The 121,896-nt window shown below is 49.2% G+C and overlaps 1 protein-coding gene across 1 annotated transcript; it reads right to left on the bottom strand.

Moving 5' to 3' along the window:
- Positions 1–5,241: 5,241 nt before the first annotated feature.
- LOC133348510 (LIM/homeobox protein Lhx5-like) lies at positions 5,242–65,460 on the bottom strand. Its single transcript, XM_061561352.1, has 5 exons — positions 64,720–65,460; positions 33,290–33,609; positions 19,221–19,522; positions 16,868–17,033; positions 5,242–11,063 (listed from the first exon to the last, which is right to left on the bottom strand). The coding sequence occupies exons 1-5, from the start codon at positions 64,887–64,889 to the stop codon at positions 10,657–10,659; spliced, it is 1,365 nt and encodes a 454-aa protein (XP_061417336.1). The 5' UTR covers positions 64,890–65,460; the 3' UTR covers positions 5,242–10,656.
- Positions 65,461–121,896: the final 56,436 nt, after the last annotated feature.

Here is a 121,896-nt window from a genome sequence, read left to right as displayed (position 1 = left end):
ACGCGTGGACTACAGGAAGGCGGGCTGCTTGCTGTACGTCGCGAAATCATTGCATTCGTGAACACACAGAGAGAGGGGCCATTGGAGAGTTCGCCTTGTTGACGAGTGCATGGGAGATTGAGAGTGGTAGCGAAGACTTTGGCTTGTAAAGCTTTAGTCGCTGGCACGGGGTATACATTTCACTCGCTCGCCAACTCGCAGACAGCCAGTGTGTAAATAATGAAGGTGTCTGATTGTATAAATAGATTAGTAATTACGTGATACAATGCGGGCGCGCGCGTGTGTGTGTGTGGATTTATATTCAAATGAGCAACACGCGACACGAACAAAATATTGGCAAGGATTAGCAAAAATGTGTTTCAAATAAATTAGCACTTAGTGAGGCGTTGATGCGCTTTTGTAATTCCTGCAACTGCCTCCATAAGTAAAAACTATATATATCAACAAACACGTCGCGCAGTCAACTTTAAAGTTTACACATTGTGTGATGGAATCCATAAAGTCTCTCTCTGTGTGTGTATGAGTACCTAGTGCGGTGTGTAAACATCGCCACTGGGGAAGACAAAGACGGCTGGGCGTGGTGCTGCTCGCTAACAGCGTTTGCCCCAGCAGTCTATTAGGGGCTAGTCGGGGAGACGTTTCTCTCCGTCTTCGCGTGATTTACGGGTTCACGGCGTTTGCCGTCGCGGCCTTAACAGGTGCTCGCCAACAACGCTTGAAAAAAAATAAACAAGCCAAGGATCGCCTTGCTACGGAAACTTGCAGGTACGAGAGCTGGGCGACTCACCTCTCTACCGATCCACTGCAGAGCACATGGGTGCTGCGTTGTGCTTCCAGCACGATCCGTCAGCCTCGTAACACAAAACTGCCATAGGCAACAAATCCCACTGGCGCCTCCCCTCGTTCTGGCGAATATTCTGCCGATAAATATCCGCAGAGACGTGCCAACCACACGGGTTTTTCTTGCCAACGACGACAACCTACGCATCAATCGAGACCTCGATAATGTAACTCGATGTCCCGACACCACCGCCGCTGGGATTGCACCGCCACCATCATCGAATCTCACCCAGAATTCGCGAGAACGCAGGCGAACAGAGTAACCTCCTCGCGCGAGATCCAAACATCGCACACCTGGTTCTGGGATTCCTGGAGCTGCGCACATCTCCCTCGTAAATGGGAAATGAAAGACAGCGAGCCACGGCATTCTTTAGTATAGCCACGTTACCCAAACTACGGACCGCATCGGAAACCCCTGTTGACTGCTGCGCTCTATCAACGGAGGGGGAATAGCGAAACTGCACCAACTCTCTCTCTCACCTGAAGCTCTCGCGGGGCTCGCAAACCTCGACATTGGCGTCTCGCTCCTGAACATATCGCCACGCGCAGGAGTTAGAACTTGCCCCGGACAGTCTGTGTGTAGCCTCCATGGAGGATCTTTGTCTTTTTAAATCCTTTATATTAAGTTCGCTTGCTTGCTTGCGCGCTTACGACCGTGCTAATCTTTCGGTCGTTTTTTATTTAAATCCTTTATATTAAGTTCGCTTGCTTGCTTGCTTGCGCGCTTACGACCGTGCAAACCTTTCGGTCGTTTTTTAACCCACTTCCCGTGATCCAATCGAGCTGACATTTTCCACACAGACTCGTTGTGCGTGACAATACATTTTCGTGACATTTTTTTCCCAAAATGTTACACTTTTTAGGAAAAATATAAATTATATTTAATTACCAATTGCTTAATGGGGGCAGGCAATCATCTGACCCATAGGTGGCAGCCATCTCAAGCCAGAGGACGAGACGACTCTAGCCGCCACGCATATAAAGGATTTATAGTGAAAAACTTTGTTTTTACGGGTCAATTTTTTATGAGTGCAGCAGTTTGCGTCGTTGCTTAAGAGGTTTCAGCCGACTGCATCGCGAAACCGGCGAGCCGAGTTCGACTCCCTCTCACGGGTAACGGACGTTGGTGTATATCTGAACATGTTCTGGGCCTTCCCTAGGTCTACTCAGCCTTAAACGAGTACCTGCTGGTGTCCACGAACATTAGCGTTGGCGGGACGAAGTCGGTCTGACGTGGTCATTGGCCACATCACTCCCTCGTGTGTCTTTCCGACCTTCATAGGTGATCAATACCAGTCTCGTCCCTAAATAGTTTAGACAGCGTCCATTATATAGGACGCTGTCTTTCCGACAGCTGTTTCTTCACCTGAGGACGGCCGCTTGCGTTGTGGCCGAAACTTCGTGAGATTTGTAGTTAATTGTGTTTTATTTTTATTATTTCCCTTCTACGTGACTTTACCGAAAGAATCAAGAATATGAATCCCTGCAGTCACGAACGCTTTAAATCGAAATTCAGTATAGGGATGTTTGTTAGCGTCGTCTTTTTACGCATATCGATAAGGTTTTTGGAAAAAAATCGACGCATTCGTGTATGCGTCATAGACGTGATGTGAGAGAGTTTAAGGCGTGCATGTGTGGTGCCAATGGCTTGATGGAACGTGTGAGTGTGCATACGCGGCATGGGATAACGACAGCTGTCGGCGTACGTTCACATCGTGGAGTATTGTTGAGTCAAAATAACAACAGTCGTGGCTCCCAGAGAGCCCCGTTCACACGCCGCGGTGGTGAGATGTTCGCTATCTCGCCTGGAATAAAGGAGGTCGTGGGTTTCGATCCCGACCCTGACGCCTGCTGTGTATTTGGATTTTGCATGTTCTCTCTCTCTCTCTCCCCCTGGCCACGTGGATTTTTCTCCGGGCCCAACGGGTTTTCCCTCCACATTTAGAAACTTGCCTTTAGAGTATTTGGCCGCAATATATTTCCAAGTGATAAGCCACTTCGTTGAGCTATCATTGTGGTCAGGTAGCGCCTGAAAAATAGCTATATAGCTCAGTGGGTCTTACCGGGAAAATAAAATTAGTTTTAGTTTTCTAAGATTTCAGGACAATACGTGCGCATATCTCTTAGAGGCTCTCGTGATGATGAAGAGACCCTTCCCACGTTCCACCGCTCAGACCGCGGTGAGGCGCGTTCCAAAAATGATCACCCATTACCCAACTCCATCCCCACTTTCCTGTATATATGACTGCATATTTTTCACAAATATTATTATTATAAAAATAAGGAACAGCTGTGATCATTCCACCGCTGGATGAAGACCTCCCCAAGGCGTCGCCATCTCTCGTCGCGGTCATGTGAGGCAAAACAAAATACCGATAGCGACACCTGCACACGATCTGATTTCTCCGCTCCATCTCCACGGCGGGCACCTTCCTCCATCTCAGCGTTCCTTTACCCTTGGCTGCCAGTCCGTTGTAGCTCTCGACCACCGGGCATCATGCCTTCTAGCGACGCGTCCTGCCCACGTGTCTGTGTATGTATACGTGTATGTTGAACTTCTCTCGCAGGTACGGAGCCAACCGTGCTAATCGGAGTACACCGGACGGTCAAGTAACCTGTCATTATTTGTAATGGCCCCTTTAATCCACTTCTTTTTAAATCCTTTATATTAAGTTCACTTGCTTGCTTGCTTGCGCGCTTACGACCGTGCAAATCTTTCGGTCGTTTTTTTACGCACTTCCCGTGATCCAATGGAGCTGCCATTTTGCACACAGACTCGTTGTGCGTGACAATTTATTTTCGTGAAATTTTTCCCCCAAAATTTTACACTTTTTAGGAAAAAAAATTATATGTAATTACCAATTGCTTAATGGTGGCAGGCAATCATCTGACCCACAGGTGGCAGCCATCTCAAGCCAGAGGACGAGAGGACTCTAGCCGCCACGCATATAAAGGATTTATAGTGAAAAACTTTGTTTTTACGGGTTAATTTTTTTACGTTGAATGAAGCGGCCACTTGATAACCGGACACGCGAGCTTTTGTTGGCACGAGTCTGGAAGGCCAAGACGCCGATACGACCAAAGCGTACTTCGTGTTTACATGGGCGTAAGGAACGGAAAGTGAATTTACGAAATGTCTTCTTGGTTCTTTCGGTTAAGTCACGTCTAAAGATAAAATAATAAATTAAAATAAAAGCATATTAATAAAATAATTCTCACGACGTTTCGGCCACAACGCAAACAGCCGTCCTCAGGTGAAGACCAGGTCTGTCGGGGAGACAGCGTTTCATTTTTTATTATTTTATTATTTCCCTTCTACGTGACTTTACGAAATGTGTTCTTCTATCCGTGTGTATAACAGACCCTAGTGGGGCAGACCAGACGATGTACTTGCTGTTGTGCAATGGAAAGTGTATAGGGCGCCACGGTGGCGAGATGTTAACTACCTCGCCTGGTATACAGGAGGTCGTGGGTTCGATCCCGACCCTAACGCCCCTTGTATATTTGGAAGTTTGCGTGTCTTTCTCCTCGTGGTCGCGTGGATTTTTCTCTGGGTCCCTCCGGGTTTCCCCTCCACGTTTAGCGTTCAACATCACGCGTTCAGAGTATTTGGCTGCAATAAACTTCGCACGCGATAAGCCACTTCGCACGCGATACTGTGTGGCCAGATCGTTGCTGAAAAACATAGCTGTTATAGCTCAATGGCCTTTACCTGGTAAAATAAGAGTTTAGCTGATGCATTGCTATGGTGTAAGTAATGATGCTCAGGGTGCTTCAACATGTGTTTAACACTTTAGAGAATTTGCAACAACGCCGCCAGAAATGTGCCTCCTGGCACGGGAGACCACTTGGAGAAGATTCCAGGCACGTGTTGATAATGATGGCGAACAAGTGGAGACTCTTTTGAAGCTATCAACATACATTTGTTGCCATGTCACAGTGCACGATCCGTTATTTTTCCATTTAAAAACGATAGTCTCATATAATAGTACATTTTTTTGAAGCGCCCGGTTTTTCATAGAGGAAGTACCCGTCGCAGAACGATGGCCCTGCATCCACCCCGACATCACAACCTCCACACGCCCATTCGATCAACCCCCCTCCCTCACCACCACAGCCCCCCAAAACGTTCCTACCAACGCGCCCCTCTCTCCTCCCCACCTCAATTTTCCGGAGCTCTGCACTGGACAGCTCCGGCTGAAATTAAAGCTCTGCGTCTACCCACTACCACCACCACCACCATCATCGTCGTTACCGTCAGAACAATCAGCCACGAGCGAACACGCGTTGATCAAGTAACTTTTATTACGTTAAAGGAAAACGGCGAAATGGCTCCATTGTTTATTTGTGTGAATGTTGGTCGTCGGCACGTCCGAACACCCCCTTGTTTGTTTAGCTTACGGGGTAGCGGGACCACGTGGCTGGGAGAGATTTAATTCATGGTTTCGCTTCTCGTGGTGTTGCAACCGCTCCGGGACAGCCTCAAGTGGCATCAGTACCACGTCGGCGAACGATACACGAACAGAAACGCCGGGAACGTACGCGCCAGACGTATGGATTTCACGCAAAAGCGTGATCCACGGTATTTATTCAAATGTGTCTTTCCTGCTGCAGGGGCACGCGGCGTCAAACGGTGTCCCACCCTCCACCGAAGCGATCGCTCGCGCAATGAGTCGCTCTCATAATCGCGCACATTAAAGTCATCGCCTGCGACCGCCCCGTACGCGCGTGAGAGAGTCGTTGCGAAATTTAACAGCGTATTCGCGATTACGCGAAATGCGTACGTGGTGAAATACGTCACTACAAAGCGCTCAGCAGATCTACTTAACGTGTGGAGTCCGTCTCTCTACCGCGAGCAAACTGTGACCCAACTGCTCCCCAAACTGGTTGCAGACGTCCAGGGTACGTGGACGTGCAACCAAGTCGCGTGACCGTTCGCTCAGGTGTGGGGCCCGCCTTGAAATGTTGACACATAGAGATCCCCTGAACAGACTGCAGGGGCAAGTGCTGTCGGCTCGGCACACGAGGGGGTGGGGTGGCCAGCAACCACGCCCGGCCGCCTTTGTCTCCCTCGTGGCGATGTTGACACACCGCACCAGACACTCATTGTTGAGTTGACCTAGGGGTGGCCCAGGACCAAGTCAGATAATCGTCACTGGGTGTTGGTGCTCGTGAGCGGGACTCAAACTCGGGTCGCCGGGTTCGTAGCGCAGCGCGCCTACCACTGCACCACCGCTGCCCACATGTTGACACAATGACAAAGATCCCCCGTATAACCTTGACAGCTTGCTGGGGCAAGTGATGTTAGCGAGCTTCTATGACCCACACACAAAAGGTCCACCGTATAGCCTAAACAGCCTGTTGGGGCAAGTGCTATAAGCGAGAACCTATGAAGGCCAGAACAGTACACAAGGGGGTGGGTGGCCAGCACCACGCCCGACCGCCTTTGTCTCCCCAGTGGCGATATTCACACACCGCACCAGGTACTCATTTGAGGCTGAGTCGACCTAGGGGAGGCCCAGGACCGGTTCAGACAATCGTCATTGGTGTTGGCCGTGAGCGGGAATCGAACTCGAGTCGCCAGGTTTGTAGCGCAGCCCACGAACCGCTACACTACACACACACACGCGCGCGTGGCGATTAGTGCAAAGTGCACTAATCGTTGCCGGGCCACTTGAATAGTGTCTGGTGGCGTATAATGGTTATCAATGGGCCTCTGGTGTACGGAATGAGATGAGGAGCCCGTGCCCAATGGTATCCTCTATTGAGAATCAGAGCGCCAAGGCCTCTCCCGTCCGCGGATCCTGGTGCAGTTACCCCTCCTGAATCCTGGATAGCGACGCGCAATGACAGTGCCAACTGTTTACCCATGACAAGCCACATCGAGTCTCAAGACTCTTTGTCCAAGAGCGTCCTGCATCGGGATGTTGGGTCAGCGAGGCTTTCCTGGGTAAAGAATTGGCACAGCCGTCAGGCAGCACATCAGTAGATACGTTTGGGTATTTTAAGTGGTATATATATTCCAGATTTGATGCTTTCGTGACTGCAAGGATTCATACTCTTAGTTTTATTTTCGGTAAAGTTACGTGACTTTACCGAAAAAAACCCTAAGAGTATGGTATATATATATATATATATCCACCCAAAATAATAACTGCCGATTATTTAAACAGTACAACGTCAGTGAGTCTCAATGCTATTTTTCAGGAGGGTCCTGCATTGTGCTGTTTGGCCATTACCAATCATTGCCATCTCTTGGTCATCTCAGCCGGACCGCGCCTACGACACCTGGCAAGCCGCGATGATCGGCCGTTAAATCAATAAGCCAGGCTCATGCCTGACACCGGGTGCATTCATGGCGATTTGGTCGTAAGCCAAGTAAAACGTGATCCATCAAATCTTCATTAAAATATCGGCCGCAAATATCTGCACTACAATGTAGAACAACTTTTCGGGCTATTCGACCGAAAATTTCAGGTACAGTATACTCCCTCAAACACTTTAGTCAATTCAAGGACAACTAAAATATCAGCGAAACATCCTGAAATTCCAGGCCTGAAAAAACGTGGGATTATTACCTGAAACGTTTATGTTTTTCAGGTCAGGAACTTTACCACCCACCCCAGTGTTGCTGATTCCCCTGGGGTTGTAGTTTGTCCTCGAATCAACTCATAGTGTGTGGGTGTACACCACTGGGGTGGGCAAACTTTCCTGACCTTCTGAGCCGCTTACCAACATCTCCATATGGCCGTGACCCACAGGACACGCACGGTGGTCATTCGGCTGGATCGCTCGGGCTGGTTGGCCGGAGTTATGAATGTTTTAAAATGTGCGGGAGTGCCTTGGGGACATTCATGTCTGGCTCTGCCGCCAGATGTAAGTGTGCCAGACCGCTCACTGCTTCCACAGATTGTTTTTCTCCAGTTTCAAATAAAGTGAAATTGAAAAGTAATTTAAAATTTTTTTAGCCGTGTCTGCCCAACCGCACTTAGGCTTCCCTGGGAGCCTCTTGCGGTTTTGCCACACCTGATGTAGATCGCATTTGCATAAAGTTGGACAAAGCCGTTGACACCTGTGCACTGCGTATTTTTGGTTTTGTAAAAGGTAAATATGCAGTCCTGCAATTTCTTGCTGATGGTGGAAGGGTTTTCACTAGAGGGAGCTTTAGCGAGCCCTTCTAGAGGTCCGTTGGCCTACTCTTCCACACCGGGCAGACGTCTTGGAAGAGATGGGAGGAACCCACACTTGAATTTGCAGTCAGGTGATATTAAGTTCATATTTCATAGCAGCAGAGGCAAAAGCTAACTCAACACTGATATTGTTGTCACGAACACCACTTGAGTGATCTCCCTTCCTTACAATTTATTACAAGGAGGTATTTTGCAGATATTTGGCATTGTGAGGTTTCGACCAAGATACTCTAATAATAAAAACTGAACCATCAACGGATGTCAAATTCTCATTAAAGTTTCCAAATACACAATTCTAGCACATTCAGTAGGTGACTTTAAATAAACATCACATTTTTTTTCAATACACGATCAAGTATTATCACCCGTACTAAATTGCATTATACACACAAAATCCAGTTTGTCCAGCAAATATAAAATAGCAATAATAAATACTTAAACATACCAAAGTGTCAATGAGAATATTTTAACTCGTCTTTGCAGAATGTCCACTTAGCTGCCTGCTATAAGTAACGCCACTTAAATAAAAAAAAGTAAACAACGGATAGTCAAATGTAAAGACATTGAACTTAAATTACACTTGCCCCATATCTGTGTAATGTGCAGTGATGAGCACGGGTTGTGTGTTTGTACATGTGTTTCGAGTACGTGTGCGAGAACAGTTACTTTTTAGACATACTTTTTACCTGTGCAACTGCAAGCCAGCAAAAATTCATTTGGGCATCATCACATGCAAATTGACGAAAGTAAAACCATTGCCCGTCAACTGCTCGAGTCTGTAATTGTCATCCTCTGCATCTGTCCAGACTTGCCATATCTTCAACACCAACACGCAACGATCACGCTTGAAGTAATTTTTTCATCCCGCAAAAACTACTCTCAAAAGAACGCTACCGTCATTAAGTTAAAAGCTGAGGTTTTCTTTTTTTTGCTTTAAAGGACGCATCGTGATATTTTATAAATCAGGGCAACTGGCAACTTAACACGAGCTTCCGCTTGCAAAAAAAAATTGTGCAAAATTTAAATTGAACTTCTTCCTACAAACTCGAACCGGAGCTCATCTCTCGAATCAGCGCGTCACTTATTGAGATTGGGGGGGGGGGGGGGGGAGAGGGATAATACGACACCCATCCCCGTCCAGTCGCGGTGTCGCGATTGAAAAATAAAACGACCCCGTTAATCCGCTCCCGTGTGTAGCACTTTACATAATCTGTGACGCGGCATGCTCCGAATTTCATTTCACAGTCTGCCACTTCGCACGTGAGAGATGGAGGGGGGAGGGGGGGGGACCAGGGCAGATTTCAAGAATTGTTTTCCAAAAACCACTCTGCTTCCCAATCCCAAAACACCCCGTCATCATCATACCTAAAATATTTGGCAATGTACAAATAGTCTGTTGGGACGCGTTCGCCTCTGTACATTTGGTCGCTCGTCGCACACACTCGATCTAATACATGATTAGATGGTTTTGATTCTCACTTTATTACTTATTTATTCATTCATTTTGAAATTCAGATTTAAAGGAGACCCTATTTGGCACTATGTACACTTGTCTCGACGACGTACGTGCCTTCTGAATTTAATTGACGTCTGGCCACACAGTTACAAAAGCGACCCACGGGGACGGACCCCTCGGCAGTCCCTCCAGCGAACGGCAGGAGGTGTCGCTTGCCAACTTTAGCAATCCGATGTAGAAGTCCCCGACAACGGCTCCTGACGCGACCGCGGTACGCCCCATCAGTCAGCATACCCACGCGGCAAAACCGGCTGTCCACTTGCATAAGCATCGCGTCGCGAGCAGCCAGTCACTCTCTCGGCAAATTTCCTTTGGTCAAAGTCTATACAGCATCTCAGAGGTTTTCATTACAGTACAGGATTCCGCTCTGCTATGTCTTGGGAAGGGGGGTTGCCTTCTTGTTTTGTTGTGGCTGTCCGTTCACATTTGTGCTCCTCGCGTAGCCGTGCGTCTCGTGATCGCACGCGTTGCGTGTGCCTGTGCGTGCGTGCGTCTGCGTGTGATCACAAAGGACCTTCACCCGTATAACCTTAACAAACCGCTCGGGCATATGGCGTAAAAGGTTAAACACGCTGCGTTATATTAACCCGGCGGCCCCAGTTCGATTACAGGCCAAGACTGACATCCTAAGTGGCGAGTGATGGACATGTGAACCGGTCGTGGGCCTTCCCCATTGGATCACCCCTTGTTAAAATCTGTAAATACTACGGTGTGTAAACATCATCACTGGAGAGACAAAGGCGGCCCGGCGTGGTGCTGGCAACATCACCGCCCACCTCGTGTGCCCACGGTGACGTCAACGGGTGCAGCACTGGCTCCAACAATCCGTTTGAGGCTACAAAGGGGGGGATCTTTGTCTCTTCGGCGATCGCACAATGGTCGCACGTGCTTTGCGTGTGTTTGCCTACGCGTCACGATCACAAAAAGTGCACCTATCCTGGGCACAAGCGCCGTGGGGGACGTCAGCCTTCTTCCGCAACGTCGACCGCAGAACGAGTCGCGCGCGCGTTTCGCGTTCGCGTCGCGCACGGAACGCGCTACGCTACGCTACGCGCTCCCCGTGCCAACATCGACGTGCGGCGACGGCGGCGGCGGCTACCAAATCTGGCGTCACCAAACAGTCGCCTCGCCCATCTCGTGTCCCATGTGCTCGTAGCCCCCTGCCCTGTGCAGCCCAAAGGGTGGCTCGGCCCCCGAGGGAAAGCCGTTCCCGGGCGGCATCCCGTGCAGGTGCACGGGCAGGGCCGCGTTGGGGCTCGTGGGGCAGTCCCGCCCGGCGCCCGGCGGAGAGATGAGGTCCGAGTAGCGGTCGCCGTGATGCTGCTGCAGCAGCGAGGGGTGCGCAGCCTCCAGGGCCCCGAGGGCGGCAGCGGCCGCGGCGGCGCCGACGCCCGGCGGGCCGGGCAGCAGGAAGCCCATGTCGGGCGGAGTCTGCGCCTGGGAGTGCGGGGGGTAGAACTCGAAGCCTCCCACGCCGCCGCCGCCGGGCGTGGGTCCGTAAAATTCCGGGGGGTAGTCTGGCAAGGAGAGGAGAGGGAAAGAGTGGTGGTGGGGGTGGTGGGGGTTAAAGGGTATGTAGCGGTTAACGAGAGGGGTGCGAGGTTTTGTTTGGGGATTTAGTGACAGTCCCATTGAGTCTTCTTGGTTCTTTCGGTAAAGTCAGGTAGAAGGGAAGTAATAAAATAATAAAAATAAAACATAATAAAATAATTCTCACGACGTTTCGGCCACAACGCAAGCAGCTGTCCTCAGGTGAAGTATAGGTCTGTCGGGGAGACAGCGTCTGAATGAAACACCACCACGCTTGGAGCGTATATTTAATATAGTCCTATTGAGCTGAATGTGCGCGGTGGGGTTAAAGTCCAACTTCAGAATGTGCATTTATAGACACTGGATGAATCTGATGAGCTAATCAAGCTCTTTTTTTTCACAGGCGTCCCGTGGTCACAGACGTCTGGCCAAACTTGGAAGTGTAGGTCAAATGTCCACGAGAGTGATGGCCATTTCTAGAGCCCCTCTCACGGCGTGGGCGAGAAATTTTGAGCACTGAGCAACCTGGGATTTTGGTTGTTGTTGTTGTTAAAAGGATAGAACTAAAGGACAAAGATCCCAGTGCAGCCTACAGAGATGCATGTGAATAGCTTCAAAAAGTCAGAGAGGCTCCACTTGTTCGCCATCGTTGTCAACGCGTGCCTGGAATCTTCTCCAGGTGGTCTGCAGAGCCCAGAGGCACGTTTCTTGTGACATTGTTGCAAATTCTTCAAAGTGTTCACCCTTTTTTAAGCACCCTGCACTGACCAGCGCGGTGAATTATGGCAAATAAAAAAAAATCCAAATGACTGACAGTCTGAGACGGCCGCCACCCAGAAGTGGATTGGCAAAGGGTTGTAAATGGTGTAAATTAGTCAATTATTGTTCTCAGATTATTTCGCAGTTGAGAGGTGCATTCCAACCGCTGGTTACGCGTTATGACCCGAGCGGTCACGTGATGGACACGTTTCAAATATCTTCATAATTGATTTCCGCTCCGCTAAACGTATCACTTCTCCCTCGCAACCAACCCCCCATACTCAATATATAAGCCCCATAATTCCCATTTGGGAAAATGCGAAAGAGAGGTCACCGTGTGGTCAAGCCTACTTGGTGGCGAAATTTTATTTTATTTCTCTGAACGTAAAAAAAAACAGCCTGCTGCAAATCGCGGGAATTTGAAGCGTGCGAAATGCAATGGAATTTGGGTCCCGTCTAATGGACCCCCTCCTCCTCCCTCCTCCTCTCTCCAGCATCTTTCCAAGTGTCACGCTGCATATAGTAGGGGGGCTACTGGTACCCCGGGTCAGGTTGAGCGCGCCCCTAAGAGCTGACGGTCTGGGTCCGGTCCCCAATGACTCACGCAGAGACTCCAAACATACACGTGGAGAGAAAGAGAGGCACAGACTCGCATAGACCCAGCAGTGTTGCTATTCACTTAACATCGTTAATCTTCCTTCAAAAAAATATCCTGAAGCAGAAGGTTAGCGCTGGATACTGCCACATTGGATTTGTAACTTTGACCCTTACCTGTGTATCGATAGTTTAACTTTAATGTGCTATTTTATTGAGGTACTGTGTGTTGTCTTGGTGTGGTCTGGGACTGTTTTGCTGTTGTTTTGCTGCCTTGCTCAAGCTTGGAATTGTACTGTACTTCTGCAATTTGAACTAATATACTGTATTAATTATTCTTTACTCTTTAGTTCTTTCGGTAAAGTCACGTAGGTATAAAATAAAATAATACAAAATAAATTAAATCACGACGTTTCGGAAGCAACACATGCTTCCGTCATCAGGTGGGACAACCACAGCAAGAAACAAATGACTAAATTATTGCTGTGGTTGTCCCACCTGATGACAGAAGCTTGTGTTGCTTCAGAAACGTCGTGATTTAATTTATTTTTTGTTATTTTTATTTTATTTTATACCTACGTGACTTTACCGAAAGAACTAAAAAGTATGGAACATTGCAGTCACGAAAACTTAAGATCTAAAAAGATTTCTTTGTTTATTTTTAGTGATTTTGCTTACCTTAACTATACTTTGCACTACCGTTTTTTGTGTATTGTTCATCGTTGTAACTTTCTGACCCACCCCCTATTGGACATCCGTGAAAAACGAGCTTTATAGTTCATCGGATTCCTCTCAGGATGAATACATATTCTGATTCAGAGAAGACACACACACACTCACGCAAACACCACACACACACACACACGCGCAAAGGAATTTATATTCCTGATTGTATCCGAACTCCTTAAAAGGCCCGGAGTGAGAAACGCACTCGGCAAAAGATTGACACTCAACGTAGCGCCACTGATCTACCAAAACCTTGTCAAATCGAGTAAGATTTGCAACGGACGATAATGTTTAATGAGCCACCGCAGCTGTACACGCCGCTTTCATTTTAATTGGATTTTGCCACTTTACTAATCAGTTTGACAAGGTTTCGGTCTGACTTCCAGTCCGACTTTAAAATAGCCTTATCAGCGGGGCGACGCGTAAACACGAGGCGACAAGGAGCGCCGATTCCTCGTGCTTTGATGCAGCAAGGGTTCGGGGGGGGGGGGGAGCAAGTACACAACACACATAAAACAATTTACACAGGAAATACACGACACAATTTCGCGCCGTGGGCTCTCTGTCCCTGGCGACAGCACGGGAGCACGTGGCTTATGGCCGCGGTGGCGAGATGTTAACTCCATCGCCTGGTATGCAGGAAGTCATGGGTTTGATACCGACCCTGACACCTGTTGCATTTTTTGGAGTTTGCGTGTCTCTCTCTCTCTCTCTCCCTGTGGTCACGTGGGGTTTTCTCCGGGTCGTCCGGATTTTCCCCTCCACATTTGGAAGCACGCTTTTAGAGTGTTTGGCTGCTATAAATTTCCACCTGATAAGCCACTTTGTTGAGCTGTCATTTTGTGTACAGGTCGCTTCCTGTAAAAGAGCTGCATAGCTCGTGATAAAATAAAGTTTAGTTTAGTTGAAATTGCGCGTTGACCAAATGGCCCGCAATTTGCCAAACCTCGGAAGCTGAGTGGGGTTTCGAGTTCCCTGGGATACACACGGGGTGGCCCAAAAATTAGGACACATTTAATTTGTTTTAACACTGGCAATGAAACAATTTGAATGTATATTCTTTAAGTTAATATCTTCTCTATTATCTTTAGTAACGTCTAGTTTTTCTTCTCCCTTTGCAGATTAAATAACAAAACTTTCAAGGAAAAATTACTCAAAATGAACGAGTTCAATTAGTTTTTTTATGTAAGCTGAAGAGGGCTGCTGTAATCTTAAAACAAAGTCCTACTAAATTAATTTAAAAAGATAATTCACGGTGTGCATTATTGTTAATGTAAGTCATTTTGAACATTTGTTACAATAAATTAAATATCCCTATGCGATTTGTTAAAAAGAAATTTCATAATCCAATGTGTCCTGACTTTTGGGCCACTCTGTATCGTGCTGCGATGGGCTGAGTGCCACCGTGCACGATAGACAGGAGCGTTGAGTGCCACCGTGTGGTAAAATTTCCCTGACGGCTCACAAAAGCGTCTGAGAGGCTCTCATCCAGCAGTGGATTGACAATACGGGCCGCACTTGCAGCTAATGCGTCGTCGACACGCGGATTCTGTCCACGTGCATATATGCATGTTGAACCTCTTTTGCACCGTACGTAGCCAACCGTGCTAATCAGATTGTGCAGGGAAAGAACAACAAGCTAAACATAAAGGGCAGTTCCTAAGAAATTAGTTTGCCAATCGAGATGATTTAAAAGTGCATAGCTCCAGTGGCTTCCTAATATCAGAAAAAAGAGCGTTCCAGACGGCCGCAGAAGCGCATCTGAAAGCTCGCGACGCAGTGGCCGCCTGCGAGCGGAGGTCAGGTCGACGCCGGGTGTCGAATTAAGTTGCCCTCCTTCGGGAATTGGAAATTGCTTTGTGTGTCGGCTCAACCGTAGGACCTCTTACGCACGCGCTTGTCGTTTCGAATCAACTTGTGTCGCGCAACGTTTTCAAGTCGACACGTTAAGGCCTTCCCTTGCCTCCCGGGGGAGGGAGGCGAAGGGGGGGGGGGAGGTGGAATTTAAATCAGTACCTTCAATCTACGTAACCTCTGCACATGGCAGTTATGTCTTAATGCTGATGTGGGTTTAAAGTGGCACAGTGGGGAGCGCATGACTAAGTCAACTTGGTCAACCTCTAACACCCGCTCTATTCCGCAGCCTTCTGTCAGTGAGCTTCCGGCACATCACGTGGCCACCAAGTGCACCTGGCCTGGCACAGATGCTGTGGTAGCAGAAATGCTGTGCTGGAATCACCACCACTTAGTGGCACTTGCAGTTGTTGATGGTGGTGGTGGTAGTAATGGGTGGGTCTAGTAGCAGGGGTGGTTGTAGTGACCATGGTGAAGGTAGATGCGGCGGTAGTCAGGATGGTGGCGCTAGTAGTGCTGATGTTGACGTAGGAGCAGTGGTAGAAGGGATGGTGGTGGTGGTGGTAATAGTGGCAATGGTGAAGGTAGTTGCAGGTGGTGGTAGGGATGGTGGTGGTAGTGGCAGTGGCGGTAGGAGCGGTGTAGGCGGTGGAGGTTTGTGACGATAGTGGTTTTTGTTGTGGTGGCCAATTTCCAGTCCGTTGCTGTGGGCTACGTTACTGGAACACGGTGGCCTAATTTGGCGAGAGTTGCTACCGGCTCCTTATCGTCATCATCGGTAAAGACGGCGCGCGCAGCGTTAATTATGCACAGAATGAAAAACCACGAGGCTGGTGCGGGAACGTAACAGTTGGATCGGCGCTCAGCCACCACCATCACCACCACGCAGGGGAAGGTGTGGTAGAGCAATTAAATGAAAGAGGCAAAAGTGCAGCCCTGCAATCACCTACTCATGCCACTGCTGGCAGAAGGGGGCATCCATGCACTATACTGCTGGGTACACAGAGGCGGTGGCGAATTTAAGATGCGTTCCCAATGTTTCAAGCTGCTGTGCCGGGAGGTTGAATCGGCGACCTCGAGATTGCAGGTTCATTGGAGCATGACAGGACCCAAAGAAAAGTGTAGGGCTGTGGATTCATTTAACCAGGTGAGACTTAATGTTTCATCAGAAAAAAGTCCTGCATCCCATGTGAAGTCCAATTAAACTAAACATTTTTTTCATCAGATAAAACTCACTGAGCTATTTAGATAGCTATTTTTCTTAAGCGACCCTGCCACGTTTCATAGCTCAATGAAGTGGCTTATCGCGTGGGCATTTATAGCAGCCAAATACACTCCGAACACATTCTTAGAAATGTGGGGGGAGAAACCGGAGGACCCAGAGAAAGATCCACATGACCACGGGGAGAACATGCAAACTCCAAATATACAGGCATTGTCAGGGTTGGGATCGAACCAACGACCTCTTGCATACCAGGCGAGGGAGTTAACAACTCGTCACCACTACTATAAAATTGAAGTAAAAAGTTGTTGTGCCGTGTACTGGCCTTAACTGGATACACGTGGGTGGAGCGGTGGCATTGTGGTTCACGCACTGAGTTCAATTCCCCGTTGTGTCAATACAGCCTTCTGCGGCGAGTACAATGTCGTTAAAAACAGCGGCGCTACGCCTCTCTAAATAAAACTAATCCCGAGCCGCTCGCGCGTTCCGAGATTCAGCTGTGAACGGGACCCAACCTGCAACTTGCACACGTCTCGTAAGTAGTAAAGCGTGAAAGAAAGTTTGATTGATCCATCGCTGGCGAAGGACACGGGGGACCGCCGCCCCACGATGGGGGTCGGGAGGGGGGTTACTCACCGGGGTAATACGCGAAGGGGGCCCCTGCCTCCCCCTCCTCCAGGCGGCCCGCAAGCGGCCTCGCCCTCCGCGCCCCTCCTCGGAAGAGAGCGTGCCCCCGCCGTCCCCCAAGGGCGCTCAGCTGCTTCATGCGCCGCTCCTTGGAGCGCCGGTTCTGGAACCAAACCTGGGGAGGCGGATCGCACGCGGGCACGTGCCAGGAAGAGCGTCAGGGCGAGCGTCAGGGCCAGGAGCAGTGGTGGAGGGCAGGCGGTGGGGGATGATGGGAAGGAGGAGGTGCCATCGTTGAAAGATGCTGACCGCTTTGCCAGGTAAGGCCCACCGAGCTGTATAGCTCTTTTCAGCAGCGACCGGGCCACAAATGATTGCCCGATTAAGTGGCTCATCACGTAGACATTTATGGCAGCCAAATACACTCTGAGTGAATGTTCTTAAATGTGGAGGGAAACTGTGCAGGACACGGAGAAAAAGTCCACGCGACCATGGAGAGAACGTGCAAACTCCAAATATACAGGCGTCTGGGTCGGGATCGAACCTATGACCTCCTGCATACCAGGCGAGGTAGTTAACATCTCGCCACCGCGACGCATTATGTATAGGCCTTTGCATCCAATGCTTGGTGAAGGCTTCCCCATGCCGCGTCGATCACGGGGGTTGTTGAACATGCTTCACCGCGCTGACCAGTGTGCGTTGATGAAGGGGAGGAGGCCCCGGGCTAGTTCAGGTATCGTTCGCCACAACTGATGCCAGCGGTGGCGAGGAATCAAATTCAAGACCGATTTTTTTTTAATTCAGGACGGTCAGGCGATTGGACGTTTAACCAATTCGATCATTGAGTATTGGAAAATAGGTAGGAAAGAGGCACCTGGATAGAAAAAAGACCCCACTCGTACGAAGGGATATACATTCAAATTTCCGCACAGATGGATTCAATCATCCATTGCTTTACTGTCAGGTTCTGTGGCCACCTCTCAGTCCAGGCGTGGTACCTCCACCCAATGTGGGGCAAAAGTGGCAAGTTGATCATCTATTAAAGGCTCATGGCTCACAGGATTGTGGCCTAGAAGACTTCTTATTTATTTATTTAACTATTTCTAGCCCTAGTCTCTACCCCCCCCCCCCCAATCTCTATAGTAATTATGAGATCCCTCCTTGCGATTGCGACACACAGAGTTAAGAACAAGATCTATATAACCAGGAAGGGCTCGTCAAGCCTTAATGACTCTATTTCAGGAGGGTCCTGCATTGGCATGTTTCACAAGTTCCACTTTAAGGGGCAGTGTTTTGACGTGTGGGATGAAACTGGGGTACCCAGAATAGGGCACAACGAAAATAATTGTACAGGCAAGTTGAGAACCCACTGGCTGTCCTGCCATCTCCTGGCAAACCTGGCATCCCGGCGGGGTTCGGGATGCCCACACACACACACGATTTTTTTCGATTTAAAGCTTTCGTGACTGCAGGGATTCATCTTCTTGGTTCTTTCGGTAAAGTCACGTAGAAGGAAAATAATAAAATAATAAAAATAAAACATTATAAAATACAATTCTCACGACGTTTCGGCCACAACGCAGGCAGCCGTCCTCAGGTGGAGAACAGGTCTGTCGACTCTGTCTTCTCGACAGACCTGTTCTCCACCTGAGGACGGCTGCTTGCGTTGTGGCCGAAACGTCGTGGGAATTGTATTTTATTATGTTTTATTTTTATTATTTTATTATTTCCATTCTACGTGACTTTACCGAAAGAACCACGAAGACACACACGATTCTCAATCCCTCGCCTCTGAAGCGCTGGTTTACAGATCACAGGTGTCCGAACACGCACGGGGCGTGACGCTCTCTCTCTCCGTCCACGCAGTCAGCCCTCGGTAGCCAAGCCAAACAACCCCGGCGCTGACCGGCGTGGTCAAGTACGGCCAAACAACCCCCATAATTCTAGATTTGAAGCTTTCGTGACTGCAAGGATTCATACTCTTAGTTCTTTCGGTAAAGTCACGTAGGTAAAAAATGAAATTAAAATTAATAAAAAATAATCACGACGTTTCGGAGGCAACACAAGCTTCCGTCTTCAGGTGAAACTGTCACAGCAAAAAATCTGCTGTGACAGTTTCACCTGAAGACGGAAGCTTGTATTGCCTCCGAAACGTCGTGATTTTATTGTTTTTATTTTTTATTTTTTAAAATTAATTTTAATTTAATTTTTTACCTACGTGACTTTACCGAAAGAACTAAGAGTATGAAACAACCCCCATGTCCGGCACAGCGGAGTGGGAGCGGGGGCGGGGGGGGGGGAGGGGCAATGCCCTCACCCAGCAGCCAATGGACAACAAGAAGAGGAGGAGGCGGGTGATCACCTGTATGACGCGCATGTTGAGCCCCGTCTCCTGGGCCAGCTGCTCGCGCACGTGCCTGCTGGGCTTGGGCGTGGCCGCGAAAGCTGCGCGCAGCGTCTCCAGCTGCTTGGCCTTGATGGTGGTGCGGGGCCCCCGGCGCTTGCCGCCGGCACCGCCCGCCGCCTCCTCGGCCTCGCCCTCCTTGTCCGAGCCGCCGGGCCCCGCCGCGTCCTTGGACAGCTCGCCGTCTTCGCCGCCGTCGGGGCTACGCGCGGCGCCCTCCGGGGAGGTCGGGCTCCCGTCGCTGCGCGCCGTCGCGGCCACTGCGGGGAAAGTTGTGGGGGGGAGGGTTGGGGGTTGGTTAGTGATCGGTGCCAGGTTGGCACAGAGTGGTTGGTAGATGAATAACACTGGTCAACACACTTTTTTTGGCATGAGGTATTCCAACCGTTTTAATGTAATTTTGGGGTGCTGATTCCAAATCTGGCATCAGGTTTTTGAGATATCAAATATTGCATTTTCAATAAAAACTGTAGAAGAAAAATATAAAATAAATGTGGATATCTAAATAAAATGATATTATAAACACACTATTCTAAAAAACAGCACCGTATTTTAACACGAAAGCAGTCACTGACTCGCAACAACTTGCAATCATAAGTGACAGAGTTAATTTCGGGTAAAATCAATGAAAATGGGGTATGTGGGGTAAATGGGTAAATCCAGCAAGGGTTTTGCCACCAAGTACTAAGTCATGTTTTGCAGAGGGGTCAAATACTTATTTCCCTTATTAAAATGCAAATCAATTTATAACATTTTTGACATGCGTTTTTCTGGATTTGTTTGTTGTTATTCTGTCTCTCACTGTTCAAATAAACCTACCATTAAAATTATAGACTGATCATTTCTTTGTCAGTGGGCAAACGTACAAAATCAGCAGGGGATCAAATACTTTTTTCCCTCACTGTAAATCCGTTACTCCATTTTGCTCGGCGGACGTACACGCACGAAGAACATGGGCGCCGTTTCAGCGGGCGTTCTGGTGATGTGCGCGTCAAGGCCTAGAAGAATGAACTGGCAAGCTCTCTCTCTCTATGTCTCTGTCGTGGCGTTGCGTTTGTGGAACATGCAGCCCTCTAACCCAGGGGTCTCCAAACCCCAGGCTGCTGACCGGTACGGGTCCGTGGCCTGTTAGGAACCGGGCCGCACAGGAGCAGGAGGTGAGAGCGGTGAGTCCACGTGTGACCCGCGTCCATTATTTTATTATTTACCACTTCCGTCCGCGCCTCTTTCCCGCACTGCGCACTCGTCTCAGTCACAGTTGTGGTAAGCCCACAAGCTGCTAACCCCCAAGGAGCCAAAATGAGTAAAAAACAAACGTCGCTGGAGAGCTTCTTTGAAAAGGTGGAAAGACCCAATGATGACTCCCCCCCCCTCCCGGTCCGTGAAAAAATTGTCTTCCACGAAACCACTCCCTGGTGCCAAGAAGGTTGTGGACCGCTGCGTCTAACCGACGTGTTAATAATATTACATTCATAATCATAATAATAATAACAGCCATTTTCGATCCACTGCACGATGAAGGCCTACCGACGCCATTGCCGTTCGCATGGGTTGTTTGACCGAAATTCGCCAAGCTGGTCGGCGAAGTTTGGTGAGCAAGGAGGGGCGAGCTGGTGCACAGGACCGCTTCAGATACCACTTGCCACCGATGTTGGCCATGACCAGGAATCGAACTTAGGCGTTGTCAGGTTCGTAACACAGCGTGCTAACAGCTGCGTCATAATACTCCACATCTGTCGTGTGCTTTGACGTGTGCATTGCCACCGTTTGAAGTGCGTCTCGAACACAATTACTGTTTGCTAAATCCCACCCAAATTATTTCTCACGTGTTATGTGCAGTTGGCAAGCTCCTAATGTATGTATGTTGAACTTCTTTCGCACCGTACGTAGCCAACCGTGCTAATCGGAGGTGCGGGGCAGAGGCAACAAACTAAACACAAAAAAGCAGTTCTATTGAAATTATACTCTTTGGTTCTTGAGAGAGTAGCTTCAGGTGAGAGAGTAGTTTTCTCTCTCACCTGAAGACGGTCCCCTGTAATGCGATCGAAACGTCGTGATCTATTAATTTTCTACCTACGTGACTTTACCGAAAAGAGTATGGAAATCATGCAGTCGCGAAAGCTTCAAATCTATAGAAATTAGTTTTTTCAATGTAGGTATTAAAAGGCGTGTTTCCTGAGCGGTGGAGTGTTGGGCGACACTTCTCTGGCCAACAACATAAACATCGCGTCGAGTAACACGAAGCCGACTTGCGCAACGGACGAAGCGAGTACAGAGAAACAATTATAACGGGATTTGTTTTTGCCGCAAACTCGCGTTCGCACACCTATCGATTCACGACGACGAGAAGGCCTTTTTAAATCCTTTATATTAAGTTCACTTGCTTGCTTGCTTAGGACCGTGCAAATCTTTCGGTCGTTTTTTAACCCACTTCCCGTGATCCAATCGAGCTGACATTTTGCACACAGACTCGTTGTGCGTGACAATTTTTTTTCGTGAAAATGTTTTCCATAACTTTACACTTAGGAATTGTTTTTATATTTAATTACCAATTGCTTAATGGTGGCAGGCAATCATCTGACCCATAGGTGGCAGCCATCTCAAGCCAGAGGACGAGAGGACTCTAGCCGCCACGCATATGAAGGATTTATAGTGAAAAACTTTGTTTTTACGGGTTAATTTTTTTTGCCTCCCCGTGCCCACACGAAGTGGCGTGTGCATTCTAGATTTGAAGCTTTCGTGACTGCAAGGATTCATACTCTTAGTTTTTTCGGTAAAGTCACGTAGGTAAAAAAAAAAGAAATTAAAATTAATAAAAATAAAAGTATAGTATCAAGTGAGGCCTCACTTGATGCAGCAAATCTGGCTGTGACAGTCCCACCTGATGACGGAGACTTGTGTTGCCTCCGAAACGTCGTGCTTTTTATTTATTTTTATTTTATTTTTTTACCTACGTGACTTTACCGAAAAAACTAAGAGTATGGCGTGTGCAGTCTGCAATCACCGCTCCTGGTTTTTTTGCGGGTATTGACGCGAAGTCAGTGGGGGGGACGACTCGTGGCCCCAACGCAGTTAAATTGCCGCTTGCGACCGCGCAAAACCCGTTGATGTGTGCCCGCGTGCAGCCACGCGTTTCAATCAATTGTAATCATCATGGGCGCAACGATTGGGTGGGGATGTGTGTGGCGGCGTCATGCGACGCACTCGGAGGCCCAGTCGGCCACAAGTGGAGGGTGGGGCCTCCCGAATCAACAGATAAACAAGTAGGCAAATTTCGATTTAAAGCTTTCGTGACTGCAGGGATTCATCTTCTTGGTTCTTTCGGTAAAGTCACGTAGAAGGGAAATAATAAAATAAATAAAACATAATAAAATAATTCTCACGACGTTTCGGCCACAACGCAAGCAGCCGTCCTCAGGTGAAGAACAGGTCTGTCGGAAAGACAGACGCTGTCAAACGCTGTCTTTCCGACAGACCTGTTCTTCACCTGAAGAACAGGTCTGTCGTGAGAATGATTTTATTATGTTTTATTTTAATTATTTTATTGTTTCCTTTCTACGTGACTTTACCGAAAGAACCAAGAAGAAGTAGGCAAATGTTAAGATACATTATTCAACAAAAATGCCTGCAGGTCTACCATGGACCAAGGCCGATGAAACGCATCTGGCGATCTTATCAACGGAACATAACGCTGCGCCATCCAACCTCTTTGAGTAAAATCCTAGACCGATGGGTCAGCATGACAGTAACTTCATTGTGAGTATTTTACCTTTCAATATTTGTCTGTATCAATACTGTCACTGTTAGACTGTCTTCCTCTAAGCCCAATACACGGCGTAACTAAAATAACCCAGTTATAGTCGACATATTATTGTATACGGGTTAGGGGCCGTCCATAAATGAGGTCACGCGATTTTGACGATTTTGACCCGCCCCCCCCCTTCGTCACGCGGCGTCACAAAAAGTGAGACCCCTCCCTCAAATATGACATCACAAAGCTCTGCCCCCCCCCCCTCCCAAATAAAACATGCTTCAAATCGCTTTAAACTACTGTCATTGTAGTGCATATTGAATGTGCCGCTGCACTCTGATGTTGTCGAAGAAACCATTTAATAGAAAGTCTATTTAATTAAGTAGAACGTGTTGCCTATATTTATTTAAAGTTGCGCATTTTGATGTGACGTCATATTTCTCAACTCCCCCCCCCCCCCCCCCCTTGTCACACATCGTCACAAATTTAACACGTAGGCTTTCGCGACCAATATTATTCATAATCAACGTTTTTGGGTTTAGATCGCTGATCTATATATATAAAATCGTGCATGTCTGTCTGTCTGTGTATGTGTGTGTGGATTTCGGACCATACGCACTTTCATTGGACGGCGGTTGCCCCTGGCAACGGCTAGCAACGCCTTCGCCGCTTTCATTGGACGGCGGTTGCCCCTGGCAACGAGTAGCAACTTTTCGCCGCGGGGTGGACGCCATTTTTAATAGCGCCGGGGGGGGGGGGGGGGGGGGACCGGCACCCGTACCCAGCGTTCGCCGGGTGGGAAAATCAGGCAAGGCGGGAGGCTCTGCACGGTGCTAGGCCTCGACACCCAACACGCCACTCTGAGGTAAATTCATACAAATTTCACGTCCTCTACAGAGTGGCGAGGGAGGCAGAGTGGCGAGGGAGGGAGAGTGGCGAGGGAGGGACTCAGCCTCAAAACGAGTAACTGGTGTGGCGTATTAACATCGCCACTGGGGAGACAAAGGCGGCCGGGCGTGGTGGATACAAGTCCCGGGCAAAGCCGGATCATGACTATGTGTGTATGTGTTTATGTGTATGTCTGTGTGTCTGTATGTATGTGTGTATGTATGTGTCTGTATGTTTTGTGTGTATGTATGTGTGTGTATGTATGTGCGTTTTTTTGTATGTGTTTATGTGTATGTCTGCGTGTCTGTATGTATGTGTCTATGTATGTGTCTGTATGTTTTGTGTGTATGCATGTGTGTGTATGTATGTGCGTTTTTTTGTATGTGTTTATGTGTATGTCTGCGTGTCTGTATGTATGTGTGTATGTACGTGTGTGGATGTGTTTGTGTGTATGTATGTGTGTGTCTATGTATGTGTGTTTATGTGTTTCTGTGTATGTATGTGTGTGTATGTATGTGTCTTATGTGTCTGTCTGTGTGTATGCATGTATGTGTGTGTGTATTGTGTATGTGTTTGTGTGTTTGTATGTGTGTGATTGTGTGTATGTGTATGTCTGTGTGTATGTATGTGTGTATGTGTGTGTATGTGTGTATGTATGTGTGTGTTTGTGTGTTTACGCTCGCATTACACAAATGTGTTGCAGGTCTAAGGCGTTCCTCGCGCAGCATTGCCGCTTTATATTTTCCGTCGTTTACTGCCCTACGCACACTGACAGTCGTCTGTCTGCAGCAAGCGCGTGTATGTGTACCTATGGACGCGCGCGCGTGTGTTGTGTAGGGGGAACGGTAGTGTAGTGCTTAGCGTGCTGTCTGTGTCTGTGTGTCTGTGTGTGTGTGTCTGTGTGTGTGCGTGTGTGGTGTGTGGGGAGCGGTAGTGTTGTGGTTAGCGTGCTGTCTGTGTGTCTGTGTGTGTGTGTGTCTGTCTGTGTGTGTCTGTGTGTCTGTGTGTGTGTGTGTCTGCGTGTGTCTATGTGTGTGTCTGTGTGTGTGTCTGTGCGTGTGTGGTGTGTGAGGAGCGGTGGGTGTAGTGGTTAACGCTACGCTGCGCTACCAACCCGGCGAACCCAGTTCGATTCCCGCTCACGGCCACCACCGCTGACGATTATTTGAACCTCCCCTAGGTCGACTCAGCCTCAAACGAGTAACTGGTGTGGCCTATTAACATCGCCACTGGGGAGACAAAGGCGGCTGGGCGTCAGTGGTGAGGGAGGGAGAGTGGTGAGGGAGGGAGAGTGGTGAGGGAGGGAGAGTGGTGAGGGAGGGAGAGTGGTGAGGGAGGGAGAGTGCTGAGGGAGGGAGAGTGGTGAGGGAGGGAGAGTGGTGAGGGAGGGAGAGTGGTGAGGGAGGGAGAGTGGTGAGGTGAGGGAGGAGAGCGGTGAAGGAGGGAGAGCGGTGAGGGAGGAGAGGGAGGAGGGAGAGCGGTGAGGGAGGAGAGGTGAGGGAGGGAGAGTGCTGAGGGAGGGAGAGTGGTGAGGGAGGGAGAGTGGTGAGGGAGGGAGAGTGGTGAGGGAGGGAGAGCGGTGAGGGAGGGAGAGCGGTGAGGGAGGGAGAGTGCTGAGGGAGGGAGAGTGGTGAGGGAGGGAGAGTGGTGACATGGCTTAACGACAGCGTCCCGGACCATGCCATTCAGCTAGCTGGGCTAACATGTTACCGGGCGGACAGAGCGCTCGTCGAGGGGGGGAAGACTCGCGGCGGGGGACTCTGTGTTTACATCACCGATGCCTGGTGCCGCGACGCTGTTGTGGTCTGCCAACACTGCTCATCATCGGTGGAGTTTATGGTAATTAAATGCCGGCCATTCTACCTGCCGAGGGAATTTAGTGCCATATTGCTGGTGGCACTATACATCCCCCCTGGCTCCGAAAACAACAGGAACGAGGCACTGTATGAACTCCCTCAGCACATCGGTGACCAGCAGACAGCCCACCCAGATGCCTTCCTCATTCTGGCTGGGGATTTCAACCATGCCAACCCCAAGATCGTGTTTCCACAACTCCAGGGACACATCAACTTTCCCACACGAGGAAACAATATCCTGGACAATGTCGACACTACACACAAAGGTGCCTACAAAGCCCGTCCCCTCCCCCACCTTGGGACCTCAGATCACACCACTGTTCTGCTAACGTCAGCGTACAGGCCGCTGGTTAAAGTCACCAAACCAGTTATAAAGCGGATATGCGTGTGGCCTGAGGGGTCTTCAGAGGCACTCCAGGACTGCTTCTCCACCACCGACTGGAACATGTTCAGAAAGGCAGCCACCTACAACAACACCGTAGACCTCCAGGAGTACACGGAGACCGTCACTTCCTACATGAGGAAGTGTATGGAGGATGTCACGGTCACCAGAACCATCTCCATTCGGGCCAACCAGAAGCCATGGCTGACAGGGGAAGTCCACAGGCTCCTGAGGGCTCGGAACGCCGCCTTCAAAGCTGGCGAGGAGATGGGCCTGAAGACAGCCAGGGCCAACCTGTCGCGAGGCATCAGATTGGCCAAGAGGCAGTACTCCAGGAGGATCGCCGACCGCTTCAATGACAGCAGAGACACCAGGAACCTGTGGCGAGGGATGCAGACCATCACGGACTATAAACCCTCTCCGCAGACCTGTGACAGCTCCATCTCTCTGCTGAACCAGCTGAAGGACTTCTTCGCTCGCTTTGAGGCAGACAACAGCACCCCAGCACAGAAGACTCCACCACCTCCCGGTGATCAGGTGCTGACGCTATCCCCAGATAGCGTGAGGAGATCCCTCAGAAGGACGAACCCAAGGAAAGCCCAGGGCCCTGACAACATTCCGGGTCGTGTCCTGAGAGACTGTGCGGAGGAGCTCACAGATGTCTTCACCGACATCTTTAACACCTCGCTGAGACAGGCTGTTGTACCCACGTGCCTCAAAGCTACCACCATCATCCCGGTCCCGAAGAAGTAATCTCCCTCCTGCCACAATGACTACCGCCCGGTCGCACTCACTCCCATCCTTATGAAGTGCTTCGAGCGGCTAGTCCTACAACACATCAAGTCTGTCCTTCCCCACGCCCTGGACCCTTTCCAGTTTGCGTATCGGTCTAACCGCTCAACCGATGACGCCATCGCCGCTACCCTCCACTCAGCTCTCACCCATCTGGAGACTAAAGACTCCTACGTCAGAATGCTGTTCATCGACTTTAGCTCAGCATTCAACACAATCATTCCCCAGCAGCTCATCCACAAACTAGACCACCTGGGGCTCAACACCTCCCTGTGCAACTGGCTATTGGACTTCCTGATAGGGAGACCACAGGCAGTTCGAGTTGGCAGCAACACCTCTAGCACCATCACACTGAACACAGGGGTCCCCCAAGGATGTGTGCTGAGTCCCCTCCTCTTCACTTTGCTGACCCACGACTGCACACCATCATTCAGCTCCAACCTCTTCATTAAGTTTGCGGATGACACAACTGTGGTGGGTGCCATCAAAAACGGTGATGAGACAAACTACAGGAGTGAGGTGAGCAGGCTGGCCATGTGGTGCAAGGACAACAATCTCCACCTGAATGTTGAGAAGACGAAGGAGATTGTCGTGGACTTCAGGAGAGTGCACACCCAGCATACTCCACTAACCATCAACGGTGCTGCAGTGGAGAGGGTGAGATGCACCAAGTTCCTGGGTGTGCACATCTCTGAAGACCTGTCGTGGAGCCACAACACTGCATCACTGGCCAAAAAAGCCCAACAGCGCCTGTATTTTCTCCGCAAACTGAGAAGAGCAGGAGCCCCGCCCCCCATCATGCACACCTTCTACAGAGGCACTGTTGAGAGCATCTTGACGAGCTGCATCACCGTGTGGTACGGCACCTGCACCGTGTCCTGCCGCAAGACTCTACAGCGCATAGTGAGAGCAGCTGAGAGGATCATTGGTGTCTCTCTCCCGCCTCTACTGGACATTTATAACACCCGCATCACCAGCAAAGCAATCAAGATTGCAGGTGATCCCACCCACCCATCTCACAGCCTCTTCAGCCTGCTGCCGTCAGGGAGGAGACTGCGGAGTCTTCCAGCAAGGACCACCAGGCTCAAAGACAGTTTCTTTCACCAGGCTGTCAGGAGACTCAACTCCCTCCCTGCTCTACCATCACTCCCCCCTCTCTGCCCACCCACCCCCCTTTGCCCCCTGACCCGAACCCCCACACACACATTCACTCGTACATCCTGATCTCTGGACTGCACATTGCACTACATCGCACTATCACACTGGTTTAAATATCTTATTTCTTTAAATACTTTTTTTAAATAATATTTTACATTTTAAAAATTCTTGACTGTTGTTTATTTTAAGTCTATTACATTTTTTATTATTTATCTTGTGTTGATCGCCGATTGTTTATTGTTTATTTATGTCTGTTAATTGTGATTATTTTTTTAATTGCTTGGTTGCACCGTGGGACCAAGAGAGAGGACTGTAATTTCATCTGTGTTGTATGTCATGCATGTAACACACTTGACAATAAAGTGACTTTAAGACTTTAAGACTTTAAATTGAGCGAACTCAATCTTACATAAAGTAAACCCGTAAAAACAAAGTTTTTCACTCTAAATCCTTTATATGCGTGGCGGCTAGATTTCTCTCGTCCTCTGGCTTGAGATGGCTGCAATCTATGGGTCAGATGATTGTCTGCCAGTATTAAGCAATTGGTAATTAAATATTTAATTAGTTTTCCCTAAACAGTGTAAAATTTTGGAAAAAAAATTTCACGAAAATTAATTGTCACACACAACGAGTCTGTGTGGAAAATGTCAGCTCGATTGGATCACGGGAAGTGGGTTAAAAAACGAGCGAAAGATTTGCACGGTCCTAAGCAAGCAAGCGAACTTAATATAAAGGATTTAAAAATATATTCGCCTGTGGAGGACGCGGGGATCGATCCCGCGACCTTTGGCATGGGAAGCGAGGGCGCTACTAACTGCGCTACTCCACCACGGCCTGTGGAGGGGTTACGCTCTGGGCTCTTGCACTGTGATGTTCAGCCAAAGCTATGAATGCGTTCTATTTGAATATATGTAAAATAATTTTGTTTTGCCTAAAAAGTGTAAAATTTTGGGAATTTTTTTTCACGAACAATAATTGTCTGGCACAACGAGTCTGTGTCGAAAATGTCAGCTCGATTGGATCACGGGAAGTGGGTTAAAAACGACGGAAAGATTTGCACGGTCCTAAGCAAGCAAGCAAGCAAGCACGCGAACTTAATATAAAGGATTTAAACAAGACTCACAGAGCAAATGAAACAATCGATAAGCGATCCAAACCAGACGCCGGCAACATAAAATATCTAAAATAACCGATATTTACATCGATTCACAGCTTTGCTTGGTGGAAATTCATCGAATCTGTATACCCCTGAGGATAAGATTCTATCCACACGCACGTGTGTAGGGTACAAGAACGTTTGGAGGTTTTATCACAATTTTTTCAAACGGCTTTCTCTTCGACTGTCCCAAACCCCAGCCGTGATAGAGACCCTAAACGGCACGTCTGGCTCAATACAAATACCGTAATAATAATGATAATCCCAACTTGCCACACGTCGCATCACGTAGGCTCCCTTCCGAAGAGACAGAACGGACTCGGAGACACGAGGAGGTGGCAGCCACAAGCGGGAAGGCAGCCAAGCGGTGAGCCGGCACCAAATGCCCCCCTCCAAGCTCTGCGGTCCACTCTATATTAATAAAGTTATCCACCAATTATTGGGTTCGCCGTTGCTGAAAACGTCGCATAATACACGATTTTCCTTTTAAGGGCCACGGTGTCATTAACGAATTTTGTTGCTGCTGTTAGTTGTGCTTGTGCACCACTGCCAACGCAGCAGCAGCAGCATGACCAGATAACGTTGTTTAATTTGAAAATGACCGGGGGAGGGTGGTGGTAATCATAAAGAATGCGTAGCGTGATGGGTCTCCAGGAATTGAGATGCTGGGAACCACTGCCCGAAGCCATCGCGCAGGGGAACGGACACGGATACGCGGCGAAATGCCACGATGCGCTGGCTCTGCTTTAGTTAGAAAAGACCGAGATTGAACCCGGGGCGGTTAATCGCAGTCGCGAGCTGTTGTGAGGACGGGTCCTTGCCCGAAACGTCGTCAATTAGGTATTTTCATTTTCGGGCATTGCTAGTGACGAAATGGGTTGAGAATGTTGTGAGAGGGACGAGGGAGGTCTCGATGATGATGATGATGACGATGATGATGACGATGATGATGATGATGACGATGATGACGATGATGATGATGACGATGATGACGATGATGATGATGACGATGATGATGATGATGATGATCACGATGATGACGATGATGATGACGATGATGATGACGATGACGATGATGACGATGATGATGACGATGATGACGATGATGACGATGATGATGATGATCACGATGATGACGATGATGACGATGACGACGATCATGATGACGATGATGATGACGATGATGATGACGATGATGACGATGACGATGATGATGACGATGATGATGACGATGATGATGATGACGATGATGATGACGATGCTGATGATGACGATGATGATGACGATGATGATGACGATGATGACGATGATGATATGGTACCACGTGCAGCCCTTTGACAATCCACTGCTGGATGAAGGCTTTGACCATACTTCACCTTAGCCGAGACAAATAACCAGATGAGAGACCCAGAGGGGACCAACAGGTGAATCTGTGTCAAGGGAGACCCGCTACCCTTATAAAGTGCGTATGACGATGCGAACTTGTACATCGATAGAAATGAGAATTTAATCAAATATTTGTAAATATGCATTTGCAAGAGCACACGTGGAGTTTGTTCAATCTACGTGTGTTCTTGCAACGTGCACTGACGTTTATTTTCGAATGTTTTTTTATTATATATATACCGGCAATGATTCTATTTGCACGTAGCGTACATAGAACACATCGGAAGCACAGTTTTAAAGTTTACCGAATGTTACCAGTCAGAGATTATCGAGTAAAAGTGTTTACATACAGTATATTACATTGAAATATGTGGTGTGGAACAGATGTATATATTGTTCTTATGCAAAACAATGCCACAAATGCCTCGCTGCATGTGTTCACAATAAATCCGCCAGGCTCGATTTTACTACGGCCTCGGGAAATATTGAACTATAGTCACCGCCTGTCTGAGATCACTTCGTGTGTCATCAAGAACTATACAAAAACTCCTGCACCGACATCTACGAAACTCAGCAGCACAGCAGTATCCGTACGGCGGTATACACTCGGAGCAAGCATGACAATTGCACACACCTAAATTGAAACCGTTTCGTGTGAAATAAAAAAACGTCGCCACGTGCGCGCAGTGCATAGACTGCGGTCGGAGGCCCATCGGCTTTGTTGACGTCAGGCAATTCGCTTGAGCACGTGTCTCTGGATGATAATAATTAAAAAGAAGCACTCGTTGGCGCTGTTATTTAAAGAAACTTACAGTCGTCGGTGCGAGCACCTGATCTGTATAACTTTCACTAACAGAGTTTGTCTCGCGAGTAGTGATACCGAGACGGGTTTTAACACCGTCAGCAAGTACCCCTTTAATGCTGAGTTTCACCTCGGGGGTACCCCCGTGACCGATTCAGATAATGACCACTCGTGTTGACCGCGAGCGAGAATCGAACTCAGGTGCCACGTGGCGGGGGGGTTGTAGCGCAGTGCGCTAACAAGTGCGCCACCGCTCCCCACCGAGCGATCAGTTGCGCAACCTATCGCTCTCAAACTCGCGCAACTTCATAGTTGCCCGCAACTGCCTTGTCCACATCTGAGCGAGAGTATTTGCGCAACAAAGCCATTGAACCGTGCACTCGGGATGATGATAACAGCCAGTCGCAGTTCGCAACTGCGCACGTGCACACGTCTCGACAATTCGCCGTGCAGATCCCAACTATTTGGCCAGATGTGAACCTGATTTTGCAAAAGCGAGCACACGAGGGGGTGGGGTAGCCAGCACCACGCCCGGCCGCCTTTGTCTCCACACTGCTGATGCTTACACACCGCACCATGGTACTCGTTTAAGGCTGAGTCGACCTAGGGGAGACCCAGTACCGGTTCATGAAATCGTCACCGGTGTTGGCCGCGAGCGGGGATCGAACTCGAGTCGCTGGGTTCGTAGCGCTAACCGCTACACTACAATGAAACGAGAAGACAAAGATCCCCCGTGTAGCCTTAACGGGACTGTCGGTCCAGGTTCTGTTAGCAAGCAGCACCTCTGAAGTCCGGCACGGCACACGAGAGGATGACGGGTTGCCCAGCAACCACGCCCGACCAACAACAACAAGAAGAAGAAAGTAAACGCGTAAACACAGACGGCGACACCCAACAGCGCACGTGCATGGACGGTCGGTGGAGGAGGGTTGGTGGAGGGGCGTTGAGGAGGGGGGTGTGGGAGGATGGAAGGGTGGAGAGAGGGGATGAGAGGGGTTGGTGGTGGGGAGAGGGGATGAGAGGGGTTGGTGGAGGGGAGAGGGGATGAGAGGGGTTGGTGGTGGGGAGAGGGGATGAGAGGGGTTGGTGGAGGGGATGAGAGGGGTTGGTGGTGGGGAGAGGGGATGAGAGGGGTTGGTGGAGGGGATGAGAGGGGATGAGAGGGGTTGGGAGAGGGGATGAGAGGGGTTGGTGGAGGGGAGAGGGGATGAGAGGGGTTGGGAGAGGGGATGAGAGGGATTGGTGGTGGGGAGAGGGGATGAGAGGGGTTGGTGGAGGGGATGAGAGGGGTTGGTGGTGGGGAGAGGGGATGAGAGGGGTTGGGAGAGGGGATGAGAGGGGTTGGTGGTGGGGAGAGGGGATGAGAGGGGTTGGTGGAGGGGATGAGAGGGGTTGGTGGGGGGGAGAGAGGATGAGAGGGTTTGGTGGAGGGGAGGGAGGCATGGGGGGGGGGGGGTTGGAAGAAGGGGTGGGGAGTGGTGGTATCAGTGCCGGATTAAGCTAGTGCGGGGCCTGTAGGATATGTTATAAAGGGGCCCTAAATAAAAAAAAAAACACGTAAATATTAAAACACATTTTTTTCACTTGCATAGTAAAGTAATTGTATTTCTTCATTCTCTATACAGCCAGATAATACGACAAATCGATAACCTTAAACACCCAGTCCTTCATACAAGTTGAAGGCAGTATAGTACTATAGTAATAGAGCAAGTGCAGAATCACCGAACCATAATCGATAGCTTGAAAGCGTTTAGCGCGGGGGGGGGGGGGGGGCGATTGGCTACTACATAAGTAGCTACTCTTGCTCCTGGGATAATCACCCCGCCACTGCTTTGGAGCCAATCGAATCGACTCACCCGATCTGACTCCGGCGTCTCGGAGGGGCACCGCGTCCGAGGGGCTTCCGCCGCTGCTGCTGGCCGAGCCGTGGGCGGCTGCTGCTGCTGCTGCGGCTGCTGCGGCTGCGGGGTCGAGGGGGGGCCCGGAGGCGAGGTAGTCCTCCTTGCAGAGGAATGCCCCCCCGGGCAGGATGTAGAGCTCCTCGCCGGTGCGCAGCTGCTTGCCGCAGAGCGCGCACGTCATGCACGCCACGTGGTAGACGCGCTCGCGTGCCCTGCGCACCAACTCGCTGGGCGAGATGCCCTGGGAGCAGCCCGCGCACTTGGGGCCGAAGCGCCTGTGGGGGGGGGGGGGGGGGGTGCAGGTAGAGGACGACGAGAGATGATGAAGAGCAGTGTTCTTCATTGCCCGCGGGCCACGTGGTGGAGTTTAGTGCGGCCCCTGACGTTCGCCCCCCCCCCCCCCCGACAAAAGGCGAAAAGTGAAAATACCCCCCCATGATCATCATCATCGTGCTGTCAAACCCCGATGGTTGCAAACGTGTGGCGACGCGCACACACTGACGATGTCTTATCGGCGAAAGTGCCCCATCCCCCCGACCACCCCCCACATCTCTGAAAATGCGTGAAGAACACCGATGTAGACGGACAGAGGGATGGCAAAACGACGAGTGGCAGAAGGTAGCAGAGTGAGAGGGTGAGACACAGAGACGTGTGTGTGTGTAGTGAGAGAGTGAGAGAGACACAGAGATGTGTGTGTGTAGTGAGAGAGAGACAGAGATGTGTGTGTGTGTATTTTGAGATGCAGGGAGGATGCGCGAAGAGACAGGACCCACTGACAGATCGACGAACTTGGAGAAAGTTTATGCGGAGAGATGTAAAATGAGAGAGAGAGAGAGACATGAGTGGGGGGGCGGTGCAGAAATACGGAGAGACAAAGACAGATGCGGGCATAAATACAGAGAGACACACAAAGATGAGTCAGTAACATAGCTAGAGAAAGTTAGAGAGATGTTGTGGGATATATGACACACAGAGAGAGAGAGAGGGGGAGAGTGGCGTATGGAGAAATGCAGTGACACGCGGAGAGACGTCAAGAGATGAGAGACTGAAGTCGACAGGAGCACGTGGGAGGACACACGAACAGAGACAAGAGCGACGCGTCGTGATCATCGCCACCACCACCACAACCACCACCACCTGTGTCTCGCGCGAAGTTCACATAACCAAAAACACACAACCACGCTTGCGTGCGCGTGTGTTGCAAACCATTGAGGCCGTTAGCAAGAATCGCATTCACTGCATTCAAATAAAGACGACGCAAAGTGAACACTCAAACAATGAACCGGTGCGTAATAAAGGCTGCACACGGATTCATAATTGATTTTGGGTCAGGTCTCGTAAGTAAAATGTGTGTCGTAAACCCTCCTCCACCCGAACACAGCCAATTCATAAAGTTGTCGATGTATCGCTGCTTCAGCACGCCAGTGTGTTGGAGAACTAGCGATCTGGCTTCGTCTGGTGGAGCAGGGTGTACGACACACATTTTACTGACGAGATCTGACCCAAACATCAATCATATTCTGGCGAATTGCTCGATGATGCTGGATGTAATTACCAGCGAAACGTCGTACTCAAAAGCTGTAAATGTTGTGGTTTCACTCTTCAACACACCGGTGGGCTAAAGTAGTGAACTATTTGTCTTTTGTCAACGTGACACTTTTTTTGCTGATTGACCGTGTCGGGTGGTGGAGGGCTACGACACATTTATTATGAATACTACTGCATTGTTGCGAAAGTCTGTACACTATGCATTGAAATTACGGAAAAACAATTATATATATTTGGTTCTTTCGGTAAAGTCGTAGAAAGAAAATAAATTAAATAATATAGTTCGACGTTTCGATTGCAACACAAGCAGTCGTCATCAGGTAGAACTAAATTTGAGAGAGAGACAAAACACAGACACGGAGACACACAGACACACAAGCAGAGAGAGACAACACAAAAACACACAGAGAGAGACACACAACATTGACACACAGAGAGAGACAACACAGAGACACACAGAGAGAGACACACAACATAGACACACAGAGATAGAGACAACACAGAGACAATACAGAGACACACAGAGAGAGACACACAACATAGACACAGAGAGAGAGACAACACAGAGACACACAGAGAGAGAAACACACAACACAGACGCACAGAGAGAGAGAGACAACACAGAGACACAGAGAGAGAGACACACAGAGAGATACAACACAGAGACACACAGATAGAGACACACAACATAGACACACAGAAACCCTTTGTGTCGATGCCCTCTGTGTCGATGCCTTAAATAGAGAAAGAGGGTGGGGGGAGGGGTTAAAGAAAGAGTAACACATATTTTTAAGAAAATGAAGAGGACGAGGCATAGACGCAAAGACAAAGATCCCCCGTGTAGGCTTTTTTTTAATTAACAGACTGCTTTGGCAAGTGCTGTTAGCGAGCACACAAAGCGGTTTGCGTGGCCCACACCACGCGCGGCCGAATTTGTCTCCCCACTGTTGATGTTCACACACCGCACCGGCACTAATTTTTTTGAAGCCTGGGACGACCTAGGGGAGGGTCAAGACCGGTAAGAAACAAGAAAATCGTTACTGGTCGCGCGATAACTGCTACACTACCGCTCCCCTAAAACAAACAAGACCAACATCTCCACTATAGCTTTAGCAGCCTGTTGGGGCAAATGCTGTTGTTAGCGAGCACCAGTGAAGGTCGGCACGGCACATAGGCCCCGGAACCCGATCAAGATAATTGTCACTACTCTTTGGTTCTTTCGGTAAAGTCACGTAGCTAGAAAAATAATCAAATCTAAATATATATCACGACGTTTCAGCAGTTCCACTGCTGGATTATTTGTTTGCACCTGAGGACGACCGCTTGTGTTGCGATCGAAACGTCGTAATATATTATTATATATATATATTTTTCTACCTACGTGACTTTACCGAAAGAACCAAAGAGTATGGATTCCTACAGTCACGAAAGCTTCAAATCAAGATAATTGTCACTGTTATTGGTCGTGATCGGGAATCGAACTCGGGTGGCCGGGTTTGTGACGGAGTGTGCTAACCACTGTACTTCGATTATCTACGTACGGTGCGAAAAACGCTCAACATGTGTACACGCTACAGTTTCCCCCACATATAAGCACCCAGACTTTAGTGGTGGTAAGATAACATGATGCGTAAGTGTCTCTGACTTTGATTGGTGATATTTGGGGTGATAACCACCAAAAGTTTTCATGAATTATGTCGCGTTGACCTGCGTATAAGAACATCTGCACCGCCAGACTTATGGAACTTCACGTAAGAGGAAGACTAGGAGTCATTTAAAGTATGATAATTGGTTTCTAACCCTTCTATCTGGCAACAAAACTGACACCTTTTTTTACAAGGAGTCATGTTTGCATAGACAACAATACCTGCAGTCAAAATGCAAACAAAAAACACAACTCTGATAATATATGCATTGTCCTTGAAATTGATTGGTCCACACCGGAGACAGCTTTCCTTAGAGCCTAGTCTCACATGGTGTTGGACCAGATGACGCCAAAAGGCGCACAACTCAAAGACAATACACCATCAGAGTATGAGAGCTCGGGGTGAAGCATTTACACCATTGGAACCTCATTTGCCAGTAAAAAATATGATAATAATAAAAACCAATTATCATATTTTTTACTGGCAAATGAGGTTCCAATGGTGTAAATGCTTACCCCGAGCTCTCATACTCTGATGGTACATTGTATTTGAGTTGTGCACCTTTTGGCGTCATCTGGTCCAACACCATGTGAGACTAGGCTCTAAGGAAATCTGTCTCGGGTGTGGACCAATCAACTTCAAGGACAGTGCATACAGAGTTATGTTTTTTTTTGCATTATGACTGCAGGTATTGTGGTCTATGCAAACATGACTCCTTGTAAGACAAACGTGTCAGTTTTGTTGCCAGATAGAAGGGTAAAAAAAACAATTATCATATTTTTTACTGGCAAATGAGGTTTCAATGGTGTAATTTAAAGTAATTATTGCTTTCCTTTGTCACTCCACTGCTGGATGAAGGCCTCCTCCACCTCATACCGGTCATCGGGGTAGTTTTGACCAGAAACTTCACCAAACTCGTCAACGTGGATTGGTGAAGAGGGAGGCCCAGGACCGGTTCAGGTATAAACTTGCCACTTACGTGAGCCATTACCAGTAATCGAACTCAGGATGCCGGGTTAATTGCGCAGGGCACTCACCACTGTGCCACAGTCCCACCAGGACATCAAGAACGCCCGCGGGAGGAGCAGCGAAACGTCGGACAGAATTAACAAAAAACTCTGTTCGCTTTGCATAGGTGCGCCCACGTGACGAACTTTGTGATTGCCGCTGTCTGGTGGTGGAGGGTTACGCTTCAACTCTACATGATATCCACACGACAATGTCACCAACATGAACTGTGAATCAACAATGCCCGCGTTAAACACGAAACAGATCTTCACTTGAACTCATTTGTGCTGCGGGGTATCGTCGGCTCAAGGAGTGCATGAACCTCTCCGGCTGAAACTCGTGACAGAGTGCCGGCGATCGGCGTGAATGATGGCACATCTGTGCGTAACATTTGCGTCGCTGACACCAAAGACAAACGCGCTCCCACGTGAACTACCCACCACCCCTGCCCTCCGCACCACTTGGGCGGGCACGAATAATCGCAGTGGCCCTCTTTGTATCCAGCTGTTCGCAGCCGCGTGCAAGCGCCCGTGGGCGCGTGGAAGTTGGTCGATACAATGGCACCTCGATAAATCATGTATGTATATCGGGCAAACTTTACCCAAAGTTATAAAAACTGCTCGATATGAATCTGAACCACTTTTGTCAATCCCCACTACCAGGATAAGAGGGCAGCCTCCCCACTTCGTTGGGGGGGGGGGGGGGGGCGTGATGGTGGAGCGGTGGTGCAGCGGTTAGCGCGCTGCGCAACGAATCCGGCGACCCGAGTTCGATTCCCGCTCACGGCCAACGCCGGTGACGATTATCTGAACCGGTCCTGGACCTCCCCTAGGTCGACTCGGTCTCAAATGAGTACCTGTGTGCGGTGTGCATTAAACACATCGCCACTGCGGAGACGAAGGAGGTGACGGGCGTGGTTGCTGGCCACCCACTCCCTCGTGTGCCGTACCAGGCTTCAAAGGTGCTACTCGCTAACAGCACTTGCTCCAACCGTCTGCCGGCGCCATACGGGGGATCTTTGTCTTTGGTGTCTCTTTAAACCCACGTGGGCGAGCCGAGCGCGCGCGCACGCGGGATGCGCTGGCGCTGCACGTGCGCGTCGCAGCTGGGGGATCACACGCAGTGGATTCACCGAGTTTATATTTGCCCGTTCGTTAACTGCGAATTACCGATCACACGCGAACAGTGGCACCTCTTTACAAAAAAACTAAAAGAAAAAGCACGCGGGCTTTTCGTTGTGTATTGTAAACCACGCCGAGACCTTTTGATTCTGCGTTTGATTTTGATGGGTGGGTGGTGCCGACGTGCGTGTGTGTGTGTGTGGTGGGTGGGGGTGGCAGAGAGGAAGGGAATTAACAAGCGAGGGAGGGGGGGTGTTTGGCTTTGTCGGGGGTGGCTTGAATGGGGCATGGATGCATGGGGGAGGAGGGTAGGGGGGTGAGCACACGCTCACAGTAGCGGGTACTCGCGAGCGCGTGAACGCCACGGTGAGCGAGAGCCGTCAAGCGCGACGCGCGCGCCTGGCGCAGTGTGCACAGATGTCGCGCGGAACGAGGCTTGGGGGGGGGGGGGACGCTCCACCACCACCACCATCACCATCCCCCTCTCCCCAAATAAAAAAAAAACTCACCGCGGGCTCCGTACACCGCAGCGTTTTGCTCCGGTTGTGGATTGCAGGGCGAATGATACTTATTCCTGGCCTGTCGCCTGATGAAGCTAGTTGTATCTTCTTGGTTCTTTCGGTAAAGTCACGTAGAAGGAAAATAATAAAATAATAAAAATAAAACATAATAAAATAATTCTCACGACGTTTCGGCCACAACGCAAGCAGCCGTCTTCAGGTGGAGAACAGGTCTGTCAAGTAGACAGATGATTATTTCATTATGTTTAAATTTAATTATTTTATTATTTTCCTTCTACGTGACTTTACCGAAAGAACCAAGAAGATGAATCCCTGCAGTCACGAAAGCTTTAAATCGAAAGCTGGTTGTAATTACTGGCGAAACGTCGTACTCGGATTGTAAATGTTGTGGCTTGGCTCTCCAACACACCGGTGTGCTGTACTAGTATACTACACTATACACTACTATACACTACACTATACACTACTATACACTACACTATACACTAGTGCTGTACCAGTGACGAATTGGCCACGTTCTGTTAACGTGACAACCCTTACTAGTTGGCTGTGTCGGGTGGTGGCGGGTTATAACGACACGTTTATATATTTACGTGATCAACTCAAAAAGCCTCTATTACGGATGATATTGGTCGCGACAGCCTCCTACGTGTCAAACTGAAGGACACTTACGAAGATAAAGACAACGATTCCCGCGTATAGCCTTAAAATGAGTGTGGGACAAGTGCTGCTAGCAAGCACCTATGGAGTTCAGCTCGGTGCACGCCCGTCCGAGTGGCGATGTTTGCACAGCGCTCGTTTGAGGCTGAGTCGACCAAGGGGAAGCCCATGTCCGGCTCAGATAATCGTCACTTGTGGTGGCCGTGAGCGGGAATAGAACTCGCGGTTGACGATATGTGACCAATCTTCACAGTGACATGGCCCTCTTACCAACTACGTGTGTACATTACAAGCAGTATCTTTATCCGATGTGCGTCCGACGTTTCGCTCCACGGGCCGCAAGACTCCTCGGGAACTACACTATTCTTGCGCACGGTGGCAGCAAAACGTTCAGTCGCCAATCGCCAATGTGGAGGGTCTGCTGGCCAAGACGAGAGGGCTTCAGGGAGAGTTCGTGCAGTTTTGATATCCCTTCTCCGTTGAAGGGGCGCACACTACATTGGCTTACTCTCCAGCCCGTACGTGCCGGGGTCGCAAGACTCGGACGGCTTACCGAAGAGACACGAGCCTGCCTATGTGGCAGTGTCTCAAGAAGCTCCTGGCACGTGGGGCTCTGAACCGTCGGACCAGCGTGCCAAAATAAACCTGCGGTACAATCCGACGAGACATCAGAGAGCTAGCCATGCGGCACGACCGCGAAAACGCGGGCTGCACCACAACACGGATGAGTTTGTGTCAGCAAGCACATTCATCCTGACCAACACCAACACCATGGCAAAAATCTGGTCCCAGAGTTCGATAAAAAATCCCAAGCAAAACCGAATTAATTAAACACACGGATGGGCCTTCCGATTAGCACGGTTGGCTACGTGCGGTGTGCAAGAAGTTCAACAAACATTTGCGAGAGTGTGTGTGCGTGTGTAGAGACGTAGCCTTTGTTTCACAGGAGATCAAGGACATGGCACTGGGACGTGTGGTCCTCTCCACAAAGTCGACTTTTTGCAAATGCGTAAACGTCGCTCGCACACGTTGAGTCGGGCCAACGTGTGCATGCAACGTGCATTGGGCGAGGTGAGTGGAGTTCTGTGCATCGCGCGGCTTGAGCCACACACACGGAAGGTGAGGGACTTCATTGACAACACGTGGCCTGAGTTTTAAAACACGGGCACGTTATGAAGACACCTCACCGTGTACCGATCGAATGCATGCTGCGCCCTAACGCTAATCACAATCAATAATAGACACGGACATCCACTGGATATGCGGAGCAGACACACGTTCGCAGAAAAGTTGTCCGCGTTTAGAAATCCCGTATATCGAGTCGCCGTATAGCGAGGGGTGATGGCTTCACGGTAATTTGAATGCACAAGGCGCATCGCGTCCGCAGATCCCACAACGCGGCCGAGTACGGAAAAGCAGGCAAAGTAAAAAACAAAAATAGAAACGGGGAAAAAACTGCCGGAACTTAGGGGGTGAAGGCCAATTTGACGAGAAGAGTTTTCAAGGAAAGAGATTTGAGTAACTCTCGTGACTCCGATTGCACTGATTGGTCGTCTTGAGAAACTGCGCCGGCAAAAAACAACAAAGGCCCGATAATCCCCAGCAACGGAGAGGCTCGCTCGCCATCGGTGTGCACAGGAGAAGGCGATCAGAAACACATCGGGGCTAAACCGAGTCATGAACATTGCCTGCGGTTCGTGACGAATTCATTGCGTGCCGACAACGGTATTGTGTCGACACAGAGCAGCATCGCAGCAATACATATACTCCAGCACCAGAGGTCGCAACCGGGTACCCGATACCCGTACCCTACCCGATACCCAGCTACCCGTACCCGGCCGGGTACGGGTACCCGTTTGCGACCCTGGTGCGACCGGGTACGGGTACGGGTAGACCGTGAGTCACTGGTGAGTAACCATTTGTCACTCATTTCGGGTACGGGTATGGGGTGTAGGGAGCTCTGGGTAGAGGTAGTACCTTTGTTTTCTGGTAGCTGCACTCAATTTTTGAGTGGACGGAAACACTGGTCCTCATCCATCTCCTAAATCTCTGACGTCTGGCTCCTAGTGCCACACCCCGGTAAACCGCTTCAGCTGGCGGGCTAAACGACGTGAGGGGGTGATGTCAACACTGCATCACTGGGCGAATGAACTCCCACGACGGAGTCACCGGCCAGGGCGGAAGGGTCTCGTTAGGACCCAACGGCCAAGTGTTCGGGACTAAGGCGCGCCACTTCGTTACTGTGGACTGCGGCTGTGGCCTACCAGCTATGGTTTGAAATAGCAGGGAAGGTGGATCTCTTCAGCCTTGGAAGGCTGTCTACCTAGGAGAAGGAAACTCTGATGTAAAACCTACGGCCCGAGGACCTCGCTGTCACCGTCCCAGCTTGCTAGGCCATGGCAGACGAACCCCGGGTTTAAAGGGTGGGGTCAGTTCTGCGCACATTGCACTCCACTTGAAAGCTCCTTTGCGCAGGCAAGAAGGACATCTTCACGTCTACCCCCCCCCCCCCGGTCTCACTAAGTCCTGTAGCGATGGGAAAGGGGCGAACTCGGCAGGTGTAAGATGACACTGGCAGCCGCAGTCTCAATCCTGCATGCAGGCGGCTCAGGCGCAAGTGGTCGTCTGATGATGACCTGGAAACGACATCATCACCCGGCAGCACCCTGAGCGACCAAGCAGCCTTTTCTAGGGACAGCACTGCTTGCTCCACACGGAGAGGGGCCTAGAAAAGGTGGCCTAAACAAAGCTCGTCTCCTCCTCCCTCAGTTGGCTTACCGCGGTCAACGGGCATCTTCATATGCGGTCGAATTACATCAAAGAATCGACGGCGCATCCCACTCGCCTTAAAAGGTGGGAAAGGACTCAAACTCGCATGCTGGAACATCAGAACCATGCTAGACTCAGCTGACAGCACTCGACCTGAGCGACGATCTGCTCTAATTGCACACGAACTCGCTCTGCTGGATGTTGACATCGCCGCCCTCAGCGAAATCCGCTTTTCAGAGGAAGGCAGTCTGAGGGAGCATGGCGCAGGTTACACTCTCTACTGGTCAGGTAAACCAGCGACAGAGAGACGCCGTTCAGGTGTCGGCTTCATGATCAGGGACTCTATCGCTACCAAGCTTGCAAGCCTGCCAACTGGTCACTCTGACCGCATCATCTCAATGCGTCTACCACTTCGTGACCAACAACACGCAACGCTGCTCAGTGTGTACGCTCCAACTCTCCAGGCAGATCCCGCTGATAAAGACAAGTTTTACTCCGACCTACGCAACCTTCTGCAGGATATCCCAGCTGACGACAAGATTGTCATCCTTGGCGACTTCAACGCCAGAGTGGGCAGAGACTCGGAAACCTGGAAAGGCGTACTTGGAAGGCACGGCGTGGGCAGCTGCAACGACAATGGACGCTTGTTACTTGAACTCTGTGCAGAACAGCAGCTTTCCATTACCAACACCATCTTCCAGCAGAAAGACAGTCTGAAAACAACCTGGATGCACCCTCGGTCAAAACATTGGCATCTCATAGACTACATCCTTGTGCGCCAGCGTGACCTAAAAGATGTCTTTCACACCAGGGTAATGCCCAGCGCCGAGTGTCACACAGACCACCGTCTTGTCCGCTGCAAACTCAGCTTTCACTTTAAACCCAGACCAAGAAACGGTGGCGCCCCGAGGAAGAAGCTCAAAGTCTGCAGCCTTCAGTCTGCCGCGGTCAAAGCAGCTTTCCAGAAAAGCCTACGATCTAGGCTAGAGGAACCGAGCTGCCTAGGAGACTCGCCTCCGATTCCTGAAGTGCTGTGGGACCGCATCAAAACTGTTGTTCTGCAAACATCTGAAGATACCCTCGGATTCTCCACGAAGAAAAACAGAGATTGGTTCGATGAGAACAACTTAGAAGTCCAGGAGCTGCTGTCAAAGAAGAGATCAGCACACCAGGCCCACCTGGCCCGACCATCCTGCCCGCACAAAAAAGCAGCCTTCCGCCTGGAATGCAGCACCATCCAGCGCAAGCTTCGAGAGATTCAGAACGAGTGGTGGACCAACCTCGCAGTAAAAACACAGGTTTGCGCTGATACTGGCGACTACAGGGGATTCTACGAAGCCCTAAAAGCGGTATATGGCCCCTCGTACCAAATCCTGAGCCCCCTGCGGAGTGCAGACGGGAAAAAACTGCTCACTGAAAAGGACTCAATCCTGAACCGCTGGTCTGAGCACTTCTACACGCTCTTCAATGCTAGCCGCTCAGTCCAAGAACCAGCGATTGACCGCATCCCACAACAACCAGTGAAAACCGAACTGGATGTGGCACCAACATTACAAGAGACTGAGGAAGCCATTAAACAGCTGAAGAGTGGTAAAGCTGCAGGAGTCGATGGCATCCCTCCTGAAGTATGGAAGAACGGAGGCCCAGCACTGCACACCAAACTCCATGAATTCTTCGTCTGCTGCTGGGAGCAGGGTAAACTCCCTCAAGATCTCAAAGATGCAGTCATCATCACCCTGTACAAGAACAAAGGGGAGAAATCAGACTGTTCCAATTATCGTGGCATAACACTTCTGTCCGTCGCCGGCAAAATCCTCGCAAGAGTACTGCTGAATAGACTGGTACCCGCAATAGCTGAAGATCACCTCCCAGAGACCCAGTGTGGCTTTAGAGCCAACCGGGGAACCACAGACATGGTGTTTGTCCTGAGGCAGATTCAGGAAAAGTGCCGGGAGCAAAACAAAGCACTGTACGTCACCTTTGTGGACCTGACAAAAGCGTTTGACACCGTGAGCAGGCAGGGACTTTGGAAAATCCTGGACAAGCTAGGCTGCCCACCGAAGTTCCTCACCATGATCGTCCAGCTTCATGAAGATCAGCTTGGACAAGTCAGAAATAGCAACAATCTCTCGCAGCCCTTCCCTATTGCAAACGGCGTGAAACAGGGCTGTGTTCTTGCTCCCACGCTGTTCACCATTTTGTTCAGCATGATGCTCCAGCAGGTCACAGAGGACCTCGACGACGCTGATGGCGTATACATCCGTTTTCGTCTCGACGGGAGCGTGTTCAACCTGAGGCGTTTGCAGGCCCACACAAAGACCATGGAGCAACTGATCAGGGAGCTGCTTTTTGCTGACGATGCCGCCCTCCTTGCTCATACAGAGGCAGCTATGCAGCGAATTACTTCCTGTTTCGCGAAAACAGCTCAGATCTTCGGCCTTGAAGTCAGCCTGAGGAAGACTGAAGTTCTTCATCAGTCCGCACCCCATGAGGAGCACCATCCACCAAGCATCTTCATTGAACAAACAGAACTGAAAGCTGTCCACCAGTTCAGCTACTTGGGGTGCGTCATCTCGTCTGACGCCAAGATCGACAACGAAGTCGACAACAGGCTGGCCAAGGCAAACAGTGCATTTGGCAGACTATACAAACGTGTCTGGAACAACAGAAACCTTAAAAGAGCCACAAAGGTCAACGTCTACAAAGCTGTTGTGCTGACCACTCTCCTGTATGGCGCTGAGTCCTGGGTCACGTACCGTCGTCACCTGAGTCTCCTCGAGCGTTTCCATCAGCGCTGCCTCCGCACAATCTTCAATATTCACTGGAGTGACTTCGTCGCCAACACTGAAGTCCTCAAGTCAGCGAAGGTCATCAGCATCGAGGCCATGGTCCTCAAGACACAGCTTCGTTGGGCAGGGCACATCGCCAGGATGGAGAACCACCGCTTGCCTAAGATCGTGCTGTATGGGGAACTGTCCTCTGGCCATCGCGACATAGGGGCACCACGAAAGCGATACAAAGACTCCCTGAAGAAGTCCCTCACTGCTTGCTGCATCGATCACCGTCAGTGGGCAACACAAGCAGCTGATCGCAACTCCTGGCGGCACACAGTCCACCAGGCCACCTCCTTCTTCGAAGATACCCGCAGGGCCCGTATGGAGGACAAAAGGAGAAGGAGGAAGAACCATGATCCCTCAGCACCCATCCCAGATGAGACCTATACTTGCAGCTGTTGTGGCAGGACCTGCTTGTCCCGCATAGGCCTCTTCAGCCACCAGCGTGCCTGCAGAAGACGTGGATGTCCTTCCTAGATCTTCGTTCGCGAAGCCAAGCCATGATGATGGGTAGGGTACGGGTACCCATTTGCGACCCTGGTGCGGCCGGGTACGAGTACGGGTAAGGAATCAAACCCGTTTGCGACCTCTGTCCAGCACTCTGTGTGTGTGAGTCGTTCAGGGCGTGCTTAACCATACTTCACCACGCTGGTAAGCAAGAGGCGAGTGAAAGGGGGGCCCGAGGAACCGTTTCAGACGTCATTCATCACGTGATGTTAGCCGTGGGCCGGAATCGAACTTAGATTGTCGGGTCCGTGTTGCAGTGCACGAATCGCAGCGCCGTCGCTACACCACGGCGGTGCACAGTGTACCAGCACGATATTCGCCGTGTCACTCAACTCCAATAGATGCTCAGCGCTATGCCCACCTCTGATGTATGTTGCCAGAGAAAAACCCATTATCATATTTTAGTACTGGCAAAGGAGGTCCCATGATGTAGATGCTCACCCCGAGCTCTCATTACTCTGATAGTGAAATTGTCTTTGTGCTGTGTACGCCTTTTGGCGTCCTCTGGTGTAACACCGTTTGAGACGAGGCTCAAAAGAAAGCTGTCTCTGGTGTGGACCAATCAGTTTCAAGGACAATGCATATATTATCAGAGTGTATTTTTTGTTTGCATTCTGACCACAAGCATTGTGGTTAATGCAGGCATGATTCCTTGTAAAAGGTTTCAGTTTGGTGTTTAAACATCTTAACACCTGTTTTGTTGCCAGAAAAAAAGGGGAAAAACCTATTATCATGGAATGTATGTAGTTTTGCCAAATGCGGTTGTGCGTTTTTAACGTTTGCGTGACAGAGAGGGCATGTCTCAGAGGAGCGGTGGCAGAGTAGTTAGCTCACTGTGACATGAGTTCGATTCCCACTCAAAGCCAACATCGGTGACGACTATCTGAACCGGAATTTGGCCTCCCCTCGGTCAACTCTGCCATATAAATAATCACCCGGTGCAGCGCGCGTGTACATCAGCACTGCAGGGCGGGGAGACAAAGGCGGTCGGGCGTGGTTGCTGGCCATCCGCCTCCTCGTGTGCAGTTTTCGGCTTTCATAGGTGCTCACTAACAGCACTTGCCCCAACAGTCTTGTTGATGCTATACGGGGGATCTTTGTCTTTAGAAAAGCGAGTGGTCGTCCAGCCCAGTGTGAGGTTTAGCTCCAATTCGGTTGGAGCGCTCTTGTGTGTATGCATGTTGAACTTCTTTAGTACCGTACTTAGCCAACCGTGCTAATACTCACGTGCTAACCCGAGCGAACCGTGCCAGGCCTACTAATCACAGACTGGACACCTGGCAGCCCAGCAGTGTTTGTCCAACAAGCGTGCACGTCGTTAGCGACATCCGAAAGGTCAAAGCCTCCACCAACAGAGTTTGTGTGATGAACAAACGCTGCTGGATAGTCAGTGCTCATCGTGTGATGGACTAAAATTCTAATAATAAGAAGAAATGTCGACGTGGCGACAATGGCGGAGCCAGGATTTTCAGGTAGGGGAGGGGGGGCAACCCCTCCAGCAATGAAACATGATAGAGGAGTCGTTAGTAAGTAAGGACTTGTCCCTTGCTTTTTATTCGAGGCGTGTGCGGCGATGGCGCAGCCATCGATCGAGGGTCGAATTCGAACCGCGTTGTGTGATCGGCATCGCGCTCGCTGAAGGTGAATGCCTTCAGGGAAGTCGTGTACTCTATACGCAACTGCGCACAATTCTGAGTCACTTATAACTGCTTTTGCCGTTACTTATTGCCAATTATGGATTCATTCTATTGTCATATCATCTCATAGAGTCCCTGGCACATAATAATATGCTACACAGTGGCAGTGGTGGTCGCAAAATTCCGATTTATTACTAATAACCCCCAATGATCCGATCGAAATTAGGGATTTAAATCGGATCATTGGGGGAGGGCACGTGTTACCCCACCCCACCCCCCACTGGCTCCGCCAGTGCGTGGCGAGATGGCCCAGAGTCTGACAATTACCCTGCACAATGGACAACGTTGCATGGCAGGCAGAACGAGTGAGCACACAATATACATCCCTTCGGTTGTACGTATGTTGAACTTCTTTCGCACCGTACGTAGCCGACCGCGCTCATTGGAGGTGCTAAAATGTCGAGAGACTCAAAGGTTATTTGAACAAATCCTTCGGTGGAGAGACCGAACACACTGAGATCTTCGCTAAGAATTAGGATAAATGAATCCGGGTATATCTTCTTGGTTCTTTCGGTAAAGTCACGTAGATATAATAAAATAATAAAGATAAAACATAATAAAATACAATTATCACGATGTTTCGGCCACAACGCAAGCAGCCATCCTCAGGTGAAGAACAGGGCTGTCGGAAAGACAGCGTCTGAATGAACACCACCAGGCTTGGCAGCGTATATTTAAGCTGGGTTAGGGGAGGAAGGGTGCCTTGACAAAGTAATTTGCATATCAACAGATGAATTAAGCATATTTATGGAAAATGCAGATATGGGATTAGTTACTACTTGTGGAATGCGTAGGAGGTGGGGGGGGGTCTCAAATTCCTTTGTCAAGGCGCCCTTCCTCCTCCAACCCAGCTTAAATATACGCTGCCAAGCATGGTGGTGCTCATTCAGACTCTGTCTTTCCGACAGCCCTGTTCTTCACCTGAGGACGGCTGCTTGCGTTGTGGCCGAAACGTCGTGAGAATTGTATTTTATGATGTTGTATTTTTATTATTTTATTATTTCTACGTGACTTTACCGAAAGAACCAAGAAGATGAATCCCTGCAGTCACGAAAGCTTTAAATCGAAATCTGGGTATAGTAGAGATTGCGGAGTGGCGGTGCGGTGGCCACGCACTCACACTGGACCACGAGGCCCAGAACCGAGCCAGGGCCTCAGTCTTCAAACATCGGACCGCAACTGACCAGCGTGGCGAGGTATGGTCAAACAACCACCACGACCGGCCCACGCGGACACGCGGAGTGACCGCGCGCGTGCGTGTGTGGGCTGACAGTGGTTGATCGCTTTTGAGCGGCGACTCGGCCGATGGTGTCCTTTCGGCTTGCACCGCGGCGCATTGGTCGCATTACGTCCGACGTTTCGCGCCGCGTAACGGGAGCTCTCGTGAGCGGAACGCGGCAAATGGAACTGTACAAGCAGGGAGAGTCGTCAGGTCAGGTATCGTGGCAAGCAACACGCTGCGGTGGATACATTAAACACAGGCGAGCAGCTATACAGAGCAATGGAGTATTTGTGTATGTTTCAGTTTCATTTGACCTTCTTTCACACCGTACGTCGTCAACCGCGCTAATCGGATGTGCGGGTCATGCCATTCTGTGCTCTTTATCTAAATGCAATTCTCATCGCTGTACCTCACAGCGTAACTTCAATTCGGTTAAAGCGCTTACGAGCGCATGTATAATCGTACACTATCGATTCATTTATCCGCGAACACATATGACCAAAGTCTTCGATATCCACACGCAATAAAACACGTGCTCAGATGTTAAAACGCCAAACAGAAACCCTTTTTCAAGGAATCCTGTCTGCGTTAACCACCCACAGATACTTGTGGTGAACACGCAAAAAAAACATGCTCTGATAATATTTGTATTGTCTTTGAAACTGATCGGTCCACACCAGAGACAACTTTCTTTAGAGCCTCGTCTCAAAGTGTCAGCCCTGTCAAACAATGGGTCTCCCTTATTATTTTTTCGATCTAAACTAGACATATAGTACTACAGTCTACCCAACACTTGGACTGTCGCTACCAAAATCACGTATCATAATTGAAGCTGTGGCATCAGATCATGTGAGGATGTGTGTGTTGTACACCCTTCACCACCAGACACAGCCAATTCATAATAAAGCTGTCACTCGAAAGAAAAAGTGACGATTTATCTGTTCTAGATTTGAAGCTTTCGTGACTGCAAGGATTCATACTCTTAGGTTTTTTCGGTAAAGTCACGTAGGTAATTTTAGCTGTGACGGTCCCACCTGATGACGGAGACTTGTGTTGCCTCCGAAACGTCGTCATTTATTATTTAATTTTTATTATTACTTTTAGTAATTTTTTATTATATATTTTTACCTACGTGACTTTACCGAAAAAACCTAATTTATCTGTTGTTCAACATACCGGTGTGATGAACACGGTAATGAAACACGTTTGTTTATCAGATGACACCTTTATTAATTGTCTGTGTCGGGTGGAGGAGGCTGTACGGACACATTGCACTCACGCGGTTTGACCCAAACATCAATTATGAGTCAACGATGTATATCTCTCTGATTTTGTCTTTGGGGTTGTTCGGCATAATGTCCGACGTTTCGCACCACTGGGTTGGGACCTTCTTCATGAACTTAACCAAACGGCTCCACGTTCCCCTCTTGATCACACAGCATTGCATGCCACTGCAGTCCCCGAGTAAACTCCCAGCACGTGGAAGCCAAAACGTCGGACATCACGCCGACTAACAAGCGGTAACATAACTCGAAAACGCAACGCAGAGCCTTGAAATAGAACCACGCAAGACGTGCAGCAGTAGTGAGACTAGGCCTCGACAAGGTAAGGTAAATTTCGATTTAAAGCTTTCGTGACTGCAGGGATTCATCTTCTTGGTTCTTTTGGTAAAGTCACCACGTAGAAGGGAAGTAATAAAATAATAAAAATAAAACATAATAAAATAATTCTCACGACGTTTCGGCCACATCGCAAGCAGCCGTCCTCAGGTGAAGAATGAAACACCACCAAGCTTGGTGGTGTTTCATTATTTTATTATGTTTTATTTTTATTATTTCATTACTTCCCTTCTACGTGACTTTACCGAAAGAACCAAGAAGAAGGCAAGGTAATTTACCATAAAAAAAAACGTGTCCCATTGGACAATATCATGGCGCGCTTCCAGGATGTGATCGGGCGTCGGTGCTTTCTCTGAACTGCAGTGGGCAAACATCGAGGGGGGCGTGACAGCGTTCCCTGCGAATGCCGCGCCAGGTCATGACCTCGTTGACGGCGGACCGCAAGTCGACATTGCATCTCGTGCCGGTGACGATGGAGCACCTGGACCGTCAGAGCGATCGCGGTGAAGCCGCTCTCAGAGCGATCGATGGAGTCCTTGACCGCGACGTGGATAAAGGCCGAGCTGGTGGTGCTGCGGCATTCCCTGCCCACACGGAGGAGCGGTCGTTGTTCAGCAACGACGACGGCGCCTTCATTGACGTAATGCGGTGGTGGTCTTCCCGCAAGGAGCTGCTCCCTCTGCCCACTCACTACACGATGGGCCCGCGACTACTTGGGAGCGCCGGCGACGTAAAACTCTCTGCGGGAGATTCTAGATGTGAAGCTTTCGTGACTGCAAGGATTCATATTCTTAGGTTTTTTCGGTAAAGTCACGTAGGTAAAAATTTTAAATTAATAAAAGTAAAATAAAAATAAAAATCACGACGTTTCGGAGGCAACACAAGCTTCCGTCTTCAGGTGGAACCGTCACAGCACGATAGATGTATCAAGTGAGAGAAATTCCAAGAAAACAATCCTTGTATATATGTTACCTTGTTATCTCGGCATCTCTTGAGAAAGGCCAGCGTCTCGATATGCTATGACTTCTTGTCTCGTTGTCTGTTAAAAACTCTAACAGATAGGTGGAATTCCTCCCCGTAGAGGGTATTAATTCTAGATTTGAAGCTTTCGTGACTGCAAGGATTCATATTCTTAGTTTTTTTTCGGTAAAGTCACGTAGGTGTAAAAATTTAAATTTATCAAAGTAAAATAGTCTCTGCGGGAGTTCACGTGCGTTCGCCGGTCGCTGTCATCCACGCTCTTCATCCCGCCCACGTGCTCGTGCATCGTGGCCGGCTGACTGGAGGTCCCCCGTCTAACCAGGCCGGAGCGGCGCAGTATCTTATTGCCTGTCGTTCGTCCGAGGATGCCTATGTGTGTGTCTCTCTCTGTGTGTCTCTGTGTTGTCTCTCTCTGCTTGTGTGTCTGTCTGTGTGTCTATGTGTGTGTCTCTCTCTGTGTGTCTCTGTGTTATGTCTCTCTGCTTGTGTGTCTGTCTGTGTGTCTATGTGTGTGTCCCTCTCTCTGTGTTATCTCTCTCTGCTTGTGTGTCTGTCTGTGTGTCTATGTGTGTGTCCCTCTATCTGTGTGTCTCTGTGTTATGTCTCACTACTTGTGTGTCTGTCTGTGTGTCTATGTGTGTGTCCCTCTCTCTGTGTTATCTCTCTCTGCTTGTGTGTCTGTCTGTGTGTCTATGTGTGTGTCCCTCTCTGTGTGTCTCTGTGTTATGTCTCTCTACTTGTGTGTCTGTCTGTGTGTCTATGTGTGTGTCCCTCTCTCTGTGTTATCTTTCTCTGCTTGTGTGTCTGTCTGTGTCTATGTTGTGTGTCTCTCTCTCTGTGTTTCTGTGTTATCTCTCTCTGCTTGTGTGTCTGTGTGTGTGTCTATGTGTGTCTCTCTCTCTGTGTGTCTCTGTGTCATGTCTCTCTGCGTGTGTGTCTGTCTGTGTGTCTAAGTGTGTCTCTCTCTCTGTGTCTTTGTGTTATGTCTCTCTGCTTGTGTGTTTGTCTGTGTGTCTATGTGTGTCTCTGTGTTATGTCTCTATGTGTGTCTGTGTTAAGTATCTCTGCTTGTGTGTCTGTCTGTGTGTGTCTCTCTCTCTCTGTGTCTTTGTGTTATGTCTCTCTGCTTGTGTGTTTGTCTGTGTGTCTATGTGTGTCTCTCTGTGTGTCTCTGTGCTATCTTTCTCTGCTTGTGTGACTGTCTGTGTGTCTATGTGTGTGTCTCTCTCTCTCTGTGTGTCTCTGTGTTATGTCTCTCTGCTTGTGTGTTTGTCTGTGTGTCTATATGTGTGTCTCTCTCTCTCTGTGTGTCTATGTGTGTGTGTCTCTCTCTGTGTGTCTCTGTGTTATGTCTCTCTGCTTGTGTGTCTGTCTGTGTGTCTATGTGTGTGTCTCTCTCTGTGTGTCTATATGTGTGTGTCTCTCTCTGTGTATCTGTGCTATCTTTCTCTGCTTGTGTGTCTGTCTGTGTGTCTCTGTCTGTGTGTCTCCGTGTCTGTGTTTTGTCTCTCTCTCTCTCTCAAGTTTAGCAATCTTTGGAAGAACGTTAATCAACTAGGTAGGGTGTTGACTGTTGGGTTAGCCGACTCTCTGTGTTGTTTTGCATTATATTTCTTAGTTTACTATGTTTATTTTCTCTGCAGCGAGAGTTGTGTATTATTGTCAGCTTATAACGCTCTCAATTACGACGCAACTGTATAAGCAGAAGCGTATTGTCCCGCACGTAAAAACTATACGTAAATATGTTTAGTCTACCAGTTCATTGGCGTCGCAGACAAATATATTCACGCAGCATTTGCTTAAACAGAGCGAGCAAAGCAAGCAAACCCATATTGGGCGGTTTCAACTTTCTGGGTCTCATCGGCAAAAAGACAGGGCTTTGTTAAACACATGCTGCCGGATCACCACCACGTTGTAACTGGCGCAGGGTAGTTGATTCATAACACGGGGGAGCCGGTTGAGGGCAAAAAAACAATATTTAAAAAAATAAAAAAAATATATAAAACAATCCCCAGCGCGCGCAAGTTGAAACGTACAACATGCGGAGGGGGGCTTCCGCCCCCCTCTGTCTATTTAAGGCCACCCCACAGAGACGATCACCCCTCTCTGTACCTGTGTTGTTCTCTCTATGTATCTTGGTGATATCTGTCTGCTTATATGTCTGTCTATAGTTTTCTGGTTAGATTTCATGTCGCTATTTCATTATACCTGATGATGATTGCTTGTGTTGCAATCGAAACGTCGTAGTATGCTATTATTTAATTTATTATTGTATCTTTATACGTGACTTTACCGAAAGAACCAAAGAATAATTCCTGCAGTCACGAAAGCTCCAGAATTAAGATTGCGGAGTTGCTGCCAAGCGCGGCGGAGTCACGCGGCGTCACGCGGCGTCACGCCAAAATCCCCGCTGCGACGGCGCAAGGGGCCAGTTTCCGAGGTGTCTGTGACGGCGAGCGACGCAAATCTGCCCGTCAGAGGCGGACGGCACAGCCTGGAAGCACCGGGGGGTCGGGGGGGGGGACGTGGGACTCGGCTCTCCTGCCAAACAAACCGACCGTGGACTCGACACATTTTGTGCTTTCATTGCGTTCGGCCGGACGCTGAACAAACGCCCAAACATTGCGCCTCCTTGCTTCGATATTTCTCCTTCTCTGAGACACCGGTGGGGTAACCATGAACCTCATCGGAGCAACGCCAAGCAGATGCGCACGTCTCTTTAAAAACATTTTTTTTATTAAAGCCACGGCAGAGCGACTCTGGCAATGCAACCCCAGCAAGCTACGGACCACATCGTAAACCAGTCCGCGCCGCTTCAATGGAGGAGGAAGAGCAAGCCTGCTGATGATCGGAGCATCAGCAGGCTGCAAGATCCGACCATGTCCGCCGAGGTGCATTGGCTTCCGCGTTGCCGAACGATGATACAAAGGTCGCACTCATGACACACAAAGTGCTTGCCGCAAATGAAGCACAGTACCTTGCTGGTCTCGTCAAGGAGCAGAAACCGTCACGCGTATTTCGGTCGTCATCGCAGCGGATTTTGGCTGCAAGCCATCGAACAAAGACGGCCGCTGCAAAGCGGCGCTTTCAGATGCGGTTCTGCGGCCGTCTGGAACGCTCTTCTTTCCGATATTAGGAAGCCACTGGAGCTATGCACTTTTAAATAATCTAGATTGAAAACTCAGTCCTTTAAAACTGCTTTTAGCAGTTTAGTTTGTTGTCCTTCCCCCGCACCTCCGATGAGCACGTTTGCCTACGTACGGCGCGAAAGAAGTTCAACACACACACACACATCTCCTTCATGAATGGAACACTGAAGACACAAGCCACAGCTGTGGCCATGCAACCCAAAGTCCCAAGCATGGCAAAGCCCGCAGTAGTCTGCTCTGCTCGACAACGGAGAGAGGAATAGCAGCACTCCACCAGCAGCTTATCTCAGCGAAGTCCTCTCGTGGCCGGCAGACCTCGACAATGTCACTCAGCTCCTAAACATATCGCTGATGCCATCAAGCGTAGGAACTGAATACAGGGGTGAGACGCTGCTTGCTGCTACCGGACGGGTTGTGCAAGTTATCATTGTTAGCAAGCGCGGTCGCCATCCGTCACGATCCTACGACACAATACAAAACAATGCAAAGGCAAATATCCCCCGTGTAGCCTTAATAGACTGCTTGGGGTAAGTGCTGTCCGGGTGCACCTATGAAGGCCGGCACGGCAGACCAGGTGGTGGGTGGCCAGCAACCACGCCCGGCCGCCTTTGTCTCCCTTTACACACCGCACAAGGTACTCGTTTGAGTAGGTAAAAAAAGAAATAAAAAATAAAAAAAATCACGACGTTTCGGAGGCAACACGTCGTGATTTTTATTTGTTATTTTATTTTTTTAAATTAAAATTTCATTTTTTACCTACGTGACTTTACCGTAAGAACTAAGAGTATGAATCCTTGCAGTAACGAAAGCTTCAAATCTAGAATTACTCGTTTGAGGCTGAGTCGACCTAGGGGAGGCCCAGAACCGGTTCAAACATTCGCCACTTGTTAGTGGTTGCGAGCGGGAAACAAACTGGAATCGCCGGGTTTGGAGCGCAGTGCGCTAACCACTGCGCCACCGGCCCACCTTGCACACGAACCGATTTGATTATCTCCGGTTTGAAGTTTTCTTGGGCAGCTGTTCCGTCATTACTCTCCGCCATCGATGAACACCTCGTCCTTGACGTTGTGCTGCCCAAGCTCGCTCGAAACAGTTTGAATCACGCCGGTAGCCTCCGTGTGCTCTCTTGTAATAGCTTCACTTGATATTGCAGTTGACACGTGTCCTCGTCTGTTTACATATTGGTACAATAGTCAGGGTTCTGTCGATTCAATGTTTCCGTAACTTAATGTCGTGCAAATGTACGATGATCAGTCTCAATATAATCTACCCCATCCGACTTACGCCCCACGGACTGCTATTATATAACGCTGATATATGTTTGTGCGATATTGCAGATTTCTCGTGGCAATTGTTTTTGTGTTGATTTATGTTCGCTTCTTTGCAGCACTCTCTTGATGTTGTTGTTTGTTGTTTCTAGATTTGAAGTTTTCGTGACTGCAATGATCCATACTCTTTGGTTCTTTCGGTAAAGTCACGGAGGTGAAAATAATCAACTAAAATACAAAATGAAAACAACTAAATCAAATCACGACGTTTCGGGCGCAACACAAGCGTCCTTCATCAGGTGGGGACCACCACAGCGAAAACAATCGCTGAATTATGCCAAAAAGATGGCTGTAACAAGGGATTATATAGCTGGTTGTTGTTGTTGTTGTTGTTTAGGTTTCGTCGTTTTTGGTGACCCGGGGTCGCTCTTGCGAATGCGGCTCCTCTGGTCTCACGAGTAATAATCTGGTTTAGACAAAACTTGGGACAAAATTATCTCCTCTTTCTACCTCTCAAATGCAAGTCCGAGCGAGTTACCATCTCCATGCACATCTGCATGAACCTCCACCCCCCTCCCCCCTATTGTCAAATAATGGGCGAGCATAGCGACGTTTAAACTTAAACTCTAAATGTTTCAAGTGTTTATGCACTTTAAGTGCGCGCGTGTGCATATATGTACATGCATAGGAGCGGTGGCGTAGCGGTTAGCGCGCTGCCCTACGAACCTGGCGACGCGAGTTCCGTTCCCGCTCACCGTCAGCACCGGTGACGATTATCTGAACCGGTCCCGGCCCCCCCTAGGTCGACTCAGCCTCAAACGAGTACCTGGTGCGATGTGTAAACATCGCCACTGGGGAAACAAAGGCGACCGGGCGTGGTTGCTGGCCACCCACCCCCTCGTGTGCCGTTCCGGCCTTCATAGGTGCTCGCTAACAGCACTTGCCCCAACAGTCTGTTAAGGCTACACGGGGGAATCTTTGTTGTTGTTTTTTGTTTGTTCGAGATATGTATGTATATATATGTAAACACATACACACGCGGACCTACACCGAGGAGACGGAGCGATGCAATCAGTTTGCGTGCAGGCGGATTAATACATCGCAAGAGATAACGACGGCTCGAAGAGGCATTCATCCAGCAGCGGATAGAGGGCGGCTGCTGCTGCTGATGATGATGATATATAACGGGCATGTATACGCAGCGTCTGTAACGGTTATATGCGACTGCGCGCTCCGTCGATTTGTTTTAATCACTTTATTAATAAGAAAAGGGCCACGTTCCATTAAGGGCGCAGCCAAGCCTGGAAGCCTAATGGAAGGACATTAAGGCTTGCTTATATTTTTATTTCTTTGTTTCCGGCGACCAGCAAGTCTGGGGCTCTGTGCGCCATCGCTACCAGCGCAGCCTTGTTAGACCCCCCCCCCCCACACCACCACCACCTCGCCTCGCACACCGTGGTAGAGGAGCGAGTCATCATCGCGAGGGGCTGCGACTCACGGATCGTTTCGGGTCCCCACACAGCCACGCTCACGTATCTGCAGCGCCCTTGCGAGCACCACTCGACAAAGTTGCCCCAATCTCCGATGAGCGCCGTTGGCTACGTGCGGTGCGAAAGAAGTTCAACGTACACATGCAACCCAATCGTACGCGTAGCGCCGACCCTCCCTGCAAGTGCGTGAACAAAGGGTCGTTGCACCATTGGAACCTCATTTGCCAGTAAAAAAATATGATGATTGTATTTTTTTTACCCTTCCATCTGGCAACAAAACTGACACCTTTTTTTACAAGGAGTCATGTTTGCATAGACCACAATACCTGCAGTCATAATGCAAATGAAAAACATAACTCTGATAATTATCAAAGGGTCGTTGCTCGAAACGTCGACTGTTATATATCGTTTGACGAATGCGCTGAATTCCCCCGCGCGCATTGCCTGGCGCGGTCCTCCCGCGAGCCGCGGCATTCTCGTCCTTCAGAGGGCCCCCCTCTGCTCGGAGGTAACAAAATGCGAACACATCAATTGAATTTGTATCAATCTATTCCAACCAATCAAACTGTAATTAGCGAGGCATGCCCCCCCCCCCCCGTGCCCGCCGTCTTCCCTGCACGTTCCCGGACTCCGAAACTCCCTTCTCCTAGACCCAGGGGTGGGGAACGTCCGGCCCGCGGGCCGTATAGGGCCCCACGAAATCATTTGGTGTGGCCCTGCCGAGGCAACCGCAGGCGGGACTCAAAATTCAATAAATCTAGGAGCAAACCTGGAAAAGCAGTTGCGAGTAGCAACATCATCAATAGCCCGCTAACATCACACGCCTCGCCAAAGAGATGCAGTTCCAGCCATCACATTGGGGGTGAGTTAATGAAATGTTTGACCAAATATAACAGGCTAATTTTGAAGTTGATAATTAGTGCATGGCCCGCGAATGATGTTATAAATATCCAAATGGCCCTTGGCAGAAAAAAGGTTCCCCACCGCTGCCCTACACCATCCGTCCCGTCAACCTCCTGCCCTTCGCTTCAAGTCCGGCAACTTTTCTCCGTCTCGGGCTGGCCATCCTGCCCCTACCCCCCCCCCCCCCCACCAACTACTCTCGCTGTACGCTGCACAAGGCCACGGCGTCTCTGGACAGCGTCTCGTTCGCACTGGGAGGCGACGTGAATTCGTCGTTGCGATTGTACTTCCAACAGGCCTTGCCCAATCACGCCCATGCAGGACACTTCCGAACGGAGCGAGGCTTTCCTGGGACATAGAGATCGCATACGTCAGGCTCATGACCCGTTAGACAGTTGTACAAGGACACTAAATGATCTTGATTTGAAGCTTTCGTGACTGCAGGAATCCATACTCTTTGGTTCTTTCGGTAAAGTCGCGTAGGTAGAATAACGCGACTTTACCGAAAGAGCCAAAGAATATGGACACTACTAAATGACTTTACACGCGCCCGCTGAACGTTATCTATTTTTGTAACTCGATTTGAAATAACAAAACAATTAAGCATCACGAATGTTCATGGTGGTGAGCGCACTGCAACTAAACGGACCTGGTGACATGAGGCCTGAGTTTACTCCCAGCCGCGTGCTATCACCAGAGCAATTGAGTGACATTGAACCGGGTCCCCTTGGGATGCGCTCGTAGGACCAGCGTGGTGAAGTATAGTCAAATGATCTTGATTTTAAGCTTTCGTGACTGCAGGAATCTGTGTGTGTTTATTTGACTATACAAGGAGTATAGTCAAATAAACACACACACACGTTCGACACAGCGTGAAGAAGGCATTCATCCAGCAGTGTACTGATAAAGGACTCTACCTAATTATTTACATTTTTTACAGAAATAAATATTGATGTTCTTTTGTATGTACATCGTTTTAAAAACGCACGTATACAAACGAACAGGTACACCATCTATCTCTGGCTTTGTTAAACTTTCTTTATTTAAAACGCCGATAATAATACACACTTTCGCCAGGCGGAATGTCGGCTAATATCGCGTTAGCTTTAGTCGTCACATCAATTCGTACGTACAAGCGAAAGGACGCGAACACGCGTATGCAGACGCGCGCGTGTGTAACTTATCAGACGAGCGGCGCTGTACACGTATGTGTGTATCTACAAAGACAAAGATCCCCCGTGTAGCCTTAGCAGACTGTGGGGGCAAGTGCTGTGAGCGAGCACCTATGAATGCCGGAACGGTACACGAGGGGGGTGGGTGGCCAGCACCACGCCTGACCGCCTTTGTCTCCCCAGTGGCGATGTTTACCACACCGCACCAGGTTACTCGTTTTAGGCTGAGTCGACCTAGGGGAGGCCCAGGACCGGTTCAGATAATTGTCACTGGGTGTTGGCCGTGAGCGGGAATCGAACCTCGGGTCGCCGTGTTCATAGCGCAGCGCGCTAACCACTACACTACCGCTCCCCATCTACACACACACACACACAGACACACATATACGTACATTGCGAGCGCCACGACTTCGTCTCAACCCACGGCGTCCGCAATATTAATGGCAGAGGTGAATGCGTCGTACACGTTCTACGCGTTTGTAATGATCCCCACTCGCAGTGTGGAAGCCGCGCGGTGATGATCACCGAAAGGAGCCCAGCCAGCAACCAGCCGTAATCGACGAGACGACTCAGAACCCGCGCGTGGGTCGTGCCCGAGTGAACTCGGCCGGGCGGAAGCTCTGGTCGCGCTTTCTCTCGGCTTCAACGTCGTACTCCGCGGGGAGGCGAATCACTCGGTCCACCGATGGTGACGATCGTGAACGCGTAAAAGTGTTTAGAGCGACTCTATGGTTTATTTCGGTGTAAAGTCGCGTAGAAAGAAAATAAATTGAAATAATAGAATACGACGTTTCGAATGTAATACAAGCAATCGTCATTAGGTAGAACTAAATTTGAGAGAGAGACGAAACACAGACAAGGAGACACACAGACAGACACACAAGCAGAGAGAGACAACACGGAGACACACCTGATGACGATTGCTTGTGTTGCAATCGAAACGCCGTATTCTATTAAATTTATTTTTTCTACGTGACTTCAAAGAGTAATTCCTGCAGTCACGAAAGCTTCAAATCAAGTTTGTTTAGAGCGAGTCGTAGAGCGACGTGGAACTCGAGGCCGACCCTGTCCCATGAATCCCAGGAGTAAAACCAAATCAACCTCGTATAAGTTTTGTGTCCTCAAATTTTGACAATGTTTACGTTTTATTTTCGGGTTTCTCTACTTTAGCAAGAGTTCAGTTGACGAGCTGCATTCGCGCCGCCAAACTCCGACTTTCTTAGCCCGTCCACAACGTTATTAGAGTTTGCATCAGTCACGAAACGTCTATAACGCTATATGTATACGACGCGCACTTTATGCACACGATTGTCGTGTACCAATCTCACATTTCCTACCCTTCCAGAAGACCCCTTAGACTTTGCATCAATCACCATCGTCTCAATCGAGAAGACAGAAGGAAGGGGTGGGGGGGGGGTTATAGTTCATATGCGACGCAAAACACCCATTCATCCCATGCTCACGATTATCAAAAATAATCGATGCCTCGAGTTACCTGGCTGGTTGCTGGCTGGGCTCCTTTCTACCCCCAACACTAACTCTGTTGTTCGTGGCTGCGGGACATTGCCACCGAAACTAGCTGGGCAACTGGCTACACGATATTCTCCAGGTAACAAGTAAACATCGAATTGAAACGGCAGACGTACGTAATAAAAAAAAACGAATTCATAGCGACAACGAAGAGGTGGGAGTTACGAATGCAGAAGACTGACCACACGGTTAATTTAAAACTACTCTTAGATTCCAATGTGTGCTCCTATTATCCTGGCATATTATTATATACATATAAAAAATAACTGTGTATTACTCTTAGTGCGCCGAGTACAGGAATGTGAGAGAAGAGTTATGGAAATTACAGCTGCTTCTTATTTTCCTTTGGCAATCCCACTGCTTGCTGGACCGACGGCCACTCATCTCCACGGCGTGTTGGTCAAGTATGATCAAACCCAGCCTCGACGACAAGCCTAAAGGCGACACGCGACACGTGTCCCGTAAAGGTGTCATCCTTTCTTAAATCGCGCAATGGAAGTTTAAGGTAATTTGCATTCGTTACACGGAAGGTCCCATTTAAGCCGGATGCACGGCGATTTTACACGGGTGCGGGGGGGGGGTGGTCCGTGGTGCTGCGCGAGCACAACAACAAAAACCGAAGACAAAACGTCGACATTGTAGAGAACGAGTTTACAGATAAGTGCAACTAAGTTCGACAATATTAACTCGACGACAGTTTTAACCGCGTCGCTCAAACGTCGGCGAAAGTCTTTGCCCCCATCCCCTCCTCGTCATCCTCCTCCTCCGCAACCCCCCGCTACCAAAAAATTAATGCAAATAAAATTAATAAAAATAATAATAATCTGGAGTGATCTTCATCGCCAGCACGTGGCAGATGAGGAAGCGTTGGCAACAGTCCCACGAGGTGTGACGACCACGTGGGGGGGGGGGGGGGGGGGGGGGACAAGCTCGGGGTCAATTAATTGGGGGTCACGAGACATCTGGACCACCGTGTACACCTCGCATTTGAATATTCCGTGATGTTTGTGTTGGCATGCGCTTTGTGTTCGAATACTTCCCCCGGCGTTCACGAGTATCGTGTCGTGGGGGGGGGGGTGTCGGCTGTCACACAACGCAAGGTGGCCGTTTCTCTAAAATCTAAATGAACGCCGAAATTTAGACACTTATAGAAATCCCATGAGCCGTAATTGTGAATAAATACCGGCTCCTGACTCCCCGCTACGATGTAATATCCCCCCTACGTAGATATACCTTCCCGTGCCGCATATATCTTACCTACAAATGTAAGATATTTGTGAATATATTCATACGTGGCAGACCAAACACATGCGGTTTCTGCATGTGATAATGTGGCGACGTCTTGGAGAACATTTTCCACGGCACCGGAGTGAAATTAGCACACCTAACACTGAATTAATTAGCGGAGCAGGGAACTAGACCGAGACGACACCACACCGTCGCACGTCATATCGGCTCCGTGGTTCCCCCCCCCCCCCCCGAGTTCCGATTAAAACCCTCCGCTTCGAGGTCCGTCAATGCAGCCGCCGTCGAGTAGACGGAATCGAACCGTCGAACGTCCACCGTCTCTGCGCGTCGCGGATTCAAAACGCGCGGCGCTGAGACTGCGAGTGAGCGAGCGAGTGCGCATTCTCCACCACCACCCCCACCAGCACCACCCCCCCCTTCCTCTTCCCCTCTCCTCCCAACGGAGTTTTTAACGCATTTGCCTAAGCCATGTGACATCAAAAATGCGCACGTTCTCACGAGCGCGCATCTCGCGCGCGCACGTGATTTCGCAGCGATTAGCCGCGTGCCTCTGTGCCAGATGTTTCTGCTCGCATCTGAGGGGTGGCAGTGGTCGGAGGAAGAAGGTGGTTGTGGTGGTGTTAATCCGACAGCCTACCCACCACGCGAACGGGAAATTGTACGCTGTCTGTTGATAACACCAACAACAAATGCACTTCAACTATTGCGAGCTTTAGTTAATTCGAGGGAGAGAGATGTACGGTTTTTGAATTAAAAAAACTTACCATCACGGCGACGAAGATTACACTGTTGGGTTTAAATAGAGTCGACGGCTGATTGTGGTGGTGGTGATGAAGATTGAATTATGAATCGATGATGATTGGGAAGCGGACACGCTGACAAATAGCGAGATGAAATTGTCTCTCTGCCGCTCACGGTAAGTGTGCATGTACCGTGACTGTCTATGCGATATATTAAAAAAAAAATGAGGTTCTCACGAAGCTGATTTAGGTCGCCCGCGCTAATTAACGTGGCTCTGATGTCTCCGCTTCGCATAATAGAACAAGAGCCCTCTAACAAACGCCGAGTTTACCTTGAGTGGCAATTCATTTCAACCGGCGCGCAAACGCACACACGCGTACACACGCACAAACGCGGTCGTGTTTATTACCACATCGCATTCAAACCGAGTCTCTACAATCTGTACCATTAACAATTGTTTTCTTGTTACGGTCATTGTCTAGTAATCCCGTACTCCCCCAGCCCATCCTCCTCTACTTCCATCCGTGTTGTCGACCTCTTGGCTCACGCAATTCTTCGTTGAACCTCCGTCTATGACTCGACTGCCGCTCTCGTTTTCGATACAAAAGCAAATGCGCATAACTCTTCCCTGCGTTCTTTGCGATGCACAAAACCAACGTGCATCTTGAGATATACGGCAGCTTGAGATGCGGTGGAGACTTTAGACGGCAATATAAATCAAATGTATTGTAAATATCGAGTAACCGTATGTGTGTGTGTATGTGTATGTATGTTTATGTACGTGCGAAAAGTGGGGAACGGTAGTGCAATGGTTAGCGCTACGCTGCGCTACGAACCCGGCTACACGAGTTCGATTCCCGTTCACGGCCAACACCCAGTGGCGATGATCTGAACCGGTCCTAGGCCTCTCCTAGGTCGTCTCAGCCTCAAATGAGTACCTGGAGCGGTGTGTAAATATCACCACTAGGAAGACAAAGGCGGCTGGGAGCGGTGCCGGCCACCAACCCCCTCGCGTGCCGTGCTGGTTTGCATCGGCGCTCGCTAACAGCACTTGCCCCAACAGTCTGTTAATGCTGTACGGGGGATCTTTGTTTTTGTCTGTGCCGACGGGCATGAACTACACATGTACGTACAGCGATTCGTTCATACAAGCATCGTACTGTGCACGAGTACGGCCATGAGCGGCACATACTGGGAGGAGAGGTGCTGGGCCAGTGTTTAGCGATATTGCGTTCTCAACACGGTAACATGAGTTCGACTCCCGACCGCGGCTAGCAATGGGTGGCAAGTTCTATCTCAGCCGATCCTCAGCAACTCCCCTCCCACCACCTTCGTTCACCAAGCCGCTGGAACCGGCGCGGTGAAGTATGGTCACATAACCGACTGACGCGGCTCGGATGAGTCTTCATCCAACGGCGGATGAACAAAAGTCAGTAAATTCGTATTATTATTACATATACTGTACTGCCTCCATTAACTCGCAGTGACCAACGTGGTGAAGTATGGTCAAACAAACCCCCTACGACCGACACGACTTGTGGATACCTTCATCCAACGGAGGCTTGACAAACGTTTGACATTTAAAAAGCATCGGCATCATCATCATCATCCGTGGTCAATCAATCCACTACTCGATGAATGCCCTCCCCGAGCCGCTGTCGGTCACGGGAGTTGTCGGACACCACGGACGTGATGAATGCGGCTCTCTGTGCGCGTCACGATGATGACGAGCGGCGGCACGCGGCTCTTACCGAAAGAAGTCTTCGCGACAGTAAAGCTTGCCCTCCCTGGAGAAGCACTTGTCAGAGAGCGAGCAGTTGCACTCGCAGCACTGCACGCAGCCCGGGTGCCAGGGCCGGTCCAGCACCGTGAGCAGGAAGCGACCCAGGATGGGCCGCTCGCAGCCGGCGCAGTAAACCATGACGCACGGGCTCGCAGGCGAGGGGGTCACGAACGCACGCGGCCTCCTCCCGCCTCCTCCCTCTCCGCCCGTGCCGACTCTCCCCGCGTGCCGATCTCTCTCTCCCCGCGTGACCGCTCTCTCTTCTCGTGCAGCTCTCTCCCCCCGCGTGTCCCTCTCTCTTCTCGTGCCGCTCTCTCCCCCCGCGTGCCGCTCTCTCCCCCCGCGTGCCGCTCTCTCTCCCCCGTGCCGAGAGAGAAAGACGCGACGAACGCGTCCCGTCTCTGATGGTCTTTCGGAGGTCAAGAGAGAGAGTCAACGGCAGCAGCGGCAGCAAACTGCGGTGTCCTTGCGGGCTACGACTGCCGGAGGAAGCCTTCTCCAGCAGTCTTCTTCATTGAGCTCGCCGACTCCAGAATAATTTGCTTTGAGATTTTAAACAAAAATAAACGCGCGCCTTGCGGGGCTGGCTAGCAAGCAGCTCCTCGGGAGAGATCACGCGATGAGTGTGTGATTTTTGCTTTTTTTTTTAACGTGAACTAAGATGTTGCGCGTCTGTCTTGTCCTGCGTCCGGCCTGTCCGGAGCTACCCTCTCCGTTGTGCGCTTTTTTTGGAGCCGTACGAAAGGAGGCCGCTGGGGCGTGCGGGTGGATGGGGGGGGTCTTTTCTGGATGGAGGTGGCCGTGGGGAGTCCGGGGGGGGGGGGGGGGGTCTCCGCTGAGCAGGAACCCTGCGCGTCGTCGCTGCTGCTGCTGCTGATGGAGCTGCCGCCGCTGCTGCTGCTGCCTCATCAGACGCCCGCTCGCTCCATATCTTAGCGCCCTCCCGCGCGTCACCAGCCTCGCGGCCAATGGGAGGCAAACACTCGACTCGCAATTCTACATCATCACGGGCACGCGCGCGCGCAGACACAAAGACAAAGATCCCCCGTGGTAGCCTCTAACAGACTGTTGGGGCAAGTGCTGTTAGCGAGCACCTATATGAAGGCCGGCACGGCACACGAGGGCGTGGGTAGCCAAGAGCACCCCCGGCCGCCTTTGTCTTCCCAGCGGTGATGTTTACACACCGCGCCAGGTACCATGCCCGGCCGCCTTTGTCTCCCCGGTGGTGATGTTTACACACCACAAAAAGGGTACTCATTTGAGGTTGAGCCAACCCAGGGGAGGCCCATGACCGGTTCAGATAATCGTCACTGGTGTTGGCCATGAGTGGGAATCGAACTCGGGCGGCCGGGTTCGGAGCGCACCATGCTAACTGCCACTCTACAGTACCACACACATACACACACAAGTACACATACACACAGGCACAAGTATACATACACACCGGCACAAGTACACACAGACGCACGTACACACACAGACACACACACAGACACACACAGACAGAAGTACACATACATACACACACAGAAGTACACACACAGACGCACGTACACACACACAAACTCAAGTACACACACACAGACGCCGTTGGAAATGTGGACGTGATACGGTGTGTCATACAACACGCAATTGGCTCATTCATCCTGACGATCATAATGATCACGACAATGTGATATCTCGCAATGTATGTAATAACCCATCATCGCCATCATCACGACCACCAACGATCGTTATTAAAAGTAAATGTTTATCGCACGATCCAATGTCAACTCGATCATCATGATGATGGATGGCAATGTGGGTTTTTACATAATCCTCATGGTGGTCGCGGTGATGATGGAGATAATGATGCTGATGGATGAGTAGTAAATGATAAAGATGACGATTATGATGATGGTGGTTACAATAACCATCAAGGTACTTTTTTACCATCATCATACAACTTGAGTTTTAGCTATTTAGTAACCGTTGATGGAGTGGAATGAACGATACCACTGCCCGGTACAGATAGTCTGACATAGGTCTATTATTACGAGGTGACCAAACTGATTATGATGATGCTGATGTGACAAAGATGACGAAATTCGGACGTAAATTTGCATCTTAATGTATCCGGAACTACGTCGGCTTTTCAAACTCTGGGCAAACGCGCACACAGGCGGCTTAATGAACACAATGGAATGTGTATTGTCAAATAAATAAATAACGACTGGTAACAGTAGCAACAATAATAATAGTGGCGGTGGCATCATCAGAGACTACGCAGCCACCAGGCAATCCTCTTATCTAGTATTTACATAACGCCTTCATCCAGGGCGTTTCACGAGGGTTGTAAGTGGTACAATGAAGTGAGTTAAAGTTGATGTGGTGGATAGGGCTGGGCGTATGGTGCGGGATGGTTACTGGGAACGGAAATCACGGGGGTACCTCGGGATGGAGGGAAGGATGAGCCAGGGAGAAGAGATGATGGCTCTTGAGGGAGGAGCGGGAACTGGACAGGGAGGGTCAGTTTAACGCGTAGGCTCGCTTCACGTGGAGGGGAAGTTCGTGCCAGTGCAAGGGGCTTGGCAGGTAGGGACAAGGAGCGGAAACAACTGGAGGAGCAGAACAGATTGAGAGCTTACGTTCAGCTCGCATGCTCGGACGTCCACGTTCACACCAAACGAACGACGCTAATGAATGATTGTTCTGCCTGACGTTGTTAAAGCCACGCGGTGCACGGCTCGCTATAGCGCGGGGTCTGCTTCGGTGTCTTTTCCCGAGTTCTCGATGCAGAAAACCGACGACACGCGTTGCCAACAGCACGATACTGAAGATCGTTAAAAATTTAAAACTACGCATAATCGTCGACGTTTTCGGGAAATGACACGCCTTCCGTTCTCTCTGCTATGCAGTGACAATAGGCGACGTTTCGGCCAACGGCCCTGCTTCTCATTCTCTCGCCTATTGTCACAGATGCTTTCATCTTCAGGACAGTGTTGTTTGAAGAGTGTGCGGAATATTTATAGATTTATTTGTGCTTGTGCACCACTGCGCCACTGCATTTTTTCTTGCTGTGGTTGTTCCACCTGATGAAGATTGCTTGTGTTGCGATCGAAACGTAGTGATTCGTTTTATTTTATTTTATTACTACCTAAGTGACTTTACCGAAAGAACCAAATAGTATGCGGTCGGTTTGTCTGATTCCCCCTCCCCCCCCACCCCATAAGTTCAATGACACCACCTGTAGGCGGTTTACCTGCGATTGGAAAACCAGAAGCGGGACCCGCCTGGCTCCCGCCGATGATTCGGTGCGATCCTCCGACTGCATTTGTCTTCTAAGGCAGCGATCCGCAACCCCCGGGCCGGTACCGGTCCGTGGCCTGTTAGGAACCGGGCCGCACAGCAGCAGGAGGTGAGAGCGGTGAGTCCGCGCGTGGAACCCGCCCCCATCGTTTTATTATTCACCACTTCCGTCCGCGCCTCTTTCCCGCACTGCGCACTCGTCTCAGTCACAGTGTTGGTAAGCCCACAAGCTGCTAACCCCTGGCCAAAATGAGTAAAAAACAAACGTCGCCGGAGAGCTTCTTTGAAAAGGGGGAAAGACCCAATGATGAACCCCTCCCGCCCCCCCCGGTCCGTGAAAAAATTGTCTTCGACGAAACCGCTCCCTGGTGCCAAAAAGGTTGGGGACCGTTGCGTCTAAGGACACCGCGGTGCTAATGTGGATGGTCAGCTGGTGCATGGGGTTCGGCCACAGTGCGCGATGGAAACATCGGCGATTCGTTTTGTTTAAGACATTTGCAGGCCGCGTCAGTGGCCATTGATGTCTGAAGCGGTGCAGAGAACCACGCGTTCATCAACCGGTACTTGATGGAGGAGGAGGGGCTGGGGGGGGGGCTTAATTCAGCAGTGGATTGACAAAGGCAGACGGTTAATATATCGTACCAATCTGGCAGTATCCATTGTCCACGACGCACAGCGATAGAGACGACAGATATTCTCTTACAGCCCTTTGTCAAGTCAATGATCGGGGTGAAGTCCTCTCCACACCGTGTCGGTCATGGAGGTTGTCTAAACCATACTCGCCGCAGAAAATGAGAACCTGGTGTGCTGTGTAAACATCGCCACTGGGAATACAAAGGCGGCCGGGTGTGGTGCTGGCCACCCACCCCCTCGAGTGCCGTGCCGGCCTTCATAGGTGCTCGCTAACACCACTGGCCCCAACAGTCTGTAAATGTTATACGGTAGATCCTTGTAATTGTCTAAAACCATCTTTCACCACGCTCGTCCTTTCTGGTTGGTAGCGGGGATGGGGGAGGGGATCCGTACCCGTTCAGATATCACCCGCCGTTGATGATACGCGTGGCAGGGAATTGAACTTAGCTTCGCCAGGATTTACAGCGCGGTGCGCCAACCACTTGCGCCACCGCTCCACCTCTGGTCAGACTCACCGGAGCGATTATTCTAAATTTCATGCACCGCTGACTCCGCGCTTCTTATTCAAGGACAGGCTTAGGCCCATCTGACTCCACTCATGCGCCTATGTCTGACCGTGAAAAATCGTCCACGTGCTTTAACCGGCACTACAATCACAATCGTGATTGCAATCCCCAGCCTCCTGCTCTAGAACTGCCTCCGCTTCACCAACAAGCAACGCGCAGTGGCTCTCTCTCTCTTCGTGGCCAGCGACTCTCAAAGTGCGCACGGACGCACGCCGTCTCTCTATTTAAGGCCTCGAGACAGAGGCGTGGTTTCTCTGTGTGCCTATGTACGTCTCTCTCTCTCTCTTTATGTATCTCTGTGATATCTGTCTCTACTTATATGTCTGTCTATATGTCTCTGGTTCTGTGTTTAATCTCTCTCTCTCAAATTTAGCATTATCGGGAAGAACGTAATCAACCAGGTAGGATGTTGACTGTTATGTTATCCGACTCTCTGTTGTATTACATTACATTTCTAAGTATACTAGATTTGTGTTTCTATTTCATTTATACCTGATGATGATTGCTTGTGTTGCAATCGAAACGTCGTATGCTAGTATTTAATTTATTATTTTCTCTTTACACGTGACTTTACCGAAAGAACCAAAGAGTAGAGTCTTCATTCTAATTTGTCGAGACCGGTGTCAGAATGGCAGTCGTACGAGGGAGAGGGTACGCCTACGAGAGGACGACCCCCGCCACGGTGCTGGAATCGATTGTTATCAGTTGACGAGCGAGACGGATTAAAGTACTCGCTGAACCGTGAGAGCTGCACATGGGTGGCGCAGGCAGTGGAAAGCAACTGATGACGATGTTGTTATTTCTACCTACGTGACTTTACCGAAAGAACCAAAGAGTATGGATTCCTGCAGTCACGAAAGCTTCAAAGCAAGATCGATATTCAAATTGTTCGCATTGTTGTCGCGGTTGGGTATCGGCACAGCGTGTCCCTTGTAACACAGAGGCTGGCTCTGTTGGTATCCAGCTCCTCTCTCTGCGCTGTGCTGGCGCGAGAGAGCTTTGTGCGGGCGCAACTCGGGGAGGCCGTGCACGTGAAGAGGAGAGGCACAGAGACGTGGCGCATTTTCACAAGAGGTTGACGACGGCACACAGACAAACAAACAAAGATGACACCCCCCGCCCCCGCCACGGTATAGCCAAAGCAGACGTTTTGGGTCAGGTGCGAGTAACAGCTATGAAGGCCGAGACGTCACACGACGGGGTGGGGGGGAGTGGCGAGCACCACGCCCGGCCGCCTTTGTCTCCCCTCGTGGCGATGTTTTAGTCGAGCAGCGCGCGCTAACCGCTGCACTAACCGCTCCCCCACTTCGCATGCACGGAACACACAGACAAAGATCCCCCATGTAGCCTACGTCGACCGTTGTTGGGGGGACAAGTGCTGTGGGAGAGACACCGATGCGAAGGAGGCCGGCACGGCGCACGAGACACTTGTGTGGACATACCGTGCCGCGTGCTGATTTAAGGCCGAGTCAACATAATTGGGGGAAACCTAGAACCGGGGATTTATTCAAGGCTGAGTCGACCTAGGGGATGCCTGGAAACAATGAAAGTAACGACGGAGTTTAGGCACGCCCGGGAATTGAACTCAGGGGTGATGGGTTTGTAGCGCAGCGTGCTGTCCAATGCTTCAACGTCTCCGCACACACCTGCAGATGCGTAACGCGTTTAGGGTAATTTTTAGAATCGTACGTAAATCAGTTGTGAGGTCATTGTTAACGCAACAGTGTCATCATCATCATCATGATCACCATCACCACCATCATCAACCCACTGCTGGATGAAGGCCTCCCCGGTCCCGCGTTTCAACACGAGGACAGTTTATCGACATCACGAAGGATAAAAAATGCACAATTCAACTTCCCATACACCGGTGAATGAATAAAGACCCACGCCGTGTCGCTTGCCACAGAGCGTTTTGTTGTTGTTGTTTTTTTCACCATATTTCACCACTCAGTGCAGGATGGCGGTGAAGAACGGGGAGGGGGGGGGGGTTGTCACGAAAGCTTTAAGTCAAGATTTTTTACCAGGTAAAGCCCACTGAACGTGTATAGTTTTTTTTTGCAGCAGAAGCAACCTGGCCACACATGATAGCTCAGCGAAGTGGCTTATCACGTGGAACTTTATCGCAGCCACAAACTCTAAACGCATGTTTATAAATGTGGAGGTAAAAACCGGAGGTCCTGGAGGAAAATCCACGCGACCACGTGGAGAACACGCGTTCTCCAAATACACAGCAGGCGTCAGGATCGGGATCGAACCCACGCCATACTGTAAACCAGGCGAGGGAGATAACATCTCACCACCGCGGCGCCAGTCCCCAACTGAACAGCGGCGGCGGAGTGTAGGCCAACCAACCACCACGACCGACACGGCGAGGCCTTCATCCAGCAGTGGATTGATGAAGGAATGTACACTAATAAATATACCGAGTCCGCAAGCCTTATGGACTTGCGATACTGAGAGCCCGACGTTACCCGTCACCTGTTCACAGGAATGCGTAGTATGGTTCGGTTCAAGTGTCTCTTGCCTATTATGGCAGAATCACCAAACAAGGTTAGGCCACTGCATCCTCACACGCACGCACGTGTCCAAAGGCGTGCCTGCCACGTGTCTGCACATCGTCCTTTCTTCCACGTGTCCTCGACCCCCTTCTCAAGGGAACATATGCGACCAGATCCCATTTAATGAACGCACACGATGCACGTACGTTGATATTTGGAACTTCTTTCGCACCGTACGTAGCCAACCGCGCTCATCGGAGGTGCGGGAAATGGTCTCTCGTCCGAGCTCGGAAGCCGAGCAGGTCTGAGCCTGGCTAGTGCTTTGATGGGTTGACACACGCACCATGGGTCGCTGTGACGCGTGCCCGATTAAAGTCCGTTGCGTAAGCCGCACCTTGTCCTGTGTTCTCCGCACACGAGGACACACATTGGTATTTCCGTCGACCGATGTGCGGCGTATGTGGAGACACAGGACGGAGTTCGGCTCATTCATGATGCGTCTACAGCGAAAGTAATATCGCTCTTGTCAATGGCAGCTGGTTACCCAGCAGCGGCCGTGGCTGGATCACGTGGCCACTGTTTCATTGCTTTTATGGCTTTATTTTGGTGATTTTCGATACGTTTTTTGGTTTGGCCATGTTTGTTTGTTGTAGTACAGAGTTAGACTGATTGCCTTAATCTAAGTTGTCTTGTGGTTGTTGTTGTTGTTTGACTTGCATCCCACTGGGATTTTTGCACATTTTTGTGTACGGTGCTTTTTCTGCAATATTTGACTGTCTTTTCTTGGATTTTCTGTTTGCACTCAGTCACATATTCACTTTAAGATATTTTTTGTTCATGTTTTTGTTTTTTGTTTGTTGCGGTTGCACCAGATTCAAGAGCCGAATGGCTCACAGGGCTATACCTAATAAATGAACTTGAACTAAACGTGGCTGCCTGTAACCCGGCACTGTGGAGGCAGCGAGGGGTTGGTGGGTCATCGAGCACAGAACGTTGTGCAACTCCCTTCCCGATGGCGTTGAGGTTGCTATAGCCTGGCTCGCCACAGCAAGTGGGACTAATCGCCGTCTCTTTACATCTGTGCGGGGTATAGAGGATTGCCCCCTTTCTTCCCAATCGTATAAACGACTCATCATTAATTGGCCGAACACATCTCAAAATATAAACCCTCTTGAAAGAGAGTTCCACGACTCACTTTGGCTCTCCTCGATAAGTACATTTGTTCAACAAATCTGACTGCTCATGAGAGCCGGAAGATTGAAATCAGCGCAAGGGGTTGGCTCGCTTAAACAAATGTTGCAGGTTAATATTTGGCTTGTAAAGACAATAGGCCGATGATTTAAAAAATGCATTCATTTGTGGACACACAAACTGGCATTCTGCTCGTGCAGTGTATACGTAGATGGGTGATCTCCATCTAGGGCTTGCCAGGTGTTGTAGGCGTGGGTCTGCGAGGTGTGGCCAGGAGATGGCAGTGCTGAGTGTCTTCCTCGGGTTCTTCGCATTGCAAAAACAAAGATCCCCCGTATAGCTTCTAACCGACTGTTGGGGCAAGTGCTGTTAGCGAGTAGCACCTATGAAAGCCGGCACGGCACACGAGGGGGTGGGTGGCCAGCACCACGCACGACCACCTCTGTCTCCCCGAGTGGCGATTTTTTTTAACACACCGCACCAGGTACTCATTTGAGGCTGTGCGGCATTGCTCACACATTAAGACAAACTTTGCTCATAAGTGGAATTGACCAAACGTGTCAATGTGGGCTGGTCCCTCCTGCAAACAAGGGTCGCGTAAGACTGTGCGCGATACTTTCCTGGGTAAACATTTTACATTATTACGGATATGGGTAGAACAATGCATTCATCAACGTATCAGTATCGAGTTAAGTCTCACTAAACATGCATCGCATGTATCGTGAGACTTAATCGATACGTCCAACACCTGCAAGGAATCGCGCCTGTAAACATGGACGCGTGTTCGATTTACGCAAATGATGTGCACACGTGATCGTGATAGGTGGCAGCTGCTTTGGAGGGGGGGGGGTGGTCTTCATCCAGCAGCAGATTGATCATGGCTCATGATGATGTAAGGCAAATAACAATGTCCACATAACAATGAAAAAAAAACTCCAAATGACACTCCAAAATTAAAGAATATTAATATATCCTTGGATCAAATCGGCGTGGCCGTGGATGTGGGGGTGGAGGGGTTATCGTTACACCCAGGGGCTTCATTTCATTCGGCGCTATTATTTAAAAAAACAATTCCACATCCCGTACATCTATCGCTCACGGTTGTGACGACGCGTCACGATGTTCCTACCACTCTTCTCAACCCATAAAAGACAGTCATTCAGCTCTGGTTACATAGCTAATTGTCACACACATAAACGAACATATAATGTGTGTGCGTGCGTGCGTGTGACGATCTTAAGCCCGGGTTACACCCGCACTTCCGATCCGCACGGTTGGCTACGTACGGTGCGAACGAAGTTCTTCTACATCGCGGCACACGGGCACATTTGGTGTAGCTGTCAAATGCGCAGGCGGTGCAACTGCGTCGGGGCAGCAGCCCGGAATGAGTAACACAAGTACGAGGTTGTGAATAAGGGGCCGTCCATAAATGACGTCACGCACCTGGAGGGAGGGGGGGTGGTCAGACATTTGTGACGATGTGTGACGGCGGGGGGGGGGGGGGGAAATGTGACGTCACATCTAAATGCGCAACTTTAAATAAATATAGACAACACGTTCTACTTAATTAAATAGACTTTTTAATAAATGTTTTCTCGTACAACATCAGAGTGCAGCGCCACATTAAATACGCACTACAATGACAATAGTTTAAAGCGATTTGAAGCATGTTTTATTTTCAGAATGGAAATATCGTTTTGGGGGGGGGCACAGTTTTGTGATGTCAAATTTGAGGGGGGGTCTGACTTTTTGTGACGCCGTGTGACGAAGAGGGGAGGGGGGGTAAAAAATCGTCCAAAATCGCGTGACGTCATTTATGGACGGCTCCTAACTGTGCGTCGGAGGAGTGGGGGGTGGGTGGAAATTGGAAGAGGGAGCGACCCTATTTCATTCCTTGCACGAGGGACCACCGCCCCCTCCTCCCGTGCCGGCCACGTTACGCCCCCTGCATGCATATGCAGATGGTTGCATTACGGATGCCCCGGGTAACCGCTTGTACACGCGCCGTCTCTACGAGTCCCCAAGCGCGCAGCTTCTCTTACCCACCCCGCGACACACCCTCCCCCCGCCCCCCCAGCCCAGCCAAGCCCCGTGATAAATGTCGTGGCCTTCCCCCTCTCTCCTTTGGCCCCGACTGCGCCAACAAAAACTAGTAGCCTGACCCCGGGGCCAGGCTATTAGCCGATATTAAAACACGGTCCACCCTGGCGGCTGGCGGTAAATTGCGGAGTCTTCGTTTATCTCGTAATGGGATCGTCGCCGTGCCTCGGCGTCCGCGTGCATCGGTAGTGTTATTACTGTTGTTGTCTTGGTTATTGGCTGGGTAGTCGTGGCTCGCAGTTGACCCATATATAGATATTTAGCAACGTGGTGCAGGTACAGTATTGCTGGCCGCACGCGCTCGCTCGCTCGCTCGAGAGAGAGAGCTCAAGACAGCTCACCCAAGACGGTATTTTGGTCTACTTCTCCTCGCTGGCCATGACGTCTTGGGTGGCCGTGTGGATACACCGCGCTTTGACACGCGCCGACTCACAGTACTGCGGTGAATGCGTTCACGCGAGAGAATGTGGCCGTTGTAGATGTCCACGTGATAAGCCACTTAGTAGAGCAATATTTTGCGATCGCAAGGTCGCTTCTGGGAAAAAAGAGCTACTACATAGCTCGATGGGCCTTAGCTGGTAAAATAAAAACATATGTATGTTGTATTTCGATTTAAAGCGTTCGTGACTGCAGGGATTTATCTTCTTAGTTCTTTCGGTAAAGTCACGTAGAAGGGAAATAATAAAATAATTAAAATAAAATATAATAAAATCATTCTCACGACATTTCGGCCACAACGCAAACAGCCGTCCTCAGGTGAAGACAGCGTCATTCAGACGCTGTCTCCCCGACAGACCTGGTCTTCACCTGAGGACGGCTGCTTGCGTTGTGGCCGAAACGTCGTGAGAGTTATTTTATTATGTTTTATTTTTATTATTTTATTATTTCCCTTCTACGTGACTTTACCGAAAAAACCAAGAAGATATGTATGTTGTGTTCGTTTTTTTTATTGCTGAGTGAATGAACAGAGGAGAGGCGGATTCAAGAAAGTTGCACCGTTAATTCAACTGCTGTGCTGGGGGTAGGGGGAAGCGAACCGGCAACCTGTGGATCGTTAGTCCACGGCACAGTGAATATTTACGAGGCTGTTAAATAAATTATTATACTTCCGTTCCGTATAGCAACATACATGTGTGTTGAACTTCTTTCGAACCGCACGCAACCAACCGTGCTAATCGGAGGTGCGAAAAATATAACCACATGTTTGTGTTAGTCTATCTGCCTGTTTACTTTCGAGATAGTTTAATCACTCGCATACGCGACACGCATCATTAAAACTAACTCTCTGGTTGTGCTTTCGCAGTAGCAGCAGTAGCAGGAAGGAAAATCGGGACCGGTTTTCGACTTTATGAGCCTTTCTAGCAGAGCGAGGCTTCTGAAATAAATACGAAATGCTGTTGGCCCGAACACTCCTTTGAAACGAGTATTGAGAGCTTGGGGTAAGCATTTACACTATGAAACCTGTAAATGCTTACCCCGAGCTCTCAATACTCTGATAGTGCGCTGTTTTTGAGTTGTACGCCTTTTGGCGTCATCTGGTCAAACACCAATGGAGACTAGGTTCTAATAAAAGCTGTCTCGGGTGTGGACCAATCAACTTCAAGGACAGTGCATATCATTATCAGAGTTGTTTCTTTTTGTTTGCATTTTGACTGCTTGTGTTGTGGTTATTGCAAACATGATGCCTTGTATGAAGGTGTCATTTTTGTACCAGTTGAAAGGGTAAAAACGTATTACTATATTTTGCCACTGGTAAAGGAGGTCTCATAGTGGGTCTCGCACTGCCCTGTGACCATGGGCACCTGAGTTAGATTCACAAAGAAGACAAATATCCCTCGTGTAGCCTGAACAGACTGTTGGGACAAGTGACGTTCGCGAGTAGCACCGAAGGAGGCCGGCACGGCACACGATTGGGTGTGTGTGGTCAGGACCATGCATTTTTCCCATCAGTGATGATAATGACTACCCACTGCACCAGGTAGTCATGAGAGGCTGAGTCGACCTCGGGGAGCCCCAGGACCGATTCAAATATTTGAAACTATTATCGATCCTGAGCAGTAATTGAACTCGGGTTCGCCGGGTTTGGGCCACGTTCAACATCGCCGTCGAGTGATACCCGAGCCGGTCCTGGGCGATTGCCACCTTTTTTAAAATCCTTTATATTAAGTTCACTTGCTTGCTTGCGTGCTTGCGTGCTTGCTTGCTTGCTTAGGACCGTGCAAATATTTCGGTCGTTTTTTAACCCACTTCCCGTGATCCAATCGAGCTGACATTTTGCACACAGACTCGTTGTGCGTGACAATTAATTTTCGTGAAAAATTTTTTCCCAAATTTTACACTGTTTAGGGAAAATAAATTGAATATTTATTTACCAATTGCTTAATGGTGGCAGACAATCATCTGACCCATAGGTGGCAGCCATCTCAAGCCAGAGGACGAGAGGACTCTAGCCGCCCCGATTCCACGCATATAAAGGATTTATAGTGAAAAACTTTGTTTTTACGGGTTAATTTTTTAAACACCAACCCGCACTGGCCAACGTGGTGACGTCTGTTCATATAACTCCGACGCGGTGGGCAGAGGCGTTCATCCAGCAGTTGGATTGGAAACATTTTCTCTTAAAATTAATGCCGTATGCAGCACCGTAATGAATTCGTGTACCGTATATATATATAAGCGGCTTGGACAGGACAAGCTAAAGGGATGACGCCCGATGGTTAATCGTAGTGACGGAGTTACAGCCAATGAATGTAATGCATCCGGGTGGACTTATAACGAGGAGATGGAGCGATTAAATCAGCGCACGTGCAGCTGCTGTGGTCGGATAGTTGTTACATCGCAGAACCGTGAGAGACGGCGATGGCTTGGAGTTGGCTTCATCCAGCAGTGGATTGATTATCATGAAGGGGGGGAGGAGGTTAATTTTTCCATGGATTTTCACAGAGCCCCCCAACACCACAGACCCCCATCCCCGCCCACCTGTTCCCCCCACTCCGGCAGTGGGTGGGATCGGTGGGAACACATTTTGTCCAGAGTTCAGCCCTGGACAGCTACCGTTGTAATTAAGCCCTCATCATGATGATGATGGTGACGGCTGCACGCGCACACACACGCACCTGTGCGCACCAGCTGCCCTCTGTAAGGCGCGCGCCGCGAGGTGTGAACATTCCGTTCGGCCACGCGAAACGCGATGTCAACACGGTCCGGTCACCACCAGAGACAGCGGTGGAGGTGGTGTTCTTGGTGTGTATTGGCCGTGCGTATATGTACGTGCGTTGAACTTATTTCGCATCGTACGTAAGCCAACGGCGCTAATCGGAGGTGCGGGTAAATGTGAATTCCGTCCTCTTTATCTAAATACAAATGTTCATCTCTGTCTCGGTTAATTTCGGTTAAAACTACGGCAGCTCTTCACGCAGAGCTCGCGGCTGTTGCAAACGATGTAGCCGTGGAGCGAGCCGCACGAGACTCATCGGCGGTGCTACGGTGGTGAGATGTTAACTCCCTCGCCTGGTGCACAGGAGGTCGTGGGTTCGATCCCGGCACTGACGATGCCGATATAAATTTCGATTTAAAGCTTTCGTGACTGCAGGGATTCATCTTCTTGGTTCTTTCGGTAAAGTCACGTAGAATGGAAATAATAAAATAATAAAAATAAAACATAATAAAATAATTTCCATTCTACGTGACTTTACCGAAAGAACCAAGAAGATGATGCTGGTATATTTGGAGTTTGCATGTCTCTCCCCATCCGTGGTCACGTGGATTTTTCTCCGGGTCCTCCGGTTTTTTCCTCCACATTTAGAAACGTGCGTTTAGAGTGTTTTGTTGCAATCAATTTCCACACGATGATAAGCCACTTCGTTGAGCTATAATTTGTGGCCAGGTCGCTTCTGAAAAACAGCTATATAGGCTCAGTGAGCCGTACCTGTTCAAATAAAAAAATGTGTTTATAGAAGCTCCGGTGAGTCATTCACTCCTCAGCAATCCACTCCCCGTCAACTCCCCCCCGCTTCCTCTCGTCTAACGCAGGGCACGAAACAAAAGAATCCCATGGCATTGTTCGCAGGAGCGCGCCTTTGTTCGCTTGCTTGACCGAGCGTCATCATTGTCGATTATTCAGTGGTATGCGCGCTTCTCTTTCTACACATTGTGCTGGAGTATGCGTGCACCGATTAACCTGCAATTCATTTGCAGGCCGTTGTCAATCCGCTATGGGATTAAGGTCTGCACAGTCCGGAGGATGGCTGATGGACGGTTTGCGTGACCATACTTCACCACGCTGGGCAGTCAGTGCGGGCTTTAGTACAGGGGGCACGTGAAGTGTGGGGGGGGGGGGGGTAGCAGGAAGTACATTGTACCGATTTAAAGCTTTCGTGACTGCAGAGATTCATCTTCTTGGTTCTTTCGGTAAAGTCACGTAGAAGGGAAATAATAAAATAATAAAAATAAAACATAATAAAATACAATTCTCACTGTTTTATTATTATTTTATTATTTCCCTTCTACGTGGCTTTACCGAAAGAACCAAGAAGATACATTGTACCGGTGTAGATATCACTCGCCACTGATGTGAGCCGCGCTCTTGAAGGCAACTTGTCGCATTGGACCAGGCAACAGTCAGTAAGACGGAACGCGTTCTTTGCGAATCGCCGTACACGCACGCATAACGGACGTGATGAACTGTCAGAATATTTTGAGGTCGGGGGTATTAAGTGTCTTGCACTTAGAATTCACACTCATCTTGCTTTAAAATGCAATAATAGACTCTTACCCTTGACACCAATTTTTTAAAAATCCGTGCATAAAGACTGGGATTCAATATTGAATGAGTGGTTTCAATGTACTGTATTAATTTATATATTTTTCAAAATCTCGCACTCAACGTATTTTAACACGCCCTCCCCCAGCAGCCGCAGGACGTGTATCTTCACAAGAGCGGTGTATTTTACGTAAACTCTAATTTGCCCTCTATTTGATTTTACCTGCCGGGTGTTAAGCCTAACCGAGTGATATGAGGCAAAGGCGAGGGACGACCCACATTAGTGTAACAATGCTTATTGAGGTGACCCTCTCGCTAAAACATCTCTCGCTACCGGTAAATGGCACGAGGCATAAGAAAACTTCGCTCAAAGGCTTAGCGATCCCAAGCAGATCAAGGGTCCCCGGATATGTGATTTTTTTTTTCACCGACTATATCCTAATAAACGTGCAAATCTAACCGATAATCAGAATATTAACGTCTTACATCCCTCTAGTAGCCGTGTTTAGTTTGCTGTTCTTCCCCAGTCCCTCCGATTAACATGTTTGGCTACGTACGGTGTGAAAGAAGTTCAACGTGCATGCATACCTTGTATAAGCATCGCTATTCTCTCATCTCAATACGGCTCTATCATTTTTATCTAGATATGGGGGGGTGGGAGGTCCTCAACATAATTTCTCCACTGGCCTTTCCGATAGGCGAGCACTCCAGCACCACCACGACAGCCGGGCACAATGTCACACATCTCCCTTCGCCACGATGTTGCCAGCGGTAAATATTTGCTCACGCAGTTGCATTGCGGGCTTGCGCGCCAGCTGCGGTTAACAATGTCCCGTGATGAGTCTCCGCTTGTGAGAGAGGAGGAAGGGGAGGGAGGTTAAGCGTGGATCAATGAACCGTACACCTGCACCGGTGGGATGGAGGGAGGGAGGGTGGGAGGGAGGGAGGAGATCACGTAATTGGAGATAAAACGTAGCGTGTGTCCCAGTGCGTTCAGCACTGGGAGTGGGGGTCGTGCAACGGTTAGCGCGCTGCGCTACGAACCCGGGGGCCAGAGATTCGATTCACGCTCTCGGGCCAACGCCGGTGATGATTATCTGGACCGGTCCTGGGCCTCCACTAGGTCGACTCAGCCTCAACTGAGTACCTGCTGCCGTGTGTAAACATCGCCACTAGGGAGACAAAGGCAGCCGTGCGTGGTGCTGGCCACCCCACCCCCTCGTGTGTCGTTCCGGCCTTCATAGGTGCTCGCTAACAGCACTTGTCCCAAAAGTCTGTTACAGCTATAGGCGGAATCGTTGTGTTAGCATTATCGGCTACGATCTACACACTGCTCATTGAAGCCTCCCCAAGGCCCATCGCCACCTCTCACGAAACTCAATCACAAAAGGCAACGTATCAAATGTGTTGAAAGAAAAACTTTGAGAGAGAAAAAAAGCAAGTTTAGATGACCTTCTATCAGTGGCGTAGCGTACTGCCATGGCCCCCTCGTGCCAGGGAATGAAATGCCTCCCCCTGCTCCCCCCAAGTAGCCCCCCTCGCCCAAAGTAGCCCCCACCTCCCCCCCCCCAAAGTAGCCCCCACCTCCTCGCCCCTAGTAGCCCCCCCTCCCCCCATGTAGCCCCCACCTCCTCGCCCATCGTAGCCCCCTTCCTCCTAGTAGCCCCCCTCCCATAGTAGCCCCCCCCCCCACCTAGTAGCTCCCCCCTCCCCCTAGTGGCCCCCCACCTCCTAGTAGCCGCCCTCCCCCTAGTAGCCCCCACCTCCTAGTAGCTCCCCCCCCCTAGTAGCCCCCTCCCCCCTAGTAGCCCCCCTCCCCCTAGTAGCCCCCCTCCCCCTAGTAGCCCCCCTCCCCCTAGTAGCTCCCCCCCCCCCCCTAGTAGCTCCCCCCACCTAGTAGCTCCCCCCACCTAGTAGCTCCCCCCCCCTAGTAGCTCCCCCCACCTAGTAGCTCCCCCCACCTAGTAGCTCCCCCCACCTAGTAGCCCCCCCCCCTAGTAGCTCCCCCCACCTAGTAGCCCCCCCCCTAGTAGCTCCCCCCACCTAGTAGCTCCCCCCTCCCCCTAGTGGCCCCCACCTCCTAGTAGCCCCCCTCCCCCTAGTAGCTCCCCCCCCTAGTAGCCCCCTCCCCCCTAGTAGCCCCCCTCCCCCTAGTAGCCCCCCTCCCCCTAGTAGCCCCCCTCCCCCTAGTAGCTCCCCCCCCCCTAGTAGCTCCCCCCACCTAGTAGCTCCCCCCACCTAGTAGCTCCCCCCCCGTAGTAGCTCCCCCCCCCTAGTAGCTCCCCCCACCTAGCAGCTCCCCCCACCTAGTAGCTCCCCCCCCCTAGTAGCTCCCCCCACCTAGTAGCTCCCCCCACCTAGTAGCTCCCCCCACCTAGTAGCTCCCCCCACCTAGTAGCTCCCCCCACCTAGTAGCTCCCCCCACCTAGTAGCTCCCCCCCCCTAGTAGCTCCCCCCACCTAGTAGCTCCCCCACCTAGTAGCTCCCCCCACCTAGTAGCTCCCCCCCCCCTAGTAGCTCCCCCCCCCCTAGTAGCTCCCCCCACCTAGTAGCTCCCCCCACCTAGTAGCACCCCCCCCCCTAGTAGCTCCCCCCCCTAGTAGCTCCCCCCACCTAGTAGCTCCCCCCTCCCCCTAGTGGCCCCCACCTCCTAGTAGCCCCCCTCCCCCTCGTAGCTCCCCCCCCTAGTAGCTCCCCCCACCTAGTAGCTCCCCCCACCTAGTAGCTCCCCCCCCCTAGTAGCTCCCCCCCCTAGTAGTTCCCCCCCCCCTAGTAGCTCCCCCCACCTAGTAGCTCCCCCCTCCCCCTAGTGGCCCCCACCTCCTAGTAGCCCCCCTCCCCCTAGTAGCTCCCCCCACCTAGTAGCCCCCCCTCCCCCTAGTACCCCCCCTTCCCCCTAGTAGCTCCCCCCCCTAGTAGCCCCCCCTCCCCCTAGTAGCCCCCACCTCCTAGTAGCCCCCCTCCCCCTAGTAGCTCCCCCCACCTAGTAGCCCCCCCTCCCCCTAGTAGCCCCCCCTCCCCCTAGTAGCCCCCACCTCCTAGTAGCCCCCCTCCCCCTAGTAGCTCCCCCCACCTAGTAGCCCCCCCCTCCCCCTAGTAGCCCCCCCTCCCCCTAGTAGCCCCCACCTCCTAGTAGCCCCTCTCCCCCTAGTAGCCCCCCCTCCCCCTAGTAGCCCCCCTCCCCCTAGTAGCCCCCCCTCCCCCTAGTAGCCCCCCCTCCCCCTAGTAGCTCTCCCCCCTCCCCCTCGTAGCCCCCCCTCCCCCCAGTAGCCCCCCCCCACCACCTCCTATTCGATTCTCTGTGTCGCCTTATTTGAGCGCTGTGCAATTGCACGGCCTGCACACCCAACGAGCTGCTGCCTGCTATGACAAAAAAAAACAATGGTAAAGGTGCAGCCCTGCAATTGGCTTGCTCGTGCTCCTGCTGGCAGAAGAGGGCTTGTTCTCTCGGGAGCATTGCAGATAGCCCAAACTCTGTCTACTCTTTCAACGCTGCCTTGGCTATGGCCATGTGGCTCAAGAAAGAGAGACGTGAATAAATAGACATCCATCAACTACAGCGCGAAGTATGCGTTTATACAAATATCACCTTTCGGCCTTAGCAGACCGTCGGGGCAATGGCTGTTTAGCGAGCACTAATGAAGGCCGGCACGGCGCACGAGGAGGTGCGTGACCAGCACCTCGGACGGCCGCCTTTGTCTCCCCAGTGGCGACGTTTAAACACCGAGGCGAGACCTAGGACCGGTTCAGATCATCAACACCGGGTGTTGGTGGCCGTGAGCGGGGGTCCAACTCGGTTTGCCGGGTTCGTAGCGCGGCTCGCTAAACCGCTACACTACCGCTCCCCTTTGTGTTCACGCACACAAAGGCGAAGATTCTCCCGTATAGGCTCACACGCCTCCGATTAGCGCGGTTGGCCATGTACGGCGCGAAAGAAGTTCAGCCTAGCATACGTACAACAGACTTTTTGCGGGACAAAGTGCTGTTGGCGAGCACCTACGAAGGCCGGCACGGCTGGACGTTGTCTCCCCGAGTGGCGATGTCGACACACTGCACCAGGTGCTCGTTTGAGGCTGGGTCTACCTAGGAGAGGCCCAGGACCGGTGTTTACACACACACGTGCAATAATAATCGGCGTGTGATGGGGGCGCTTACCAAGCACGCGCGACTGTGACACCACGGGCGCCGATAACTCCTCCTGCGTCGCGCGAATGCCATCTTTTAGAGGAGGGGGGAGAAAAAACATCTCCCAAATGACACATCCATTTGGTCACGGTACGTGCGCACGTGTGCAGTTAATACGTCCCGTGGGACTGATCTCGTCTGGCGGAGCGCGCCCGCGTCTGCTGAATACTAAGGGTATAAAAGCGCACGTCTTTATCAACATTTGCGCTCGGCTCTCTTAGAAATGAAGGGCTTAATGATTTTTTTTTACAGCGGTGTGCCGCTAACCCCCCCTCCAGCCCCACCCCCCCACGTCGCATTTCCCCTTTGTGGGAAGATGCGTTGGTGCTACGGGTAAAATCCGTGAAGGTAAAACTCAACGAAGGCTGTTTCATTTACCAGCTTAAGACCCACTGAGCTAAGAGCGTCTCTTTTCAGAAGCGACCTGATCTCACGTGATAAGTTCATCGATGTGGCTTATATCCTCTTCTTCATCATCATCACACGTGGGAATGTAATCTGCAGGAGCAAGCAGCCGAATCATCTTAATGTGGAGGGGTTGGCAAAAAAAAACCCGGAGGAACCCCGAAGGAAAATTCACGCGACCACCAAGGCAACGGAAGAACACGCGGACTCCAAATATACAACAACAACAGGCATCGTCAGCGTCCGAGAAGGAACACCACACGTCTTCTCGCGTTTCAGCTAGCGAGGGAGAGAACATCTTCTTTGGGTCGTTCGGTAAAGTCACGTAGATAGGGTCAAAGAAGATAACCCAAAAAAATATTTTTGTTAAAAATAACAACAAAAATGTTTTCTTCTTTTTTTGTTATCTTCTCTGAATCTATCTGCGTGACTTTACCAACGAATATGAATTACTGCAGTCACGAAAGCTTTAAGTCAAGATTTAGGGAGAGAACATCTTCCTCTCTACGGAACGGAAGGTACAGCCCTGCAATTGCCCGCTCACGCCGCTGCTGGCGGAAAGAGGCTCCACTCAAAGAGAGAGAGCTCCTCTAGAGAGGAGGGTAATTGACCTCCTCTATCACGCTGGCCAGACGACTCGGAAAGAGGTGGGGATATCCACACTTTACCCCACCACACGTGACAGAGGCGGGGGGGGGGGGGGTAACACACTTGACGATTGTTTGAATAACTGCGGCAGCAAATGACCGGTCCGAGACTACCGAGGGAGCGGTGGGTGCAGTGGTTAGCGCACTGCACTTATAACCCGGCAACTGATTTTTATAATTTGAGGTGAAGTGAATAGGCGAGTGATATCTGCACCGGGCATGACCCCCCCCCCCCTTCCCCTCCAGCTACTTCACCAATCCACGTTGACCAGCGTGGTGAAGTATGGTCAAACGATCCCTGTGATCAATACAGAATGAAAGAGGCCTACATCCTGCAATGGTCTGACAAGGGGCTGCAAGGAAGCCGAACGCATGCTCGTGCCTGGGCTACGAGACAGGCCACACTAAATACCGCAGTGCGTAAGTCACTGTGCGTATGCATGTGGAACTTCTTTCGCGCCGTACGTAGCCAACCGTGCTAACGGGCGGGGGAAGGGCAACAACCTAAAACAATAACGAGCAGCTCTAAACAAATTAGTGTTCAACCTAGATTTAAAAGTGCATAGCTCCCAGTGGCTTCCTGCTATCGGAGGGAAGAGCGTTCCAGACGGCCGCAGAAAGCGCATCTGAAAGCGCCACGCGATGCGGTGGGCGCCTTTGTTCGATGGTTAGACAAAAGAGGCTGCTGCGAGGATGAGCGGAGTATGCTCGATGATTTATGATCCTTGACGAAATTAGCGCGGCGTTGTGGTTCATTTGTGGCAAGCACTTTGTGTGCAATGAGTGCGACCTTGTAATCGTGTATTCGTTGGGCAAAAACCGAAAGCAAATTGGCACGCATGTATCATGTACTCGATACTTGCCAATTTTTCGCCCAGGGATGAGTCTCAAGACTGATGCGTAATACCCTAAATAAACACACCGACTTCCATTACACAAATGTAATAAAACAATACATCGCTTTATTACATAGGACTATTGGCCTTCTGGGCTCGCATTAACCAACATAATGGTTGTTTAAGCAAACACGTGGTTATTCAGAATGCTCCATAGTACAGCGCGTAATGAATATCGCGGTGACGGAGTGTTTTGGCGTGCGGGGAAACACCGGGCAGTGTTCCATGATAAACGCACGCGCACGAAAGACCTGGGGGGGGGGGGGGGGCTGGGGCGTGAACACACTCAGAGCTCCGCACAGATGTATTCAATCAACTCCAGAGTGGATGCAGCGAGTGGACCCAAATCGTACCCTCATTTTGGAGGACATTCTGGGTTGTTTGTCAATTTCGTGTCCAAAGCTCCCCTCCCTCCCCTCTCCCGAAAAAACCACACCCCACACCCACCAACATCCAGCGCGCTCACAGTGCGTATAATAACATTAAAGTGTAATACAAAGTGTACGTTTAGTCGCCCTGTCCCGTGCATCTCTCAACTGTGTCCCGCGTAAGTGCTCACGGCCGAGATGAGAAGTGGCAGCATTCAATATGTATGCGCAAGAGGAGTTAACGCGCAACTTCGGAGGCTATTATGACCTGTCCGTCGGCATGACAGCGCTCGGATTGGGATTAATATGAACGGAGACCCCGCCGCACTCGAGCAAGCGCGCGCATCTATGTGTGTGCGCGCGTGTGTATTGTTGCGGAGCGGTGGCGCAGTGGTTAGCGCACCGCGCTAACACACCACGTGACGATTATATCTGAGCCAGCCACGCATGGGTCTCCCTTACGTTTGTGTGTTCAGATTTGCGGAGGCGGCAGTGTGGTCGTGGTGGTTAGCAGTGACGACTGTCTGAAGCAGTCCTGGGCCTCTCCTAGGTCGACTCAGCCTTAAATGAGTATCTGGTGCGATGTGTGAACATCGCCACTGGGGAGACAAAGGCGGTCGGGCGTGGTGCTGGTCACCCACCCCCTCGTGTGCCGTGCCAGCCCTCATAGGTGCTCGCTAAAACACTTGACCCAATAGTCTATTAATGTTATACTGGGGATCTCTATCTGTGTATTATGGGGAGTGGTGGCGCAGGGGTTAGCGCATTGCGCGACTAACCCAGCGGCCCCGAGTTCGATTCCTACTCATAACGAAATGACGTCGGTGACAAATATCTGCACCGGTCATGGTCTTCCCCATAGGTCGACTCAACCTAAAATAAGTACATCTAGTACGGTGTGAAAAACATCACTTGTGGTGAGACAAAGGCGGCCGGGCGTGGTGCTGGCCAACCCACCTCATCATGTACTGCGAGAAACTCGCCAAAAGGAATCACCTCCAACACAGCCCGTTAAAGACTATACAGGGGATCTTTGTCTTTGTGTGTCTGCGCCTGTATTTACGCGTATTTGTCTTTGTGTGCGTGTGTGTGCGTGTGTGTACATGTGTGTGTGTGTCTGTGTGTGTGTGCTCGCTAACAGCACTTGCCCCTACAGTCTGTTAAGGCTATATGGGGGATCTTTGTCTTTTGTGTGGAGAGCGGTGGTGTAGTGGCTAGCGCTACAAACCTGGCGACCCGGGTTCGATTCACTGTCACGGCCAACACCCAGTGACGATTATCTGAACCGGTCCTGAGCATCTCCTAGGTCGACTCAACCTAAAATTAGTACCTGGTGCGGCGTGTAAACATCACAACTAGGGAGACAAAGGAGGCCGGGCGTGATGTTGGCCTCTCACGGCCTCGTGTTGCCCTGCCGGCCTTTATAGGTGCTCGCTAACAGGACTTGCCCCAACAGTCTATTCAGTCTCTACGGGGCATCTTTGTCTTTTTTTCAGAACCTGTCCCAAAAGTCTACGAAGAATATATAGGAGTGGGGGGGGGGATCTTTGTGTATCTGCGTCTGTACGTGTGCGTGTGCGCGTGTGTATTGGGCTTGCGTGTGTGTGCGTGTGTGTATTGGGCGTGCGTGTGCGTGCGTGTGTGTGCGTGCGTGTACGTGTGTGTGCACGCGTGTGTATTGGGCGTGCGTGTGTGTGCGTGCGCTTGTGTGTGTGTGCGTGCGTGTGTGTGCGTGCGTGTGCGTATGTGTGCGCGCGTGTGTATTGGGCGTGCGAGTGTGTGCGTGCGCGTGTGTGTGCGTGCGTGTGTGTGCGTGCGTGTGTGTGCGTGCGTGTGCGTGCGTGTGTGTGCGTGTGCGTGTGTGTGCGTGCGTGTGCGTATGTGTGCGCGCGTGTGTATTGGGCGTGCGAGTGTGTGCGTGCGCGTGTGTGTGCGTGCGTGTGTGTGCGTGCGTGTGTGTGCGTGCGTGTGCGTGCGTGTGTGTGCGTGTGTGCGTGTGCGTGTGTGCGTGTGTGCAGCACTTGCCCCAAAAGTCTACGCGGGATACATGGGGGGGTCGGGGGTGACTCTTTGTCTCTGTGTGTGCGCTACGGCCCCGTCCGTTCCGTAGCAGAAGTCTCTTCTCTCTCGCGCGCGCGCGGTTCCCTTGAATAATGCATGCGGACACGAAGCGAAGGGTGTCAACCCCATCGACTTGGTAAAGGTAGGGGGTGTCAGCATGGGGGGAGGGCGAGAGAATGGGGGTGGTGGTAGGGGGGGGTGGTAGGGGGGGGTTATCGTCTGCGCGTCCATCCCACGCCGGGTTTAATCCCCGCGTCTCCCCGCGGAGCGAGGCGCGAACGAGAGGCGCCGCGATTCACACTTTGGGGGCTCCCTTCCCCGCGACAACCAACAACTCGCCACCACCACCACCACGACCAACCACCACTACCACCACGTCACGGTGTGTGTGTGTGCACTACGGTGTGTGTGTGTGTGCACCACGTCACGGTGTGTGTGTGTGTACCACGGTGTGTGTGTGTGCACCACGGGGTGTGTGTGTGTGCACCACGTCACGGTGTGTGTGTGTGTGTGCACCACGATGTGTGTGTCTGTGTGTACCACGGTGTGTGTGTGTGCACCATGGTGTGTGTGTGTGTGCACCACGTGTGTGTGTGTGTGCACCACCGTGTGTGTGTGTGCACCACGTCACGTGTGTGTGTGCACCACGTCACGGTGTGTGTGTGTGTGCACCACCGTGTGTGTGTGTGTGCACCACCGTGTGTGTGTGCACCACGTCACGGTGTGTGTGTGTGCACCACGGAGTGTGTGTGTGCACCACGTCACGGTGTGTGTGTGTGCACCACGTCACGGTGTGTGTGTGTGTGTGCACCACGTCACGGTGTGTGTGTGTGTGTGCACCACGTCACGGTGTGTGTGTGTGCACCACGCCATGGGGTACGTGGGAGCGGTGGTGTAACGATTAGCGCGCTACGCCACGAACCCGGATAAACGATTCCCGCTCACGGCCAACACCAGTGCCGAATATTTGAACCGACCCTGGGCCTCCCCTAGGTCGACTCAGCCTCAATTGAGTACCCGTCCACCCACCCCCTCGCGTGCCGTGCCGGCCTTGATAGGGGCTCGCTAAGAGCACTCTGCCCCGACAGTCGGCGAAGGCGACCAGGGAGCTCTTTGCTTTTGCACAAACGCCGCGGTGCCTGCCGGGTGCCTGCCGGCCACGCTTCTTCTCCCCGTACGTACAATGGGCGTGATAGCTGTTCCCTTTCTGTGAGAGTGTAAACTCTCGCTTCTCTGTTTGTTTTACGTAAAACAATGCTGGGGGGAGGGTTGGAATGGGGGTAGCTCGCTTTATTGTTGCCCATGCCACGAATGTCGTGATCGGGTATAGTGAGTAGAGCTGTCATCATGTCATCATCATGGTCGTTGCGGTCATCGTCGTCGTCATCATCACCACGTGCGATTGATGATCACTTTTAGCACGTGATCGCCAATCGGCCTTTCTCTCATCATCATTACCATCATTATGATAATTGTCAGCATCATCGCCACGATAAGTGCGATCACCACCAATGTGGGCCAATTTCGAAGCATTGAATATAAACTTTTATTGTGATCGCCAAATCATCATCATTCTCTCACCACGGCCCACCATACAACATTTCCAAGCGCGCGCGCGCGTGTGTGTGTGTGTGTCACATTTTGTTCCGTTCCTCTTTCACATTAAAATGAACCTTCGTCTGCCCCTACCACTGAAGAGAGTTCAGGGTAAGTGCGCTTTTCTGCAGACTCAAAGACAGAAAATCCTTCCAACTGCAGGCATGGGTCAAGGATGTGATCGCATGGGTGATGAATGCACAATAAACATCTTCAGCCTTTTGTGTGTGTGTGTACTCTTACTCTCTCTTTACATTTGATTTGGGGGACAAAGTACCGGGCACATTTCCCGTAAGCTGCGTTTCACACTCTCGGAGACCGCACGGACATAAAAGCGGAGGCATAATGGATTTTGCTGTGCTCTTGAAGCACAGCCGTGTGTATTGTTTTTTTGCCGATGCAAGAGGCCGACGGCTGTGCATATTGTGACACACTTAACAACTATTAGCGTCACTGAGAGCCGAGCCGCTCCCCTCTGTGGGAAGCTCAAATATATCAACCACTTAGTGTTAATGGGCCCATGGCATTTCATCCATTTAAAACCATTAATGCGCGGTCTTTTTTTTTTCCTACTACCGGCTATTCATATGTGTCTAAAAAGGCGATAGTCTATTACTTATATGGGTAGCGTATGAAATTAAAACGTTGTTAAAAGACCCTCATGCAAAATGCGAATGTGAGAAAAAATATGTATTGTTTATACTTCCACTTTTATTGGGTTGGTCCGATTTATTTAATCGGCAGAATGTTATGAAATACGTTATCTCTTGGAAATTAAATTCAATTGGCCCACGTTATTATTTTGATTATTTTAACAATGAGCCTGGTGCTGTGACAGCCACGTAGTGAAATAAAGTAAATTGATCGGAATAGGACAACACATATTTCAAACAACAGTGACCATTATTTTAGCGATGTTTAACGTATTTTCTCCACAGTCTTTCGAAGTTAACCATGATTTAATGTATTTATATGAAACCAGGCGAATTAAATGTAGTTTTCTAATATACTCGACATTAATTCAAAACCATGAAGTCTAAACTCTAACTATTCTCCGTTATATTCTGCACATTTAATGTATTGTGAAGAGCTGAATTCTGGAGGATATGAAACGCAAAGCCGGAGCCACTTGAGGTGTCATGGACACCCTTGTGACAGATGTTCCAGTGTTTCTAGCTTCTCAGGGACAAACTGAGCTCTTGCGTGAGCTCAGCATATCCTTGCAGGTATTTTTATGTTGTTCTGTAGAGCGCTCGAATGTGGTTTCGGGTTGTATGTTTGTTCAGCATGGTGTCTGACATTTCACTCACGTGCTTTTCATTCACGTGCGGATTGTCTGATCGTACTTCGCAACACTGATGAGTGCGGATGAGTGAAGAGTGGGGTTGCCTAGGGCACTAGCTCAAATATCACTCGCCACGAATATTGGCCATGGCCAGAAATCAAACTCAGGTCGCCAGGTTCAAAGTACAATGCACTAATCACTGCACAGCAGTGGCACCCCCTGTCGTGTTTACAATAAACCAGTTTGGGTGCTCATTAAAACACGTGTCCAGAGATGGTCTTCTCATCCAGCACGTGACGGTTGTGACGGCTCTCTACTAATGCTCATTGCGGGGGGGGGGGGGGGGAGAATGCGTAGAAACCTCACAGGGAAGTGTTAGGCCGTGCAACTTCTGCGACCATTTAACAGACAGGTTTTCGCAATCCTTGTTTTGCTACCCAGATACTTTAAAACCTGTAGGAAACCCATGAATAGAAATTGCGTCCTCCGCAATTTCAAGAGCTCTGTGTTTTATGCATGGAAGCAAAACCAATTGCCTCTTGTTAGACATATCGAGAAAATATTGTAATTATTTATCTCTTTGTCCTGGGAAATTGATTTACTGGAAGAAACAACCTTTGATGGTAAGTTATCGTGCGTGATTTTTTTTTTAGAGGAGGATTTTCAATTTAGGAGAGTCCAGCAAGCACACATGCAGTGCATTCAGCCTACCTTGATGAAAAAAAAACTGTCTTGATTTTTAATGAGCTGAAACACGGAGCCAAACTAATGATAACATGTGATCACAAGGACGTACTGTGGAAAAGAACCGAATCCCCAAAACGAGTAATCGACTCAGATTTTCGAAGGGGGGAGAAAACGAGCAAAAAATTGAGGAAGAGCAAATATGGAGCGGAGAGATACGATCGCAAACAATTTGAAACTTATTGGAACGGAAGTTGTGGAGACACCTGTGCAGAGCAGTGTGTTGTTCAAGACGGGAAGAACTGAGTACTCAGTGAGTCTTGAAACAGTCTTGCAGTGGCTGGGTTGACCGGGTTGGGACAGCATTGACCCAACATCTTGTTGTGCCTTAAGGGTTAACACAGCCCTTCTAACTCCCTTCTCTTCTGTACCACGTGTGGCCTGTGAGCTCGCCTAGGTAGAGTGCATCTGTTCAGAATTGCAGATGAGGAAATGTCGAAAATGTAATAAAATTTGAAAACGTAAAGACTGCGCTTTTAATTGCCAATGGTGCAATAGCCCCAATTCTGGAAAACAAATCGTCACCACGTGTTAAAGAGAAATACACGATGCCCCCAAAGGAAATTTACAGAGATAAATTATATGCATATCTTTTAAACGATGGGTTTGTTAATAGTGTTGATGTATTTTATTGTAATAAAAAAAAACTATTTGAGGGCCAGAGGACATCCGTGTCGCACCTCACGGTGACCGGGGAATGGATCTGATTTTTATGGTGTAGTTTTTGATGTAAAGTAAAAATGTAAGCGTAAAGACAACATCTGTGTGCATCTGAGTGAACTCTCTTTTGGGACCCTCTTCTGAGCGGTCCGGTCCATTCAAAGAAACGTCAGTCGACTATATTTTCGCCTTATGCGTCCTCGTCACGTGACAATTGTGGTGAGTTTTATTTTATATTTTACTCATGAGATGTTAGGTTATGGCATTTTGTTTAAATATATGCAATACATTTATTTCAGGGTAATTTTAATGACGTCAATTGGAAGCTGTCCTTCTGCTTTGATTATTTACAGATGTGATTCACTTTGTTTTCTTGATGGAACCATCTTTGCATAAACCAGCCACCGACAATTGTTTTTTTATTCTTAGGTTTTTTCGGTAAAGTCATGTAGGTAAAACATTAAAAAAGTAAAATAAAATAAAAATCACGACGTTTCGGAGGCAACACAAGCTTCCGTCTTCAGGTGGAAGCTTGTGTTGCCTCTGAAACGTCGTGATTTTTATTTTATTTTACTTTTTTAATGTTTTACCTACGTGACTTTACCGAAAAAACCTAAGAATATGAATCCTTGCAGTCACGAAAACTTCAAATCTAGAATTGTTTTTAAGCACCAGGTGAGTACAAGGGAGAAATATAGCAAGGAACCAAGATTAGTATGTCTCGTTGTGAGCATTAAAACGCGACTGTGTATTTACTGATGTCAATTGCCTCGCCTGGTATACGTGAGGTTCGTGGGTTCGATCCCGACCATGACGCCTAGATATTTGGAGTTTGCATGTCTCTCTGTCCGTGATCGCGTGGATTTTTCTCCAGGCCCTCCCGATTTTCTCTCCACATTTAGAAACATGCGTTTAGAATATTTGGCTGCTATACATTTCCACATTATAGGCCACTTCGTTGAGTTATCATTTGTGGCCATGTCGCTTTTGAAAAAGAGCTGTATTGCTCAGTGGGCCTTACCTGGTAAAATAAAACAATTGTTCAGTGAATAAAAGAAAACGAGTCAAGTTATTGTGTACCTGCACATTCACACGCGTACCCACATTTTCTTATTTACACTAGTTACTTAACTTCGCCTGTTTTTTCTCCGTTTCTTCTCAACCTTGTGCCACTGTTACACGCGATTGTCTCTGGACTATAAGAAACGTTTCAGAGAACGGGAAAATGTTACGTGATGACGATGACCAAGCAAGCATATGCTATGATATGAAGCCAAATTAATACACAGAATAGATACGCCATCGGTAACGGTTGTTTAATTGTGGATAGACCTGACCCTGTCATGCACCCGTGGAATTTCCACGAGTGGGTGAGGTGATATGTATGTTGAACTTCTTTCACACCGTACATATCCAACCATGTTAATCGGAGTTGTGGGGGAAGGACAACAAACGAAACCCAAAAAGCAGTTTTAAAGAAAAGAGTTTTGAATTTTGATTTAAAGTACGTAGCTCCAGTGGATTCTTGATTTCGGAAGGAAGAGCGTTCCAGGCGGCCACAGAAGCGCATCCGGAAGCGCGCGATGCAGTGATCATCTCTGTTCGATGGCTCGTCAAGAGCTGCTGCGAGGATGAGAACCGTCCACCCTGTGGTAATTGTGCATGGGAAGCCACTGGGACTCTTGGCTTTGACCTGACCGCCAGAATAACTTTGATGATTTTGAACATGAATATTTAAAAAAACCCAAAACGGCGCAGGTAGCCAGCAAGATGTGTTGCATCCGAAAGGTCGTGATTTTTATTTTATTTTTTATTAATTTTTATTTTATTTTTTACCTACGTGACTTTACCGAAAGAACTAAGAGTATGAATCCTTGCAGTCACGAAAGCTTCAAATCTAGAATGTGTTGGTATCCCGGTCAGCTGGCACTGCCCTGGTTCTTGTACAGAGGAGTGCAAGATGACTGCTACAACCGGCAAAGCATAGACCAATGTTGATGTTTTACATGTGGCTTCAATAGATATAAGAGGAGTAATACTGCAGATATGATGTATCCCATACACAAACGCACGATCCATTGTTTACTCACCATATGTGATCTTGGCATTTATGTGTCGGCGCTTTTATAAGTACTAATATACATGAGATTACAAGCGCTCCGATTTTGACATACAGGGGGTGGAATTGCGTCCGAGTGGTTAGCGAACTGCACGGTGCAGCTGGGAATCCGAGTTCAATTTTAAGGGCCCGTGGCTGATATTATTGGCGAGTGATATCAGAGCCAGTACTGGGCGACCCCATTGTTACCGATCCCATACCGAGCAGTGCGGCGAAGTATGGTCAAAGTCCCTATTACTGAAAACGGCATAAGGAGACCTTGATCCAGTGGTTTGACAAAGGGCTGTACATTCACTGTTATAAATATATGCTTATTATGACTATGTCCATGGAAATTAATACGCATTTCTGCTTGAATATTTACACACACACGCACTTTCATGGAGGAGAGCAGCTGGTTGCAGATTTATTTATTATTTATCCGCTGTACAGATGTTGAGTTACTAATATGCGTCATACTTTACAGAGGAGAGAAACCCGTCATCTCATTTCATTCCAACATCTGTACTGTACTGTCAATTAGCGTTAGGATACTGTGTACGCAATTGAGTACCGCGTTTAAGTCGTAAGTGAAATGCCATCTCGCCAAAACTGTGGGTGATTTATCCCGCGTTCGGGTGCAGGTGGAATAATAGCAATTCCCGACTGTCGGCTTCAAGATTTCAGATCGCTCGTTCATTTGCGGAAGCAACAACAACTACAACTAAAAAAACGAGGAAAGAAGAGGAAACAACGAAATAAGAATAAAATAAAACAAATCGCCACGTGCGCGCGGAGGCAATGCTGTTAGCCTCGTCTCAACAACTTGTTTTGGCAAAGAAAATTGCCATATTTTCCAGCGGTAATGAAAATGCCCAAATGCATGAATGCGTATGCCGGAAAATTTTGTTTCAGCGTGTCACACAAGGCCGCCGGTTTCTCCCTGGCAGAGAGCGAGCCTTGCGTGTAATCTGCCTGTAATAGAAGGCGCTGGGCGGGTGGCAGGAACCAGAGAGGGGCCTTGGAGAGAAGCTCACACGGGCTCCCCTCTCTCTCTCTCTCTTCCATGCGCCGCTAATTTGTATGCCAGCGGCGGAGCGCGGCCGGACGGAGAGCTGCCACTCGGCTTCACATCCAATCTAGCCAACGTAACGAGACGTAATTGGAGCCGACGGGGCTGGAAATGAGAAATTGAAATCAGAGGAACTCCGCGCCAACCCCTCGCCGATCCGCTCCCACCTCTGACCCACAGCGAGTCGCGATTATCCCCCTCCCCCCCCACACACACAGAGCCCAGCCCGACACACTGCAGCCCCGTGTCACTCCCGCGCGCGCTCCCCGCCTCGTACACCCACCGCGTGTCACTCCCGCCTGCCCAACGAGTGAACGACTTCATCTGCCGCTCGCCGCCTGCCCCAGTGCCCGCGCGTCGACTTGGAGCCGGCGCTGTGACCCTGACGCTCGCGCGCGCCTTATTGCTCTCGCGGAGAGAGTGTTTTCGACGGTCACTGGTCAATCTTTGGTCAAGCTGCCCGTCTCCCTTGGTCCCCTGTGTGCCACGACGCGACGAGCGATGGATTTAGCGACAACGACGATGGTGATAATGAAATATGAGTACCCCAAAAAAAAACAATCTCGTATTTGTTTATTGTTTGGTGTGTACTGATAATGGTAACGTCAGTAAATGAGATAAGTAATTCGAATTTAGTAATCACCTACACTTTATAGGAAGTTACACCAAAATGCATTAGCAATTGGAAAGCAATTTGGGTGCTTGATAGCGGTTGCATGTTTTTATATGTAAATTATTTTATTCTCTTGCCAATTTTCACGAAATAATTTTTTCGTTTGTAATTTTGTAAGACCGGAAAACAAAAGCCAAACATGCGTACGAACAATGTCTCAAACAATCAATCACAAGTCTACGTCGTGTCGATGCGTATTCATGTATTAGATTCGGGGGGGGGGGGGTGGGGTGGGGTGGTGGTGACACGTTCGTTTTTATGTACTGCGCTATGAATTGGGCGACCCGAGTTCAATTCTCGGCCACGGCTAAGATGAGTGGCGAGCGATATGACAACCGGTCCTGGATCACCCTCCTTCACACGCCCAATCCGGTGAAGTATGGTCACACAATCACGCTTGTGACCAACCGACACAGTGCAAGAGAGGGCTTCGTTTGGCATTTGATTGAGATAGGATTGCGAGTTATTTTATGTGCGTTTTTACAAAACTCCATTAAGGAAGTGACAATATTTCACACAGGTTAGTGATCACATTTAACTGCATGCGAGCATTTACATCATTAGCAGCCATGATCTATCCACCACTGGATGAAGGCCTCCCAAAGCCACTGTCATATCTCGATGTCTTGCAAAGCAGCAATTCATTTAAAATTGAAAGCGTTTACAATGTACGTTTATTTGAATCGCTAAACATTCAGTTCCGAGTTTCCGGTACGACATCACGGTGTTCCGCTCATGCAGGTCGTACCAGAGCGGAACGGAGACCTATTTTTTTTCCATGAGCTCTTCAGAACGAGAGCGCTGTGAGAGTTATCTGGAAGCTGCGAATGGGACCCAATAAAACGTCAAACAACGGAGCGAAAAAAATTACCCATCACGATTACCGGCATTAAATGAAAATGGTTGTATGAGACGTTTAAAAATAAATTAATGGTACGTAAATTTATGAAAGATGATTTATTTAGGATGAACACAATAGGAAAATTAGATTGTATCATTTGTGCGGCTCTGTTAATGTATATTAACGTACTGCTGCACTGTTTGACCATTGGTCGCAATTATTCAATTGCTCCGTGAATTGTTTGACAAATTACTAGGAACCTTGAAAGCATACTTTTCAAGGATGCAACATGAAATAAATCAGATTGAATTGATTTCAATGGCTAAAAAGATGAGTGTAAAACATGTTCCAAGTAAAATCCGTCTATGTATTAATTTATTTTTTACATGTGCACATAGTAGACCATTGTGTCGCTTCCCCACTCTGTGCAGTTCGTGGGGTTTTTTTGACCATACTTCACCACGCTGGACATTATTTTTTTCAGGGCCGTAATCTATTTCACCTTCGCTCCATCGCAGAAGAGATCGCACTGTTGCGTATATAGCTTGTGCACGTGTTGTACGGCAAGATGTCTGACGTTTCCCTCCACACGCTGCGCAGTTCCGGCAGCTATAAATTGCACGCGGTGCGGCTATCCAGCACATGGGAGCACGTAGAGCGAAACGTCGGACATCGTTCCGCACAACTCGCGGCACAGGCCGGAGACGCGTCGGAGAAGCCGCGCAGAAGGGATTACCAGCACAGCTGTCGGCGAATCCAGCTCTGTCCTCTTCACAATGATGAGCATCTCCCCCCCCCCACCTCAACCCCTGCCTCTCCTCTCCTCCACGCCTCACTCCAAACACCCCATGCCCCCCCCCCCCTCCCCTCCGGTGACCCTCTGCAATATGCTGTTCCCAGCACTGCTTTGATGCCTGGCTGAGATGGGAGCTGACAAAGGGCACACCACAGGGGCGTGTCGCTCCCAATAAGCACATCAAAGCCCCCTCGGAGAGACGCGGCCGCCCGTGTACTGGGGGTGTGATCACACGGGCGTTGGTTACCCACTTCCTGCCACTTCCTTCCCTGTTAGTGCCCGGCTGGGGTGTGAGACAACTGCAGGGACAAGGCTCGACGCCCCTTCATTTATTTGCGTCTACTTTCCCGACGCGTTCATTTCCATTTGCCGCCAGCGCTCGCGCGAATGAAGCCCGCAATTGCTCAATGCCGCGTTTTGGAAGTCTGCCGCTAATTTTCGCTCCGCGCGCTGCATGCGCCCAGGGCAGGCGCTATGCGATTGTGTTGCTTACGCGGCGATCGTTAATTCCACTCTAACACCAGCGCTCCGCAAGATGGGAGGTTGCGGTGTCCTGGTCACACCGAAGGTGTGAACTTCACCGCAAGACAGACGGCAGCTCGTTGAGACCACATACGCACAGTTTCTTCGCCGGCTGGGATTTTTTTTTACATTCAAACTGAAAACTCGACATATTTGTCCGTAACACTAGCTGCCCATAACAGGATAATAAATATAGATAATAGTTGACGTTTTGGGCAATTGCCCTTATCCATAGCAATACAACGAATGTGTGAGATTATGTTAATGATATTTTTTGTGCTTCGAGACATCTGCCAACATAGCAGCAGCATCACCAAACAAACGTAAACACGTGTTTACTTTTCAGCAAAGTGACATCGGTGCTCTGACTGGTGACTTAAGACAAATGGATTACATCTGACAGCATCACGTGAATGCGAATCTGTGCTCATATTTTGGAAGTTTTTTCCACACAACGGTTGGGTTAAGGATCTCGCGAGCAGTCTTGGTGGTTGCGGATTGGCGTCTGTGTTGCGCGCGCCTTCACCACCGGCTTTAAAGGGGACACAAAACCCCCGTGAGACGAAAGAGGAGGCTCGCAGATGCTGCGACAGAGTGCGGGTTTTTTTGCGGGGCCATGAGTTGCGATCACCCAGTTGAATCTTTTACGTACCGCGCGCTCATTTTTCCTTGCTCTACATATTTTTTTGGCCATTTTACGTGAATTTTTCGCTTAACACTGTTTGACAAAAAAAAAACTCTCATGAGACTCGCTGATAACATCTTGTACCGGATTCCATTTAAATAAATAAAAAATCCTTGAAACATCCAATATCGTGAACAGAATTTATTAAATGGTACAGAAGATCCAATTTATCATGGGTTATTGAAAAATGTATACAACGTTACAGTAAAGGGTTGCCGACGATTATTATTCGAATATCGAAATTGTGTGTTTGTTAATTTTTTTTAATTAATTCACGTTTGTGCACGTATTCATTATGGCACGCAGCACATCTCCGCAGTACGGTACAACACCGCGCGCGGCCTCTGAGCATCGCACGTGGTTTGCGGTCCGTGATTCGTCATGACTACATTTCAAGAGAGCGGAGGGCGGGCCAACAGGGTCGCTGTAGTTCAATTAAAGTTCATCATGGACCCGGTCCGTCCCTGACGATGATCAACTGCCCTGTGATGAACGACCACAGGAACACATTTCCGCCCGCTCAACCCCCCCCCCCCCTACCGACGTTTATTATTTTTCCAGCATTAAATTCTGCACGTACACGCCGCAACGGTTGTGACACTATTATTTAATGTAGCAAATGAGAGAAGAAAAAAATATCTCATTGTTCGCAGAGCTAATAGGCCCCGTGGGGTGCGATCACGTTTGCAGCTTTGACTGACGCGTCAGGGAGTCAACGCGTGTTTTTAGTCAACTAAAATCCAGACAAGCAAACGATGTGTGGACTCTCGCTCATACAATGTTTCAGTTTGACTCACAGTCGAAGCGCCCTACGATTAATTTCGTAGGAGAAATGCTTGACATTTTTTCTTCTTCTTCTTCTGTATAGCCAAGTGAAAAAAAAGAAAGCCAACTTTCCCAATGGTAATAAAGATAAATTCCGAAACAGCACTACGCTCCAAACACACATCATTTCTGTCACGACTTCGCTTTCGTAAACATGCCTTCATCTGTAAATAAGCATGGTTGTGCTCACGTAGAGTATAATGCATCGTGTGACTTTGTTTTCTAAATGTGATATTAAGTTTGTAGTTCAAACCGCTGCTCAAATGCAGGCAATGAGAGGACCAAATTTGTATTTTGACCAAAAATACTGCATCCCAAAAATTTCCTGACCAAAATCTCATGGGCAGCGATAGCTGTGTGTGCGTACAATTATAAGACAAAACAAACTTCGTGACCCACATTTAAATTGTGATGACACCCATTTGACCAAACACGTTATAAATCCCGTGCGTTTCAAATCCCCATTGCATAACGTTTGAACGTGAATTCCAAACAGGAGACACACACACACATGTGCAAGTGCGTGCAAGCCGCCCCGATGCGCACACCTAAGTCAATGTCAATTTATTCCGTTGGAGATCGCGAGAAGTGGCACGGAGGTGCGACTGCAGACAGAAGTGGCCGGCGAGTAGCCTCTGTTAAAAGTTAGAGCTGGCACTAGGAAATCACACCGCTCTTTACGGCTGACACGGCGGCCTAGATATATGTTTTACGAGTCTCGTTCCGGTCAGACGTCTGCAGGCAAAGGTGGTAGAGCAGGGCCGGTCGTCTGACAGATCAGGTTATGGTGGCCGATTGTGTCAGGGTTCAGACGACAGCTGGTACTGTTGAAATTCTGGTTTTAAAAATCGCAGGATCTCAGTGTTGAGTCACATGTGAGAGTGGACCACGTGCTCAAGTGCAATGAGTCAATAGTCCCATTGCGGTCACCAATTATTGTACGCAATAAAAACAAGTCATTGCCGTACATTTTGTTCTGCACTTAATTTTGATACATTTGGCTATATTCCAGCTCTGAGAATGAAAGCGTTGCCCATTATTACAGAGGACCAGGGGTCACTTATAGGCAGAGCCATCCTGAGGGTACGGCGAATACGGGGCGACCGCCCCGGGCCCCGTGCTTTGGGGGGCTTCAGCGTCACGGTGTCAGATGTAACACTTTCGGTTTAGTTTGAAGGCGTTGGGGGCCCCCCACGGTGGGACATGTCCCTGGTCCAGCAACCCCCCTATGGACGGCCCTGCTTTTGTCGGGATCCTAGATGTAGCTGTGTGATAACCTCTTCCTTGGGCTGGTCACCTGTATGTATGTATGTTGAACTTCTTTCGTACCGTATATAGCCAACCGTTTTAATCATAGGTGTGGGGTAAGGACGAAAAACTAAATGCTAAAAAGTAGTTTAAAAAAAATAAGTTTTCAATATAGATGATTTAAAAGTGCACAGATCTAGTGGCTTCCTAATATAGGAAGGAAGAGTGTTCCAGACGGCCGCAGAAGCGCATCTGAAAGCACGCAATGCAGTGACCGTCTTTGTTCGATGGCTTGCCAAAAGCTGCTTCGAGGATGGCAGGAGTTTGCGTGGCGGTTTATGCGCCCTGTAAGGTGTTGTGGTTGATTTGTGGCCAGCACGGTAGAACAATCAGATTTAAAACTAGGAGAGTGGGGGGAATATGATGAAAAGAAGTCTCCTCCAAAAAATAGCTCAAGTTACGTGGCTGTCTAGAATTCTGATCCATCCAGCAGCAGTGGCTGGATATTTCCTCCTGTTTGCTCAGAGTTAACTCAGTCTCACGCGGGGCCTGCTGATGTTGAGACAAAAAAAAAACGTGCGTGGGACGCCGAGAGGCGAACGCTACGCAAGTTAAAGCAAGTGACCGATACTTGTGAGTTGAAATACTGGACTCAATTCCGATTGGCGATCTGTCACGTTGAAGAGCTGAACGCGTTGAGCGCGCAATCTGATTGGAGGGCGGCGAAACTCGCTCGAGTCGGATTGGCCGGACGGATTCGTTTGAAAAGTCCTGCGGAAAGTGAAGCGCCAATGAGGAGTTGGTTGGATACTCATACTCTTAGGCTTTTTATCGGTAAAGTCACGTAGGTAAAATAATAGAAATAATAACAGATATAAAATAATAAATCACGACGTTTCGGAAGCAACACAAGTCTCCGTCATCAGGTGGGACCGTCACAGCTAGATTTACTGTATCAAGTGAGGAAAAAAATCCAAGAGACAAGCTCTTAAATACAAGTTAATGGGGAGGGGGGGAGGGGCTTATCTGAATGTGGTAGCCAATGAATGGAACGTGTTGTGGGGGGTGGGCGGGGCTACAAGAGTTGGTTGGAGGTGCGTAAGGGGGGGGCGGGGCAACCGAAGGGGATTGGTGGAGAGAAAGAGAACGTTCGAGAAGAGTGGAGAAGAGGTTACAAACAATTAGTCAGAATGTAAGTATTTATTTACATTTGAGGAGTCCGATGAGCTATAAAGGGCTCTTTGTCACAGATGTCCAGTAGGCGAATGTCGGAACGGTACAACAATAAACAATAGAAAAACAGCATATGGGAAAGGTAAACAAATCACTTTACAAAAAATACACAAAGAAACACTAAACTTTATTTTAAAAAATCTGACCAGGTTAAGCTCGGCTGAGCTATTGGCTTCTTTTTCAAAAGCGAACTGGCCGCCAATGATAGATCAACGAAGTGGCTTAACGTGAGGAAAATATTAGCAGTAAAATAATCCAAAAGAAGCATCATGATGAAAATGTTAGCAGTAAAATCATCCAAACCAAGCATCATGAGGAAAATGTTAGTAAAATAATCCAAACCAAGCATCATTAGGAAAATGTTATCAGTAAAATAATCGAAACGAAGCATCATGATGAAAATGTTAGCAGTAAAATAATCGAAACGAAGCATCATGATGAAAATGTTAGCAGTAAAATAATCGAAACGCTAATCAAGAAGAGCCGGCAAGAGGAGTTCGAGGCGCAAGAACGCAATAACTCCCGACAATTAGTACGTACCGCAGGTTGTCCGTGTTGAAGAGTATTAACAATAATACAAATATGAAAAGAGAACCAGTCTTTAGTTTGTTGTCCTTCCCCTGCACCTCAGATGAGCACGCTTGGCTACGTACGGTGCCAAAGAAGTCCAACACACATACACGTACACACACACTACTGGGACTCCTTTATACAACTACGGATACTGTAGCCTTGACCACACCGCCCTGTGCAAGACACTCTCTAAGAATCAGCAGACTGCAGCCGTGGAACGATTAATCGATTCATTGCGATCCTTAAAATCAGTGTTCGATTTCGCCCCTGCAGCCACTGGAGGTTTGCTAGCCTAAGCCGCGTGATTGAACGAAATAATCGATTCTTGATTTGAAATCGTCACAATTAAATGGCATGATTTATTATTTTATTTCTATAATTATTTCTATTATTTTTATTATTTACTTTTACCTACGTGACTTTACCGAAAAAACCTAAGAGTATAAATGGCATTGTTTGGGAATCCTGTGTGGGGTCTTCACTTCTCCGGCCGCGTGGTTCTCTCATCACTACCGGATGTGTTTAACGCTCTTGGCAGCTTCTTGAGGAATTCAGTTCCCGAAGAAGCACTCGGCATGCGGAGCGAAACGTCGGACATCCCTTCCGGAGAGCCCACGGGGTGGAAATCAACCCCTTGGGAAACTGGACAAGGGGCTTGTATTCTTGGTTCTTTCGGTAAAGTCACGTAGAAGGGAAATAATAAAATAATACAAATATAAAACAATAACAATTCTCACGACAATTGTTTTTTTACCCTTCCATCTGGCAACAAAACTGACACCTTTTTTACGAGGAGTCATGTTTGCATAGACCACAATACCTGCAGTCATAATGCAAACAAAAAACATAACTCTGATAATGTATGCACTGTCCTTGAAGTTGATTGGTCCACACCCGAGACAGCTTTCCTTAGAGCCTAGTCGCACATGGGTTGGACCAGATGACACCAAAAGGCGCACAACTCAAAGACAATGCACCATCAGAGTATGAGAGCTCGGGGTAAGCATTTACAACATTGGAACCTCATTTGCCAGTAAAAAATATGATAATTGTTTTTTTACCCTTCCATCTAGCAACAAAACTGACACCTTTTTTACAAGGAGTCATGTTTGCATATACCACAATACCCGCAGTCATAATGCAAAAAAAAACAATTATCATATTTTTTACTGGCCAATGAGGTTCCAATGGTGTAAATGCTTACCCCGAGCTCTCATACTCTGATGGTGCATTGTCTTTGAGTTGTGCGCCTTTTGGTGTGGATTTCACACCTGATGATGATTGCTTGTGTTGCAGTCGTAACGTTGTGAACATTTTTTTTATTGTTTTTATATTTGTATTATTTTATTACTTCCCTTCTACGTGACTTAACCGAAATAACCAAGACTTTGAATCCCTGCAGTCACGAAAGCTTTAAATCGAAATTTAAGGGGCTTGTAGTTTCACCGGCTGACTGTGGGAAACCCATCGGTACGTCACTGCATTTGACACGACGGTCTTGTTTCAATTAACATTCAGCGACAGCGGCTAGCAGCAAGTTCAAGGTGAATGAACGCTTTGGGGCAGTATAGATGCACAAGCAGTCTATAAATACCCTCTCTAAAGTCCGCTGTTAATGAATGGAGATCATCAAATGTATTTTTACATTTAACGTTCAGCAATTTCTTTCCCTAATGCTGTAATTAAAACAAAGTACGAACACTCAACAAGTGATGCTCTTGGCTTGATGTCTTGTCGTTACCGTATTCTTTAAAACAAAAGCGAGATGTTTTGAGCGTCTGTGACAAGATAATTCATCCGTTTGTCAATTCACTGCTGGATGGAGGCCTGCCCATGCCGTGTCGGTCACGGGGGTTGTTTGACCATCACGGTGGTAAGTGAAAGGTTTGTGAAGGAAGAGTAGGCCAGGTCCTGTGGTTCAGATATCCCTCGCTATTTGATGTTAGCTGTGGCTGGGAATCCAACTTCAGGATGCATGGTTCATAGCTGAGTGTGCTAACCACTTGCACCACCGCTCCACCCTATAGGACGTCCATACAGTACCTGCAAACATAATAGCGATGGCTGTATGACAAAAAACAATGTGTAACGAGCCTCACATTCTCTAATATTCGAGGGATTTAATGGCGTGTGTATGTATTCTTTGTAACACAAAGAAACATTGAAAACCTAAAAAAAAAGTTCTATAAAGGGAATGGCTACAGGACAGGCCATATCGTTTCATATTTTTTATGGAACTAAACTGGTTTAGAGAGGGAGAGGGGACTGGGGAGGGGGAGAAGGTGGGGAGAGAAAAAGAAGGAAATCAATACATAGCTACCCGGGGGTGTGCATTCTGCCATCCGCTGTTATGTCCGTAATTTATAATCGTGACCCGCAATACATCAAACCCAGACTGTGCGCCCAACGTTTACTTACCATTCTATGAATATCTGAGCAGTTCGGTTACAAATATTTCACAGCTCTCCCCGATACCCTGACAAAGAAAAATCGATAAAGGCAACACACTTTATTTTCCGACTCTGGCAGGGGAGGCCTTTGCTGGGGAATTATGATTTATGATTGAGTTTTACGCCAGCCAGGGCACAAAATTTGTCAGTGAGACTTCGAGGGGAGAGCCAGGTGTGAATTTCTGAAGGCAAGCCTAGAGGTAACGTGTCTTCAGCACGCTCCGCTGTGTTGGCCATGCTTTCTGGTGACGGTGGAGTCGCCGTTAAGAGCTTGAGTTCGTCTTGATTCTGTGCCGATTTTTTTCGTGTTCTGTGCACAGAAAATTGATGATTTTTGAAAAAATTTGGAATTTTTTTTTATAAAGGACTGCGTTAGAGAAGTTTAACTGATGTTTTGTGTGTTTCTGCTTTGTCGGAATGAGTTTCAAATGAAAACATTGGAAGAAATTCATCTTTTTTGCCACAACTTTGTATATTTTATCGTGATATCCGGATGCGTCGTGCTAACAATAGTGATGTCATCCCATGCCACGTGATGTTTTTTTTATTTTTTATTTGGGGGGGGGGAAGCACAGATGTGGATCGATCTAAAACCAACAATGTTTCATCCGAAATGTCATCGCCAGGCCCTCTTTTCAGAAGGACATTTTTTTCGGTTTAATAAGAAAATCAGAAGCACGTGCGTTGCGCTGCACAGGTGCGCGCGCGCGTGTGATCACAGCACGTGCGTCTCCGACGTGTCAAATTTCTTATTTTAGTTTGCATCGCTCACACACCTCTGCACCTCCAACGGAAGTCTCTCTGAGACGATGCCATCCTTTTGGATGATTAATAATGACCACGCTGTTGCACCTCTGTTGCAGATAGCAACGTCACGCAGAAAGCCCTCTGTTCACCGTGGTCTCGAGAAGAAGTCTAAATGCAACGTCAAAGTTGGGCCCCTTTAGTCCTTGAGTCGTACATCCCATTCATATATTCTATTGCAGAGTTTTTTTTTCTTTCATATAAATGTTTCCCCCCCAACCAAATAGAATTTTAGAAACAATTGTAAATGACAGCAGAGTGTCCCGTGTAAGTGTGGTATAGAGTCCCCGGTGTATTCACAGCCAAAGTGCCGTTGCTTAGAGAGAAAAAATAAACACGCTGTCTGGCCAAGAAAAAAAAAAACCCACACACAAAATCATCTACATTCTATGGCATGCTATTCAACATCCACTGCTCCTCCATACTCTGCTGTGTGATAAAGAACCCTGCGACATTGTGCACGTTGATGGGGTTAATACGAAGAGCCGCTCAGGGTAAAAAAACTACAACAACAACCCAGTAACGTTTCTCGGAATTATTGTAAACAAAACAAAACTCAACACATTCGTCGATAACACTGGCTTAAAAGGAAATACGTATGTAATATATAACAATGTATATACACATAAAACGGCGCCTGTTAAATATGTGTTTTTATCCCCTTATAAGGCTCAACAATGTTATTGACGATTGTAAGTGTGTGTTTGGCACCACTGCCAAATCCAATGTTTCATTAATTGTTATCGTGGTTGACTCGATTTTTTTTTGCCGTAACAAAAAAAGTAGCGTCAATCCAAGCAGTGTGTGTGTGTGGGGCGGGGGGGGGTACATCTTTGTTTATATATTTTTAAAACAAAACTAGCGTGATAAATGTTTTTTTACCCTTCTATCTGGCAACAAAACTGACACCTTTTTTACAAGGAGTCATGTTTGCATAGACCACAATACCTGCAGCCATAATGCATACAAAAAACATAACTCTGATAATATATGCACTGTCCTTGAAGTTGATTGGTCCACACACGAGACAGCTTTCCTTAGAGCCTAGTCTCACATGGTGTTGGACCAGATGTCAGTTTTGTTGCCAGATAGAAGGGTAAAAAACAAATTATCTTATTTTTTACTGGCAAATGAGGTTCCAAGACTAGCGTGGTCAAATCAGCCGTCGAAAGACTTTCAATGTTGGCAGTTGGATCGATGATACCTCCACTTCCCCTCCCCCACCCCAAAAAAGAAAAACAGCAAGTGGCCAGCAACAATCTGCACCGTTGAAGTTGCGACGATGTGTTTCGTTAATCGATAAAGGTTATATATATTCTAGATTTGAAGCTTTCGTGACTGCAAGGATTCATACTCTTAGTTCTTTCGGTAAAGTCACGTAGGTAAAAAATTTTAATTAAAATTAATGAAAATAAAATAAAAATCTTAGTAGGAAGATACCAAGATCTTCGTGATTTTTATTTTATTTTTATTAATAAAAATCACGAAGATCTTGGTAGGAAGATACCAAGATCTTCGTGATTTTTATTTTATTTTTATTAATTTTAATTTCATTTTTTTACCTACGTGACTTTACCGAAAGAACTAAGAATATGTTATCTATATATATAAAATCGTTCATGTCTGTCTGTCTGTGTGTGTGTGTGTGTGGACTTCGGCCCATACGCACTTTCATTGGACGACGGTTGCCCCTGGCAACGGCTAGCCACGCCTTCGCCGCTTTCATTGGACCTGGCAACGGCTAGCGACGCCTTCGCCAAGGGCTGCAGTTTCATTGGACGGCGGTTGCCCCTGCCAACGGCTAGCCACGCCTTCGCCACTTTCATAAGCTCCGTATTTAATTAAATAATAGCCATTACACAGTATTGTTGGAGCGCTGAGGGGTGGGGGGGAAGGCACGCCACCCGTACCCTGCCTCTTCCAAGCCGACAATTTTAGGCGAGGCCGCAGGCTTTGCACGCTACTAGGCCTCGACACCCACCACGCCACTCTGAGGTAAATTCATCAAAGTTTTTCCTACTCTTCACTACACCCCCACCACAATGTGTGCTATTAATATTACTTTTAAACCCAACGCGCCAACAATCGATTACTTTAATGTTCACTGTACAAATACTCATTAAGCTGGGTGAGCGTACTGCCAGTCTATCATGTACACTGTAGCCTGCTTATTAAGCTCGGTGAGCGTACTGCCACTCTATCATGTACACTCTAGCCTGCTTATGAAGCTGAGTGCGTGTACTGGCAGTCTATAAAGTGGACTCTTGCCTGGTTATTATAATCGATTCTTTATATGTTCTTTGTACAAACAGTCATTAAGCTGCTTGAGCGACCCCAGTTCGATTCCAACTCACGCCCACCACCGCTGACGATTATTTGAAACGGACCTGGCCCTCCCCTAGGTCCACTCAGCCTCAAACGCGTAACTGCTGTCGTGTGTGAACATCGTCACTGGGGAGACAAAGGCGGCCGGGCATCGTGGATCCAAGTCCCGGGCGAAGCCGGGTCATGTGTATGTGTATTTATGTGTATGTCTGTGTGTCTCTATGTATGTGTGTATGTATGTGTATGTATGTGTTTGTGTGTATGTGTGTGTGTATGTATGTGGGTTTTTTTGTATGTCTTTATGTGTATGTCTGCGTGTCTCTATGTATGTGTGTATGTACGTGTGTGCATGTGTTTGTGTGTATGTATGTGTGTGTGTATGTATGTGTGTGTATGTGTTTCTGTGTATGTATGTGTGTGTATGTATGTGTGTTACGTGTCTGTCTGTGTGTCTGCATGTATGTGTGTGTGTATTGTGTATGTGTTTGTGTGCATGTATGTGTGTGTTTGTGTGTATGTGTATGTCTGTGTGTGTGTATATGTGTGTATGTGTGTGTATGTGTTTGTGTGTATGTGTGTGTATGTATGTGTTTGTATGTGTTTGTGTGTTTATGCTCGCATTACACAAATGTGTTGCAGGTCTAAGGCGTTCCTCGCGCAGCATTGCCGCTTTATTATTGCAGTCGTTTACTGCCGTGCGCACCCTGAAAGTCGTGTGTGTCTGCAGCAAGCGCGTGTATGTGTTCCTATGGACGCGCGCGCGTGTGTTGTGTAGGGGGAACGGTAGTGTAGTGCTTAGCGTGCTGTCTGTGTCTGTGTGTGTGTGTCTGTGTGTGTGTCTGTGTGTGTGCGTGTGTGGTGTGTGGGGAGCGATAGTGTAGTGCTTAGCGTGCTGTCTGTGTGTCTGTGTGTGTGTGTCTGTCTGTGTCTGTCTGTGTGTGTCTGCGTGTGTCTGTGTGTGTGTCTGTGTGTGTGTCTGTGCGTGTGTGGTGTGTGAGGAGCGGTGGGTGTAGTGCTTAACGCTACGCTGCGCTACCAACCCGGCGAACCGAGTTCGATTCCCGCTCACGGCCACCACCGGTGACGATTATTTGAACCTCCCCTAGGTCCACTCAGCCTCAAACGAGTAACTGGTGTTGCGTATTAACATCGGCACTGGGGAGACAAAGGCGGCCGGGCGTGGTGGATCCAAGTCCCGGGCGAAGCCGGGTCATGTGTATGTGTGTATGTGTTTATGTGTATGTCTGTGTGTCTGTATGCATGTGTGTATGTATGTGTGTGCATGTGTTTGTGTGTATGTATGTGTGTGTGTATGTATGTGGGTTTTTTTGTATGTGTTTATGTGTATGTCTGCGTGCCTGTTTGTATGTGTGTATGTACGTCTGTGGATGTGTTTGTGTGTATGTATGTGTGTGTCTATGTATGTGTGTGTATGTGTTTCTGTGTTTGTATGTGTGTGTATGTATGTGTGTTATGTGTCTGTCTGTGTGTCTGCATGTATGTGTGTGTGTATTGTGTATGTGTTTGTGTGCATGTATGTGTGTGTTTGTGTGTATGTGTATGTCTGTGTGTGTGTATATGTGTGTATGTGTGTGTATGTGTTTGTGTGTATGTGTGTGTATGTATGTGTTTGTATGTGTTTGTGTGTTTATGCTCGCATTACACAAATGTGTTGCAGGTCTAAGGCGTTCCTCGCGCAGCATTGCCGCTTTATTATTGCAGTCGTTTACTGCCGTGCGCACCCTGAAAGTCGTGTGTGTCTGCAGCAAGCGCGTGTATGTGTTCCTATGGACGCGCGCGCGTGTGTTGTGTAGGGGGAACGGTAGTGTAGTGCTTAGCGTGCTGTCTGTGTCTGTGTGTGTGTGTCTGTGTGTGTGTCTGTGTGTGTGCGTGTGTGGTGTGTGGGGAGCGATAGTGTAGTGCTTAGCGTGCTGTCTGTGTGTCTGTGTGTGTGTGTCTGTCTGTGTCTGTCTGTGTGTGTCTGCGTGTGTCTGTGTGTGTGTCTGTGTGTGTGTCTGTGCGTGTGTGGTGTGTGAGGAGCGGTGGGTGTAGTGCTTAACGCTACGCTGCGCTACCAACCCGGCGAACCGAGTTCGATTCCCGCTCACGGCCACCACCGGTGACGATTATTTGAACCTCCCCTAGGTCGACTCAGCCTCAAACGAGTAACTGGTGTGGCGTATTAACATCGGCACTTGGGAGACAAAGGCGGCCGGGCGTGGTGGATCCAAGTCCCGGGCGAAGCCGGGTAGTACAGCTAGTATTTATATATTTATAAGAGCCTGGTGACAAAAGCAACGGCCGAGGGGTGGAAATTCCAAATTGGTGGCAGGGCGCGAGGAGAGACGCCGCAATAGAAGCGCCGAGTGTGACCTGCAAGTGCCGGCGGTGGAACGTGGAAACGTGGACGACGAGACGCAACAGTCAGTCTTGCTCGACCGTGGCACGAATTTAAAGGCTATTGTTGCGAAGGTTTCACAGACAATGCGGCAGCTCTGAGGCTGGGGGGAGGGGGGGGCGGTTGTACATCGTCTCGGGATTAGAGCAGAGAGCCTGGCCGCTACGTTCGCGATGTCCCCCCCGAGTGACTGATTTCCCGACGGCATAATGCTTGCGCATTGTGACTGAGCAGAGCCGGAAGAGAGACGGGCATGCGTCGGTGCAGCTTGAGATTAAATTCCACGCGCTACAAATAAGCGGCGCAATGGACAAAATGTGCCGTGAGCCGCGCGTCCCGTTAAATGTGAAGGCAACTTGCCTCTGACCAACTCGCCCAGGATGCGCCCCCCATCCCCCATCTTCACGGGTTCCGGAAGTTAAGCGAGTTCGAGCTTGGCGAGTACTCGGATGGGTGACCACCACCGGATGGGTGACCACCACCGGATGGGTGACCACCACCGGATGGGTGACCACCACCGGATGAGTGATCACTACCGGATGAGTGATCACCACTGGATGGGTGACCACCACCGGATGAGTGATCACCACCAGATGGGTGACCACCACCGGATGGGTGATCACCACCGGATGGGTGACCACCACCGGATGGGTGACCACCACCGGATGAGTGATCACTACCGGATGAGTGATCACCACCGGATGGGTGACCACCACCGGATGGGTGATCACCACCAGATGGGTGACCACCACCAGATGAGTGATCACTACCGGATGAGTGATCACCACCGGATGGGTGACCACCACCGGATGGGTGATCAACACCAGATGGGTGACCACCACCGGATGGGTGACCACCACCGGATGAGTGATCACCACCGGATGGGTGACCACCACTGGATGAGTGATCACCACCGGATGGGTGATCACCACCGGATGAGTGATCACCACCGGATGGGTGACTACCACCGGATGGGTGATCACCACCCGATGAGTGACCACCACCGGATGAGTGATCACCACCGGATGGGTGATCACCACCGGATGAGTGATCACCACCGGATGGGTGACCACCACCGGATGGGTGATCACCACCGGATGAGTGATCACCACCGGATGGGTGACCACCACCGGATGAGTGATCACCACCGGATGGGTGACCACCACCAGATGAGTGATCACCACTGGCTGCCGTGGACTTGGGCTTGCGTGGTCGTGGTGGTGATGGTGGTGGTGCCAGGCGATGGCAGTGGCTCGTACGCGTCCCGGGGTTCCTCCGAGTACTCCTGCTTACCACCACGCGCCAAAAAACTCTCATCGGCGGAATTGGCCAAACGTCTCGATGTGAGACCATCCTGAAAACGAGTTGACACTCATCGAGGCTTTTTATGGTTTTAAATAACTGTCATTATTATCACGGCCATGTTCTTCTTAAGTTTATTTTTTGTCTCGATAGTTTACAACTCTTTCAGCAGGTCAGCCACTGTTAACCAGCCACACATTATGCGCACAATGGTAATTTAGCGGTACACAGGTTTCACGTACCGGATGCAACTCCAATTAGCGCGGTTGGCTACGTACGGCGCGAAAGAAGTTCAACACACATACGACTACTTCTGGGTTATGGTGCATCTCCACGGAGACGTGAGTGCCGTGCGGAGATGGTGTTGGGTGTTGGCTGCAGGTAGGGGACAAGGCATGCTTCACAGAGTGAAGTGGGAGGCAGCGTGGGATGAGAGCATCAGAGAGACGACAACAACACGGATTTGATAAAAGCTTGGAGACGGCAGACACGCCTGAGTTTTACGAATCGCAAGCCTTAAATTAACCCCATACCATGAGTCAAATTAGGACGGTTGGCGATGTACGGTGCGAAAGAAGTTCAATATACATACAAATTAGACGACTTCGCAGTAAAACCGCCAAATTCGTGCTCGTAATAAAAGTGAAACAATTGGAATACTGCGTTGACTGTGGTGCACAACCAACAACAACCACATAAACAAACTCAACACATTTGTCAATAATGCCACCCTAAAAGGAAAGCAGTATGAAAGGTGACATTTCAGGAAATGACCATTCTTGATAAGAGGGCCATTTCCCGATTTTGTGTTTCATTGTAAGTGGGTATCATTTTGAAGGTAATTATCAATAGCAATTGGCATGTACAGGGCATCTACGTAATAAGCCAAAGGTGAGCCACGCGCACCAAACAGGGTGCTCCAACGCCGTCCGAGCGTGACCTACGCCCAGCACCGCAGTATTTCTCTCTTCTCAAGGAAGCTGGACAAGTATTTGGTGCTACCGCATTGGCAGTGGTGCACAGGCACAGACAACAACAGCAGCAACAGCAGAAACAAAGCTCAGCACATTCGTCAATAATACTGTCGCCTTAAAAGGGAAAACAATATATATATTAAAGAGGTGACATTTCGTGCAATGGTGCTTCTTCAGAGCACACAAACAGAGCAGCCGGAGAGACAGACAAGGGGTTGGAGACTGAAGTTTACACCACAGGACCTGATGAGGATTACATTTAAAAAAACATTCCGGATGAACATTTTTTTTTATTGGCACGTGAACAGGTACCTATAAGTAGCCAGTGAGTAACATTACAGCCCTACATCATTAGACCTCCTTTGCCAGTAGCAAAATCTAATAATAATAGGGGTTTTCCCATTTTTTCTGGCAGCCTCGTCTCAATTGGTGCTAGAGTGTGTTTTTTGTTTGCATTTTGACCACAAGTATTGTGGTTAATGCAGACATGATTCCTTGTAAAAAGGTTTCAGTTTTGTTGCCAGAAAAAAGGGGAAAACCCTATTATTATATTTTGGTACTGGCAAAGGAGGTCTAATGATGTAGATGCTCACCCCCGAGCCCTCATTACTTTGATAGTGGATTGTCGTTGAGCTGTACGCCTTTTAGCGTCCTCTGGTCTAGCACCAATTGAGACGAGGCTCAAAAGAAAGCCGTCTCTGGTGTGGACCAATCAGTTTCAAAGACAATGCATATATTATCAGAGTACGGTTTTTTTTGCATTTTGACCACAAGTATTGTGGTTAATGCAGACATGATTCCTCGTAAAAAGGTTTCAGTTTTGTTGCCACAAAAAGGGAAACCCCCTCTTATTATTACAGCCCTAATTGGTTGACATACTATGCCTGAGTAAAACATAAAAATTCCACTTCATGGTGATACTAATGATTATCCGCATCTTTTACAGCGCCCTTGAATGCACGTCATGAAAAATTGTGGAACTTCCCAGAATAAAAATAGGTGCAGCCATACAATGGGTTGCCCACACAACCACTGGCAGAAGGGAGTTCACCAGAGAGAGCTCGAGGGAGCACCTCTAGAGAATATTTGGCCTACTCTTCCATCACGCTCGCCAGGCATTTTGAAAGAGGCAGGAGCACCCACACTTTACCCCACCATAGGCAAATATACCGATCGACTATTTGCGGAGGGCACGTCTCTACTGCTTAGCGGCGGACAGAGGCGGTGGTGGGGAATGGGGAGAGTGGGGACGGGGGTTTAATCAACTTGCACCATCGTCTTCAACGAGTCAAACCTGCGACCTCTGCGTCAAAAGTCCAGTGCGCTAACCGCCACGCCGTTGTGGCGGCAGCAGCAGTAGCAGCATCCTGAGCGCAGCAGTGACAACATAAAGGGATGAATATCGCGTTGGTCCGAACTCGCCCTTGGTCGTAGCGCAAGGCAGCAATCGAGACTTTTCACCCGACGGCGAGCGGGCGCAAAACGCACTCCCCCCTTGCCCCCCCCCCCCCGCCCCCCGCGCGAGACTGCCGTACAAACGCTGCTTCCCCGGTCTTTCATAATTAAAAAAAACTGGAGGGGAGTAAAAAAATAAAATAATACATCGAGGGGCTGCTGCCACTGCCGGAGATGGAGCAGCCGGCGAAAACAAAACACACACCTCTTCGGCCACTGCGATCGTTGGCTGTGAGGCTGAAATACCATTAAGCACACATGCCTTAGGTGGCCCTGGGTCACGGGGGGGCAATGTATTTCTGAAAATAAGGTGTAAAGTTACAAGGATTGAAAGGCTCGTGACATTTTTCATAACGGAATGGAAATGGCTACAGTTGTTTTGTCACACATTACCGTTGTTGTTGTGTGTGTGTGTTTTTGTACACAAATAGCGTCTATTTTAACTTATTTTGGGTAAAACACGTGGCACTGAGAAAAGCCATTATGCCACTCGGTGGCTACAGGGCTCTGCTGGGTCTGTCGCAGGCACCGATGTAACGCGGCGAGCACCCCCTCATTGCCGTGGCCAAGCAAGCGGCAGCTGAAGGAAGAGCCGAGTGTTTTCCGTTCAACTTCAAGATTTCCTTTGTCATTTGATAACCGAATGAATCCAGTTTTTTGAGACGTAATGCTTCAGTGTGTATTGCAAACAAGTTTGCTATTTACTCCGGAGGAGGTCTTTCATTCTCCTCTGCTGCCCACACTGTTTGGAACTCCTTTCCTCACCAGCCATCCGTGCTGTCGGCTCCCCATTACATTTATTTCATGCCCAGCATCAAGACCGTCTTCCTTAATGCTGCCCATGATTCACTGCCCTTTATGAAACAAATATGCCAAATGTTTGCTGTTCACCGTGTCGTGAGATGCAGTCGCATTCGATGGTAGAGATGTCATTGTAGACAAAACCGTTGATGACCCCCCCCCGTGACCCGGGGTCAAGGAGCGTGAACCATCGTCACGCAAACTCCGGTCATCCTCGCAGCAACAGTAGCAGCAGCAGCGGTGGCTCTTGGCTGAGCCATCGACCAAAGAAGGCCACCGCATCGCGCGCTTTCAGATGCGCTTCTGCAGCCGTCTGTAACGCCCTTCCGATATTATGAATCGAGATTGAAAACTAATTTATTTAGAACTGATTTTTGGGTTTAGTTTGTTGTCCTTCCCCTGCACCTCCGATTAGCACGGTTGGCTACGTACGGTGCGAAATATGTTTAAGACACATACATCACCAACGGTCTCTACACTCCACCAGAGCTGCTGCACAGTAGCCATGTGACCTGCAAGATCTGTAATCTACTCACATGTCTTCTACTTGGTTGTCAGACTCGTGGATACCATTCCAATGCATGTCTCAGTCACATTTAGATGCCATATAAAGCCACATTCACCTCCTTATCACTCTTCTACGACTACTACCACGGTTACTATTCCCGTGAACTTCACTCATTGTTTCTCATGTTGAGGAGTCGGCCAGGCAGACCGAACGCTTTGTTTCATCCAGACTCTGTTCAACCACCACACTGGAGATCACAACACTGACTCCCACACTCACTAACAACACCCACCCACCCACCCAACCCACTCACCACACGGCACAACACTTCTCTGTCTCCATTGGTACCTCATTTGCCAGTAAAAAATATGATAATTGTTTTTTTTTGCCCTTTTATCTGGCAACAAAACTGACACTTTTTTTACGAGGAGTCATGTTTGCATAGACCACAATACCTGCAGTCTTTGAGTTGTGCGCCTTTTGGCGTAATCTGGTCCAACCCATGTGAGACTAGGCTCTAAGGAAAGCTGTCTCGGGTGTGGACCAATCAACTTCAAGGACAGTGCATACATTATCAGAGTTATGTTTTTTGTTTGAATGATGACTGCAGGTATTGTGGTCTATGCAAATATGACTCCTCGTAAAAAAGGTGTCAGTTTTATTGGCAGATAAAAGGGTAAAAAAACAATTATTACTTCTCTTTCTGTTTCTTCCCTCACTCTGCTTTGAAAATTCCATGCCATTGTCTCTTTGCCAAAGCTCTTAGAACCTCGCTTGATTCGAGAAACTAGTTCACTCTGATCCGTGACAACTTTTGTGTTTTGCTTGATCTGTTGGGCCTTCGGACCTGTGCTTAGCAGCTGTGTATATAAACATCTATAAATAAATGCACTCCATCTTATCAACTAATTATGCGTCTAGAACAAGATTTGTTTCCAAACTGTATCCTGATCATTGGTGCACGTCTTAAGGCTGAATTGTTACGAGCGGGTGTTTTGGTGTTGGTCCTGGAGTTGGAAATCCATCGATCGAGCAAGGAACACAAAAGAGAGAAAGGCACGGAGGTAAAGGCAACCCAGGCTTAGTGCTCCCTGTCTTACCTCTCTTACCGTGGCCTTAACAAACCGTGTCTCTGCGCGTAACCACCATGAAACGAACGCATGTCAACACATCTCGGCTCCACTTCGTTGGAGTGTAACCCAGTGATATTCAGAAGAAATTCTGATCTGAGAAAAAAAAATCGCTACGTCGCGAGCTCTGGCGAGGGTTTTTATGGATTCTGCGAGTGCTGTTTTTTTTTGTTTTACCGTAACATCTTACGAATGAAGAAGTAAGAAGGAAAAAAAACGGGTCACCGCTGCTGTTGTGCGTAAAGCTAAAGACATCAAGTGGACATGTTACAGGCCACGTCATGAGAGCGAGTGCGGAGTGATGAGAGAATTAACAACCGAGTGGAGAACGCGAAAGCATCAGAGGAACACAGCGGACGAGACGGCGGTGGAGAGGTCAAATCGAAGAGTTCGGAGGCCACTACTGCGCAGGAGCAACCGAGAAGGAAAGGAAGGAATTGAAGAAAATGGAGTGTGGCCTTTTATGAGCGGTTGAAAGTCACGAACTGACAACAGACTCACACAGAGACCCATAGATTCACGCGCGGAGAGACCCATAGACTCACTGAAGGATTGGGATGGAAGGAAATGAGGGAGGGAGGGCTTTGGCCAAAGAGTGGGAAGTCACAGGCCGACAACGCTCTTGTTGAGGGGAGTTCTCTACGCTCGCCAAGTAGAGGATATGCACACGCGACGTTGACGGATGGCATTTACTCCCCGAGCTGGGACCTTTCCTCGCAGAAACTTCCGTCTGTGAAGAGAGTAAATCACCTCGCCTGAATTCCGCACCCATATTACGATGGTCATAATCTGCGGCCCTCCTTCAATCCACTGCTGGATGAAGGCCGCCTCCTCGGACCGCATTGCCGGTCGTGTGTGTTGCTTGACCATACTTCATCACGCTGGTCATTGCGAGTTGGTGAAGGAAGGGGCAAAGGCCCGATTCAGATATCAGAAAGCCGTCGTCAGAATTCTAACCCATGGCTCTGAGTTCATAGCAGAGGTCGCAAACGGGTTTTGATTCCTTACCCGTACCCGTACCCGGCCGCACCAGGGTCGCAAATGGGTACCCATACCCGTACCCGGCCAGGTACGGGTACCCGTTCCCTACCCGTACTCTACCCGAAATGAGTGACAAACGGTTACTCACCAGTGACTCACGGCCTACCCGTACCCTACCCGGCCACACCAGGGTCGCAAACGGCTACCCGTACCCGTACCTGGCCGGGTACGGGTAGCCGGGTATCGGGTAGGGTACGGGTATCGGGTACCCGGTTGCGACCTCTGGTTCATAGCCCACTGCACGAACCACTATGTCAAGTGTCGACCCAATACGTATATATATACTCATGTATATCCTAAAATAATAAGGAGGTCGCCAAATCAATCTCCCAGCAGAGAAGTGGAAATATTGGACAGGTTTCTTAAATCTTCCTCCCCTCACCACTGTCCATACAGAGTTGGTCGATCGGCAGGTCGCATGTAGCGGAGTAAAGTGTGGGTATTTCCACCTCTTCCAAGACGTCTGGCCAGTGTGAAAGAGTAGGCCAAATACCCTCTAGAGATGCTCTCGTGAGCTCCCTCGATTGGAGGCCCTTTGTCCAACAGTGACACAAGTAAGCTATTTCAGGGTTGTAGATTTACCTTCATATATTTTTAGTCATGAAAATTATTAAAATATATTACCGAAATGAATCCCTTGAGATGAACATCTTGTTTTCAAGGTTCGCAATTTATGAAGGAGAGACTGGCTCCCACCAGGGGAATGTGGAATTAGCGTCGCTGACTCGGGGCTGACAGTGGAGATGAGTACCGATCCTCATTTGTAGGTCTGGGCAGATATTACGACTCTGCCTTTTAAATAAATTAAAGTGCTTTTACACCCATACTCTTTGGTTCTTACGGTAAAGTCACGTAGGTATAAAATTAACTATTTGCAAAAGACAACTTTCAGCTATTTCTGTAAACTACTGGCAAACTTCATTCTCTGAGATATGTGATGGGCAAGGTAATTGAAACGCAGCATTCAATTGTGGTATTGTCATACTGTCACATATGGAAACATCAAACGGTCGTTCGTCATTCAAGATAAAAAAAACAACGCATCCAAAAAAAATGCATATATTTCCAAAAACTGCAGGCAAAATACCAGAACTCACATGGTCGGTCCATTTGAAAGAAAAAAACCCCCCAACATATCAACTTATACCTTTTGTAAATCCTGCGAATGTAAAAACGTAAAAAAAAAAAAATCTAACACTGCAATTGAATCGCTATATAGACGAATGTTGGCTTAACATAATTTTATAAACAAGTCGGAGCATCAAGAAAAACTAACAATTTCCATCGAGGGCCCGACGAACGACTTCGCAAGCCGACGCGTGCCCCTGCCTGCCGCACGATTTGCACACATATTGAAATGTACGGGCGGTATCTGTGACCTGTAACCCCCATGGGGTCGCAGTTCGCACGAGAAGGTGGGTTCCATTCCTGGCAATCAGCGTTGGTCCAGAAATGCGCGCGTTAAAAAAAAAGAAAAGGGAAGGCTGTTACAGCACGTAATTTCTAATCAACCCTCGCTCTAAATCTCATCTTTTCGCTCTCTCCGGAGGATCGGGGAGGCTGGCTGCGTTGCCATGGCGACGGGAGTCTCATTTCAGACGTGTCGCTTCCCATTACCGTCAGGCAGCACTCGGGCTGATGAGCTTTTTTTGTGTTACCCAGAAAATGAGAGGCGGGGGAACTGGGGGTCCGAGGGGGTGGGGTGGGGTGGGGGGGTTGTGTTGGATGGGGGTTGTCGAGGCTAGGGGAGGGGGAGAGTGTGGAGAAAGGGGGGTGGTGGGGGTTTCGGAGGGACAGGAGTTGCTGGTGAAGTATGGTGGTGGAGTGGGGCAGGCTGTGGGGGCTTGGGAGAGCAGCGAACACTCTGTGGGATGAGGAGGAGGGGCGGTGGGGACAGGGGGTGTTGGTTTGTTTGGAGATTTTCCGGAGGATGGGAATAGATCATGAACGGGCTGAGTAGAGATTCGGGTGGTGATGGAATCACGGGGAAAGATTGCCTATGCAGATATGGGAGGGACAAAGACGAGAGGACAGAGAAAGGCAGGGAGGAAGGAATTGACAATTTTGAGGATTTGCATCAAGGGCCGAGCAAGATTGAGAATGTGGAAAGAATAAATGAAAACTAAAGGAGGCGGTGTTATAGAATACCCATGGAGCTTCGTGATTCAAAATAAATTAATAAAATTATAGCAAATGTAGAGCCTGAGTCTAAACTGGGTAGAGGTGTGGCTGGGCTTCAACACAGCACCCCCTAATGAATCCAGCGTGCTGAGTTTGATTCCAGGCCATGGCTAACATTGGTGGCGAGAAATATCTACAAACAGCCCTGGCTGCGCTTTCTTCACTAACCCGCAACTGACCAGCGTGGTGAAGTATGGTCAAACCACCCCCACGACCGACACGGTGTGGCAACGCATTCATCCTACAGTGGAATGACACGGTATCGAATGTATTATAATTATATGTATCATTTAATCAACGTGTCGTCGATTCTTGTACTGTTAACACTATTCATACTCTTTGGTTCTTTCGGTAACGTCACGTAGGCGTAAAAAATATGGTCAAACCACCCCCACGACCGACACGGTGTGGCAACGCATTCATCCAGCAGTGGAATGACACGGTATCGAATGTATTATAATTATACGTATCATTTAATCAACGTATCGTCGATTCTTGTACTGTTAACACTATTCATACTCTTTGGTTCTTTCGGTAAAGTCACGTAGGTATAAAAAATAAAATAAAATAAATCACGACGTTTCGGGCGCAACACAAGCGTCCGTCATCAGGTGGGAAAGCATGGCCTGCTGCTGATGCAGACTGTTTTAAAGGTCTGATTTTTTTTATACCTACGTGACTTTACCAAAAGAACCAAAGAGTATGGATTCCTGCAGTGACGAAAGCTTCAAATCAAGATTGTTAACACTGTTATTAAGTGGACATTTCGAGGGAATTTGTTTCCTGCCGCAATGGCAACACTTGTGCCACGCAGCAAGACATTCCTGGGTTACATTTTGTAACGGTGCAGCTTTGCGTGCGGAGTTAGTGTGGTCATCCCCCTCCTCTGCATGGGCTTCCTCTGAATTCTCCGGTTTCCTCCCACGACTGAATCACCTGCAGATGACCCGATTGGAACGACACGTTGCAACATTGCCCACTGCTGCGAAAAACGCAATTGGCTAGGACCCTCCTGAAAGAAATCCTAAGCCTCGGTGAGGCTTTTGTAGGTAAACAAACGTCAGAACAATAAGGACGGCTTGCATACACTGACCGTGTAACCGTTACATGGCAGGTGATGGCTATTCCCACTTAGCTCATAATTATTTGCTTCGATGCTACAGTGCTCAAGGACACTTGCATTCATCTTTCAAATGTGTTCAAATTGTAAAATATCTGCAGCCTACTTAGGGCAAGTGCTTTTAAATACTGTGCACTTTCAGCACAATTACTTCACGTCAATTTTGCACTTGAAGTCGTGTCTTTTGTATTTGCATTATTGT

The sequence above is a fragment of the Lethenteron reissneri genome, chromosome 27 (genome assembly GCF_015708825.2).
Source record: "Lethenteron reissneri isolate LAM-NWPU_2019-01 chromosome 27, ASM1570882v1, whole genome shotgun sequence".
In the NCBI taxonomy this organism is placed as follows: Eukaryota; Metazoa; Chordata; class Hyperoartia; order Petromyzontiformes; family Petromyzontidae; genus Lethenteron; species Lethenteron reissneri.
This window is presented reverse-complemented; position numbering and strand designations above follow the sequence as displayed.

Bases quoted from the DNA above. Each gene is read 5' to 3' on its own strand.
- LOC133348510 (XM_061561352.1), bottom strand. From the start codon at position 64,889: ATGGTTTACTGCGCCGGCTGCGAGCGGCCCATCCTGGGTCGCTTCCTG. The intron at 17,034-19,220 runs GTGATCACCCGC...CCGCCTCCCCAG, and splicing joins TCAACATGCGCGTCATACAG to GTTTGGTTCCAGAACCGGCG. The intron at 11,064-16,867 runs GTGAGTAACCCC...TCTCCTTGCCAG, and splicing joins CCCCTTCGCGTATTACCCCG to ACTACCCCCCGGAATTTTAC.